This window comes from Notolepis coatsorum (assembly GCF_963971535.1).
Source record: "Notolepis coatsorum genome assembly, chromosome: 1".
In the NCBI taxonomy this organism is placed as follows: domain Eukaryota; kingdom Metazoa; phylum Chordata; class Actinopteri; order Aulopiformes; family Paralepididae; genus Notolepis; species Notolepis coatsorum.
This window is the reverse complement of record NC_140165.1, coordinates 220020479-220155478: the sequence shown is the minus strand read 5'-3', so window position 1 is coordinate 220155478 and position 135000 is coordinate 220020479. Positions and strand designations below refer to the sequence as shown.

At 44.0% G+C, this 135000-nt stretch overlaps 2 protein-coding genes across 2 annotated transcripts in view; both read left to right on the top strand.

The window, feature by feature from the left end:
- The window catches only part of bcl7bb (BAF chromatin remodeling complex subunit BCL7B b), a gene marked incomplete at its 5' end in the record, with an annotated part of 7903 nt that extends 636 nt beyond the window's left edge, over nucleotides 1-7267 (top strand). Inside the window, 5 exons of the mRNA XM_084325290.1 lie at nucleotides 1-23; nucleotides 116-206; nucleotides 2346-2492; nucleotides 5157-5260; nucleotides 7003-7267. The exon at nucleotides 1-23 is cut by the window's left edge and continues 53 nt beyond it. Of these exons, the coding sequence (XP_084181416.1) occupies nucleotides 1-23; nucleotides 116-206; nucleotides 2346-2492; nucleotides 5157-5260; nucleotides 7003-7074 (437 nt within the window). The 3' untranslated portion in view covers nucleotides 7075-7267. The remainder of the gene's footprint in view (nucleotides 24-115; nucleotides 207-2345; nucleotides 2493-5156; nucleotides 5261-7002) is intronic.
- Nucleotides 7268-16256: 8989 nt separating this feature from the next.
- On the top strand, nucleotides 16257-83899 carry baz1b (bromodomain adjacent to zinc finger domain, 1B). The gene is made up of 21 exons (XM_084334839.1): nucleotides 16257-17094; nucleotides 18336-18452; nucleotides 23739-23883; nucleotides 24410-24599; nucleotides 39910-40034; nucleotides 40500-40697; nucleotides 48538-48732; nucleotides 54995-56264; nucleotides 58356-58547; nucleotides 59314-59452; nucleotides 59755-59924; nucleotides 60184-60298; nucleotides 60477-60575; nucleotides 65103-65280; nucleotides 66520-66705; nucleotides 74104-74251; nucleotides 74878-75025; nucleotides 75593-75726; nucleotides 77279-77451; nucleotides 77913-78019; nucleotides 80634-83899. Exons 1-21 carry the CDS (start codon nucleotides 16964-16966, stop codon nucleotides 81481-81483), a joined length of 5010 nt encoding a protein of 1669 aa, XP_084190965.1. The 5' UTR covers nucleotides 16257-16963; the 3' UTR covers nucleotides 81484-83899.
- Nucleotides 83900-135000: the final 51101 nt, after the last annotated feature.

Sequence of the window (135000 nt, the reverse complement as noted above, 5' to 3'; positions counted from 1 at the left end):
TACCAGTCACAGAAACTAAACAGGTATGGATGCTATGACAGCCGGTATTCAAGTCCCTGTTGCTGATGGGCAAAAATATCTAATCTGGTCTAACACTTCCTCTTACTGCCATCAGATATTCCGCACCAAATCCACAGGGGGAGAGGCTAGGGTCCTGAAGGATGTGGTCTTAGAAAACACCAACACCTCCTCATTGGATTTCCAAGGTGAGTCCTATGACCAAACTCCGGTCTCTTACTGATCTCAGGCCAGCTGTCTGAATGCTGAGCCGTCACATGTAGACATGTGGGTACTGGTCTCTGTATGACCTCTCACGGGTGAAGTTTGTCCGGCTGCTGCCGTCTCTCCACGGATCTCCTGCAGCTACTGTATAGGAAAATGAATAGACTATAATAGATAGCTCCTAGCTTCGTCTGTGGTTCATTCAGGCTGTGGTTCCCGTGAACAACATTTCTCTCTCTGATAATGGGTAACTTTGAATGTGGAAGCAGCAGTTAAAATCGCCAGCTAAAAGCAAGCGTAGCTTTGCAGAACATGTCACCCGATGTCACCAGTGTGCATTCTCTGCAACATCCGGTCATTTAGTGTTTAGCAATTTGGATACATTTCTTTTTTATTTTATTTTAATTTTATTTTTAAAGATTTTATTTATAGCATTTTCAGCTTTTTTGGTCAACGCAGGACCTTTTGGCCATGCAGGACCGATAGAGGACAGAGGGTGAAACGGGAGGAGAAGAGGGGAAGACATGCAGCATATGGACACCGGGTCGGGGAATCGAACCCGGGGCGACCGCTTCACGACTCAGCGCGCTATGTGGTGTGCTACTGGAGCGCCCTGGATTGAACAAATTTGAGCATTTACAAAACATAAAATCCTTTGGTGAAACACACTTTCCAATTACTGGTAAATAGGAAAAATAGGACCCGGGGCTTGTCAAAATGGCAACAATGCGTGAGAGGTCTATTATACCTGCATACCCTTGACTACCAGGGTGGGAAATGAGGACTACAGCCACTAGCCAAATGCTGATAAATTATGTGTGTGGCTGCTTAGTTTGTTTTCTCCACTACACATGTTGTTCACATTTACATTTAGTCATTTAGCTGATGTTTTTATCCAAAGCGACTTACAAATTGTGTACAACAAAGTCAGCAGGAAGGGTACACCTCTGGCTAAGGGTAAGTCACATTGTTTGTCAAACAGTGTCGAACTTGAGTGCTACACTCATAGTAATATAGACATATTAGCATAGTAATAAATAGTAATAAAGGCATTGTACATAGCAGATAGTAGTATAGAGAAGTACATAATAGTAAAAGACAGTAAGTTTGCTCCACCATTGTGGAGCGAGGACAGAGAATAGCCCGTTTCGCTTTGATGAGGAGTGGGTCTCAGGCGGCCAGAAGATGCAGAGCGTAGGGGTCTTGAGGGTGTGTAGTTAGAGACCATTGAGCGGAGATAGGAGGAGGGATCCTTGAATTGGATTCGTGTGGCAATGGGAAGCCAGTGCAGCTCTCGGAGAAGTGGTATGACGTGGGATGACTTTGTTAGATTGGAGATCAGGTGGGAACCTGCTTTCTGTATGAGTTGAAGGGCCTTGGTGGCTGCAAGCCGGTAAACCAGCTAGCAGTGCATTACAATAGTCAAGGCGAGACATGAGTCAAGAATGTAACAACATACTCTTTTCCATTCCATTCCAAAGTCTTTGTCTGATGAATATTTATGAATCCACTGGCCATTAGGATGAAAAGTACATTAGTTTAGTCTAGTGTATCACAATTGTTTTTTAACCTTTATTTACCAGGGTAGGTTCTCTGAGCATGAATGCTCTTTTTCAGCAACGCCCTGCTTCAAATTCACACAGTTCCATTCACACCAGGGAGCTGCCCAGTACAACCACAGTCTCAAACTGTTGGCCACTGAGCAACTCCACTGGAGCAGTTGGGGGTTAAGTGCCTTGCTCAAGGGCACTTCAGTGGTTGGTATTGAAGGACGGGAGAGAGCTATTCATTCACTTTCGCGCCCAGATTTTTCCTGCTGGTCCAGGGGATCGAACCGGCGACGTTCCGGTCACAAACCTGCTTCTCTAACCTTTAGGCCACCGCTGCCTATATATCTAACACTTGTGCTAGTGTCTGTTTGTTTTGTGGTGTAGTGGGTGGTCAACATCGTCCAAGGGATCGTCCACAATCGACCATATTCACACGGCGGCCAAATGGCCGGCGCGTGAATACGATCAATGTTTACACATGATTATTTTTTAAAATACCTGCCACTGGATCACACCCTGCCGGCTGTCACTCACTTTCCTCTCTGCATGCCTGTCCTCTGTCCTTCCCTCCAGATGAAAACAGCAACCAGAGCTTCATGTCAGATGTTTACCCGCCGAAGATGGACAACAACAGCAGCAGCACCTCCAGCTCGCAGCAAGTCAGCCCCCCCCACACGTCCTCCAGCCTGCGCACCGAGGACTCCCAGCCGCCCATGCTAGGTCAGGAGAGTGTGGAGGGTATGTGCGTTGCACAGCAGCACCTTTCATTAGGTAGCGGCTAGTTCCCATCGCCCGGGAAGGACGTTTTAATGTACCTTTCATTTGGAGGTAGCAAGAACTGTTAAGGTAAGGGATAGCTTCATAAATAGGTTGCAGCTTGGCCAACAAGTGCCCCTCCCAGATCACAGGTGATGGGATCTAGAGACTACCCTTTCATTAGGCCAGCTTTTCCTTTTGTACTTTTGCTGCCTGTGGACCAAAACGTATTACATTTTATTTAACGGGAGCGTTAAAACACACCCATATAAGATAAGATAAGATAAGATGCAGGGCTCTACGCTAACCTTTTCCCCAAGGAGCACATGTGCTCCTAAATGAAAAAGATTAGGAGCACACAAAGAAATGTAGGAGCACACAAAAATATTTAGGAGCACAGTGAAAATATTTCAAGTAACAGAGTTTATTTTTAATTTTTTTTTTAAATAAATGTATATTTGTACTGTGCGTGCATGTGCAAACGGGAACGGGAACGGGACACACATCTGTGCAATAGCACATACCACCAAAGTCACTGGCCCACTGTGTGCGTGTGTGTGTGTATCTGCGTGTGCAAACGGGAATGGGACACAGACATTTGAACTATTAAGTGATTAGCCAACAACTAGGCCTAATAAAAAAGGCAGTGACATTGAACTACTGCTACAAAAGTAACAGTCACTTAACTTTAGCTTTTGCCCCTTTTATGCATACAATGCCTATGTTTTGGCTAGTGTTGCTCTTCTAGAAAAATAATCCTTTCAGGGTTGCCTATTGAAATACTGTACACCTCCAGTACAGAAACATTGTTTATGAGTTTGCGTGTCAGGTAGACCATTGATTGACAGTCGATTCTGCCAATTACGTCACACCGCTTGCACCCATCTTTGCTGTTGATAACGCTAGCCAAGTTAGCACACACACATACACACACGCACAGTGGGCCAGTGACTTTGGTGTAGGGGTGTAACAATGCATCGATCCTAAGGGGAAGATTCAACTGCATCGATTTGAAAATGTTAGAATCGATTATCGCAATTTTTCTTTTCTTTTTATTGATCTTTTTCCCCCTCCATTTTCCTCCGATTTTCTCCCATCCCAATGTTAGTCGTTATGCCAATTCCCAATCCCCTTCCTGGTCGCTGCGCACTTACCCCCCACAGTCGGTCTGGGAGAGTGGAGGCTATCATGTGCTTCCTCCGACACATGTCCAGCCAATCAACCGCTTCTTTTCACCTGGCAGCGCGGATTCTCATTGAGAGGGCGTAGCGACAAGCGTGTGGAAGGATCACACTATCCCACTCAAGTCCTGTCCTATCCGCGCTTAGCAGGCGCCCCGACCGAACTGTAGGAGTCGCTGTTTACAACGACCCGGACCCACCCCGCCAGCTTCTCCCACCCTCTAATACTGCCAATTGTATTAGTGTGAACGGCCAGCCAAGCTGGTGACAACCCCGGAGCTGTGAGCTGGATTCGAACAGGCGAATCTAGCCGCTCCGGGGTTTGGTGACGAACGCAATCTCTGTTACGCCACCTGACCGCCTGATTATCGCAATTTTAATGTGTACCCAGTGTTATGTTATTCTCATGTCCGTTACAGCCAACACAACGACATACGCTACTGCATCAACGTTATGATTAACAAAGCAAGGCATTCGTTTTGTTGCATTATCGTTATATTACTATTGCTATCGATAAATCTAGGTGTTCTAAAATCTATTGCTATTGGTAAGACTAGAATAAGTTACATAAAACGTAATGTTAGTCTCGGAAAACTCTCGCATATCGCAATGGCGGACTTTCAGGAAGTAAAAAAGCAAATTAAAGCTTCCGATTGGTCATTTCCTTTCTTTCCCTTGAAACCAGTCACGTCACTCTACTGTGATTGGACCGTTGGCTTGAGTGCAATGTGGGACTTGTAGTTTTTGAATGATTAGCAGCGGAGAGAAAAAAGCACGACTGAGGTTGTAATCTTCACTCGCACACTGTGCTAGTAATTGATTTTTCCGGTTCGCACACACATATTCTTAAGGGGCAAATGCGAGTAAAATGGTTGCACTGTAGAGCCCTGAGATGATCCTTTATTAATCCCCTTGGGGAAATTCAGGTGTCAAAGCAGCATGGGGGGGCACACACACACACACGCGCGTGCGCGCACGCACGCACACACACACGCACACACACACACACACACACACACACACACACACACACACACACACACACACACACACACACACACAATGTGTGTATTTGGTTTGACTTATGTCAAATGTGTTTATTCCTTGTAATAATCAAGTTATTTCAAAATCACCCCACATGTAATTACATGGCCACAAAATAGACCAAGTAGAATATGATATCACTCTCTGGAAACCTTTGGAAGGCCAACCATTTTATTTTGAAGGGCTCAATTTAGCCAGCGGGTCCTATTTTTAAATAAAAATAATTGAACAGTTTTATTATTCATGTTAAATGAAATAATTGAAATATATATTTTTTCGTAATCCTTGTAGAATGCACACACAAACACACACACAGTAGTGTGTAGCATTTAATAGTCTCAAAATGTCCTTGAAAGGTCTAATCAAGGATATATATTGTACTTTTGTAATCACTGTGTCACAGAGCCAGTCCATCCAGGACCAGAAGGAGCAGATGAACCTCCTACTCTGATCAAGGAAGATCCTCTTTCATCAGGCACTGCTAGGCGGAAGAACTCAAGCACACAGGTTTGCTTCACGGGAATGTTTTCACACTAGCCCCACAGACTCATGATGTCACGTCTTTTACCTTGTCGAGTGTCTTTTACCTTGTTGAGTCTGTCTTTTACCTTGTTGAGTCGGTCTTTTACCTTATTGAGTGTCTTTTACCTTGTCGAGTGTCTTTTACCTTGTTGAGTCTGTCTTTTACCTTGTTGAGTCTGTCTTTTACCTTGTTGAGTGTCTTTTACCTTGTTGAGTGATACCTTGTTGAGTGTCTTTTACCTTGTTGAGTGTCTTTTACCTTATCGAGTGTCTTTTACCTTGTTGATTGTCTTTTACCTTGTTGAGTGTCTTTTACCTTGTTGAGTCTGTCTTTTACCTTGTTGAGTGTCTTTTACCTTGTTGAGTGTCTTTTACCTTGTTGAGTCTGTCTTTTACCTTGTTGAGTGTCTTTTACCTTGTTGAGTGTCTTTTGTCTTTTACCTTGTTGAGTGTCTTTTTTTCTTTTTAACTTAAATTTTTATTTGCAGTTTTTGATTTTTAAACAACAGACGGTACATTTTGACATATAAAATTATAAAGACATAATATCAAAAATAAAAAAATAAAAACACAAAAGATTAACAAAAAAGGGTGACATGGGTTCTTCGGTCCATTCTATTTTTACATTGTTTATTTACATTCAAATTTCTTTTCTTGTTTTCTTTTCATTCTTCTGTGATGTTGTTTCTTTTCTTCCTATATTCCTCCCACTTTTCCCATTTTGACTAAAATGTCTCCTCTTGTAGCCTCAGCATATGTGTGATTCTCTCCATTTCCTGTATCCCCTCTATTATCTCTGTCTATTGTTCCTTCGTCGGTGCTTCTACTCTGTACCAAAGTTTAGTCAAAGCTTTCTTGGCTGCTACTAATAGTATCTTAATCAAGTATTTGTCTTCCCCCTGAATTCCTTCCTGTGATAGGTTCCCCAGATACAATACTTGGCCTGCCTGGGGTATTTCGTATCCTACTATTTCATTTATTATCGCTCCTATCTTTTCCCAATAGTTTCTTATTTTCTGACATCCCCAGAATATGTGTGTGTGGTTCGCTACTTCTTGTCCACATTTTCTCCAACATGGTTTCTGTGCTGGTGTGTAATTGCCCTGTATTTATGGTGTTATAAAGAATCGAATTATGTTTTTCCACCCAAACTCGTGTCCATCTTTCCCTTTCTCTTTTATCGTTGAATTGTCACTTTTTATATTGTTTTAGACATTTTTACTTCCTTTTTCGATTGACCGGGAGCTCTTTTCAATGGCCGCCTACCCGAACATTGCAAACCGGAAGTCTCATTGAGTGTCTTTTACCTTGTTGAGTGTCTTACCTTGTTGAGTGTCTTTTACCTTGTTGAGTGTCTTTTACCTTGTTGAGTGTATTTTACCTTGTTGAGGGTATTTTACCTTGTTGAGTGTCTTTTACCTTGTTGAGGGTATTTTACCTTGTTGAGTGTCTTTTACCGGGTTGAGTGTCTTTTACCTTGTTGAGTGTCTTTTACCTTGTTGAGGGTCTTTTACCTTGTTGAGGGTATTTGACCTTGGGTATTTTACCTTGTATCATAAGTCCCACCGTGGCTTCTCCTCTTGGCACTCAAACAACGTGAAACTAGCCCGTTCGCTTGAAGCTATTATTTTACAATGACCCAAAGCTGTATTTTTCTTTGGTATGCATAATTACTGTCACATAAACTTGAAATTCCCATTTTGATTTCCACTTTCTTTCTTCAACAGGAGGATGTGGACGGATCAGGAGCACCTCCGTTGAAGAAGATTTGCACGGGAGAAAATGTATCTCTGAGATAGCTATATAAATACATAAATATTCAGTATTTTTTCTTTGTCAAAATTGCATGCAGTATCTGTTCTCAGAAGGCCTGAAAGGCCACAGTTATTCATCAACTAAGCTTTCAAATTAATTCTAAGATATTTCCATACATTTGCATATTTCCATATATTCTCCAGATAAAGTTATAACAAACAAGAACAAAAATCACTGCAAGCACATACTGTAGTATGCTAGTGGTGCCTATTTATTGTCTTTCAACCAAGTTTCTTTCCTTTTCTTGTTTTGTAATGTACAAGATTTACAGACAGGGTGGCGTTAATGGTGATGTCAGTGTTCCCTTTGATCGTATTACAATTTGATGGTTTGTTACATGAACTGGTAAGCAGATTCCCTCTTCTCGCCACCCAACCTTGTCACCCCGTGGTTTCCCCCCCTCTTTTCTTTTGTAAACACTCTTTATTCACAACAGATAGAAGGGAAAAAATATGTTTAAGTTAGGAATTATTTCAATATTCAACTAAATATTCCAACAATTTCAACAATATTGAACTATATTTGTTGACCAAATATAAGACCGTATAGAGTAGACCATTTAGCCTCTCAGCTGAAGTATGTCAGGACGACAGACTGGATGGGTTCTCTGCAGACAGGACACCGTTTATTCCCTGTTCAGCCTCCTGCTGTGAGTGTGTAGCACACAATCAGGTGACCCGTCCTGCCATTCTTGGGTCTGAACTGACAGATTGACACATGGCTCCAGACCGACCTAATAACCTCAGCACCTCGACTGTCGGCTGTTGCTGATTGGTCGGATGGGGGATTGGGGGGGGGGGGGGATTTGGGTTCAAAGGGGGCAGAGTCAGTGCTCTTGACAGACAGTGCTGTTGGTAGCCAATCCTGTCACAGGGCCAGGGCTTGACATTAACACCTGCCACCCACCAAATGCGGGTAGAATTCGGCAGTGGCGTGTCACTCTTACCAGCCACTTTGGCGGGTAGACCTTGCAGCGTCACCGTATTTCAGTGTCTTCATCAAAGGAGTCTTCATCGTCTGCTTCAAAGACAGCTGCTTCACAAACGTCATCCTCTCCAGACAGTGAAGCGTCTTCATCGGCTTAGCTTTCCCAGTCGATGGATTCAACCTCAAACTCAACACTGAAGTTATCAGAGCCTCAGAGCGTTGTCTGATCGAGACGGCCTCGCTCCGTTCCGCCTCCTCTGCTATTATGACCGTGCTTCTCTTGGGTCAGCTGTGTTGTTCCTTACTGTTTATCAACAGCTTGTTGATGCAGTTGCAGGGTGCAGTTCGGGGCTTTGACAGCTGTCAGCTGACATGGCACTTGTTACCGTGGCGACGTGTCGGTTGCTACGTCTTTCATGCCGGGGGGAATTCCCGGGCGCTGTAATCACATTAAAGTGAGGAAAAAGACGGCTTTGTGCCCCTCTCTGCACTAACAAACAGCAGCAAGGCACAGATCATCCATGGTTTTTTAGCCAACGCTTAGCTTCAACACAATATCAATGGATTTATACAACTAAAATGTTTTTTTATTTACCCCTCCCAACACCCTGCCCTTTGTTGGGGGTTCTAGACAAGGTGCTTGATTTGCTTGTAGGATGGGTTGGCTCTACTTGTAAAGTAGTATGTGTGTATATTAACTGCATCATTTCACTCATTGGAATACGTGCCCATGCTAGCGTGATTATAATTGAAAGGGGCCCCAGCATACTGTTTACAGTACAGGGATCCCAGCATACACGCTGCATCGGCAGAATGTTGTTCATTCAATTGATTTACAGTTTGACAAAAACAAAAAACTATTTTAAAGCTAAAGATTGATTCCAAATTTAGATATTCTATTAGCTTACGTGCAAACTCACTATAACGCTAATTTGGTGTAACTGATTACAGTCCTGATTTCTCTCTATACAATTTACCTTTGCATGTTTATTCACTGTGTTATTTTGAGATCCTGAATCCTGTTTGTTCATTGGTACTTTTTTTGTGGAAAATGTTCAGAACGTGCTGTTGATGCTCATGCTGATTTTCGCTGTACAGATTTGTTTATATATGCCCTGATATGAATATAATGCCCATTTCAGTAGACTTACATGTTAGCTTTTGGCTCTAGTGTGTCCTCATAGTATTCTCTGTTAGGATACCCTGCCTTGCCTACTGTACATCCACACCTCTTGGGACGTTCAGTAATCTAATCTCAATGTTAGAGGGATAGGTCTGATTGGACCCCCAGCCCTATTTCTTACTTACCAATGATGTTGTTGATCGGTGGAGTCATTTCTCAGCACAATCCATGCTGTTCCTCATACTAGCTCTGGATATTTAGCCACAAACCAGTTATGAGGGCTGACGTTCCACTCTACTGGTTAAAGTTGCTTACTCGTGAGTAGTACGTTCGTTGATAAAGACAAATAATGTCAACAGCCGCTCCAGTGTAAAACAAAGATATCCAAATGGTTTATTTATTTTCCACAGCGAAGTCTTTTTTTTTTAAATTTTATTTCTTTATTGCAGGAATTTTTTTTTGAACATTTACAATTGTCAATATCGTACATTTTCCATCTTTTTTCTTTTTTCCCCTCTCATTTCCCCTTCCCCTCCCTCATTCCCACCCCATCCCCCCACACAGAGGTTGTTGAAAAACACATCCGCAAGGCTTGGCACCTTGGTTGAGAAATGCAGGCTTCAGTCTTTGTTGTTGAGTCTATCCGTTCAGTCCTGAAATATTCCAGGAACTGCTGAACTGGGTCAAACTGCTCTTCAGCTGCAGTAGCGCTGACCACGGCGTTCTTTACCTCTGAGTCCTCTGTGGTTAGGTCCCCATGGTGTTCTGGGTTCTGAGGCCATTCCTCTTCGGGCTTGGTGAGGAATTCCGGCCCCTGTATCCAAGTCTCATTGCGCAGGAATGATTCCACATTGAGTCCTCTCGATGCGTGGTCAGCAGGATTTGTTGCAGTATCTACATACCGCCACTGTCCTACTTCTGACAGCTTCAAGATGGTCTCCACTCGATTCGCTACGAAGGTGCGAAACCTACTGGTTCTGTTTGAGATGTATTTGAGCACAGTGGTGCTGTCGACTCAAGTGACGACTCCCAGGAGAGTACTTGTTAGATCCGGCCCCTGTAGCAGCTGGTTGTTCAAGGTGGTGCCTTGGAATGATGCCCCACAGTCGAACACCACGCGGATCTTCTTCTTCTGGGCATGGTACACGCCATGGTGTGGCAAGTACCAAACTTTTCCATAGCTGTGGCTGAGCTCCTCACTGGGAACCTTGATTGCGTAGCCCTTTGCCATCCAGTCGTCGACGACCACTAAGTAATCAGCGTGGAACTGGGGATTCTTCGTGAACCTCTTCTTTAAGTTGAGAGCTCGCTGTTCAGCTACTCTTCTGTTGTTCGGCATCTTGAAGACTGCGTTCCTCAATGGTAGGCCGATGCTGTAGTGTCCCTCTGTAAGTTTCACAGGCTGCGAGACCAGTTCCAGAAACTGGATGTCGTCCCTCGACTTCTCAAGCCGGTCGTCTTGACACTCTGGGAAGTCGTTCTTGAACTGTTGACTCCAAAGCTCATCTAGCATGGCCACGGCTGTGCGGTTGGCCGTGACTTGTATGAGTTTACTGGTAGTTTCATGACCATTTTCTCCTCTGAGGGGGCCATTGACGATCCAGCCCAATCGCGTTTTTACCGCATACGGCCCTTCTTCCACGCTGGGTACCACCTGCCCTGGTTCCATTGCCTTGGGTACGTCAGTCCCGATGAGAAGGCCTATCTCCGCCTGGATCTTCGGTATTTGCACTTCACTGAGATGGGGCCACTTATCGACTTCCTCTTGCAGTGGGATGTTGTTTACAAGCAGGTATTGACTTCTGAGAGAAGGTGTTGGGTAGCTCTAGAAAGTTGTCACTATCCAAGCTACAGACTTCTAAACCAGACACTATCTGGCTGCTCAAGACCTGCTCGCCTCCCATGGTCTTTAGCAGGATACTTGTCTTCCTGCCGGTGACGTTAAGCGCTGCCATTAACTTCTCTGTGCAGAAAGTGACGTTGCTGCCTGGGTCGAGGAACGCGTAGGTAGCCACCATCTTGTTGCCTTTCTTGGCTTTGATGTGGACCGGAACGATAGCCAAGATGCTTTCGACGTTGCCGGCCCCAGTAGCTCTGCCGGTCCTCGTTTCTGCATTGATGCATCCACTGACCTTAGAACTGGCTTCGCCTTCTTTTTCCCCGCCCCTGTGCTTATTTTCTTTGGGCGCATCATCCGATGTCTCCTTTTTTTTTGTTTGTTTTTTTTTAATCTTTTTCCCCCTCCATTTTCCTCAGATTTTCTCCCATCCCAATGTTAGTCGTATGCCAATTCCCAATCCCCTTCCTGGTCGCTGCGCACTTACCCCCCACAGTCAGATCATCTGGGAGAGTGGAGGCTATCACGTGCTTCCTCCGACACACGTCCAGCCAATCAACCGCTTCTTTTCACCTGGCAGCGCGGATCCTCCCTGAGAGGGCGTAGCGTGTGGAAGGATCACACTATCCCACTCAGGTCCTATCCGCGCTTAGCAGGCGCCCCGACCGAACTGTAGGAGTCGCTGTTTACAACGACCCGGACCCACCCCGCCAGCTTCTCCCACCCTCTAATACAGCCAATTGTATTAGTGTGAACGGCCAGCCAAGCTGGTGACAACCCCGGAGCTGTGAGCTGGATTCGAACAGGCGAATCCAGCTCACAGCTCCGGGGTTGGTGACGAACGCAATCTCCGCTACGCCACCTAACCGCCCTCCGATGTCTCCTTCTTGTGCCTTGCTTCATCATAGGCAGCCTTGTTATTAATATGTAGAACTGTAGGGTGGGTAAGCTGGCAGACTTGGCAGCTCATCTTTTATTGGCAGGCCTTGCTCATGTGCCCCCGTTTCAGACAGCTGAAACATAGGCCTTTACTCTTGAGAAAATCTATCTTCTCCTTGTGAAGAGACTTCTTCATCTTTTTGCATTGCTCCATGGCATGCTGTTCTCCTTGGCAGAAGAGGCAAGGGTTGGAGAAGGCACAGAGTGTATCCCCCTTGTGGCTTGCTTTAGTCTCTGCCGGGTTCTGGACTGCTGTAGCAGCTGTTGTGAAGCTTCCCCAAGCGCCGCTCTTTCTGGATGTCTTCTCATCTTTGTGAGCCTTAGCTTGGCTCTTGTTTCCATCTGTGATGTTGCCGAAGAGAGGGTGTAGGGCTTCTTGGGCTTGTAGGTTGACAAATTCGGCAAGGTCGCTGAACTTGGCGCTGTGCTGATCTTTCTCTAGAAGAGCATAGGCCTTGCTTCTCCACCGCTCTCTCTGCTTGTACGGAAGCTTGGCTGTGATGGCACGCATATTTGATATGCTGTCAAGCTTCTGCATGTACTCCACGTCAGCCATAGCGTTGAGGCATCCAGTGAGAAAAAGGCCAAAGGAGTGGAGCGCCTCTCCGTCATCGGACTTGATAGTAGGCCAGTTCAGTGCCTTGTCTATATACGCCATTGAGATCTTGTATCCATTTCCAAAATGCCTTTTCAAGAGCCTCCTTGCCTCGTGATAGCCTCGTTCTGGTTCCATGTGAAGACAACTACTGCTCCAAGAAGTACAGCCGGTCTCTGTTACTATCTGTCTTGTCCTCCACTCCGTGTTCAAAAGCCCTGATGAATAGCCTGTACTCCATAGGGTCTCCCCTGAATATAGGAATCTGTTGAGGGGGCAGAGTAGCATGGTTTTGTTGCTTCACTAGGAAATCCACCATGGCTCGTTTGGACTCTTGTTGCAGAGACTCTTGTTCTTTCTGTGTAGTACCGCCAGGTGCTCTGGAGCTGCTACTGTAAGCAGGTTCTCCTTTTATCGCTACGGCCTGGGGAGTAGGCGTAGCCTGCTCGTGAGCTTGTAATACGAAGGAACTCTTTTTCTCTATGTAAGAGTTCATTCCATCCCTACGGGACACTTGCTGGCTTGCTGGCCCTCGTACGCTGCCAGTACTTTGCACCTAGCCTCTGAGGCAGCTAAAGCAGCCTGGATCTGTAACTCATCTCTCTCTGCTCTTAGCTTAGCCTCCTGTTCTTCCCTCTCTGCTCTTAGCTTAGATGAGGTAGCTAAGAGCCGAGCCTCCTGTTCCTTGAGTTGTCGTTTTTGTTTTAGAGCGTGTTCCTCGAGTTGTCGTTTTTGTTTTAGAGCGGAAGCCTTTGCTAGCAACTCAGCCCTCTCTAAGTCAGCTGGCTTGCAGATGATGTTCTGGAAAATGTAGTGGATGGTGCTCTAGACCCTTTCCTTGCACTGTCTTCAGGCCTGACCTCATCTTGGTGCTTCCTAGACTCCGCTATACGCTGATGCACCTCTTTCATCCATGTGTCAGCCTTTTCTGTGAAGTTGTAAAATGTGTCAGCCTTCGGCGTGAACCATCCATCCTGATCTTTCTTCTTCTCCTCTTCTGGGTTTGCTTAGTACCACCTGGACTGAAGTATTAAGCTCACAGAACTCTCCAAATAGCTTGTTGAATTCTACCAATCTTGTCTGTACACCTTCCAAGTTACCGTCGTCGTCCTCATCCATTAATTGATTCATCTGCTTCATGCGATCAGTTAGCTGACCTAGCTTAGCTTTCCTCTTATTGATGGCATGACAGACCTTTTCCTCATAGGCCTCTTGTATCATCTCAACCTTCTTAGACTCCGACATTTTGTTGTTATCCTTCTTTCAGCGCTCCAGTAGTTCGTGTTGATTCCTTTTTCCTCTTGGAACAGAGTTTTCTTACTAATATGAGGGCTGACGTTCCACTCTACTGGTTAAAGTTGCTTACTCGTGAGTAGTACGTTCGTTGATAAAGAAAAATAATGTCAACAGCCGCTCCAGTGTAAAACAAAGATATCCAAATGGTTTATTTCTTTTCCACAGCAAAGTCTTTATTTACAGAAGTGGTCCTAAGTCATTTTCCTAAATATTCACGTCACTACTACAAGTTAAGAAAACTGTATTTTCCCAGTATCCAAAATCACCGCCGACTCGACACATGAAAATTCCTCCACACTGCCGTAAATCCACTTGCCGGCTCTTTCCACAGCAAACCGGAAGGCTTGGCACCTTGGTTGAGAAATGCAGGCTTCAGTCTTTGTTGTTGAGTCTATCCGTTCAGTCCTGTTCAGTCCTGTTTCAAGCTACACACTCTGTTCTGAGAGAATTGTGGACTAGAGACACAAATGTTCTAGAATGTTCGGTTATGACATACGGTGACATCACGAATGTTCTAGAATGTTCGGTTATGACATACGGCGACATCACGAATGTTCTAGAACGTTCGGTCATGACATCATACTGTGACATCACAAATGTTCTAGAATGTTCTATTATGACAAATAAGACGGTTCAATGACTTTATCTAAATCTAATCAATATTCCTAATGCCGTTTCAATGTAAGGTTATAAAATAAATAAACATATAAACATTCATACAATACAATAACCTAAATATATAGCTTTGGCTCCTACACCAGTGCAAAGTCAATCAAGATCCTGTCTCGATCAGCTTTTACAGACAAGACACAACTGAATGGATTGTGCTGAGAAAGGACTATACCAATCAACACGGCAATTAAGGGCGTTTTCTCATTAGGAGCGGTTGGTCCGCTCCGTCCTCACTCCGTCCTTGAGAGCAATAGTCCCATCTGGCCTGCTTTCACACTACAATCTCGTTTCGTTCCCAAGCACAAGAGGAGAGCAACACTCCAATACAGCAGGTGGCGTATGCACCTAGTTGGTTTGCTATAGCTGGCGTTTCAACCCTTCTTGCTCTCGGATAAAGCATTTCAGGATCAAATGAGATAGAATGACGTGCTTTACCGGCAGCGCTATCATCTCTCCAGTGTGTGTGTGTGCTGATATGGGACTAATTCATTTCACCGTGGGGGGCATAATCCCACGGGACAATGCATTGTTTCGGAGAAATAGGGCTGGGGTCAAAAAACCTGAACTATCCCTTTAAGGCTGAAAAACTTTGATACAAATATGTCTTACTCCATGTCTGCATGTACTTTTTGTTGTTGTAAATTACAATAAATGTCACTTTCTGATTAATTTAGTTTATGTTGTACATTACATGTTATTTTTATGCAAACAGTATTGGTCAGTATTGCTGGAAACTTGTCTTATCACATTATTCTGTTTCTCCTATATTCAAGATAAGACATGCATTACTAAACCTATGGTATACTCACTGTATGTGACATACAGTATGATGATGGGTCCCAATCCTGTCCTATTCCCAGTGCCCCTTTGAAGTCCATCAAAGACTGAAAGACGGATGATTTTAAATGACTTATATTTTACATTTAGTCAATTAGCTGAGGCTTTTATCCAAAGCGACTTTGTGCTGTAAGAAAGACAAGTCAGCAGGAAGGGTACAACTCTACAGCTGAGTAACAATGATCATCAAACAGTGCTGAAACGTGGGTGTTGCAGTGTTGAGTGGATAGTAGTAAATACATTAGTATAGTAGGAAGAGTGCATGATAGTATAAGGCAGTAAGAAGGTTAGTGTTTTATTTTTTGCTGACGCTGGAGGCGTCTATTCTTATCCTAAAGCATGTTTGCTTCCGCATTCGCGTTTTGCAAATCTGATTGGCCACTGCCGTTTCTGGTGCGATGTGATTGGCCACTGACGTTCTGGTCATGTGACATGTGTGCCCAATCGCCTCGACCAGTAGCAAACTACAGGCCTAGTTTATCACTGGTTAAGCTTAGGCGACTCTTTCGAAGTTGGTTAAGGTTAGAGTTTGGAATCAGGGCTGGCGTTCTATCGCCCTGCTCTAAGACAAACTCTAACCTTAACCAACTTCGAAAGAGTGCTAAGCTTAACCGGCGAAAGAACTTGCCGTCACAGGATTGGCGCGACCAGAACGTCAGTGGCCAATCAGAGCGCAAAACGCGAACGCGGAAGCATACATGCGTTAGGATAAGAATAGACGCATCAGGGAGAGCAAATGACGCCACCTGACCTCTAACCTGACACTTTATATTCTGTAAGAGGCGTGACTTGTGCAATAGACAGGTCGTGGTGGCCAGTGAGTGATTGCTGCTGAGGGCGCGCTACCTTTAGGACCAATAAAAAAGGAGCGAGGAGGCGGGCTATAGCCATGCAACGCCGCTTGCTGCCGGGGAAACGAGTTCTGAGGTTGTACGGGAATTATATCAGCGGACTAGAAACTCCCGCCATTTCGACAAGGAAATAGGAATTAACCTCTTGATAGGATCATTAAACTCCCCACCCACATCTTTATAATAGCTATTATTCTGACAACGACAACTGTTGACGACTTGAAAACAACGCCACAGAGACCGTTGGTTTAACGAGGAGAGCGCGCGAGAAAAGACCGGGACCGCAGAGAGAGAGCTCGACCCCCCGACTAGAAGAAGGGAAGAAGCAGCGTCTGCTGTTGCCGCGAGTTCGAGATCATCTCGGAGAGAGAGAGAAGCTCGCATCTCCCCATCATCTTCAGCCAGCCAGGACGAGCCGAAAGTTTCCAAATCCCCCAGTAGAAGAAGGGCAACTCCAACTACCCTTCCTGTACAACACAAGTCACCCGACACAAGCATGGCCACGCTGCCGGTGAACAACAGAAGAAGGGCGCGTTGAGGAGGATGGTGGCGAGAAGAAGTGCCGTGTTGTTGTTTTGCAGCGAGGTGAGCTAGTAGTAGCGACCCACTAGCAGCGAGCTAACTAGTTGTAGCTGCTACACGCTGAGAGCGGCGCTCTGTCGGCTGGAACGTGGCGGGACGTGCCGCTAACGTTAGGCGGTGACATCTTTGGGACACTACATGCTGAAACCGTTCTTTTATTATTTCGAGCAACCTTTCGTTTTCAAGTCGCCATCGCTGCCGTCTCGCCGTCGCGATGGCACCGCTGATGGGCCGGAAGCCCTACCCGTTGGCTAAGCCGCTGGTGGCGCCCGCAGGCCCGGGGGGAGAGCAGCCGGAGGAGGTGTACACCATCCAGCACAGCCAGGAGGCCTTCAGGAACAAAGAGTATCCTTTCCGCTGCTGATCACTGAGCCCAGGCTCTCCATCTCTGTGTGAGCCAGCCGCCAAGCTAACTTATTATATAACTGAGTCACATTATAGGCACAGCGGGCTGCATGTTTATTATTGGCTTATAATAAGGCTAATGGAACTTAGCTATAGCTTGGCGGCTTTTGTTTTGCATTGTTTCCCTGCATGGACACAGTGTACACAACACACAGTACACAGGTCCTTGATGGGTCGTTTGTACTGATCGTGTCACTGTGCTTCACAGCTTATAAATGTGAATTCGTGTGATGATCACACGTAACAGTTAAGACGTTGCGTTTAGCTGGTTGGTTGCTAAATGATATAGATTGTGTTTGTCTCTTCTTCAGTCACTAGTGTCAGCTTAGCTAGCTCGAGTTAGCCCCTTTTGCTAACGATCCGTTGTGCGCCCGATCAGTGGCACCACGTCGTCTGCTTTCCAGCTGCGGCCATGGCTTGTTGGACGTTTAACCTGATATTGGTAATAAGATGGATAGTAAGGAACTATAGAAGAGCTAGATATCTGCCCAGAAGAAAGGCTATACGTTGTAGCCAGACGGTAGACAGTCTCCCACTCGTATCCTGTCCAGAAACCAAGTCAAGGTGCCAACTTGTAACGACAACCGGTTAATGACAACGTGACATAACACATTTTTAAACTGACCTTCACTCTTGATTAGGAATAAACAACGTTAACCCACGCCCAACGTCACCTCTAATCGTTATAACGATACGTAATCGCAGTGAAGTTATTTCGACTGCCAAACACTATTTTTATGACACGTTACGTCATTGATTCAAGAACCTGCATCACTGGCCACCTGGGCAGACAGTCAGACACAGTGACAAGAAGCTTTGTCATAACAACGCATGTATTGGTGACATATCACAGTTTTTGTCGTGTTGTAAACGACATACTGCTTTTGTATGTATTGGGAGTAGTGGGGTTGTGTTCATGTTTAGCTGGTTTCTGTAAATGATACACAAAATATGGCTTTGGTAGTGGAATGCTCTTAATTGTTATGGGTTGTGAGACACTCATGCCGCCTCGCCCTTTTTAATTGTTGGGCAGAGCACGTGATCTGTTAATAATGTATGAGAGGGTCTCTGGTGGCAGGCGGGGGAGTCCTCCATTCTCGTTTCTCACCCTCTTCCTTTTTGTACTATTCTGATGATCGCACGCTTGGATGTTGCAATTTCCCTGACCAAGCTGTTTACAGTGAGTATGAGGCTCGCCTGAAGAGGTACGCCGAGCGCATCTGGACATGCAAGAGCACCGGCAGCAACCAGCTCACACACAAGGAGGCCTGGGAGGAGGAGCAAGAAGTCACAGAACTGTTAGTATTCAACCGCCTTTCTTAAGCTTCTTGTGTGTGTGTGAGAGAGATTCTTTAAGCATGAACTTAGTGCACATTCTTCCACTCGTGGCATTTATAGTTTTGGAATAGGTATTCGACTTGGCTGACAATAAGGCAGTACAAGGTGGATGTAGACCGCCCGTGCTCATTTTGGTACTTGGTTGCAATTTGCATCAGATTACTCGCTAAGCTTCTTATCTCCTTCGTCTCCAAAAGCTCAGTGGTTATTGACACGACTTCTCACTTGTGCCATGAAGTGGAACATTTTGTGTATAAACAAACATGTTAAATGTGAGCTCATAGCACGTCGGCTCTTCTCTCCCAGCGAAGGTCACGTGACTCGCTGCTGCGCTGTGATTGGGTGTACCCTGTCCTCCTCCTGCCGTTCTATTTAGAGGATGTGTGATTGAGTCATCCTTGAATCTAGAATGAACCGGGGAGATTGCCTTCATCTGGCTCTGAAAGGAGAGCATAAATGAGTGATTTGAGCATACGCCATTAAATGGCTTTTGGCGCCACAGACTGCCCCCTTAAGCTGTCAGTCAGGCTCCTGTAGGTGGAGAGAAAGGTGTACTGAGCCATGTGTCAATTAGAGCCCCTCTTGTGAAGGCAGCTACACTCTGTTGCCTAGACCTAGAGTGCAGGCTGGCTGGATCATCATTGTATTTTAAAGTGGTCTATTTATACTAACCGGTACGTTGGTGCCCTCTACTGGTTAGTAAACTCTTTGTTCTGTTATGTAACACCGTGGTCCCCACTCTGAGATCAAAGCACTCAACAGCCACATACTGTTTTTTCCATGTTTTTTTTCATTCAATCATACAGAAAAAAACAGATGCGGTCACCATATGTTTGTATGGAGAAAAGAGAAAAGTGCGCAAATAATGAGCAGATAGGTACACGTGCATAATATATGTAATTGCAAATGGGAATCTCATTTTAGAATGGAATGTGTATACACAAACATCTGATTACATATTATATAGCTGTACAGTGAGGCTGTCCCCGAAGTCTGTTTTTGGGATTCGAACTTCGTCAGGGGTTTTAGTTTTTAAAATAACCTTTTTTTAATAAATATCCTCAACTAAATCCTCAATTTGAATAAAGTGATTAATCTGATTAAATTAGTATTTTTTTATGAAATCAACTTTCTTTAACACATTTGGCGCCGTGCATTGTACCCATCATTGGGTCCAGTATGCCACCGCTGTAAGCCTATGGAGATGTTTACCTTCTTTGCAGGGCTATAACTTTTTAAATATTATATATATATATTTTTTAGCGTTTATCGAACCCGGGTCGGCCGTGCCGCGACTCAGCATGTTATGTGGTTCGCCACTGGGGCGCCCCAACTTTTTAAATATTATAGCTATATCAACATTACTATGGCCCATTTAACATCGGGTATCGTTCCGGATGTGGGAACGTTATATTTTTTTCATTCATACATTGTTGTGTTAATACCGTCGAGAATATAAGTATGTTTTAAGGTTTTCTGCTGTAATTCCAAAAAACGCGAGTTATAGGCCCTGAAGCATATGATAGATTATCGATTGGCATTTCTTTCCTATACACGCTATATTAAAAAATTCAAATATATATGATCGGTATACAGCAGGGGTCAGCAACCTTTTTGACATAGAGTGCCTCTTTGAAATATAGTTGTAACTAGTGTGCCTCAACAATATTCCATGCATCGTAAATTTCTTTTCTCATAATCAGGTCTTTTTAATGATAATTTTTACATTATTACTTCATTATTGTTATTGTTATTATTAACAATATTATTATGATGGTTGTATCAACCCTAAATCTGAGTTGGGGGGGGGGGGGGAATGCAATGCAGACAAACAGCTGCATACAGTGCGACCATTTCACTCACATTTGCCCATTCATTTTTGGACACATCACACACCATCAGTGTGTGTACTGTACGTGTGCTGTCATAGCTCCACCTACAGGCCTAATGGAGAACACCAGGAGAACACCAGGATGTGAATGGAGGGTGAATGTGAGGTATATCGTGTAAATAAGTTTTGATCGCAAGACTACACTGTAAAAAAAAAAATAATAATAAGTTACCAGAACTTAAAAATATTGAGTTCAGTTACTGTGCATTAAGGTTTTCAGTTTTGAATTCATAATAAATTAACAGAAAAATAAGTACACAACCACATTATTTCAACCTAATAAAACTATGTTTATTGTCATTGTTTTAAGAACACAAGTTGACTTGGTAATACTCACATTTTGAGTAAAAAAAAATGGCTTTTAACATGTGCAATGTTCAATGAAATAGAAAAATAAATAATAAAATGTGTTGATTAATCCCACTGGTCACAATGGTGACCGTAATAATGTTTTTGTTATAAGGCTCTGCAAATGTTACTGAATGATGTCGCAATGTATTTCCAGCTAAATTGAAATAATAAACAAATAAAGGGTCTCAATTAAATATGTGGTAGTAAAAAGAACCTGTGGGAGGATTTCAACAAGATAAATGCGACAACAGTGGAAAATATTTCACTATATTTCAAAGCAAAAAAATAAACAATTTTTTTTTTTTTTTTAACTGCTGCCACCTGTGCCTATGACAATGCCCCCGCGTGCCTAAGCAGGCACGCGTGCCTAGGGTTGCCTACCCCTGGTATACAGTATGCTTCATCATGTTTGAAGGAAAGGGGGGGTGGGGTCGTTTATAATTCCTTGATCGTCAGTAACGGCTTTATTTAGTATGGGTTGATATGTTGAGCAGATGGGTTTGCAGTGAAATGAATAAACAATCGGGCTGAAAATAACGTTATATTCCTCTTACCGTTGAGACTGGAGGAAAAATATTCCAATTATTTGACGTCTATCTGCTAGATCCATTTCCTGTTTTTTGACAATAAATGCCTAAATCATATAGATTATTGCGTTTCGAAAGCGATCCGATGCACTCAAGTGTTTGTCTGGACCCACGTAACAAGATATTACTGCCGGAGGGATTTCCCCGATGCACCAGCGCCACTTCCGGTTTGGCGTGGAGTGTAACTCGCCCGATCATCCACCAGGCGGCGGTATTGAGGCGTTGCAATATCAGACAGGGTGCAGCTGCAGTCCCGCAGGGAGGCTGGATGAATTATGAATGCCATGGCGAAAAAATTACATATGGATCCCAACAACGAATTATCACGTTGGCGTTCAATGCATGGCGGGCAATAACGAATTCTCACATTGTTGGCGTCCAATGTGTTAATGAATATAACTCTTTGAATACTAGAATACTATAATATTAGTATATATATATAGCCTAATCTTTATCTGTAACTGTGAAGAAAAACCCCATTGGTTTAAACAGAATGAATAGACTCATAAAAAAACATAAAAAATTCGAATGTTGATTTAGAATTTGAATGCCAAAGTAACGAACGAAGGTCCGAACGTTTGGGCTTAGCCCTACTGTGTACATGGATATGTACTATCTACATACGTCTATATATACTAGGGCTGACCTTCGAAGCTTCGGGGCAGAGATTCGAGATAAAAACAAATATATATATATATATATTTTTTTAATCTTATGCTTTGGGACTTGTACAGCACTTTGGTCAACTTTGTTGTTTTTAAAAGGTCTCTATAAATAAAGTGGATTGGATTGATTAATTAAATGAATAATGAGTCAGGAGCTGCGCTGCCTGGGCGGCTGCTCTCCATTAGGCCTAACAAAATTAATAGTTGGTTTCCGGTTGCCGACCGACCCTGCCGATGGTGCGACCCAATATATTTTATGAGTTTAAAAAAAAAATTATAAAAAAAAAATATTTTTTTTTCTTCTTTTTAGAATAAAGTTTCATAGAAATCTTACTCAAACATTTAGTATTATGGATATTAAACATGCTGGCAGAGTACATGCATCCATGTTGTTGTGAACATTTTAATTAAATAAAGAAATTCCCTATCCATAGTCGCCGTGGGAAAGAATAAAATAAAAAAATAAAATAAAATAAATTCCCTACCTACCCATGGTCAAACTGACAACCAACAGGAAACCAACAATATATTTTACTTTTGCCTTACACAGCCAACAACATTACATTACATAATTATGTTGCAACCTTCGTTCGTTGCATTGGGGGCGCAAGATTGTGCAGGTGGGAGGGGGGATAAAAAAAATTTGATTAAAAAAAAAAATTCAAATTTTATTTTCCTTTTGAATCCCGTGCCCATCGAACGAAGCTTCGAAGTATTTAAGACGGCCCTATTATATACAGTAAATAATTAGCTTCTACACATAATCCATGTATATGTATACATTGTACATATAATGCGCTTAAATGCATACGACACACCCATACTCAATTATAGTATGTGTATATGACTTGAGTGTTGAACATGCATGCACACAAACGGTTGCCCAATCATACGCAATGTGTTCACGCATGCCCAGAGCACAAAGAGATTGAGAAAAGAAGGAAAAAGGGGAAATGAATAAATAGAATAATACAGCCAGGCAATATTACAGTTGGGCAATATAAGATAACTAGGCTATTTGTGGATTGTGTAACTAATATGAGGCATACAGAGGTGTGTCTGGGAACAGTTGTGAATTATGTCCAGGGCGTTCCTTGAACATTTTTGTTAAGATTTTGTTGCCTAATCAATGAGTTGATTTAATCAAACAAATCTGTAAAATTGTGTTTCCCCACATTCAATCATGCAGAAAGACCTCTTTGAATTAAATGCTTACCAGAGATGTGCATTGTTATTTTCAGGATATAACTCTCAGCATACTTTAATATTTATTCGCTCATTGTTGTTATTAATAACAGGACTTTGGAGAAGTCTTTATTCGGCATGCAGGCAGACACACATGCGATTTAAGTCTCTGCACTTTACCCATCCCGTCATCCTTCCCCCAAGGAACTGGACCTTCTAGCTGTGAGGTGGCAGTGTTAAACCACTACACTGTGCTGCTAGTGTGATCGTCTGCATCACAAGGGCTACTTTCTACACGGATTATAAAAAAAAAAAAAAAAACGCACCGTGTCATAGATGTGAAGCACCAGGGCAGATTATCTATGCATATGTCAAAGTGCCACGCACGTGAACCGCCACTAGGGGCAGAGTGGAAAATCATGAGTGAGTAGATGTGTGTGAGTGACAGTGAGTAGGTGACATTGCTGGTCCGTGAGGTGTGTCACAGGCTAGTAAAATGTACACGCTGCATTGAGAGTGGTTTATTGATACGTTAAATTAATTCCTACGTATCCTGTGTGTATTCAGGCTCCAGGAGGAATACCCCTTGTGGTTTGAGAAGCCAGTGTTGGAGATGGTCCACCACAACACGGTGTCTTTGGACAAGCTTGTGGAGAAGGCCTGGGTGGAGATCCTCACCAAATACGCTGTCGACGAAGAGTGTGATTTCTTGGTGTGTCTTTTATATATAAATTCTATGATAAAAAAATATCCCCAGATTTCTAAATACCATCATAAAAAGGCATTAGTGAGAGCAAATTCAATCATTTTAACCTTTAACCCCCTTTACTTAAATTGTTGATGAGTTTATCGTGACACCAGCAGGCTGCTCACTGCTTAGTGTTAATTATAGAACAGTATGATGATATATCTGTGAAACGACAACTTCGAGGGCAAAAAACACCCTTTTAACACTGCAGAGAAAATAAATGTATCAAGAATAATTGTCTTATACTCTTATTCATACCCAAGAAAGTGACATTTCCACTATATGTATGTATGCATGTATATATATTATGGCTGTGAGAAAGATTTTTGGATTTGTATCATTCACAGATTAATATAATTGAAATTGGTTGATTCATAGTTGACCGGTATTCTTAGGGACAATAACGGCCATCTTACTTTATTATTTTTTTTTTAAAGTTTTGCTCATCATCACATTTCCCCGCTGGCCTTTCTCGTCTGTCTCTGTTCAGGTGGGGAAAGACAAGAGTCTGCGGGTGAAGGTGGTGAAAATACATCCCCTGGAGAACGCAGAGGGTGAGGCGGCTGAGAAGAAGCTGGAGGGGGCCTGCGACTCCCCGTCCAGCGACAAGGAGAACGCCAGCCAGGAGAACCAGGGGAAAGAGCCTCCGCACGAGGAGGAGAGCAGGAGGGAGAGCCTCAGTAAGTACCACTCGGTAGAGCCCAAGGTAGGAGGAGGTAGAGCCTCAGTAGAGCCCAAGGTAGGAGGAGGTAGAGCCCAAGGTAGGAGGAGGTAGAGCCTCAGTAGAGCCCAAGGTAGGAGGAGGTAGAGCCTCAGTAGCGCCCAAGGTAGGAGGAGGTAGAGCCTCAGTAGCGCCCAAGGTAGGAGGAGGTAGAGCCCAAGGTAGGAGGAGGTAGAGCCCAAGGTAGGAGGAGGTAGAGCCTCAGTAGCGCCCAAGGTAGGAGGAGGTAGAGCCCAAGGTAGGAGGAGGTAGAGCCTCAGTAGCGCCCAAGGTAGGAGGAGGTAGAGCCTCAGTAGAGCCCAAGGTAGGAGGAGGTAGAGCCTCAGTAGAGCCCAAGGTAGGAGGAGGTAGAGCCTCAGTAGAGCCCAAGGTAGGAGGAGGTAGAGCCTCAGTAGCGCCCAAGGTAGGAGTAGGTAGAGCAGGGGTCTGCAATTAGGTTTGGCCACGGGCCAGATTTTCCCCAAGCCGTTGCTTGGCGGGCCAGGATCAAAAACAATGGCTAATTTAATATACTGATATTGAAAAAAGACAAACGTTTTTCTCTGGTCTGCATCCCCTTAACAATTGTGTGTGTTGCGCCGTACTGTATTGTACCCATTCTGCAATCTGTTAAATAAAGTTTTCATTCATTCATGAACAGCAGATCAGCTGTTGCAGATCACCGCGGCGGGTGATGAACAGATCAGAATGCATGAAAACACGACTCACCATACCTTTGTTGTTAAGTCCTCCAAAATCCCTGCTAATGTTTGAAACATGTCATATCCACTCGCCGCCCTCCAATTCCAGATTGGCGTTGAATGCAGCTACTTTATCTGCCAACTTGAACACAGTTGTCATCATTGCCTCGTTGTTGTTGTTGTCGCCACATATTATGCAGAGAGGACGTCGGCTCGGCACGCAAGAAACTCACTCGCATCTCGAACGCGGAAGTGAAAGTGCATTAGGGAAATATACATGCGGCCCGGTGGGACTATTCCATTGGTTCTCCCAGTCCACGTGACCATTTCTAGCATTTCAATTGGCTATAGTGACAGACATGCTTTTGATTACTACCGGTAGATAGATACAGCTTCACAATAAAAGACACCCTGGCGTCCCGAGTGAATATTTCCCGCACGTTAAATAAATATCATATTCTCAAAATAATCTGACGGGCCAGAAATTATTGGAGTGAATATAGGGAGCGAAATTAACTTTTTGACTCACCGGCCAGTGGCTGGTAGATGGGAAGAATCTACCCGCCAAGCATATTTCTTACCTGCCAAATTTTTTTTGATTAAAAAAAAAAATATATATATATTTTATATATTTTTTTTAAATAAAATATATATTTTTTTTGATCCACTTTTTCTCCCATTTTTCTATATTTTCCTCCCATCCCAATTTCGTATCGTCCAATTCAACCCTCCCCTGTCACAAACGCTGTTTCTTGCCTCCCACAAGCCGGCTGCAATGTGGACTAAGTCATACATAGCACAAGTCCCCTCCGGTACTTGAGGTAACAGCAGTCGCATCTTTTCACCTGCGCAGCTCGATCTCTCAGTGGCGAGGAGTAACGCGTGGGAGACTCACGCTGCCCCCGACACTTCCTGATTCTACTGCGCAGGCGCACCAACCGACCTGTAGGAGTCGCTGTCCACAACGCCCGATCCCCACCCATCAGTTTCCCACCCCCTAATACGGCCAATGTGTATTAGTACGGACGACCAGCTAAACTGAAAGCAATGTGGAGTGCTGGGATCGAACAGGCGATCCCAGCGTCTCCGCATTTGTGGCGAGCGCCTTGCCCACTACGCCACGTAGCCGCCCTAATAAAATATATATAATCATACTTGTAGTTGTATTATCTGCGAGACATCGCCACCACGCAATAAGTCAAAATGCTCGCTATCTGCAAACGGCTCCACTGTCTGTGTATACTTGAGTAGCCTCCAGCTCCAGCAAGGATTCTCCGGCGATGCAGCTAGACCCTATACTAATACTCTACATTCAGCATGCAAGGATTCTCCGGCGCTGCAGCTGGACCCTATTGGTATAATGTTACGGTTCTTTGGTCAAATCACATTCATCAAGCCCTCAGCTAGAATACGCATTGAATCAATGTTATAAGACATTGATATCAGGAGCTATCTGTAGCTACTGCTAGCCCGCTAGATAACGTTAAGACAATTTAGTTTACTGGGACATATAGAGCTAACGTGAGCTAGCTAACGTGAGCTAGCTAACGAGGGAACGGAGGTATTATGCACTCGAGTCGACTATTGCTGGAGCATTTGTTGATATCAGCAGCTAGCCAGCTAGATACCGTTAGACAATGCCTCGTCATGTATTAAACTAAAAGTGAATAGTTGACTGGGTCATTGTTTAAACGGTAACGGTAGCTCATGGAGGTCCGATCTAGACTAGAGCAGACTGCCTCTGTGTTGATACGAGCAGAAGCCAATAGTATCCCGCTGCAGGGCTGGCCCGGCTGGGCGGATATGACTCGTTGCCACGTTTTTTTTCAAAATAAGAATATCATACGAACCGAATGTTGCTAACTGCCGGAGCCATCGATATTATGACTCTAGCTGCGCTTGGGGCGGAAATGAGACCTGCACAGATTTTCAAAATAGAGTATCGTTATGAACTACACGTCTACACGCCACACGGCGGGCAGACCTCTCAGTGGCAAGCGCCAAAGGTAAAAACTGAGCGCCCCTGGCGGGCGGCGGCCTTAAATTTCGCCCCCTGCTGGCGGGCCAATGTCGGGCCGCCTATTGCCGATCCCTGAGGTAGAGCCTCAGTAGCGCCCAAGGTAGGAGGAGGTAGAGCCTCAGTAGCGCCCAAGGTAGGAGGGAGGTAGAGCCTCAGTAGAGCCCAAGGTAGGAGGAGGTAGAGCCTCAGTAGAGCCCAAGGTAGGAGGAGGTAGAGCCTCAGTAGCGCCCAAGGTAGGAGGAGGTAGAGCCTAGAGCCATATGAAAATCGTGGACGGAATCGTGGAATTAACCAATACAAATGGAATCAACTGCAAAACGTGGAATATTGCAGAATTTGGCCTAATCTGGACTGAAATTCCGTTTTTGGGTGGAACGTTTGGTGCACACGCGACTGGGGAGGCGGGGACCAGCGTTTCCGTTGGAACATATTCGTGCCGGTCTGGGTGTCCTGCAAGATTTCTATCACCGGACATATTCGAGAAATTCCGGTCAGAGTTTTAAACAGCAGTCTATTATAATCACATTTTTATGAGCTAACGAATTCCGTTATAATTGGACATGTGTATTAATTACATCAAGCGAAGAATGAGAAATTGATTTGCAGAATCAAATTACTGTCTCTCGCCTCTCAAGTTAGTGCGATACGCTACCAGCATCAAGCTCCCGCCCCGCAGGCTTGCGCTGCAGCAGCTGTCGCACGCACCCCCAAATTAATCTCGAGTCGACATCGCTTCACCTCGTTGTATCAGACACGTCACACATATCATAATGTTCAACTTCACACACAGCAAACTGTAGTTGATCATCACATTGCCTCGTTTGCTAGCTCGTCGCCACATGCAGAGAGGACGAGCCACATGCGCGTAACTCATTTGTTAATTTCATTATAGGTTATAGCCTACATTTAGTTATAATCAATAATATGCATTACTATGTGACACGGCAGTCAACCAACAGTTGCATATGATTAAAAAATGTCAACACTCACGACTCACCCCGTCTCTCGTTGTGCCTATCCGTTTTGTACCTGCATGCGAGAACAGTGGGGGCGTCTGGTTGGTTCGACTTTAATAGATCCCCATTGGAACAGGCGAGGCTCGCAACGGTAGCAGCAGACTGGGGATGCTCTTTGTGGTTCAATCAATAAAGTGTACTTTGTGTCAGTTCAATCAATGTTATCTCTCGTTGACTCGTACATCATAGAGGCTATCTACTAGAGCGCTATTTGAAATGGATGCACCGCACGTTGACCCGGGAACCGTGTGCGCGCGGAAGAATACATTTCCCCATGGATATACAAAGACGTCCGGGTCAGAGTTTATTGAGCTTAAAAACAATTGATATGCTATAGGCTATATACAATTAAAGAATGACATCATCAAGGCATGTAGATTTATAATATATATTTTTTTTATAACTTTCTGTATTGCAGGAAAAATGTATTAGACATTACAGTTGCAGTATTGAAATTGAAAACTACGCTTTTGCGTAAAGGCAAACGCACATGGCCGCCTAGTTATAGTTGAAAGTGGGGGCGCATTTTTTTTAGAATTTTTATTTTTTATTTTTATTTTTTTTCTAATTTTAATTTTTAATTTTTTTTTGACGGGCAACGGGTGGTTTGGAGGGGGTCCGGCACGACCCCCTCCACGGCAGATATTTTTTTCATTTAATGAACCTGTACGTGCAATTTCCTGCAATATAGAGCCTTCAATCTTGACTAATAAAGCTGCTCTTTTCACTATAAAACTCAGTTTATATTGCAGTATGATAGCCAATTACTATAATAATAATAATAATATTAAAAAATGGAATTAACATATTGCAGAATGGGTACAATATAGTACGGCTCAATACACACAATTGTTAAGGGGATGCAGACCAGAAAAATACTTTTGTTTTGTTTACATCAGGGTCCCCCATTTACAATTCATAATGAATTGTAAGTAAGGGTGCAATTAACATCGTGCAATCCATTATTTGTGGAGCCCGCCCTTTAAGTCTTTGAGCTATTAGGCTACTAGGGTTCTTACTTTGCGTTTTGGTGTACTGAAAAATGCTTTGATGTCTGTATTCTTTCTTTTTTCTGCCATGTTACCTGGTTGGCTGGACACACACACACACACATTTTCATTTCAGGTATTGTACCTTAAGATAATTGAACATCTTGATTTACCGTAAATCCTCAAATATAGGACGTGTCTTCTATTTACCTCAGCTGCAAAGAGCACCAGGCCTTTATTAGAGAGGCTTATATAAGAGGCAGGCCTTAATTTAAAAAAAATGACACTCATGGACATAATCCCTTCATTTTCAGACTTTTATTGCATTATTATTATAATAAAAAAAAAAAAAAAAAAAATTGGGGGGGGGGGGGGGGGGGGGGGGGGGGGGGCCTCGTCACTAAAGGCCCACGGGCCGCGGCCGTCGTTAATCCGGCCCTGCTCGTCTGCCATAGCGAACGTTAAAATTTGCAAACGAAGTCAACGTTATCCAGCTGACGACACCACATATCTAGATATATGACAACGTTAGCTAGCGGCTAGCACTAAAGCTAACGCCAACCAGAGGGAAACTTTGTTATTATTATTATTGACCAGATGGCATTTCGGACCAGGAAACAATTTTATTGTATTGCGTGGTAGAAGTTATACCACTCAATAGTAAAGATGATGTCTAACATAATAGTTTGTTCGAACAACTGAACTTACTTAGTGGAAGATCCTGCTGTTGTGACAAAGTGTTCACGCTGCCTGCGTATCAGTTTACACCTGGAGGCTGCCTGCAGCGCTGTGAGACTGGAGTGCGCGTCCGCTCTGTCTGCTGGGGGCTGGATCAAACCATATCGGACAGGGGGGTGTCGCAGTCTTTGGAAACTTAAAAACTTGCTATTAAGTGTCATTGCGTATTATTAATTTGATTGAAATTACATAGTTATGGTTAGATAATATTTATATATGGGGGGGGGATATATCATATGATCAAAAAGTGAGGGAGCAAAGAGACGAGTTTGCTCCCCCAAGTTCAATACTGGTAGAGCACCCGCTTCGTCTGCTCAATTACGTAGGCGCCTATGCAAACGCAGACAAAAACGTTGATTGGGGCAACACGAACACTAACACAACAATTGTATTCTAAAATAGAATAAAAACGATTTGCAAACTAACAAAAAATGTAGGCCTATCTGGCTTACAGGCGAATTCCCTTCCCAGAACATTGGGTCTCATTCTCCAAGGATTTACGAGTTACGACAAAAAGGGCTTTCTCTTAGGGCCTTTTCTCAGAAACGAACAAAATTACATGTAGGCCACACTAGGCCTATCTGGCTTATAACATTTTAATTATGGCGTGCTGCTGCTGACTTAAAATCAAATAGGCGAATTCCCTTTTGCTATAAGCCTTTTCTCAGATCAAATAAAATAGAATAAAAAAAACAAATAAAATAACCAGAACCTATTGCTGGCTCATAACGTTTTACTTCCTACGCGTTTTCGCAGCAGTGAAGCATGCAGCTGCCGAATTAAAATCGAATGTGCCAAGTGTCTCTCGACAACTTGCAAGGCGCATAAGTCTTGTGACCTTGTCCTCCCTGAGGCGACTTCGCTGCGCTGTTTTGATCCTGTTCTGCAGAGAGAACCCTCTCTGCTGGCACACTGGAGACGGGGATCAGGCAGGCTACCTTGGCCAGTTTGGCCCACTCTGGATAGATTTAGCTAAAATCCCTAATGAGGATTTCGCATGCCGTTGAAAAAGTCAAGCCTCCATAACCGCGGAGCGCTGTCATCATAGCAATGGCATCTCGTTGCGCGCTTGTGGCATCAATGAGAGGGGCTGTGGCTGGTGCTGACTTATCCTCGCTGGTCATTTCTTGGCCAAAATGACCAATAATGGTTCGGATGGCTGGTTCAGCATATTCCCGAAGCCCTGAGGGGACGGCATGATAAATAATCATTGATTAATTTTTATGAAAAGCCAATAAACAACTTTAAACAACTTATTACATGGCATCGACAGCCTGATTAACTGAAAAGTAGGAAGGTTTAAATGTTATCCTGTTATTTTCATTATTGTTATTATGATTATTTTATTATGATTATTAATAAGAATAGCCATACATTTTCGCGATATAGGCGAGCATTTTAGGTTATTAAAAAATGATATACCTATTTAAAGAATGATGCTACGACTTTTGCAACAAACTAAATCAAATTGACTTCTACTTACCATCCTGTGGGTATCGCGAGGGGTTCAGAAGGACGTCGAAGCAGTTAAGCAGATCCAGGGAATCTTCAGGGAATCGGTCGTGTAAAGCATCTATTAGATGTTGAATGTAGCGTGCTTGGGCACTTTTGAAAGCCTGAACGGGCCGGTCACCTGCATGTGTCAATTTCACATCCTTGTACATCAGGGTTTCCGTTAGAAAAAATTGTTGCCGGTCTCCGTGACCTGCAAGATTTCAATCTACCGGACAAATGAGATTAATTCCGGTCATAGTTTATTGAGCTTTAACAATTGATAGGCAGGCTATATAAAGAATGTCATCCTCAAGGCATGTAGATTTATAATAGTATTACTTAAAACTAGGCTACTTTTGCGTATACAGTCATTAATATATTCCAAATAAAATAAGTCCCTCGATACTCCGTGCTGCTGCTGACTTGAAATAAAATAGACCGCGTATGTGGGCAGTCGGTCCGACACTAAACAGCAGTCTGTTATAATCACATTTTTATGAGCTAACGAATTCCGTTATATTGGACATTTGTATTAATTATATCAAGCGAAGAACTGAGAAAGCAGAGAGACGGCAACATTATCGTGGTTTGCGTGACGACTCTCTCCACCTCGCAACGACTTATTTGCAAAGAGTATGGCGCTGCAGAGCAGCTGATTCAGCTGTTATTGGCTCTTTTCTGGGAACCGCACAGCAGCGCCCCCCACCCAACATTGGCTGAAAATGGCTGAATTGGAGTACTGCTGGAATACTGCATTGTGCTGCTGTTGCTATGGCTCTGCAGCTTCACAAAAGTTCGCACACCCAGCACTAAGCTCTCGCTGACAACGTCGTTGTCATTATTAGAAGCAACGAGGAAACAAATGTAATGATCGTTTCGTTCATCGCATAGGCTATTTAATTTTAGCCTATTTTAATACAATTCAAATAATCAAATTGTGCTTAGACTCAGGGAATTATTTTCACCGGACATTAAGACCGGAGAGATTAAATATGTCGGACTTCAACAGATTTTGCCGGTCAAATACCGGTAATTACCGGCTAACGGAAACGCTGTTGTACATGCCTCCCATGGAATCTGTCTGGAACCTCTCTTCTTCTGGACCTGGGGCATGTAGTAACTGTGTGAGTGCCGCGACTGATGCGTGAACCATTGGTCGGATTGCGGCCAGATTGACGTCCTCTTTCTGGAAAACCAAATTCAGTTTGGTCATCACCGGTAGCACTTCAGCCAGTGCGTGAGTCAAGGCGATGGAGTACGACTGGATTTGACCCAGGATGCCTTGGGCTTGGGCATTTCCTCCCACAGCCTCTTCATTTAGCTCCATCACCAGAGCAGGCCAGTTACTTTTGATACCCTCCACTGCCCTGTGCAAGGATAGCCAGTGGACAGCGCACGGCTGCTTTAGGCTCGTCATGTCTTCATCGCTGAGCGCTGCTGCCATTTGACGGAGGCGATTGGTCCTGCTGGCTGAGTGCTTGTAATAGGAGTACACAGAGGCAATTGTGCGCTTGTAGGCTCCTACCTGGTCCACAGCTTTAGCAGCATCTAGCGCGGCCAGCGCAGCTCGGTGGGCACCACAGTGCACCTGAATGGAAAACGCACTCTCTCTCTTCAGAAGAGCACCAACTCCACCACGCTTCCCCATCATTACACTGGCCCCATCCGAGCCCAGGCCAGTGTCGAATATACACTGTGCGGTCCCGGACTGCACATCATAATTGCCCAGAAAACACGTCTCAACTCTTCCTTTTTTTCTAACTTGACGTATACAATCAGCTTCTTGTTCACCGTGATATTTACAGTCTCATCAATTATAATGCCAATGAAGTCACTCCCCTTTAGCTTTTCATCCAGCTGTTTCATCACAACGTCTTCCAGCGCCCTTTCCATGTCATCAACGGAGTCGCTGTGCCGGTAAATGCCGGCACACGTGACAAAATCTGGAGCCTTAAGTTCTCTCAGTAGGTCAGTCAACCCTACAAACTGATGACATGCGATGTCATTTTTGGCCATGTGAAATACAACTTGTAGCTGAGAGCACAGCTTCTTGTTGGACGTTTCATTCGCTTTATCACAGTGGCCTTGCATTGCGTTTTGCTGTTGCGTTAGGTAGACGGCTGATATGTGGTCACTACACTGACTGTGCTCCGTGAGAGCCGAGATTCTCATATTCGTTGCTCCTCTTGTGAATCCATTTTTCCTCCCAGATTTCTCGCATTTTTCGCAAATTTTTTTTTCTTCTGCATTTATAATGTCGCACCTCAGCCACGAGAATTTAACTTTCCACTCGGGCCTGAACGCTCGACATTTTTGTTTCTTTTCCGCGGGAGGAGCCACCACGGCATCAGCGTCAGCGGTCTCTGTGACTTCAAGTTCAGAAGATTCATCTTCGTTGTCATTATTAGACCTGCTTGTGCTTGGTTTCATGAAATATTTACTAAGCTTAGCTTGTTTCGCCATCTCTCTCTCTTCCTCGTATACCTGTTTGTCGTTATGGTGGCCAGAGCGTGCAGGCTCAAAAAAAAAGAAAATTAAGTTTCACATCTGAGCGGCGCCATCCTATCAGAGTGAAGCAACAATGAAACTGAAAATGGAATTATTGTTTCGTTCATCGCATAGGCTATTTAATTTTAGCCGATTTTAATACAATTCAAATAATAAAATTGTGCTTAGAGGAATTATTTTCACCGGACATTAAGACCGGAGAGATTTAAATATTCGGACTTCAACATATTTTGCCGGTCAAATACCGGTAATTACCGGCTAACGGAAACGCTGGCGGGGACGCTAGAGCGGGTTACACACAACACAGCAGTGTCCAAGCGTCTGGCTGCTTCAGTCTTAACATCGTCAAGAAGCTAAGGAATTAAGCCCTAAATTCAGAGCAGAGCAGTATTTAATGCAAACGATTGTCATTATACACTGTCCTTTATAAACGAAATAAACTAAACTAAAGGTGCCTAAATTATGCATTACTATATTTCATCACAATATAATATATAGCTAGGCTACTGACATTGTCATTGTGATAATGTCAGTAGTAGCTAGCTGTATCTATTGTTTACACTTGAAATGTGTATTTTTATTTTGTCACAATTATTATTTGAAAAATATTGTTAAAATTGAACTGTATTTCTGAGTTGCAGCACTTCAAAACATTAAATGGACTGTTATATCTTATTCAGTTGTGGACATTTATTAATTCCCACTTATTAGACACTATTTCTGATGGTAAAATGAGCATAAAAAGCAAAATACAGAATTCTAAAATATTAAAACGGAAAAAACAGAATTTGGGAAAAGATTTAATGGAATTTGGAAAATAATAAAACTGATTTCATATGGCTCTAGTAGAGCCTCAGTAAGTAAATACGTGTGAATTTTAGCAGCATGAATGAATGGTGAGTTCATCTGCTACACCACAGCTTAGACACAGCTCTTAGTTTCTCAGTGAGCACAAGCCAGAGTGGGAAAGTCTCAGGAAATCTCTTCATTACAACCCAGACTTTTTTAACAGCAACACATGGAAATCTCAAAGTAGTAGAAACCTCCATTAACGCTTTGATTAACAGCAATGCGGTGCACCTTATCCCTGTTAAATGCCACCACCCACTTCAATGATAGCGTTGTGAGCGCATAATCTCTGTCTTAAATTATGGCTATGTGTCTAATCTCCCCGTCGTTTATCAATGACTTGTTTGCAGTCAACATTGTCAAAGGATTGTTTTTTAATCGCTTCATTTCCGTTTTATAGCATTTTGAAAAACCCTCATTTTCAAGGAAAATATAAAGATTCCGTGATAAACGGCATTTACTGGAATATTCTGGCATACACAAACGGTGTCATTTTTCGGCCTATTTATGAATAGTTTTCAAATAAACGCTAGATTATCGATGGTATGTGTATTTATGCACGCTACAAACGCTGATATCTCTGTGAAAATAGCTCTGATTATCCTAAGACTGGTAAAATAAATTCCTTACCTCAGAACAGATGTTATCCAAAAAGATTATTCAAATTCCTGATCGCCATTCCAAATATCGATCGCGTTTATTGATTCAGCGTTGGGTACTGTAAATACATAATCCACATGTTTTCCGGGCCGGCGATCACAATGGATTCTTCAGTTGGCTTGACGGAAAAGTTAAATGAGGAAACTGGCGGTATCTTCCCAATTGAGCTCAGAGAGACTCTGCAACACTAACCTGAGGCTCGATTGATGAAATATGAATTCAAATCGCCAATAAAAAAAAATACGACAAACAAACGCTATATAGCGTTGGCGGCACTCAACGGTCGGCATGAACTAATGACAACGCGTGGCTGGCACTCAAAGTGTTAAAGGGAAAAACCCTAATGAAGGTCTGTGAAATTGGCCCATTTTATATCATCCTACATAGATGGCAGGCCGAGTCTGTCTAAAGTGAACTTGATTGATCCATGTTGGTAGACTACACAATTCTTTGTGTGATATCTAGTTATTATGTTGAGTCAAAATACGTTTGTTGGCCAGCCGTCTGGTGGTCATCGGTTTTCGTAATCTTACATTTAAATTAAATGTTTGCTCATGCATATCTTTGGACACCTCTAGCTGATAAACCAATCAGGATACAGAAACGGGAAATAGGGACCCCAAAATTGTCAACAAGAACAACAGAATGGATCTGACTGGAACGCTAGCTGGATTATACATTGCAACATGAGACTGTAAATACTATTGTAATAAAACGTTCAAAACTATGTTCAATTTGTGTATTGTTTTGTTACTATAAGATTGTATTTCGCACTGTATTAAGCCATACCGACGTCACAGATGAGCTTTAGATGGTTAACGTGATATTAACGTTAGATCTATCCGACCTAAATACTATTGTAATAAAACGTTCAAAACTATGTTCAACTTGTGTTTTGTTTCTTACTATAAGATTGTATTTCGCACTGTATTAAGCCATACCGACATCAGGTGAGCTTGCTAGCCATTAGATGGATAACGTGATATTAACGTTAGATTTAACCGACCACAATTTGATTAGAAATGTATTACCTCACTTTGTTGGTCCCTCACGAAAGTCTTTCTCTGGTCTGCATCCCCTCAACAATTGTGTGTATTGAGCCGTACTGTATTGTACCCATTCTGCAATCTGTTAACCGTTTTCAATCAATGTCAGACGTCCTCTCTATAAAAAAAAACGATTGAATTGCTCAGAATTTAAAATGATGTCCCCAATAGGACATAATAATATTAATATTATTCCCCAGTATGACACAATAAACACAGAATGAATGCTACCAAAGAGAATGCTATATGCAATTTGCTAATATACATAACATAGCCCGCAGGAAGGCAAAGTTGACAAACACCACAAAAGGTTTGTACCAAAATGCAATTTATTTTAAACATAATGATACATGATTAATGTATTTTTTTACTGGACTGGCCCTGTAATTTGCCCTTCAGGTGAAAACTAGCAATATGGGTGTAAGAAAATGTGTATTAATCCTGTAACATGAGTCAAGGTCAGATCTAGCCTGGAATAGAGAACAGAATGTTGATTTTTTTGATCAAGTTTCTTTATTAGTTGTCATACAGAAGTACAGAATACTTTTATATAAAATGCTTCTTTCTGTTTTTCTCCAGAGATTGTGCTAGATAAAAATAGATAAGTATAAAATAGAAGTCAAGTATGTAGACAAGTGTTCAATATATACATACAATGTACAATGCAGAGTAGAAAAGTAACTGAGTTACAATATACTATACAGTACAATGCAGAAATGGGATGAGGTACAATTTAGGTACAATTTACATTAAGGTGTAATGAGGTATGGGTTGTAGTGCAAATTCTTTGCCAATAAATATAAAGTGTGTTTAGGTGTTCTAAAGTGGGTGCTGCAGTGAGTTGTTTGTTTAAAGTGAGTGTGTGCGTGTGGATGTGTGTGCTGTGAGTGCATTTGATGGTTGTTACATAGTGTTATTGTCATTTGTATGTGTGTAACTAGTACAGTGGAGGGGTGTCCAGTCCAGGGCCCAGAGAGTAGAGAGCTGTGTGAGTCGTCCCCGGACAGCTTATGTGAGAGGATGACCATCCTTGTTCAAAAGTTGAGCTCTTGCAGATTAGCCTGGCCCCACTTCTATCCAGAACAATATATATATATATATATATATATATATATATATAAGGGGACTGCACATTGTTTATTCACTGTGCTGTTTACCATGGCCTCTCATTCAATCATGATATTCATTGTTTTGAGAAATACAGGTCCTGCAGTTGCCACTCTGATAATGGTTCTTGATATAGAGCAGGGCCAGTCACCTCAAGAGCTCAATCTTTGAGCTTGCATGATTACTATAGAACCCTCAGGCTAGGGTTAGATTAGGCCTAGAATATATCTGTCGTGTGGTCCAGGGTTGAGCATCTGGGGAAACAGAAAAACAATCAATACATTTTGGAACATTGTTACTACAATAGATAACGTTATTCATCATATTAACAGATTGCAGAATGGGTACAGTACAGCTCAATACACACAATTGTTAATGAGATGCAGACCAGAGAAAGACTTTCATCTTGTTTACATCAGGGTCCCCCATTTTCAATTCATCATAACATATTACATACATGACATACAGATAGACAGTAAACAACAGCACAGGGACCATCCAATATCAAACTATTGTTAAGGGGATGCAGACCAGAGAAAGACGTTTGTCTTGTTTACATCAGGGCCCCCCATTTGTAATTCATAGTGACAACAGCATCTAAAACAATATATTTATATGTATATTTATATATTGGAAGAGTATATTTATGAGACAGTATATTTTGTACATATGTAACGGTTGTGACAACGTCACCTCAAACTTCTAACGTCACAGGCAACAACACAGACCGCTATACCATAGTGTAACACACAGCAAGAATGTGAAACAAGTTACTATTATTAGTATTGGGTTAGAGTTGTTTGATTTACACTAACGTAATGTTAGATTGCTATCTGAGAAAGTTAAAATGCTAACGTAACGTTAGTCTATGTGAGCTGGCTACAACATTTTCCAATGTGTAATCGGAAGTCAAAACGGACTGCATATAAACTGCTGATTACTCATAACTTCCTATCACGTTTGAATAATGCTGTAAAGTTAAGTAAAAATGCATTTCAATAGTAATGTATATGAATTGAGAGCTTACCGATGCAGAGCTAAATTCTTTGTCGTTGCCGCCATCTTTAGTGTTACATCCCCTCACACTCCAGTTCTCAGGCTGCAGCTGGTTTGAAAGCAAAAGTAAACGGGCTTCTCTGCTGGCTGTGGCTCCAGGGGAGTTGAATAGGTCTGGCTCTGCTAGTTTCTTTTCTATCTTTTGGTGGACAAACCACCGCACATGTGCACCGTGACTCGTGACTGGAGACTATAGCTCTGCTAGCACACATAGCCTACTGTGTACAGACGGTTTCAAACTGCATTTTAAATTAGAAAGCAAAAAATAAATGGACAAGAGAAAAATAATCTCAATTTGGTCAGTATTGTCATTTGGACAAGCAAAGCCATTACTTTAAGTTGCAGGCAAGAAAGACAAGTCTGTCCACTGTATCTGGTTTTAAAACTGCCCTGCTGCAGAAAAAAAATAATTGTATTTTTTTTCCCGATATCGATTATTAAAATATATCGCGAGGGGGCGCCCTCGTGGCGCATACCGTAGTGCCTCGCGCACCTACGCGGCCGTCCCGGGTTCGCTCCCGGCGATATTTGTCGCATGTCTTCCCCACATCTCCTCCCGTTCGCCCTCTCCTCTGTCGGCCCTGCGTGACCAGTAAAAGCTGTCAAAATGCTAAAAAAAAAATATATACGTATATATATTGCGATAATTATCGTTTTATCGCCCAGCCCTAAGCCTGGTGTTAAGTCCTAGCTAAGCGGCTTAAAAAGTAATGTTGCGTATGACATTTGGTGAAGCAGGTACATACACCAAGATAGGCTGCCCCAAGGGAGATCAAACTTCTGTTGTTGCCAGTGTGTTTCACATAAAAGCATGCTTCATGGTGGTTTGAAGAGTTTTTTATATTTCAGGCGCCACCAAATATTGCTAGCTGTGACAAGCAGCTAGTATAAATCTGTCTGTCCCCAAAAGAAAAAGACGTTGTTGGCCATGACATGGGACATGAAGGGTTAACGCGGTTGGGGGATCACTCTCTGTATTGGTTCAGTGAGCCGGACGCGGTAACGCCCGCTGTGGTCCTCAGTGCCACAAAGCCGCACCGGGAACCTAGTTTTGATTGTTGTAGATGAGTGTTGATTAAACGGAGGCGTACTTTGTGTGTCAACAGGTGACCGAGCCCGGCGTTCGCCGAGGAAGGTCCCCGCCGCCATGAAGGAGGAGTCGAGGAAGAGATGGGTGATGCCCAAGTTCCTTCCTTACAAGTACGACGTGAAGCTGGTCAACGAGGACAAGGTCGGTGTTCTCTCTGTCCCATCAGTCCTTTCATGCCATCGTTCTCCATGCAGTACATGCATATTCATTAGTCCGTGATGCACATTTAGCTGTTGCTGACGAAACTGTCCTGAGTCACACAGGAAAAACATGTGAATTATTAAAATGTCTGGCATTCCTCCTTTAATTGGTCCTACACCCAGTGCAATTCCAGTGAGCCACCACTAGGCAGAGTGGCTAACAGAGTGACTGAAATGTACTGCCAGTCAAAGAGGTGCTTTGTATCTAAAAAGTAATAATTAAATATCTAATTTTGAGACTGTATCACACTTCCCATTACCATGCAATCCAATATGATTAACGTCAAATGATTGATATTTCATTTCCCATTGAATGATTAGTTAATAAATACTTTGTATCTGAATCGGTTCACATGTTTTTGTGACATAATTTCTAATGGCATCTTTTCCCGCTGACCTTCTTCAGGTAATCAGTGACGTCCCGACAGACAGCCTCTTCAGATCGGAGCGACCTCCAACCAAGGAGATAATGCGTTACTTCATCAGACACTATGCCCTGAGGCTGGGCATGGGAGAGACCGCCCCCTGGGTGGTGGAGGATGAGCTGGTGAAGAAGTTCAGCCTGCCCAGCAAATTCAGCGACTTCCTGTTGGATCCACACAAGGTACCTTTGAGTATTATTTTTTTTATTCATACAAACATTTTGTTCTTCACCAAAACAATGCTGATTTCTTTTGCACACAATGTTTGCTGTGATGCCATCATTAGGGTAAAGCACTTTGCGAGTGTCTAGCGCAGTGGTCACCAACCCTTTTAAGCCCAAGATCACGTTTTTTCTTTTTCTTTTTGGTGAAGGCAAGATCTACCTATTGAAGCATTGAGAGAAAAAGACAGCCAAGATTGTACTTTAAACTAAATTACTTTTATTTGTCTGTATTCTAATTACATGCAATGCTTTGGTCCAACATTAAAACGTCAAAGTAGAACTGTAATATGTACTTTCTCAATCAGTGCTAAGTGCAGTCCTCTTATGCAGCATCACTTTTCACATCAAAACAAAAGTAGAACTGTAATGTGGACCTTCTCCTATTAATTAACATTGCCAAACATATTTACAATTAGCATTTTATAAAGTAGAACTGTAATGTGTACTTTCTCAGTCAGTGCTAAGTGCAGTCCTCTTATGCAGCATCACTTCTCACATCAAAACAAAAGTAGAACTGTAATGTGGACTCTCATATTATTAACATTAGAAAATGCTAATTGTAATATGTTTGTCAAAGTAGAACTGTAATATGTACTTTCTCAGTCAGTGCTAAGTGCAGTAATCTTATGCAGCATCACTTTTCACATCAAAACAAAAGTAGAACTGTAATGTGGACTCTCAGGGAAAGATTTTTTTTTCTTTTTTTCTTTTTTTAATATAAACACATACATTTTTTTCAGGGAAAGATCTACAGAGAAGGTCTCAAAGATCGACCAGTCGATCAAGATCACTGGTCTAGCGGCTCGGGCTGCATTTTTCGTCAAACATATAAATTACCGTTTGAAAGATCCATTTGTTGCCGTTTGCGCTCCACCTCACTCGACCAAATCCGTGCCTCGCTTCTCGAGTTACATGACGATATGTCAGGCGAGTGACTTTTTACGCAGGCGTGTCAGATGACCACCCCAGACTCCTGATGCTCCAGAACTGCCAATCATCCGCTGATGGCGAAAATTATTAGTCAGCGTTGTAGCCAATGAAAGTACCTTTCCAATGAAATAAGGGATCTAGAAGTTGACGAGCGAAAACCAGAAGTTAATCACACTTGAGAATGAACGGTCGTGGACGAGGGAATGGATTTGGAAGAGCTTTTTTCTTTTTTTACCCGGATCTCTATTTCATTAGCACTAAGTGATTTTCCTTTTTTGCATTAGTAACTTCAGAATGTTATCTTTCAAAAGAGACCAGGCTCATGCATGCATATGTATAAGTATAAAGCTAAGCTTTGCAAAAAAAGTATGCAGTCAAGTTCAAGTAAAAAAGAAAAAATTTAATTGACACTTTTCTGGGTGACGTGTTTTGTGCAGCATGCGCATATTCGTGCAGGTTGCTCGAGCAGGTACTCCACTCTTGCTCCAAGTGTCTTGGATCAGAACAGGATCAATAAATATAACGTTAGGTGGCCCGCCAGCAGCGCCAGGCTAACGTTAAATCCAGATAACAGCCAGCCAGGTAACATTACATCCAAACAGCCCGTCTGAAAATACTAGAATCCAACATAGTCTGGTGAAAACGCACCTTATCATCCATAAGTGCGATAGTTTTGTCTTCTTCATAATAATCTCCAATAGTTCCAATAGCGGTCGCCATTACCGTTGCATACTATAACATGGAACAGAATAGTCCACAGAACTCCTTGGCCGGTTTGACTAGTATTTCTATGATTTACCAGAAGTGCTGAGTCCAATGTAGTCTGGTGAAAATACACATTATCATCCATAATAAGTGTGATAGTTTTGTCCTCTTCTAATAGTCTCCACAAGTCGCGATCGCCATAGCTCACTGCTGCTCGCTCTCTAGTGCTTTGAGTGCTAGACACTCCCCACACTAAAGTGGCCCCACACTAAACTAGCCCAGTTCAAAAGGTACTGCCACCTGCCGGGATTCAATCGTCATTTCCATTTTATTTTTATTTTTTATATATCTTTTATTTTGTGAAACATAGGTGGTACAGAGAAGCAAAGGTTGATTATAAATATTTAACATATCACCATGATTATTTTTTAGCTTTTATGGGACATGACGAGACACGGACAGGACTGAAATTGACCAGGAACGACAAAAAACAACGGACTAAATCGAAAAAGGAAAAAAAATAAATATATATATAATAATAATAAATAACCAGGATAATATATACAGCATCACTTTTCACATCAGAGTATCTGAGGTGCTCACCAGGGCTGTCTTAAATACTTCGAAGCTTCGTTCGATGACACAAGCTTCGAACATAAAAAATAAAAATCGAAGTTTAAAAAAAAAATATATATATATATATATTTCTTTTTTGCCTCCAAAATCTTGCGCCTCCATTCCAATGAAACGAAAGTAAGCGGCGCCTCGACTCCACCTCTCTACAACAAGCGCGTGGAGATTATCTGTGTTGAAAACAACAAGGAGATGTGCAGCAGACATGTCGACGAAGAAGTCATCAGACGTGTGGTTACACTTTAAAATATGCAAAGACAATGCCCAAAAAGCCGAGTGCCAGATATGCCAGCAGAAAATGGCATATCACAACTCTACAACAACTTTGTCAAATCACCTAAAAAACGTAAGTATCGTTGTACACGATGGCGACGCCACACAAAACATTAATAAGGCTATGCCTATGCTGCTATGACTAATGTGTTACCAAGTTGGCTAATTTAATTGTAATCATCTGCTTTTGTAGGTGCATTGTCTGATATAATTATAAATTAAATATAATATAATTGTTTGCTTGATAGACGAAGGTTGCAACATAATTATGTCATGTCGTTGGCTGTGAGAGCAGCCCCACTGCACCCAGGCAGCGCAGCCGAGTGAAACCTTGTTGGCTGCGTCAGTCACGAAAGGGGCTACTTAATTAATTAATCCAATCCACTTTATTTATAGAGAACATTTAAAAACAACGAAGTTTACCAAAGTGCTGTACAAGTCCCACAACATAAGATAAAAATATATATATATATATATTATATATATATTTTTTTAATTTTCTCTCTCGAAGCTTCGAATTAAAATCGAAGCTTGGCCCCGAAGCTTCGATTGCCAAAAAAAGCTTTGAAGGTCAGCCCTAGTGCTCACCTCAGAGAAGGAGTATTTCTTTAGGATCAGTATTTCTTTAGGATCAGTCGGGGTCGAGGGATGTGAGTGTTTATGAATGTGATTAGAGGTTGCCATCTATCATAAAAATGGGCAATTGAGCTTTTTGGAGAGTACTTGACCTTTTCCGATGAAAGATATGACATCAAGTCCTTGAGCCAGGAGGTGGTGGACGGTGGGCTTGGGCTTTTCCAGTGCAGGAGGATACGTCTACGGGCTATGAGTGAGGCGAAGGCTACAACGTCTAGTTTACATTTTACATTTAGTAATTTAGCTGACGCTTTTATCCAAAGCGACTTACATGTTCTGTACGACAAGCCATCAGGAAGGGCACAGCTATCAGCTGAGCAACAATGTTCATCAAAGTGTTGAGTGCTACAGTGTAGGTTAGTTTATTAGGACAAGTGCATGACAGTACGGTTAGTTAGGTTTTTTTATTTTTTATTTTTTTAATAAATTCAGATAATGGTTGAAGTGCGTCTTTAGTCGACGTCGAAAGATTGGACGTGTTTCGGCTGTCCTAACTGGGGTGGCTAGTTCATTCCACCATTGTGGGGCAAGGACTGAGAATAGGCGACTTCTCTTTGATGACCCTCCCGGAGCTTGGATAGGAGTAGGTCTGAGGCGGCCAGAAGATGCAGAGCGTAGGGGTCTTGAGGGTGTGTAGTTAGAGACCAGGGTTAGAAATAAAATAAAAAATTCAAGGGCTTTTTTTGCCCCCTTAATTGATTTTCGGGGGCACAACATTTTTATAATGAAAATTAACAAAGATTATAAAACATTGACACTTTTTATTTTACAGTCTTCGTCCCTATGTTTGATAACGTAATGTTAATGTCTCCATATATAGAGCTCTACGCTAACCTTTTTCCCAAGGAGCACATGTGCTCCTAAATAAAATGTTAATAAATAAAATCTAAATACAAATTTAGGAGCACACAAAGAAATTTAGGAGCACAGTGACAATTGTTCAAGTAACACACACACACACACGATGTGTGACATGGCTTGGTTTTTGAGGTACCTTCAATTATCTGTAAATAATACATACATACTCTATCTAAATAGATTAAATATGATTGTCCCTGACGGATATATCTACAAATAGACGAATAGCCGGTTGCCTCTGGATCAATGAATGTCTAATATTGAATAATATTATTAGCTATTTTATTTTTAACATCCCTAATTCCAACAGTCAAGAGGCTTGTTTCAAATTTATACATGAAAAACCCCACACACGCAACAACATCCACCTCAAACACAACAAAAGAACACAGCATCTCATGAACTTATGTCATGGACTCTATGGACTGTCAGCTGAACTCTCAGTCGCATCAATGTATAGGGAAATAGTCAGACATCCCAGAATTATTTCATAATACAAGTTTTGAATGGACGTTTGGATTAAAATCATCCCGAAGACAGCACTGGAACGTTTGAGTATAGGCTCTGGCCAGATCTATCAATGAAATACGTTGCGCGCTCAGCGCTGTGGAATGAAGGAAATGCGCATCGGGATCGGATTTGGATGTTATTCTTTGAAGTTGTGTTACAAATGGAACGGTCTTTCCCCGCCGAACACAAGTTACTTAACGTTACACAGGTCGCGCTATGCAGATGCTTAGCTTGCTAACGTTAAGATAGCAGTGTAACTTAATGTTACACTATGCATGCTTGATGAAAGCAGAGCTCTCTGTCTGTCTGCGTTCGCACCTCTCAAGTACCCTGTAACACGCAGCGGGCCCCGCCTCCCTCCCTCCTTGCAACAAACCTTGCATTCCACCCAAAAACTGAATTTCAGTCCAGTTTCTGAACTATTATTAACAGCGGAGCTGTTTTGTAATCTTCACTCGTCTCACACACTGCAAGTAAATGATTTTTCCGGTTCGCACACACATATTATTAGGGGCAAATACGAGGGAAATGCTTGCACTGTCTGTAGAGCATATATATAATTATATATATAATTAGTAAACTGTCGGGGGCTTTTCTTGCCCCCCTTAACTGATTTTCGAGGGCATTTGGTAAATTTTCGAGGGCATTTTTGCCCCAAGCCCCTGTCAATTTCGAACCCTGTTAGAGACCATTGACCGGAGGTAGGCGGGAGCGGTTTTCTTTGCCGCACGGTATGCTAGGTCAAGGGCCTTGAAGCGGATTCCTGCAGCAATGGGGAGCCAGTGCAGGTCCCTAAGAAGTGGGGTGACATGGGCCGACTTCGGTAGGTTTGAGATCAGGCGGGCCGCTGCGTTCTGAATGAGTTGGAAGAGGCTTAGTGGCAGTGGCCGGGAGGCCAGCGAGCAGTGCGTTGCAGTAGTCGAGGCGGGAGATGACTGTTGATTGGACAAGGAGTTGGGTGGCTTCTTTTGTCAGGAAGGGGCGGATCCTTCTGACGTTGCTCAGGAGGAATCGGCAGGTTCTGGTTGTCGCTGCGATGTGAGCAGAGAAGTTCAACTGGTCGTCGAGGACAACACCAAGGTTCTTGGCGGTCGGGGACGCGGTCACAGCTGCATTCTCGACTGATGGAAAGGTTGGTCAGGCGGGAGGATTTGGCCGGCAGGTGGAGCAATTCTGTTTTGCTTAGGTTCAGTTTGAGGTGGTTGGTCGTCATCCAGGCGGAGATGTCGGACAGACAGGCCGAGATCCGCTCAGAGACGTGGATATCTGAGGGAGGGAAGGAGAGGAAGAGTTGAGTATCGTCGGCATAACAATGGTAGGAGAAGCCATGAGACGTGATAATGTTACCCAGTGATTTAGTGTAGAGGGAGAAGAGAAGGGGTCCTAAAACCGAGCCCTGGGGGACACCCGTCCGCAGGTGGCGGGTGGCCGACAGGGTCCCTCTCCATGACACTTGGTAGGAGCGGTCATTGAGGTATGATGACAGCCATGTCAGCGCAGAGCCAGCCACTCCCATTCCTGCGAGGGCCGCGAGGTTGACTGTGTCGAAGGCTGCAGATAGATCTAGGAGAATCAGGACAGAGGAGAGGCCTTTCGCTTTTGCTAAGTGAAGTGCCTCTGTGACTGCAATGAGGGCTGTCTCTGTGGAGTGACCAGTCCTGAAGCCTGACTGATTAGGGTCTAGGAGGTCATTCTGTAAGAGATAAGCAGTAAGTTGGTTGTTCCTTCCTGGAGAAACCAGCAGGTGTGAGGGGCACCCCAAAGATGGCTACCAAGGGGCATGGCTCTAGGTTGATGTTTAGGGCTTTGCCTAGCGTGTTGAAAAAACAAGACCAGAACTCGGCCAGCTTGGGGCAGGAGAAGAACATATGGGTGTGATTGGCAGGTGACAGGCCACAATTTCAATTCTAACTTAATCAGAGGGGAGGTTCCAGGAAGGTCTGCGCCGGGACTGTTTAGAATAATAATAATCAAAAAAACGAAAGGAAAAAAAACGTGATCTCGTTTTTGGTGCTCAAGCGTTGGCTTTCAGAAACGAGATATCTCGTTTTTGGCGCTCAATGAGTTAAGGGGTTAATTAGATCATGATGGATTCAGTCGGAGCCTGTCTATTTGCTTTGTCTAATTGCAGCATTTGTTTTGTTTAGGTGTGTTATTTCTTAAAGGAAAACTCCAACATTTTGGGAAATTAGCTTATTTAACATCTTCCCTGGAGTTAGACAAGAAGATACATACCTTTTTTGTCTCTGTGCATGCATTTAGCTTTGGGAACAGTTGCTCTGTTAGCGTAGCTTAGCTTCATCACTGGAAGTGGGGGAGATCCGGAGCTTCATCACTGGAAGTGGGGGAGATCCGGAGCCTGATGTTCTCTTACAGTTGGCCACTCCCACATGGATCTCCCAGTATAATCGACTGACCTGCAGTTACACAGGGATAGACGATAGGGGGCGGTTTTTTCCCATCGGGCTTTAGAGGGTCTGCTGTACCAACGGGAGACTCGGTTGATGAAATATGAATTCAGATCGCTAATAAAAAAATCAAACGACAACACATGTCGTCGGCACTCAACGGGTGTTCTGATAAGACGAGAATACACGTTGTTGGCATTCAAAGTGTTAATGTGTTTTGTCAATATATTGTGATGAGTGTCGATCCAGGAAGAATAGCTGCTTCTATGCAAAAGCGAATGGTGATCTAAATAAAAACAAACATCTCTCACACATAAAATAAACAGTCTATAAAACAGTTTTGCACACATTCATTTAGTTTGACAGTTATTAGTGAATGAGTTTGAATATGGCCACCAGTGATGTTGTGAGGGGACATTTAATCCTTGTGTTGTGTTACATAATTACAGCTGTATGAATGATACCTTGTCTTATAGGGACTGCTACCTCATTATTTCATTGAGTTGTAATTAATGGAATAAGGATTCAATGGACCCTGATGACATCACTGGTATTCCAACTAATTTATTCTCAATAACTGTCGAACTCTAAATAGCAAAACTGAGTTTTTAGATGTGTGAGATTATGAGCAAGATAAATCATAGGTTTTTTTGGTGAAGTGCCCCTTTAAAATAACCTAATACGCATGCATGTATTTTTGGTATTTCACACATTTTGGACACACTACTACTATTAGTTTCAAATAGTTTTCTGCCCGTAATTATGTTCTGTTTGTGTCGTCCTCTTGATACCCGTACGCTGTCCTTTTTAACCCGATTATCTTTTATTTCTGTGTTTCTTTTTAGTTCTTGGCTGAAAATCCCTCAGCCAAGCGCAAGAGTTTGACGTCGCCCGACGGTAAGCCCAGCAAGAAGCTGAAGCCCTCCGACACTCCCGGAGAGGAGTCGGGAGCGGAGAAGGGAGAGAAGAAAAAGAGGAGGAGGAAGAAGAAGGACGGCATGGCCATGCCCCTCAGCCCCACCATCTGGGGACACATGCAGGTTAGTAGGATGTCCTTATGCTACATTACCACCAAAAATTATGGCACCATATTTTCCTTATTTTTGACGGTATGCGTCTTTTTCACATCTTTATCTTGTACTGTAATATAATTGTCATGATCCTATTTTTTTTTCAAAGTAGTCTATTTTCTTTTATAAAAAAATTCTGCTGCAAGGAATCTTTTCATTTAACTGAAAAATATACAGTTTGTATATGTGTGTGTGTATACATATATATATATATATATATATATATATACCGTGCACAACAGTAAAAACCCATACATTTGCATGGTTCCATGACGGTACACCTTCATAATCAGTATACCTCCGAGCCCTATTACCCTCTTAACACATTCTCTGCCACCACTTTGATCATCTTAAACCATTCTCTGCCAGTACTGTAAGTCTATGGAGATGTTCACCTTCTTTGCAGGGCTATAACTTTTTAAATTGTATTGCTAAATTGACATTACTATGGCCCATTCAACATCGATTAGCTATCGTTCAGGATGTAGGAACGTTTTACTTTTTCATTCACACATTCATATACGAAAATACCGTCTAGAGTATAAATATGTTTTTATCGTTTTCTGCAGTATTTCCTAGAACGTGAGATATAGACATAAATGCATATATTGGATTATCAAATGCCGTTTGATACCGATCAACGTTATATTAAAAATTTCAACTGTACATGGTCCTAAACGTTATGACTGATCATCCGCGGGTGAAACGGGGGGGGGGGGGGGGGGGGGGGGGACCGACGTTAAATGATTTATGTAGTATGGGTGATATATAGATCAGAGCAGTTTGTATCGAAAATGATAAAGAAAAACGCTGAAACTCACGTCAGTCTCCTTGTACCGTTGGGCGATGAGAGTGGAGCAAACGGATCCCAGTTATGTGGTGGGGATCGAGGCGATCCAGTTCCGGTTTGTATAATACTAATATACGCCCAAATCATGTGGATTATTGAGTTATGGCAACCGATCCATATCCACGGTGTGTGTATTGAGTCCCGCGACGATAAACGAATGGCCGGACGGAATAGGCAGACGCACCGGGATCACAAGAGATCCACTTCCGGTTGCAACTCGCCGATCAGCCACCATGTGGCAGTATTGCAGAGTTGTGATGGCTCCCGCAGCATATGACAAGGCTCCGTGAGTGAAATATGAATACCATGACGAAAATATGAAATATGAACTTGAAACACGTCGTACGCCGTTATTGGCAGAATTCGCATGAACTTGAAACCCGTCGTACGACGTGATTGGCGGGAAAAGTGTTAACAGGCACCCAGAAAAGTGGAATTTTTTTACTTTTTTTGCAAAGCTTATCTTTATACTTATAGCACATGCATAAGTGTAGGAGCCAAAGCTATATATTTAGGTTATTGTATTATATGAATGTTTAATATTGATTGGATTTAGATAAAGTCATTGAACCGTCGTATTTGTCATAATAGAACATTCTAGAACATTTGTGATGTCACAGTATGATGTCGTGGAACATTGTAGAACATTTGTGATGAACTGGGCTAGTTTAGTGTGGGGAGTGTCTAGCACTCAAAGCACTAGAGAGCGAGCAGCAGTGAGCTATGGCGATCGCGACTTGTGGAGACTATTAGAAGAGGACAAAACTAAACTATCACACTTATTATGGATGATAATGTGCATTTTCACCAGACTACATTGGACTCAGCACTTCTGGTAAATCATAGAAATACTAGTCAAACCGGCCAAGGAGTTCTGTGGACTATTCTGTTCCATGTTATAGTATGCACGGCCCGAGCACCCTGGGGCCTTTACCGGTAATGGCGACCGCTAGGCCTGTCACGATAACACATTTTGCTGGGCGATTAATTGTCTCATAAAATTATTGCGTTAAGTGATATTATTGCGGTTTTGAGATTTTTTGTTGAAATGTATTTCCCAAAAGTTTTCAATTAACCTTTTTATTTTTTTTACTAATATAATAATAGCATAATAATGCAAGGAAACCGTTTCAAAGTGCAATAAACCTTTATTTAACATTGGAAGACATTTTAAATATCCTAAAGAAAAAAATGCTCAGTTTGATTGTTTATTATAAAACAAACTGAAACTGTAAACAAGCCCTCTGTCTGGCTTTTTGTGTCATCCTTTTAACATGTACATGTGTTATTAATGTACCTTGCGGTACCATGTACAAAATGTTAATAAAGTATGAGGGAAAAAACTGTGGAATCATAATAAATAAAAAGGCAGTGAAACAATAATCAAAAACACCAACATATATACTATCTTTATTGGAATGGAGACTTCAGCACAGGATAAACTAGGGATGGGCAAAAATAATCCAGATCGATTGATCACATGATGTACTCATGGAGGAAAACGCTGTACAAAATAAACGTCTTTTCCGGTGTTTTAGACTTTTATTTTGAAACCCACCGACCGGTCCGGAGTGGAAGTATTGTTGTTATTATCCTAGCAGAACGTATTGAGCGGACAATTTGTCTCGTCCGGTTCTGTGTTTTTGAGCTAATGATGAAACAAATGTTGAGATTGTTGGTGAACAACTAACTTTAGGTTAGTTTTAACGTTAGCTACTAACGTTAGATGCAGCTACTACAGGCAATCGACGATGAGGCGGAAGCGTCAAAGCCGTATAGAATAGCCCCGTGGCGCGTAGGCACGACTCGAAACTACCTGTTATAATAAATTAATTCATGTTTAACTTGTCCCCGTGTCCAGTCCTTTGACTAGCCCCACCCGTTCATTGTAAACAATGATGCATGTAATTGTATTAACATTATTGTGTGTTGTAGCTATGCTATACATTGTATTTAGTTTGTTAGCTATTTAGCTAATGTTGATAGCATTGGATAGCGTCAACGCTAGATCTTTAATCTTTATTTAGCAGTCCAGTTTCTCCGGGCAGTAGCGAGTAACTACTTGGGTCTAAAAATAGCTACACTACAAAGAACACTACTTGGTTAAAAGGAGCAACGCTATTGAGAAATGTAGTTAAGCTATGTGGCGTTGCCCCACGGAGCTCCCGTGCTGTGCTCTAGTAACGCCAGCGGCCCGCCTCCCCACGCAGAGAGTGACTGACATGAGGTACTGGTTCCGCCTCATTAAAACAAACGCGCAAATAGCAATTAATCACGCCCGTCAAAATCATTGCATTCATTTGAATTATCGCGCCGATTAATCGATTTATTGCTTATCGCGGCAGGCCTAGCGACCGCTATTGGAGATTATTATGAAGAAGACAAAACTATCGCACTTATGGATGATAAGGTGCGTTTTCACCAGACTATGTTGGATTCTAGTATTTTCAGACGGGCTGTTTGGATGTAATGTTACCTGGCTGGCTGTTATCTGGATTTAACGTTAGCCTGGCGCTGCTGATGGGCCACCTAACGTTATATTTATTGATCCTGTTCTGATCCAAGACACTTGGAGCAAGAGTGGAGTACAGGTGCTCGAGCAACCTGCACGAATATGCGCATGCTGCACAAAACACGTCATATTTCCGTTCTAGGAAACAAGACTGGATTATTTTGAAACGGGATGATTTTTAGCATGGGATAGCGCACGAACGAAGGCATGTAGAAATAAATGTTTTTTCCCTGTTGGAGTATAAATAGTGCCTGTCAAATGAGCCATACTATTGTCTCCATAGCTATAATATAGAATATACGATGGGTCTGCAAAGATCGTGAAAATTGTCAAAAAAGCTGGCTCCAGGGAGTAAAGATGGAAAAAGTGTGGCAGTCAAAACAGGCACCCAGAAAAGTGGCAATTATAAAAAAAAAATTACTTGAACTTTAGGACTGCATACTTTTTTTGCAAAGCTTAGCTTTATACTTATGCATACATGAGCCTGGTCTCTTTTGAAAGATAACATTCTGAAGTTACTAATGCAAAAAAGTAAAATCACCTTTTAGTGCTAATGAAATAGAGTTCTGAACTTGAGTTGAACTTGTGTACTAAAATCTTTCTAAAGCAGTTGCAATAAAAAAAATAGGTATAAGCTGGAAAACACTGCGGATCCATAGTCTGAAGTCTTATGTAGTACAGGTCCAAAAAAAAGCTCTCCAGAATTCCATTTCCTCGTCTATGGCCATTCATTCTCAAGTGTGATTGACTTCTGGTTTTCGCTCGTCCACCTTCACCTAGATCCCTTATTTGCACCCACCCACGTGGGGTATCATTTGAAAGCTACACTCATTGGCTACAACGCTAACCAATCATTTTCGCCATCAGCGGACGATTGGCAGTTCTGGAGCATCGCAAGTCCGGGGTGGTCATTTGACATGCGCATGTAAAAAGATGCTCGCCTGACATCGTCATGTAACTTGAGAACCGAGGCACAGATTTGGTAGAGTGAGGCGTCATTCGAATGGCAACAAATGGATCTTTAATTCGGTAATTTATATGTTTGGCGAAAAATGCAGCACCGATCCGCTAGACGTTCACAAAAATCCGTGACTTTGTGCATTCCTCCCACAGGCACGTCGGCCCGAATACATGTTAAGAGGTTAACACATTGGTCGCCATAAACGAGTTATGCCGTTTTTGGCCGCCATGCGTTGAACACCAACAACTGCGTAAGCCATTTTTAAAATAAATATTTCATTTTTTCGCCATGGCATTCATAATTCATCCAGCCAACCTCCGGTGCTGCAGCCAGTAACGTTATTTTCAGCCCGATTGTGATTGTGTGTTTCTTTGTTTGCAAACAAAGAAAACAAATATCAATATATCAACCCATACTACATAAAGCCGTTACTGACTATAAAGGAATTATAGACGACCCCCGCCCCCCCCCTTTCCTTCACGCATGATGAAGCATAATGTATTCCGATCATATACATTTGAATTTTTTTATATAGCGTGTATAGGAAAGAAACGGCAATCGATAATCTATCATATGCGGTTGGGCTAGGGCTGCATGATTTTGGGAAATAATCTAATTGCGATTTTTCGGACAGATATTGCGATTGCGATCAAATTTGCGATTATAATAAAAATAAGCAGCCCCACAGAGGTTTATTGTAAAATGCGGCTTGCATCTGGCCTACGCGGTGTGTCTTTTCGGGACACAGAGCCTGAAAATGTTACTGAAAATGCTACCTGGGAATCGATACCGGTACCCAACGGTACCTTTTTTTTCTGTACTTTACTCTCCCTCTCTGAAGTCTAAACTTCACAACACACAATCTAAAACCCCTTACCTCCCTCTCCCAAACCGATCTTGTATCTCAATGGGACTTCCTGGTTAAACAAAAATAAAGAAATAAATCAAATAAAAATAATGCGATTTAAATTTTTTATTTTTTTTGATAATTGCATCATTCCAAATCGCGATTTAATCGTGCAGCCCTAGTTTGGGCCTATAACTAGCGTTTTTGGAATTACAGCAGAAAAGCTTATAAACATACTTATATTCAAGACGGTATTAACACAACAATGTATGAAAGAAAAAATATAACGTTCCCACATCCGGAACGATAGATAATCGATGTTGAATGGGCCATAGTAATGTCAATCAAATTAAAAAAGTTATAGCCCTGCAAAGAAGGTAAACATCTCCATAGGCTTTCAACTAGGGATGTCCGATATTATCGGCCGACCGATATTATCGGCCGATATCGGCAGTAAAATGTGATATCGGAAAATATCGGTATCGGTTAAAAAAAAAAAAAAACAATAACAATATTTGTTATATATATATATCCAGTGAAATTATTAGTTACCTGAAATTATTCAGTTTTTTGGACGGGGAAACCCTGCATATATCGGTTGATATCGGTATCGGAAATTAAGAGTTGGACAATATCGGAATATCGGTATCGGTAAAAAAGCCAATATCGAGCATCCCTACTTTCAACGGTGGCAGACTGGCTATATTGATGGATATAACCCATGGCGGACAATGTTAATGAAGGCATATCGGACATTTTGCTCAACTCGGTGTAGTAAATACATCATATTGTATTTTGTATATGTCACCGTGATGATTGTATTTTGTATATGTCCCAGTGATGATTGGATACAAGGCCCTCGCTCTTATCTCTTGCTTTAATGGGGGCCCTCGCTCTTATCTCTTGCTTTAATGGGGGCCCTCGCTCTTATCTCTTGCTTTAATGGGGGCCCTCGCTCTTATCTCTTGCTTTTACCGACCAGATCAGTGATGTTACTTGATAACGACGGCTTTTAAAAGTTGTCCGATAGAAATCTTAACTGTGTTTTTTCCCGCTTATCAGAAAATTAAAATGAACGGCTCGCCACTGAAGGTGAAGAATTCAGGAACCCCTAAGAAGGACGGACAGGGCTCGTCTCCCTCCACCCCGAAACCAGGCAAGAAGGACGGAAGGAGGAAAGGCGGCGACAAGAAACTGAACGGCTCGAAGACTCCCAAGATGAAGCAGATGACTCTGCTGCACCTGGCCAAGAGCACCCCTGCAGGCAGCCCCAAGAAGCGCGCCCGCAGCACTGGCCCCGGCACGCCCAAGCTGGGCAAGCCCCTCCACCCCATGGCCCTCCACCTCCTCCGCTACTACAAGGAGAACAAGGGCAAGGAGGACAAGAAGAACGCCATGTCCACCCTTGTTACCAAGGCGGCCAAGACCCTGTCCCCGGAGGAGCGGGGCCGGCTGCCCGACGAGCTGAAGGAGCTGGTGCTGAAGCGCTGGGAGCTCCTGGAGCAGAAGAGGCGCTGGGCGGCCATGAGCGAGGAGGAGAAGCAGGCGGAGATGAAGAAGAAGCGGGAGGAGATCAAGGAGAAGCTGCGGGAGAAGGCGAAGGAGCGGCGCGAGAAGGAGATGCTGGTCCGCCGGGCGCAGTCGCGGCGCTACGAGGACGAGGAGATCGAGGGCGGCCGGACCCTGCCGGCCTTTAAGCTGGTGGACATGCCGGAGGGGGTCCCCAACGCCCTGTTCGGCGACGTGGCCATGGTCTCCGACTTCCTCAACTGCTACACGGGGCTCCTGATGCCGGACGACCAGTACCCCATCACGGCCGTGGCGCTGACGGAGGCGCTGGGCGGGGACAAGGCCGGCTTCCTCTACCTGAACCGCGTGCTGGTGGTGCTGCTGCAGACGCTGCTGCAGGATGAGCTGGCGGAGGGCTACAGCGAGCTGGACATGGCGCTGTCCGAGATCCCACTCACCATGCACTCGGTGTCTGAGCTGGTGAGGCTCTGCCTGCGGCCCTGCGACGCCCACGGCGACGAGAGCGGCCAGGGGTCCTCGGAGGACTGGGGTGCCCTTGGGGGCTTCGACGACATGGTGACCAGCGAGTTCCTGGAGCGCCTGGAGACGGCCGAGGTGTTCGAGCTGAACCCCGAGGAGAAGGTCAGCCTGCTGGTGGCGCTGTGCCACCGCATCCTCATGACCTACTCGGTGGAGGACCACGTAGAGGCCATACAGCAGCGCTCGGCCGAGCTATGGAAGGAGCGCCTGGCCACGCTGAAGGAGGTCAACGACCGTAAGAGGGCCGAGAAGCAGAAGCGGAAGGAGGAGGCGGAGGAAAAAGGTCAGGACTCATCACTGTTCTCCTATTGGCCTCGATACACTAATATTAAAGGTCCCCTATTTTTCACTATTTGGGCAATTTTACACAATTCATGTGAGTCTATGGAACACATCTGTACGTTTTTTTCAATAGAATTCAATGTTTTGTATTTTTTAATCAACTACTTTGGTGCACCACTTTCTGCCCTTCCAAAGTCCAAGCTGTTTTTGGCTGGGCTCCGCCCATACTCGCGATGCGCTTTGATTGACTGTCAGTCACCCACCTGCACTAGCAGATGAGAGAGAGAGAGACCCCCTCCCCAGAGTCCCAATCCCTCCCACCCCCTTTAACTAGTGAAGCTGCTGTCGCTAGCTAGCGGCTTACGTTACGAGGATGCATTGCAAAGCTTATTAGAAGCATTGAAGTTTTCACTGCACATAGAAACAGTGCAGGGGGAAAAGCTGGGATTTACAGCTGAAGGTGGCAACTCTGCTGTCGAAACCACGTCTGCATTATTTCCACTCGCTCCGTTTTGCTCATAATTTCAACGTATCACAATCACAGTTGATTGTGGGTGGGCGGTGGCAGATCAGTGCCTATTCACGGCAGCGAGTCAATTCAGAATGGCTCGTTTCAGTGGGGGGGGGGGGACGACCATTAACTTATTGATGTTTTGTGATTCACCAAGAATGAAAGAAAGGAATGTGATTTGCAATTTTACAAATTCCTGTTCTATCATTGCCTGTTGTAAAAGAAAAGAAAAGCAGAATGTATATCCCAAAAATGTGTTATTTAATGGCCTTGATAGGAGAATAAAATATTGACTTGTCATCCATATAGTGGTGGGACTCGATTAAAAATGGGGGCTGTTTTTCTCTCACAATCTAATATAATTATTATTATAAAAAAATAAATAATAATAATCAAGTCGATTATTACATTTTTTTTTTATCCACTTTTTCCTCCCATTTTCTATATTTTCCTCCCATCCCAATTTCGTATCATCCAATTCAACCCTCCCCTGTCACGAACGCTGTTTATTGCCTCCCACAAGCCGGCTGCAATGTGGACTAAGTCATACATAGCACAAGTCCCCTCCGGTACTTGAGGTAACAGCAGTCGCATCTTTTCACCTGCGCAGCTCGATCTCTCAGTGGCGAGGAGTAACGCGTGGGAGGCTCACGCTGCCCCCGACACTTCCTGATTCTACTGCGCAGGCGCACCAACCGACCTGTAGGAGTCGCTGTCCACAACGCCCGATCCCCACCCATCAGTTTCCCACCCCCTAATACGGCCAATGTGTATTAGTATGAACGACCAGCTAAACTGAAAGCAATGTGGAGCGCTGGGCTCGAACAGGCGAGCCCAGCGTCTCCGCATTCGTGGCGAGCGCCTTGCCCACTACGCCACGTAGCCGCCCGTCGATTATTAATTTTAATATAGAATATTTGTTGACAGCCCTACAAGTACAATTAGTTACTGCACACTACATCACCCCTGAGTGGAACATGGAAAGCCAAACTTTCCCCCACTGTACCGAAATCCCGTACCGAACCTTGACTTCAAAACCGAGGTACGTACCGTACCGTGGTTTTTGTGTACCGTTGCACCCCTAATGAATATACATACGTTTAAGCAGCAAAATCCTGTATTAGCTACTACACAGACCAACAGATCAATGCAATTTTTTAACAAAGTGCACTCTTGAGGTAAAAGTTAAACGCAGTACTTTCAAGTACATTCCAGAACAGTTGACCATTGAAAAAAAGAACTCTTGATTGATCTCAATTTCTCTTATTTTATTTATTTTATATGAAAAAACTCTTGCTTGATCTCAATCTCTCTTATTTTATTTATTTTTATGAACAAACCAGACTAAGAAAAAAAGTTATTTGCGATTTATTATACTTTATACTTATAGCACATGCATGAGTCTGGTTTGAAAGGTAACATTCTTACACAAATCGAATCATCGTGCGATTAAATGCATACATTTTTTTTAACTTTAAATTCTTTCTGTAGTTAATTAATCAAAATTAATGCGTTAAAGTCCCAGCCTGTGTATGTGTGTTGCAGTATTACATTGTGTTTACCCTCCCCTCCCGCCCCTAGTCAAAGAGGAGAAGGAAACGCCTAAGGCTGAGAAGCCGGAGAAGAAGAAGGAGGGCAGCGCCAAGAAGGAGGTGAAGGAGGAGGTGGAGGTGAAGCTAGAGACGGACGACATGATCAGCTCGGTGAAGAGCAGGAGGCTGTCGGCCATGCAGGCCAAGAAGGACAAGGAGGAGCATGACCGGCAGAATAAAGGCGAGTGCTGCTGGAGACCGGAAAGTGGACATGACCAGTTAGCCTAGGCATTGTCCAACTAACGTCATGTCCGCTTCCATTCATTGTGCTGTGCTAGGCTAACGTGCAGCCAGATAGCTTTCTACTGAACGCACAGAGAGGAAACTGGTATCTATCTTCTTGTCTCCCTCTGGAGAAGACTGTAAGCTAAATGTTTGCGTGTTCCTTTAAACATTATCTTATAGTGGGGCTGCGATGAAATGTATATAGTTTCATTTGAATCAAATCCATTCTTAAAAGCCCCACATCAATCTTTGAATCTATTTTTAGTAGAAGATTTTCACTCAACATTATGTCCAGTGTGCCTCCCGTCCTGCAGGTGTCTCTAGTTTGCCTGCTGAACTACTACAGAAACGCACATCACCAAATTACATAATTTGACAACAATGGCAGGTGCCCCCCCCCCCCGAAACCAGCACCATCGAGCCTAATTTAATCGATATTGAATTCAAATAGAATCCTGGCCTTGTGAATCTGAATCTAAAATGTCGGTGCAGATACCAAGCCCCAATGTCAAACTTGTGGAAAACTTCAGAAATTAATCTCTGTTTTAGGTTAGGGTTAGCTTTATAAACAACATTTTAGGTGAAGATTCTGACTAGGTTCGACATTGTCAATTGGCCAACTAGGGTGTGGAGGAAATTAGACACACAGCAGACTGGGTTCTTATGTGTCCTGGGAAAGCCCTCTCTCCTTACAGCTGTGTGTTTCTGTGTCTTCTCCTCAGAGCGCATGGGGAAGGAGCAGGAGGAGGAGCGTGTCCGCAAGCAGAGGGTCTCTGCAGAGAGAGCCTTCCAGGACGGCATCACCAAAGCCAAGCTGGTCCTGCGCAGGGCCCCTCTGGGGACGGACCGGAACCACAACCGGTCAGAACCGCACACAGATAAAATTACTGTATTGTCATCAGTGTTGTTGTCGGTACTCTGTAGTAGTGGTGGTAGTATTAAGTTTTTTTTTTATTTCAGTAATGAAACCATGCATCACAATAGCACAAGTGTAGGAAAGGGAATATATACATGCATTGTGTACGTCTACAAAAATATTTTTACTAATATTTACAAAATAATAATACTTAACACCAAGGCTACAGCGCTTCTTCTGATATGCAAGACCGATATGTGTTGAAAGTCTGTAATGCCGCTGACCTCCAGTGTTCTCCTCACCTCAGGTACTGGCTGTTCTCCGACGTGGTTCCTGGCCTGTACGTGGAGAAGGGCTGGGTCAACGACAGCGTCGACTACTTCTTCACCCCCCCGCCTCCTGAAGACAAACCACCGGCAGAAACGGAGAAGGAGGAGGAGAAAGATGAGAAGGAGGAGGATGAGGAGGATGAGGAGGGTGAGTTTAATGCTACTCCGTATTTTTTTTTCACAAGTGTGTTTTCTTCTGGTATTTTGTGTTCCTCCTTTCTTTGTGAATGGGTTGATGTACCTAATAAATAGGACCCTTTTTATTTTTTCTAAAGCTCACTACTGTAATCCAAATGTAAACCGATGGATGAGCCCACTACCAAAAATGTGAAAGAATTAGAAGTGAAGTATTAAAACGGGGGGTATAATTACTTGTCGAAACTAATTTCTTGCGACTCGTATTCCAGGAATGGAGAAGGAGGACGGCAGCGTAGACGGTGCTATGAGTGAAGGAGCCCACCAGGGGGCGGTGGCAGAAGTCTGTATAGAGACCACGATTCCCAAACAGGGACAAAACCTCTGGTAAGAGCTTAGCTATTTCTCTAATGACGACGACAAAATGCATAAAAACACAAATGTCAGTGTCTCGTCTCTGTACAGTGTTTCCTTGAGTTATTTTGTAGCTGGGATGAGTTTTGGTGTATGTACTTAGTACTGTTAATCTTTGGATCTTTGGATTATAATCTCTCTCTGGTTGTAGGTGTATATGCGACACGCCCGCTGATCTGGAGATGCTGGTAGAGAGCCTTCATCCTCAGGGAGTTAGAGAGAGTCAGCTGAAGACGAAGATACAGAGCAGGTGAACACACACACACATACATCACAGTATATATACACAAAAGACATGCATACTAGGTTTCCTGCCATTGCCCTTGACTATGGTACTGGCATTACACCTGGTGTACAACGTGCGCCGGACTGTGTGGCTGCCTACTGCTCTCAAATAGTTAGGATGGGTCAAATGCAGAGGACCCTAACCCTAACCCTAATTTGTTTTTTAGCATTAATTTAAGATGGCAAAATTGTCTGACATAATTCACAATCTTTTTTTGATCCACTTTTTCTCCCATTTTTCCATATTTTCTCCCATCCCAATTTCGTATCATCCAATTCAACCCTCCCCTGTCACGAACGCTGTTTCTTGCCTCCCACAAGCCGGCTGCAATGTGGACTAAGTCATACATAGCACAAGTCCCCTCCGGTACTTGAGGTAACAGCAGTCGCATCTTTTCACCTGCGCAGCTCGATCTCTCAGTGTCGAGGAGTAACGCGTGGGAGGCTCACGCTGCCCCCGACACTTCCTGATTCTACTGCGCAGGCGCACCAACCGACTTGTAGGAGTCGCTTGTTCACAACGTTCGATCCCCACCCTTCAGTTTTCCCTCCCCGTAATACGGCCAATGTGTATTACTGCGGACGACCAGCCAAACTGAAAAACAATGTGGAGAGCTGGATTCGAACACGCGAATCCTAGCGTCTCCACACTGGTGGCGAGTGCCTTGCCCACTACACCACCTAGCCGCCCTACATAATTCACAATCTATAACATGATGTAGCACAGATGGATGTAAATGATACCATTAGGGCTGCACGATAATTATCGGGCCGATATCAGCAATTATGACGTCATCCCGATAAACCCGATAACGTTATTGATAGCTCCGATAATATATAATTTTTTTTGGTTAAAAGAAATCCGTTGTGGGTGGATTGGGTTGAAGGGCGCTTGTTTTTATTATAGCCTCCCGTTTTGCCAGTACTGTATTACGACTGATGGCGTGTGGTTTAGGAAGAGGGAGTTTTTCACAAATCCAGCGCTCCCTTTCTTGGCTGTGACGTAGTCTGGTGACATTCAGACTGACTGAGGCAAGATGGTAAAAAAAGATGGCGGCGTCGTCGGACTTTTTCAAAGTTTCAGAGGAAAACAGCTTGCTTGCTATTTGTAACAAATGCAGAAGTTCCACGAGGAGGAAAAGGGGCAACAAGCGATAACGCATCCAACATAATAAGTCACCTGAAACATCACCACCGCTACGATGGTGTATTAAAATCCGACGACACCGAGCAGCAACGCGGCATAAGCTAATCCAAAACCAGCTGCTGGCGGGCGGCGGGACATTTACCGAGGACCAGCACAAAGTGTGGATATTATGATTTAAAAAGTCTATCTGTCCAGGACGATGACAACATTATTGCAGGTAAGCAGGCAGCCTAGCCGTTTCTAACTACTAACGTTATCACGCTAGCTTGGATGCTAACTAATTAAGCTTGTCATGGTTCATGGTGAGCTGTTTGTGTTATAACGAGACAGCAAATGAATGAAAAACTTTATTTAACAGATTGCAGAATGGGTACAATACAGTACAGCTCAATACATACAATTGTTAAGGGGATGCAGACCAGAGAAAGACTTTTGTCTTGTTTACATCAGGGTCCCCCATTTACAATTCATCATAACATAATGACATACATGACATACAGATACAGTACTGCCTACATCTATACATGACATACCAGATTTGCAAATACAGTACTGTTTGTGATACGAAAAGAGTCCAGAAAAGAGAGTATATACATTTGACGTATTATTATTGTATTGTGATATGTTTTGTTTCATGTTGAAAAAAGAAAAAGAAAAAAGATTTGATCAAAATATTTTTTTAATAATACAATAAATATCGGTTATTGTTATCGGCTTGAGGAGCATAAAGTTATCGGTGTCAAAAATCAATATCGTGCATCCCTAGATAGTATATTTTACCAGCTCTACCGTATATAACCTCACTGTATATTTCACCAGCCCTACCGTATATAATAGAGTTGTTCCGATACCAGTATCGGAAATGCCGCCGATACTGCCTAAAATGCTGGTATCGGCGAGTACGGCGAAAGTCTAGCCTCCGATACCATATGACGTCATTTATCAACAACACTGCGGTCTGCTGAGTGAGCATTATAAAACAAACGTGTTTTTAATCGACCGTTAATTAAAGTGTCAATGCTGTTTGTCATTTTAACAGCAGATACTTTCTTAAATGCCATCGTCCCGAGAGAGGGATGTTGACGGGGAGCTCTGTGTTCGCTTGCTGGTGTTATTTAGCATTAGCTGAAGCGCTAACCGAAAGCTAGTTTTAGCTTTAACATTACCTTGGCTAAAGTTGGGGCTATTCATAATCCAGCAATAATAGCTGCAGACCTGCAAGCAGGTCTGTACAGCAAGTTGGCACAGGAGTATTCCAAGGTAAATCACTTTTTCACCAGTAACGTTACATTGTTTGTATTTCCATCTAACGTTAGCTAACGCTAACCTAGCTCACGCTAATGTGGCTAACTGATCGACCTCTCGCACACAATTAATGACATGTTGCGGACAGCCATATCGGTGACAATGTTTAGCTTTTAGTGCCAAATGATAAGAGTCTGAGGCGGAGTCTCAAAAGAGAATGTTGAATATTTATTGTGCATTAAAAATCACAACAGAGCCTCTGCTACTAGCTGAAGTTACCGGAGCCTTCTGGAGTGCAACAACGTATAACGTCCGTGCGGAATCAATGTCCCAACAACCATTCCGTGGGTGATCTCATTGAGATAGTTGTCAATTAATGATACTACCGGTAATACTAATCTATACAATCACCTGTTGTTGAATAAATACCATTACTTTATACCGTAATTCCTCTAATAGTAACCCCGGCTTGTATTTGTTTCAACTGTAGCGGGTACCAGGCTTGTATTAGGAGGAGGCCTGTATAAGAGGGAGGCCTATATTTCAAATTTTCGAACGGATCATAATGAATAAATCAACATTTTGTGTCAGTTTGAACCCAGTAAAATGTACTGGGTTCATTTATTGAAACCAAGTACTGTATGAAATAGTAAACAGTGCAATTACAGGTAGTCACTGGTCATTTCAACGTTTTCAAAGTGAAATCAAGTAACTAGCTCAGTATGCAGCTCAGTATATTAGTAACCCGGCTTGTATTAGGAGGCCGGCTTATAATTGCTTAGCTCAAGAGCGCACCCGGCCATTAATAGAGACCCGGCTTGTATTTGAGACCCGGTTACTATTAGAGGAATTACGGTAGTTATTACTAAAAAAACAGTATATATAAAACAGTAGCTGTAAAAAAAAAGTTTAATGATTTTATATATATATATATTTTTTTTATGTATGCACTGGTATCGGATCAGTATCGGTATCGGATCGGGAAGGAAAAAATGGTATCGGAACATCCCTAGTATATAACCTCACTGTATATTTCACCAGCCCTACCATTTATATATAACCTCACTGTATATTTCACCAGCCCTACCATATATAACCTCACTGTATATTTCACCAGCCCTACCGTATATAACCTCACTGTATATTTCACCAGCCCTACCGTATATAACCTCACTGTATATTTCACCAGCCCTACCATTTATATATAACCTCACTGTATATTTCACCAGCCCTACCATTTATATATAACCTCACTGTATATTTCACCAGCCCTACCATTTATATATAACCTCACTGTATATTTCACCAGCCCTACCATTTATATATAACCTCACTGTATATTTCACTAGCCCTACTTTTTATATATAACCTCACTGTATATTTCACCAGCCCTACCGTATATAACCTCACACTATATATTTCACCAGAAAAATAAGTACACAACCACATTATTTCAACCTAATAAAACTATGTTTATTGTCATTGTTTTAAGAACACAAGTTGACTTGGTAATACTCACATTTTGAGTAAAAAAAAATGGCTTTTAACATGTGCAATGTTCAATGAAATAGAAAAATAAATAATAAAATGTGTTGATTAATCCCACTGGTCACAATGGTGACCGTAATAATGTTTTTGTTATAAGGCTCTGCAAATGTTACTGAATGATGTCGCAATGTATTTCCAGCTAAATTGAAATAATAAACAAATAAAGGGTCTCAATTAAATATGTGGTAGTAAAAAGAACCTGTGGGAGGATTTCAACAAGATAAATGCGACAACAGTGGAAAATATTTCACTATATTTCAAAGCAAAAAAAAAAAAAAAATTATAATACTTTTTTTTTTTTTTTTTTTTACTGCTGCCACCTGTGCCTATGACAATGCCCCCGCGTGCCTAAGCAGGCACGCGTGCCTAGGGTTGCCTACCCCTGCTGTACAGTATATTTCACCAGCTTTACTGTATATTACCTTATACTGTACAGTATATTTCACCAGCTTTACTGTATATAACCTCACACTGTATATTTCGCTTAGTTTTTGACTTTAAGATGAAATCCAGATGAATAAAACAAATTCTGCTCCTCCATCCTTGATCCAGGTACCAGGACATCCTCCACTCCATCTATCTGACCCGTAAAGGGAAGATGGGCCTGAGGACGTGCGACGGACACCAGGAGCTCCTCAAGTACCTCCGCAGCGACATCCTGGAGGTGTCCTCCCGGCTGGAGAAAGGAGGCCTCGGGGTCCTGGACGACAACACGGACATGGAGGAGAAGGTGATTTAAATCATTGAGCAACAGAAGCATTTCACAAATAGTTTTTGTCCTCCCATGTTGGAAGAAACAACTGTTGCTATGAGCAAAGCAACGGCTGCTGTGTTATGTGAGAAATATTGTTCCTATTCTACCACTGCACAAAAGGGAGAGTGGTTACCAATGGTTATTGGAAGAAAGAGAACTAGCACACATTCTGTGCAAGAAAGAAAGAACCTGCACTCTCCTCTCCTGATCACTGTATATATCGCACATAGATGTACAGGTGGCTTATATACAGTAGAGACGTAAACGTCTTATACTACAGTAGGGTTGGGTACTGTTCACATTTGAACCGCTACCGGTACCTGTGAATCGATACCGGTACCTGGGAATCGATACCAGTACCCAACGGTACCTTTTTTTTAGGTACTTAAGTCTCTAAAAATGCAATCTACCTACCTCAGTTGTAAACAATGTGTCCAAACTTCTAATGAATTATTATCATTATTATTTATTTAGAACAATTTGTTAATATATATATATAAATATTGCAGCAAGCATTGTCTGCATCTAGCTTTGTAAAGTGTAACCACACTTGCGACCGTTTTCGGCTTGCCATTGTCCCGATTGCAGACCTTTTTCTTTTCTCACATTTTACCAAAATCGCTAATTTCTGAACGGATTTTTATGAAATTCAGACATGTACTACACAAGACTTCAGGCTATTTTTCAGCTGTACCAAATTTTTTGGATATATATTTTTGGATATTGCAACTACTACAGAGTACACAAGTTCAAGTTCACTCTATTTCATTAGCACTAAAAGTGAATTTTCTTTATTGTATCAGAAACTTCAGAATGTTATCTTTCAAAAGAGACCAAGCTCATGCATGTGCTATAAGTATTAAGTATAGTATTTTGGTTTGCAAACAGTATGCAGTCCTCGAAAACTAAAATGGCCACTTTTGGGGGCGCCTGTTAAGATGTTAACATGCTGTGGTGAAGCTATAGAGTGTATTAACAGGCTGAGGTGAAGCTATATTTCAGTACCATTTCAGAAACTGGTGACTTCTCTTGATTTGTAAACTTGATGAGAAACATTATTCTGTCCGTTAGTGGTTTGATGTAGAGTACAGAATACAGAACTTAAAATATGTAAATGCACATCTGTTTGAAGGGAGTACAGATGATCATTTAGCCTTTGTCTGGTGGAGTGCTCTGTGGCTCACAACCCCTGACTCCCCGTATGTCTCCATCCAGCTGTGTGACATGGAGAGCCTCAAGGACTTTGGGGAGTGCATCATCACCCTCCAGGACTGTGTGATCCATAAGTTCCTGCAGGGCTTCATGGCTCCCAAGCAGAAGAGGAGGAGGAAGCAGGTGGCGGAGGAGAGCACCAAGGCAGAGGTGGTGGACGAGGGGAGGAAACTGGCAGAGGAGGCCCGGGTGAGTGTGAAAGGAATACTTAATCACAATATTAAAATATGTAAAATACCAGGAGGTGTTTAATCGCAATATCAAAATATGTAAAATACCAGGAGGTGTTTAACTCATTGACCGCTGTGGATTAGCCTCATCCTGTAGTAGCTACCGCCACCGCTGTAAACGATGGGAGTCACTCACCTTGTTTGCAGGGCTATAACTATTTAAATATTATAGCTATGGATGCAATACTATGGCCCATTTGACATCGAGTATCTATCGTTCAAGATGTGAAAAAGGAATATTTTTTCCATCCATACATTCCCGTTTTATACCGTGGTGAATATAAGTGGTTTTAGAGCGGTTTAGGGTAATTCCTGGGAGGCTAGTACCGTAATAGCCTGTGACGTATATTATACTTAATCCATTGGCATTTCGTCCCTATACACGCTACAATAAAAAATTCAAATGCATATGATCGATATTAGGGATGCTCGATATTGGCTTTTTTACCTATACCGATATTGTCCAACTCTTAATTTCCGATACCGATATCAACTGATACCGATATATGCAGGGTTTCCCCCCCCAAAAAACGGAATAATTTCAGGTAATTAACATTACATATCTCTTGTTGTGGAATTAACACAACATTATGCATACTTTTGACAATAAATAAAATCAGAATTTGTTCTTACTTGCTTGCCTGGGTAAATAAAGGTTATAGAAATGTAAAAAAAAAAAAAAAATTGAAAACCGATACCGATATTTTCCGATATCACATAATGCCGATATCGGCCGATAATATCGGACATCCCTAATCGATATATTATGTTCCATCATGCATGCATGAAAGGGGGGGGGGGGTCGTTTTTGATTACTTGATTGTCAATAGCGGCATTCGTTAGTACAACAGCATACGCTGAGGCAGATGAGATTCCAAAAAGAATATTCCAATTATTTGATTGCCATGGTAAATGGCTGCTTTTTTATATAGCGCTTTTATCCAAAGCGCTTTACAATTTGTCCCTCACATTTTACCCATTCACTCACACATTCACACACCGACGGCGGAGGCAACCATGCAAGGTGCCAACCTGCTCATCGGGAGCAATTAGGGGTTAAGTGTCTTGCTCAAGGACACATCGACACGCTGCCTGGGAGGAGCGGGAATCGAACCGGGAACCTCCGGATTTCCAGACGACCTCTCTACCTCCCAAGCCACTGTCGCCATCAGGGGTTCCCAAACTTTTCAGGCCGCGACCCAAAAATAACCGGGTCAGAGAGCCGCGACCCCCACTATTATAGGAGGTAAATTATATATATATATATATATTTTTTTTAACAATTAATTATTATTATTTTTTATAAATGGAAATGTATGGTTGAAACATGCACACGTTCAAACGCACACACACTAATAAGCATTGGAGGCTTTTAACCAGGGCCGGACTGGGGAAATCATTCAGGCCAGGAAATATAGTGCAAAATATAGCCCCAGTCAGGCCACTTTTTAAGCAGGGGGTCTGTGGTCCCCCACCAGGACATTTCTTGTTACAAAGACTTCATTTCCTGCATTCTGGTGCAGGCATTTTTTTATTTGTACCCTTTAAATGCCAGTGTTTGTGATGGCATCACAAATGATTGTTAAAAAACAGGCTATCATGATTAGCAACAACACTGATTTTGATGGATTTTCAGTTTTTTTGTAATGTCAGATGTACAATATTTTATTCAACTTCAGCCCTGATCATAACGCCACAAATTAATTTTATAATTCTAACCCTTTAAATGCCAGTGTGTGTGATGGCATATATTTGCAATACATCAAATGCAAAGTAGATTTTTCTGGGGGGGATTATTACAGGCTAGCATGTGTCAATGATTAGCAACAACAGTTTTTTGTAAGGGTCCCGTCTCCACCAATCACATACAGCTCCTTTTGTGTGTGTGAGAGCAAGAGAGAGAGAGATTTTTGATTTTTTTTTTGGAATTTTTATGATTTTTTTTTAAATCATCTGGCGACACCCCCGCGGCGGCTCGCGACCCTCCTGTGGGTCGCGACCCCGACTTTGGGAACCCCTGTGCTAAATCGTATGTCCATTTGGGCCACGACATAACCCCCCACAGCATAATGAATCGGGCGTCCCGAGTACTATTCAATCGGGTGATGCTCTTGATCCACGTTACTAGAAATGTCCGCCCGGAGGAATTTCAATGACTCACAGAGAGATACAGAGTCTCAAAGGAAGTGCACCATCGGCCGCATACCGCCAGGCGGCGGTATTGAACCTTTGCGATCTCAGACACATTACCTATGGTACCACAGCCTTCCTGGATGATTTATGAATGGAAATAGCGAATAAAAGAAATAACTATCAAATGACGAGTATACTCGTTGGCGTTATTCGATTGGCGGCCAATAACGAGTATACTCGTCGTTGGCGGGGAATGAGTTAATCACAATATCAAAATATGTAAAATACCAGGAGGTGTTTAATCACAATATCAAAATATGTAAAATACCAGGAGGTGTTTAATCACAATATCAAAATATGTAAAATACCAGGAGGTGTTTAATCAAAATATGTAAAATACCAGGAGGTGTTTAACACTGAGTGCCACGCCCCTTCCGGGAAGTGGATCTGGCATTGCCGTCCATTAACCCCATGTAAACGCGCACCTTGTTTGTAGAGCTAAACCTATATTTTATATTATAGCTATGGATCTAATAACGCTGTCGGTTGTCAGTGAGTTGCTTCCAGTCAACGTGCAAAAAACAAGATAATTTTTTCATCTGTACATTTCCGTTTTATACCGTTTTTAATATGAATATAGTTTGGGTGCTTCTGAGTAATTCCAGGAAAAAGACGTGAAAACAGTGTTTGTGTAATTCAATAAACACGTTGTCATTTTTCCCCCGATTATCGAATCTTCCTGAAATCAACGCTAGATTATCATTATTATCCTTCCTCGTGCATACATGAAATGGGCCCTGGAGCCCGCGCTTCCCCCTCCCCTCCTGCATGGTAAACAGCCACACACATAAAACACAGACCGCTTCAATCGCGGTAGAAATAAATATCAGATCAAGATCAACGCAAGATTGGATATAGAGTCCTTACCTGGTCTCTGATGTAATGCAAAAAAAATAATCCAATTATCTGATCGCCATTCCAGTTATCCACAGCGATCCTGTCTCTGACGTTATTGGGCATTGCACATGAACGGGCGGGCGGGGTCAGTTGTCCAACCCATCCCTACAAGCACGTGTTTTGCCGGAGTGTTTAGGACCCGCCCCCACGCTGCAGCTCGGTAGAGAAAAGAAACGACACCGTTTCTAATGGAGTGCAATGAAGGCGTTGGAGGGCGGTATAAGACCGTCTGCCAGATCAGACACATTCAGAACAGTATGCACAAGGTGCCCTGCTGAATTATGAATGGCAATAGCGAATAAAAGAAATACCGTGAGAAAAACGTAGTTCTATGTTTCCGGCACTCAACCGTCGGGCGACAGAAATGTAGTTCTACGTGAATGCCACCCAAAGGGTTAATCACAATATCAAAATATGTAAAATACCAGGAGGTGTTTAATCACATCAAAATGTGTAAAATACCACGAGGCAGGCGCGGCCGGGTAGCGCAGCGGACTAAGCGTCTGTCTACCACTGCAGAAACGGTGGGATCGAATCCAGCTGCGGTACCTCCGGCTTGGTCGGCCGTCCATACTGACACAATTGGCAGTGTCGGCGGGAGGGAAAGCCGGTGGGGTGGGTCCTGGTCGTAAACAGCGACTCCTACAGTTCGGTCGGGGCGCCTGCACAGCGAGGGAAGGATCTGGGGAAGGTAGTGTGATCCTTCCACACGTTACACTTCCCCAGTGAGAGTCCGCGCTGCCAGGTGAAAAGAAGCGGTGGGCTGGCTACACATGTGTCTGAGGAAGCATGTGATAGTCTCCGCCCTCCCAGACCGACGGTAGGGGGTAGAGTGTGCAACGACCAGGAAGGGGATTGGGAATTGGCATAACGACTAACATTGGGATGGGAGAAAAAGAGTTTTTTTTTTTTTTTTTTTTATATATCTTTTCCACCCTCCTTTTTCCTCCGATTTTCTCCCATCCCAATGTTAGTCGTTATGCTAATTCCCAATCCTCTTCCTGGTTGCTGCGCACTTAGCCTCCACTCTCCCAGACCGACTGTGGGGGGTATCACGTGTTTCCTCCGACACACGTCTAGCCAATCAACCGCTTCTTTTCACCTGGCAGCGCGGACTCTCACTGAGAGGGTGTAACGTGTGGAAGGATCACACTACCCCCCTTAGATCCTATCCGCGCTGAGCAGGCGCCCAAACCGAACTGTAGGAGTCGCTGTTTACAACGACCCCGGACCCACCCCGCCAGCTTTCCCACCCTCTAATACAGCCAATTGTATTAGTGTGAACGGCCAGCCAAGCTGGTGACAATGCCGGAGCTGTGAGCTGGATTCGAACAGGCGAATCCAGCGTCTCCGGTGTTGGTGACGAACGCAATCTCCGCTACGCCACCTGACCGCCTAGAAAAAGAGGCTTTTAATCAAAATGTGTAAAACCAGGAGGTGTTTAATCACAATATCAAAATGTGTAAAAACAACACAGTTTATTAGTAGGTAGGCTTATGACAAATACAATATATCAGAATCAGAAATGTCTTTATTGCCAAGAAAGCTCGCACATTGAAAGATTACAGCGTTGACAGCTTCCTCGTTGATTGTTATCACCGTCCGTGAAACCCCTGCATCTCTTTAGTTGTTGATGATGGTTATCTTACTGGCTGTCACACTGTATCACCCATTGATGCATCCGGGCAAAATAATCTACTTGAAACGCAATCTCTTTCTAATTGGGATGTTTATTTTCATAAACAAAAGGTCTCGTACAGAATGAAACAAATTAAAAGTCTTTAAAAGGTGAAGAAACTAGATTAATTAATTCTATCTCTCTCTTGGTTGTTGCGGCCTAGCTCGCTAGCCGAAGCCTGATCGTGGTCATGGCCCTCCCTTCCAACCCTCGTCGGAGAGCCGGGAGGTCGGCTCCTGTCTCGCTTGCTATCCAACACACTTCTGTCTCTGTTACCGGGAGAATAGCAGCTTAATGTCTATTTCCATAGCAACGGCCGTTAGCCATAGCAACGCCACCCTATCTCTCCTACTCCCGTCACTAAGCGACGGCGGCCGCCTGTCACCTCTGACCCAATCAGACGCTGCTATGGCTTAAAATGAACACTCCATCTCTTGGAGTGACACTCTCTCCCGTTTCTTATCTCAAACGCTTGCTTCTACACAGACACACTTTCAGTGTGTCCCTCAGTCTAATACTGATGTAGGAGAGAGGCTAAACCCCACTTTGCCTTAATTAAAAGGTTTTTACCTACGTACCTCATGTTATATCACCTTTAGACCTACAACGCCTGCTAATAATGCATTATATACACACAATGGGTTAACACACACACCCACACCCAGGGCCTGTTAAACTAATATCTATATGTTACAGTACAAGGAATTTGTCTTGGTCATTTGGTGCATCAACATAACCAGACAATTAAAGTAAAATGGAATATATAAACTAAATTAGAATAAAAATACAGTAGAATATAATATAGGACAGGGCTGTACAGTTGTGTGACAGGAAAGCGTAGAAGAGAGAATTTAAGAGAAGTGAGATAATGTTCTTAGGGACAAGACAGAGTATCAGTTTCATCTCCACATGTGGTACAACTTAGGATGCTCTTCTCCCAAGACCTTCCATCTCTTGATTTACACGAGCTACAACCTACACCGATACAACAATAACATAGACTGGTATGTGACCTCAAAGACCTTTAATCTCTCTAGTCTTAACATTAATATCCACAGGAAGGGGTAGAGGAGGACAGGAGACGGAGATGACCATACCAGATGTGTTGGATGTTTGTTTACCCTATTACAGTGAGGGATCAGAGTATTAACTTTATTGTTATTCAAAGGTCAAATGTATTTATGTAGCACATTTAACAGCTTCAGTGCCAGCCTCCGTGTCCTATTTACCCCCTTGAGTGCCACCAACCACTTCAATGATAGCGCTCTCATATTTGCGAACGCATAAACAACATCTTAAATTATGGCTATGTGTCTAATCTGGCCGTCGCTTATCAATGACTTGTTTGCAGTCAACATTGTCGAAACGGATAGATTTTTTTAATCGGTTCATTTCCGTTTTATACCATTTTGAAAAACGCTTGTTTCTTGAAACTTCCAGAAGATTTCAGAAGATTCTGTGATAAACGCCCTATACTGTAATACACAAAACACGTCATTTTTCGGCCTATTTATTAATCGTTTTCAAATAAACGCTAGATTATCGATAATATATGTGTACTTATGCACGCTATAGAAGCGGGCTGAAAAATCTATTCTCTTATTTCCTGATCAGCACACACATACACACATAGGGCCCACGTTGATATCTCTGTGAAAAAAGTTCTGATTATCCTAAGACTGGTAAAATAGATTCCTTACCTCAGATCAGATGTTCTCCAAAAAGATTATTCCAATTCCTGATCGCCATTCCAAATATCGATCGCGTTTATTGATCCAACGCTGGGTGGTCGAAACACCGATTCCACGCTGTTCTGATGGTCCAGAATGAATCCGATCGTCTCGGGTGACTTGCCTGAGAAGTAAAATGAGGAAGCAGGATTCCCCCCCCCCATGCTTTTCATTCAGTCTAATCCAATGGGGTGCAGTACCACAGGGAGAGACGATAGGGGGCGGTATTTTCCCAATGGAGCTCTGAGAGAGTTCCAGTGGTAACGGGAGGCTAGATTGATGAAATATGAATGAAAATCGCTAATAAAAAAAAAACGATTAAAAACTAGATCTCTCGTCTCTCTGGCACTCAACGGTTGGCATGAACTAACGAGATATCTCGTCGTTGGCACTGAAAGTGTTAAAAACCAAGGTTGACCAAAGTTCCTTGCACTTGGGAGGTTTATTTGATAAAAAGTGTGTTATGTATAAAATACCTTGTGTAAACGCCACGGTGTACTTTTACTCTTACTCACAGTATACATTCAGATTCAAATTCTTTATTGTAATATATAACTGTAATTATACTGGGCTGCATCTTGTTTTTCTCCTATATTCAGAGTTAATGGTATATTGTTTACACCGTTTAGTTTTTCTTTTATATTCAGATCAAATTCTATTGCCTATATTTATGTCTTTCTACTATTACCCTGCACATACCTTTTATTATTATTTTATACCTGTACCTCTCCCCCATGCTGCTATGATGCCCAAATTTCCCCAAGGGGATTGATAAAGGAATATCATATCTTAATTTATGATGCTGATCATAATTATTACTGTTGTTCTAATCGTGATCATTATCGTCTGTTCCGTCCAGGTGGCCACGGCAGTAGAGAAGTGGAAGACGGCCATCAGGGAGGCCCAGACCTTCTCCCGGATGCACGTGCTGCTGGGGATGCTGGACGCCTGCATCAAGTGGGACAGGTCTGCTGAGAACGCTCGCTGCAACATCTGCCGCAGGAAAGGTGGGCGTTTATCACATTTATTCTAGATTGCTCTTGACCTTTGTTGTTACAGCAATCTATATTGTGTGGGTTCTTGGCTCATCTTGTTAATCTGTAGGATTTAATGAGTCAACATAGTTCTATGGTCATGAGAAAGTTGAAACCAGACTGAAAACTGGATAAGTACATTCATGGAATTTGTGAATAGATTTTTAATCTTAGAAGATAGAGTCTTGATTGACCCCTGGTGTTAATGTGCTTGAACATAAAACATAAACATATAAGGTGTAGCATACTTTCTGCTGTTGTATCAATATGTTTTGTAGTATATTTTTATATTCAACCAGCATTCTCCCTTGTTATGCACAAAAGTGATTAAAAATAATCAAAATATTGTGTGTAGCTAAGGAAACATACACTAGATTAGCGGAGCCAGTGCTCAAGCTTATCATATCACACAATTTCCTGTATTTGGTTTATCTGCTGTATTCATTCGTGGGTCCAATTGCAATGCTAAACTGAAGGCACCCAGTAGGTGGCAATAGAACATCACATGATTGGAGGGTGAAGTGTTGAAATGAGATGATAAAACTTCACTGAGTCATGTGACTTCTCTTGACCTTTGCTCACATGATCTCGACCCCCAGGTGACGATGAGAAGCTGATCCTGTGTGACGAGTGCAACAAGGCCTTCCACCTGTTCTGCCTGCGCCCGGCTCTGTCCCGCGTCCGTACCGGGGACTGGAGGTGCCCCACCTGCCAGCCCGCCACAGCCAGGCGGTCCTCTCGTGTGAGGTAGCTGTTCTTCTCCATATCCCATCGTCATTCATCTCTTATGATTGTCAGGGTATCTGCAGGGTATTAAACACTTGAAAAAAGTACGATATTTATAATTCTCAATTTAAAGTATTAAAAAGTTTTTAATTTAATTTGCACAGGTATTAAATTTGTTGGTGGGCAGCCCGGCTGTCGGCAGATGAAATAATATTAAATAAATTAAATGTTTTTGTATTCAAGTCGTTGTTTTTTGTGGGGCTACCGAGAGCGTGGTATGTCAGGCGAGAGCTTGTATGGAACGTGAGAATTTGTGCAGCCACCAGTTTAGTGTCTCTATGTGGTTTTCTTTTTTTGCTTGGTCGTGAAATTGGTATTCAATTTGGCTCTAAGTGGTATTAAAAAGTCTTAAATGTAACTCGTTGAAAGCTGCAGATGCCCTATATAAAGAAACCGTCTGTACGAATGGCTGAAGCTCATTGGACTGATAAGAAACTGAGGAAATCGTGAGGATTCCTTCGCTGTCTTTAAGCTAAGGGGACCCTGTAGCGTTCAATCCCCTAAACTGACGACCTCTCTTTGTCCCAGGACCTACGAGGACTACGAGGACACTGAAGAAGAAGAGGAGGAGGAGGAGGAGGAAGAGGAGTCTGATGAGGAGTATTCAGAGGAGGAGGACGATGACGACGAGGATAATGACTACAAGGCCACGGGCCACAGCTGTGAGTATCTGCTGGAAATAGTTTTCTTCTGTGCCTCCAGCCCCAAGCTTTGTAAATAGGTTTTAGCAAAGGAAACTGCTACCTACTTTCATTGCGTATCCCCCATACATTTTTGGTCCTCATCATCGTCTATAAATGAGGATAAAACATATAGGGGGGGGGGGGTGTCTTTCTATTCAGTCAACCTTGCTTTTTAGACACTGTTCATGTCTTTTTTGTTTTAGTTTTTGTTGTCTATTCTGTTTTAGCTCATTTTTTTTTTTTTAAATGCTGTGAAGCACTCTGCACTCGTGCTGAGAAGGGTGCTATAAAAATAAAGTTTTACTTACTTACTATGGTATATTGAGGAAGATGGCTGCAGCCTGTTTCACAATAAAAGCCATGGCTTAAGTAGATTAAACAGACAGGTGAAAAGTTAGACGAAACCATTAGAAAGGAGCTGTGGATTAAAGCATCTTCAAGGCTACGATCATCTTCTAATTCCATTAGAAGCTAACACTGCTTAGACCGGTGCTTTTGGGGAAACGGACCCCAGATAGAGGAGCGAGGGCTGGGAATGACAGGAATGTGTCCCCGGTCCTCTCCCTGTCTCCATTGTGTCCGTGTTGTTGCACAGCGCTGCTCGGGGCCTGGGAGCTGCTTTGATGCGAGGGCCCTCTCACTCTGGCTTGACTGACAGAATGTGGCAGCGTGATCCTCTGTGAGTTCAGGCCTGCTACATCGTCCTGGTAGTGTTTGCTAGAGAGCTGGACACAGAGCTCAGTGACCACTCATCCCTCTCTTCCTTCCTCCCTCCCTTCCTCTCGTCCTCCCGCTCTCTGCCAAGAGAGCACTGTGTGAAGGGCTGTTTATATCTTGTTTTTGAGTATTGGTTTCAACCTGTTGCCTTTTTTTAGGTCACTAGAGGCGTCCCCCGTGGATGTGATGGATGTAGGGAACACAGATTAGATTAAATGAGATTCGATTTCACATTTATTGTCATTACACAGCACAAGTACAGTACAACGAAAATAGGTTTGGCAAATTAGATTAGATTAAAATGTATTGTCATTACACAGCACAAGTACAACGAAAATAGGTTTGGTATCCAACCAGAGTACAAATATCACAGTAAAGTGCAATAGTAGTGTACAGGAGATTAAACTGGGTATAAAATATATAAATTAGTACTACTGAGTAATAGTGCTAATCGGATGCATGTACAGTCATACAGGTATAAAGACACTATGGTAGTAAATCATACTGGCCAGCAGCATAACTAAGTAGGTAAGGAATATGTATAGATATAGACCTACAGATATGTAAAAAGGAGTAATGAATGGCCTGCTTTCTAGCTGTTCACATGCTCCCTAACAGTCTGGATACTAACACCCTGGTTAAGTTCTTAAATGAGAAGGTGTATCCCAATTCTCCATATGCCTGTACACGAGTATGCTCAATATTGTGACTATTAAGCATGGAAACGGTACTCGTACAGACCGCAAATCCAATAGGTGTTGACAGGATATCCCATGGTTCTGATCTGATCATATCACTGGGTTCTGATTCGCAGTGAGATCAAGGAAGAAGAAGAAGAAGAATAAGAAGAACAACGACGACAACAAACAGTCCTCAAAAGGCTCCAAAGGCTCCAGTAAGAGCAAATCCAAGAAGCAGTCGCCCCCTAGTGGACGGAGTAGCAAGCAGAGGACTGACCCCAGCAACCATGCAGACATCGATGAGCTGGTAAGAAAACGTATAGAGTAGAAGAAGACATGAAGACTTATAGAGAGAAGAAGACATAGAGTAGAAGAAGACATGAAGACTTATAGAGAGAAGAAGACATAGAGTAGAAGTCGTATAGAGTAGAAGAAGACATAGAGTAGCAGACTTAGAATAGAAGATGTGTAGAGTAGAAGAAGAAGTATAGAGTAGAAGAAGATGTATAGAGTAGAAGAAGACGATGTATAGAGTAAAAGAAGAAGACTGCCTTTGAAGAATAGAATTTGAGTGTGTTGCTATCTCTGTACAAGTCGAGACTGCATCCGGAAGAAAGAATATTTAATGTATTTTGAGTTGTGCTCGCCTCACCCATCCGTAGTTTCAAGAATACTCACTCACACACACACACAGTTCCCTGAGACAAGGGGCAGGTGTTGGTGTTCATTGTTAACAATGGTGTACTAACGGTTTGTGTGTGGATGTAGGTGCGTCAGAGCTCCAGGACAGGTGTGCGCAGGCAGGAGCTGGAGCTGGAGAGATGTGAGGAGGTCCTGCACAAACTCATCAAGTTCCGGCACAGCTGGCCGTTCAGGTGAAGACGCAACTATTTCTACCGTCTACTTATGACATGAGTAGTACAATCTGGACCTGCTCCATAGACGGTGAACAAGTCTGAGCCCCATTCATTGTCTATGGAGCAGCCCCAGGTTTTACATCACTGATTCTCTCTCTCTGATTTCTAGCTTCAGGAGAGAGTGGTGCCTGTTCACAAATGCTGACTAAACTGTCCCGGGGGACAGGAAGAACATATGTGAACTCTTAACTCATTCTCTGCCACGCTGTTTTTCGGGATATGGCTATGTGCTGCCACGCATTAAACCAATGGAGTCAGTCACCTTGTTTGCAGGGCTATAACTATATTCTATATTATAGCTATGGATGCAATACTATGGCCCATTTGACATCGAGTATCTATGGTTCAAGATGTGAAAAAGAAAAGAAAAAATCCATCCATACATTCCCGTTTTATACCGTGATGATTATAAGTGGTTTTAGAGCGGTTTAGGGTAATTCCTGGGAGGCTAGTAATAGCCCGCAACGTGTATTATATATTATCTTTTGGCATATCGTCCCTACACATGCTACAATTAAATTAAAACTCATGTGATCGGTATTATGTTTCATCATGAATGCATGAAAGGGTCTGTTCTGATTAATTGATTGTCAATAACGGCAGTCGTTAGTACAACAGCGCTACGAGGGCCATTTCATGTATGCACGAGGAGATATAATAATGATAATCTAGCGTTGATTTCAGGATGATTATATAATCGGCCGAAAAATTACAACGTGATGACTGGATTACACTCAGAATCACCCAAACCATACTCCTATTCAAAACGGAAATGTACGGATGAAAAAAACAATCTGTTTTTTGCATGTTGACCAGAAGCAACTCACTGACAGTCGACGGCGTTATTAGATCCATAGCTATAATATAAAATATAGTTTTAGGACTCGCAAGTTTGCCATTCTAAAACTATATCCATTGAATAAAGACCTGGCGCTGAAGGGATCAGCGCCCCCTGCTGCTGGCGATCAATGTGTTAACAGTCGCTCGTTGTTATTAAATGTATGTCTAGTACAATCAGAGGGTCTAGGTCTATGTCCGGCAGCGTGGTACATGAATAGAGCTCCGGACTCATGATGGGATGATCACCGGTTCGAGCCCTGGTCAAGGCTGTTGTTGGAAAGTGGTGTTGTCCAGCAGGGGGCACTCTGTCCTCTGGACTTGTCAGTAACAATGCCCCTGTTACGGTGATGAGACGCTAAACTGAGGTCCTGACTGAATTCGGTCGTTAAAGAACCCAGGACGCCTATCGTAAAGAGTAGGGGGTTCCCCGACATTCCTGGCCAAATTCTAGAGCTGTGAATCTTCACTGGCCTCACGATTAGATTACGATTCAGCTGTCCACGATTCGATTAGATTCTTCGATGCATCTCAATAATATATTACATCCTCAATTTTATAATCTATATTACTGCACATGGCTACTTTTTCATCAATTAATACAAGCAGTCAGATAAATTAACTTTTATTTAGAAAGTTCTTAAATCAGAATGTCAAAATAAATGTCTTTACGAGTGTTGCATGATACAGATACTAGAAATACTTTTTTTATTTCGGCTAGGTGGTGCAGTGGGCAAGGCGCTCACCACCAATGCAGGAGACGCTGGGTTCGAGCCCAGCTCTCCGCATTGCATTCAGCTTTGCTGGTCGTTCATACTAATACATTTGGCAGTATTAGGGGGTGGGAAGCTGATGGGTGGGGATCGGACGTTGTGGACAGCGATTCCTACAGGTCGGTTGGTGCGCCTGCGCAGTAGAATCAGGAAGCGACGGGGGCGGCGTCCCTCCAAAGCGCAGACCCCCCGACACTGAAAGATTGCGCTGTGCAGGTGAAAAGATGCGACGGCTGCTACCTCGAGTACCGGAGGGTACTCGTGCAATGTATGGCTTCGTCCACATTACAGCCGGCTTGTGGGAGGCATGGCCAAACAGCGTTCGAGACGGGAGGGTAGAATTGGACAATACGAAATTGGGATGGGAGAATATCAGTATTAGTATCAATACTTTTAGAATAGCCTGATGCTATATTTTCTATGAGTTGAGTGGATGCATGACCAGAGCACTAGCTTTAATAATACAATAATAATATTTTATTTGTAGGGTGCTTTATAGTTTTTATTAAAAAAAAATGTATACGGTAATCGATTTATATTCTGTCACTGCATCGATGCAGAATCGTCCACATCGCGATGCATCTTAGAATCGAGAAATGTCCACACCCCTACCAAATTCCCATCAGCCTGCGTAGCCCAAGGTTGGGTGCTACCAGTGGTGGTGAAGGAGACAATTTCCACCCTACATTGTGTGGGGAGCGCTTTGAGTGTCTAGAAAAGCACTATAAATGTAATGATCATTCATTCTATGACCATAGAAGTACACAGTGTTAAAAGCATCCTGACATGGCTCAGTCTATGTTGGACCATGCTATGTTCACCACATTAGGGCATCTAGTCCTAAGGCTTACACCACACTCCAAAGGCCTAGACTGTCCTACGCCCATAATAGGGCTATAACGACGTGTAGACCGTCCTCGATGCCATTATCTGACTTGTCCTCTCCCTCCTCCCCTCCCCAGAGAGCCTGTGTCCCCAGAGGAAGCGGAGGACTACCTGGACATCATCTCCAACCCCATAGACTTCCAGACCATGCAGGAGAAGCTCAGCAAGGCCCAGTACCGCCACGCCCAGGACTTCCTGGAGGACATGAAGCTGGTGTTCTCCAACGCCGAGGAGTACAACCAGGAGAGCAGCGCGGTGCTCGTCTGCATGACCAGGACGGAGCAGAGCTTCACCGAGCTGCTTCACAAACTGCTGCCCGGCGTCAGCTACCTGCGCCGACGCCCCCGCAAACGCATCAGCCAGGTCCCCTCTTCTTCTGAAGAGGTGGAGGAGGAGGAAGAGGAGGAGGAGGAGCAGAAGAAGCAGAAGAAGAAGGGGAAGAAGATGCAGAACGGCAAGTCAAACAAGTCCAGGAGAGCAACACCGGAGCAAGGGCGGAGAAGCAGACGGCGAGGGGAAGAGGAAGAGGAGGAGAAAGAAGAGGAAGAGGAGGAGGAGCAGCAGAAGAAGAAGAAGAAGAAGGGCAAGAAGTTGCAGAACGGCAAGTCAAACAAGTCCAGGAGAGCAACACCGGAGCAAGGGCGGAGAAGCAGACAGCGAGGGGATGAGGAAGAGGAGGAGGAGGAGGAGGCCGATAGTGATAGTGAGGAGGAGGAAGAAGCCAGTAGCAGGAAGAAGAGCAAGAGGGGAACCACCACCGCCTCCCGCAGGAAGGATTACCGGGAGCAGGACAGTGATGGCGAGCGAGACGCGCGGAGAACTCGGCAGCGGGGGGGCCGAGTGGGGCGGGGGGACGCAGGGGGGGCGAGCAGCGACGAGGACGGGTCACGCCAGCGACATTCCAAGAGGCAGAAGCGCTCATCGTGAAGCCCAGCTTCATAAAGAACGCACCCACCTCCTCTTCCCACCGCCAGCCAGATGGGACTCAACTCTCAGATGGGAGTCTTTTTTTGTGTTTTGGAGTTTGTTTGTATTTTGAGGGGGTGGGGGGGGAACGACAACAACAACAAAAAACATAGAAAACTGATTTATATTTGTAATGCATTTAATATTGGTGAATTTTTTTCAACCAAGAAAAATTGACATTTGAGATGTTGAGGATTTCCGTGGGGCTCTTAAGAGACTTTTAATTTGAAATTACCCCCCACTACAACCCCCTCCCCCACCCTACCCCGAACTTCCCACAAACAACCTCACAGCCTGTTAATCCTCACAAACAAAAGTGTAATTTGGCTCTGTGGTGCCAGTTGAGTTAGTCCAGCAGTGAACACTAAACTGTTGTCTGTGTGAACTGCTTGTTTTCTATTTGTCCCGCCTGACCCTGGAGCACACGTTTCTGACATGACCCTGGAGCACACGTCTCTGGAGGCATCCGCGGGCCACCCTCAGGCTACAAGACACACATGAAATCCAGCCAATTTTCTATCCATGTATTACAAAATAGAGAACTATAGCTGTAATACTTGCAGTCATGCCCATATTTCTGTGTTACAATTTCTATCTAGTGTAATTATCAACAATTAAAAAGTACTTTTCTTTATTTTTTGTTAAGGTGTTAATGTTCCATGTTGCCCTTCCTGCGGATAGAATTCTATCCTGGTTATAGAAACTGAAATGGCCGATGTTTAAAATAGTCCGTCATTTCCTGTCTGCAGACCCGTTTGTGTCGATATTCCCATAAGCATCTTAGCATAAATACCACCTCTCTTCCAAGGAAAAAACAAGTCTACTGACTTAAGGTGATCTTGGCCAAGGATTAAAATATGTACTTTACTATTTTTAAAGTTCATTTGAATGCAAATTCCATATAGACTCTTGGTCAGATTCTGACAGAGGCTGAGGGGGAGAAGGCGGTCGATTGGTTGGTGCTGAAGTTCCTCATCCTGGTGCTAAGATGTTTGTGAGATCTTGTGTCCCGTTTCAGGGGGCTCTTTGCTGGCCTGGAGTTGCCCCTCCCCCCAATAACGGCTACCCCAGGTAAATAAAACAAACAAACACGTTGCCCTTATGAATTCTATCCCTTTTAGTACACTTAACCGTTACTGGGCTGTACAATGTTCTATTGACATGATTCATATTTACTATTGTAACCAGTAACAAATTTAAATAAAAAAGGCAAACGTGATGTTTGTTAGAAGAATGGGCATTTAAAGTTATTTTGAACTTTTTTTTATTTTAATTTTCTTTTGCACATTTTGAATTTGGCAGTGTATATGATGATGATACTTGTAAATTTATAACCACTTCCTCTAGATTTGTAAGTGCTCTGCCACTCAGTCAACAAGCCGTGTGGGTCAGGTTTGTGGATCAGACCCCTCGTTGAAAAAAAGCATGTGGATTTCTACTTCCAGTGAGTCCCGTCACGGACAGCAGGTGGCGCTGTATCCCTGTATTATAGCACATTGTGCAAATAGGCCCCATAATGTAACCCAGTACCCCCTGCTCTCCCAGACATTGTATAAATAGGAGAGCTGGAAGCATAGCGCCTGGCTCCCTGCTGCTTTGTGGCTGTACTGGCACGCCCACAGTAGACGGCCTTGGGCCACTGGGGGGGCACGGGATCAACACCAGCAACATGCTGGTCTAGTCTACTAGCTACTTTTTAACTCATCGACCAACTTTAATCTGGTGGTATGGAATCCATAAAAATGGAAGAAAATAAAATTGTCCCCCATCATGCCCCCCCCCCCCCCCCCCATGTTGGATGTCCAGATCGGCACGTTTTGAGCCTGTATACAGGTTAGGCAGTGGTATGCAAATACTGTATATTGGTTTGCCCTGTTCTGTATCTACCGTTTTCTAGTGTTTGTGCTAGCGCTGGTGTTCTCGCCCCCTTCTTGAAATTTCAGTTATTTTTTGTTTTTATTTTATTTGGGCAGTTTTTTTCTTTGACTTAAACATGCAAAATTGACTGGCCTCCTCAAGAGGACATCTGACTGTTGTAAATGCTTTCTTTCTGGAGGAACTACAAAGTCTTTTACACTTTTCGTTTTTTAATATATATTTATAGTCTCTAAAATTGGGCAGTGGGGGTTATTCAGGCAGGCTGGGGAGGGTGGGAGGAATCGCTTGCATGTAAAGAATTTCCAATAAAGGCTATCGATAACTTTAGTTTTCCCCTGTTATTTTTTTGTCTTGAGGTGATAAATGTATCCCAGCACAGTGATCACTGCCAATCATCAACCTTGCAATAGACAATAACTCCAGTGGGGAGGAGGGGGGTTGTGGGCGTCACGGGAACGCAGATTGATGTGTTTTCTTTACTTTTTAATAAAAGCGTCATACAATTGTCTTGCACTAGTTTTGTGGCGTCTTCATTGTGATTCAATCGGGGGTTCCTACAGGTCTTGGAAAACTTGGGGAAAGTCGGTGATTTTGTTTTCCAGAGCTGGAAAAGTCGTGGGAAATGACACATCCAGAAAGTTAATGGAAAATGTCATGACAATTTTCTTAGATTTACTTTTTTTTTTACCAGTCAAGTAGCATCAAGTCTGGCTACTAGTACATACAGGAGCCTCTCTGTAAGAACATGGAGCTGAAATTACCTGTCCTGGCGATAGCTGTAGCCAAAACAAGATGGTGTAAACTATTCCCAACAAAAATATTTAACTATTGAACCTAGATGTTGTCAAATCAATCGTGGAGATGCTATGGGATGTTACAATAGTTTAGAAAAATGTGAATTTGACAGGCCCACCCTAGCAACCCTAGATGTTTTTTTTTGTAAGGCTGAGACGATATGCCATTTGAAGAATCGATAAATCGGGACCAAATTATCGATAAATAATGATATTCTTATTAGTATAAAAAATATATACTTTTAAATTTTTTAAAATTTTTTACAACACATTTATGTTTATTTTGCAGCAAGTCTTTATTGTTGCTGCCATCTTTAGTGTTACAGATTTCCCCTTTCAAAACTACTACTGTGATCCTTCTCATTTTATAGTCGGGTCTCAGTCCACTGCATATTGAATGCACAGTGCATTGCAATTTAACTGAATGTACATGAAATGGGGATATTTTAACTAAAACATGCCACAAGACCTAGTATTTTAGTATAGTATGAAGTATTTATATATATACAAAAAAAATACATTATGCAAATATATCTATCACGCAGTTATTGATAAGTGGTCTCAGCCTTAGTTCTTTGTAATGAATTTGATTTTGTAATTCTAGAACTCGGTTACATTGGCCACCAGTTCCAATAGACGTCTTGCACAGAATGTTTGTGTACTCTTTCTTCCAACATGGCTGCCTGTAACGAAAATGCCTAATTTCTGTGCAGTGGTAGAGTGGTAGGTAAAACATCGGAACATCATTACTGTTCCACTGTGATTTGTTTACAAGAGCCAGTCAAAAGACATACATTTATTACATATTTGTTGATAATATTTCTCATTATCAACACATAGCAGCCGTTGCTTCTTCCAACATGGAGAACAAGTGTGAAAGGCCTCTATTAGAATGTTGGGTGAGACTGCACGACCAAGACGGTCATGACCTCCGCCGACGCCCGCGCAAACCAATCGGCGGTCCCCTCTTCTGAAGAGGAAGAAGAGCAGGGGAGCTGGAGGTGAGCTTGTCCACCTGAAAGGGTTAACAGCTGTGTTTACTTCAGGAGAGGGGTTAGCAGACACTGCAGTCTACTCACATCTAGAGCACTTAAACCTCATTACAGAAATCAATTGCCTTCATTCTTCATTGAGAGAGAGACTTTCCCCAAAACTCGATGAAAGCCACTATTGAACACAATAGGCCCTCTGTTATTAGACTTAATTACATGACATTAAAGGGATCATTCAAAAATTATAATTACATGTCACTAGATTTGAAGCTATGTCTTATGGGGGCTGCCATGTTGTTGTCATGGATATGCAGAGAACAAAAACATGGCGGCCCCCATTAGACGTAAAGCTTAAAATGAGGCTACATTTAAATCAATGTACTTGTTTGTTTTACTGTTCCATCAAAGGTGACATGATTATTTGAGGTGCAAATATAAATTGATTTGAAAGCTTTATTTATTCTCAAAATTAACATGAGGTTTACCCTCATTTGCTATGTTGTTGAGATTACAAGTTCAAACAATTCAAGTACATATAAAAGGCAAAGAATACATTTGCTTAAACAGGACAAAACACTGGTGGAAAGAAAAAACAAAGATCAAATTAAATTAAAAACAGTTACATACTGAGGTTTGTGATCATGTTTATTAGAGTATTGATTTGTATTGTGAGTTGAAGGTCATTCCAGGAAACTGGTGCATCAAAACAAAAGGCAGACTTACCAAGTTCAGACTGAACGCGTAGGACCTTACCTGTAAATCAATCGTCTGAGCCAGATAAGGTCCATAATTACAATCAAGCATCCTTTGTTAATATATTTAGAATTCTAGTTTTTCCAATTCCCATTCCAAGATTCCATTGCTATTAGGGACCAGTGAAGGGTCCTATCGATGGCCGAAGAGCAAAACCTAAATTTTTTTAGAAAGTGTTTTCGTGTTGTTTTCTTGCAGAATGCAATTTTTTTAAGAATACCCAATACAATACTGTTTTTGTACTATATTATGTATAGGTATCCACTTTCTTTATGCCGATATAGGAGGTTTTGTTCTTCGGCCATTGCTATGCAGAGATGATTCACCAAGGGAGTAGATGGATAGACTACAGGCAAATTAACCTCAAACATCAAATTATTGAATGTAAAAAGAGCCAGGTTCTCCAGGAACAAGCTCACCCAACACAAGATACATGGGAGTGCTGCTTGGGCCCTGTTTGGACTAGCTACTGCTGCTGCTTTCAAAATGCATGTTTGACGTCAAAAAAGAATGGTTTGGCACTGGTGAAATATATCAGCTAATAGCCTACCCGGTAGAGTTGCTTAAAAAAAAACTGCGCGCCCCTCCGCTGTTGGCAAAAGAGTTAAAAAGCCTTTACCTTAACATGGCAGCTTCATCAAGGTCACTGGGCCCCAACGTATTGGTCTGTTTTTAATCCAATGTTGAAATGAAGACCTCTACCTCCTTTTTTTCAAATGGCAGAGTGCCTTTGGAAGTGGGGGAGCGCATCTACTGTCTCACTGTGATTATGAAGTGTAGACAGAGTGCCTACATTTGGTTCATCATTTCAAATTACAAAGAAGTGGGGAGGCCCCTGGTGGCCTGAAGATTAAAGAAGGTATGTGTGTGTGTCTGTGTCTCTGTGTGTGTGTGTGTGTGTCTGTCTGTGTGTGTGTGTGTCTGTCTGTCTGTCTGTGTCTCTGTGTGTGTGTGTCTGTCTGTGTGTCTGTCTCTGTGTGTGTGTGTGTGTGTGTCTGTCTGTCTGTGTCTCTGTGTGTGTGTCTGTCTGTCTGTCTGTGTGTCTGTCTCTGTGTGTGTCTGTCTGTGTGTGTGTGTGTGTGTGTGTACGTATAACCCTCCCTCCCCCAGGCCGTCACCGTAAATATGAATGTGCTCTCTGTCAATTTGCCTGGTTACATAAGTGGTTTAAATAATAATAATAATAATAATAATAATAATAATAATAATGATAATAGCGGTTACACAGCATTGCTCATCGACGGACTTGTCATATCTTATTCCTTCTTGTTCCATCCACTCATGCATGAGTATTTACCTGCTGCCTCCTGTCAATTATAGATAATTCACAACAAGTCAGCACCTCCCCACTTCATAAATCCCACTAGACGTCCCGCCACAGACGTTCCCCCTCTCTCTCTCTTGGGTGACGTTCCTCCGTGTCCCGCCCCCGGCTCCTGCTTCCATCCAGGGTAGCGGCGTTTCAACCTCAGGCTGTTTCCCAGTCGGGTGAGATCACCCCTCTGTAACTGAGACGTCATCGCCGTCGCCTCGCTCATCTCCCGCCGCACCGGGACGTTAACCATTTCACTACCATACTACAGACAGTTAACCGTCTGTAGTGTGGTAGTGAAAGGGTTAACAGTATGTAGTGTGGTAGTGAAAGGGTTAACCCTTTGTCATGTGGCAGTGAAAGGGTTATCCTTCTATAGTGTGGTAGTGAAAGGGTTAACCTTCTGTAGTGTGGTAGTGAAAGGGTTACCTTCTGTAGTGTGGTAGTGAAAGGGTTAACCCTTTGTCGTGTGGCAGTGAAAGGGTTATCCTTCTGTAGTGTGGTAGTGAAAGGGTTAACCTTCTGTAGTGTGGTAGTGAAAGGGTTACCCTTTGGCATGTGGCAGTGAAGGGGTTAACCTTCTGTAGTGTGGTAGTGAAAGGGTTAACCCTTTGTCGTGTGGCAGTGAAAGGGTTATCCTTCTGTAGTGTCGCAGTGAAAGGGTTAACCCTTTGGTAGAGTGGTAGTGAAAGGGTTAAGGCAGCGACAAAGGGAAAATGGGGGACCCTGATGGAAACAAGACAAACGTCTTTCTCAGGTCTGCATCCCCTTAACAATTGTATGTATTGAGCCGTACTGTATTGTACCCATTCTGCAATCTGTTAAATAAAGTTTTCATTCATTCATTCATTCACTCTGTCTGTCTTTGTCGATCTTGTCCCACCGTTTCCAGGCTCTGTCCCACGCTGCCGCTGTCTCTCAACTCGGCCTTCCCGCCGTCCTCCTCCGCCTCTGGCTGTCTGGGGGCCTCCTCGCTCTCACCTCCGCCCACGCCAGTACAGTGTTGGAAAGGTAAGGCCTTTTTCCGGATCGCTAGAAATCCAACCTCTGCGACTAAAACATGCACGTTTATATTTCGCTGGAAATTTCTCACAGCTCTCGGAGCACCTCTTGGCGCGGAACGGGGGAACAAAATGGAATCAGGGTTTTGATCAGGAATATCTAGTGACAGAGTTCAATATCAATAATCATAACCTCACAATAACATTAACATTTCTTTGGCAGATTAACCTTGCCCTTTGACCTCTGCTTTGTGAAGCGTGCTGGATCTGATCTCCCCGAGGTGGTAAAGCCGTGCGTACACATACATATTACTCCCTGCCGGTCCGTCTCCCAGTGCACCATATGCTACAGACATGAGACACACAGCCAAGACTCACTCTCCGCCGAGGCCAAAGCAATCAGTGTCTAATGTATCCCGCGCTCGGTGGCTCACGGACAAGTCTGCCGTTGGTGTTCAGCGGGAGCCCCTCTCTACACCCCGTCCCCTGGGATCCGTTGCAGGAGCGCCGTCTGTGGCTTCTCTTTTAAAGGCGAAAGGTGAACAGAGATGATGGAACGTCTGCTCCTGAATGTGCTTTCATTGAGGAGGACGTCGCGCTAAACACAGTTATGCCCCCCCCCCCCTCCCCAAATCATCAAATAAGTTGTTTTGTTGTTGGGGCGTCCCGGTGGCTCACCAGGCTGTGGGTTCGAGTTTGTTGCACGTCATCCCCATTCTCTCTCCCCTGTGTCTCCTGTCACTCTTACCTGTGCCAATGAAGCAGAAATAAAGATAATGGAATTTGATAAGATGTCCTTAGGACTAAGATCCTCTGGGAGTGCAAACCCAGCAATGGCTTGATGTATGTCTAGGTGACCTAGATTTCAGGTTTGCGGTTCACATATTGTGACAAAGCTATTGTTATGCTTGTGTTAACAGTTACAAACCAAACTGATTGAAAAGGATTTTCTGCACACTTAAGATCCATGCTGTATCTCACTTCCTTCGTATGCCTTTCGGTTGAAACAACCTTTATACTAGTGTGTACGGGAAGGGAGGAGCACACACTTGTGTAGACAAAAGCCTTGCCAACAGAACATTCTAACTTTTTTAAAGATTTAAGTGTGCGGAAATCTTTTTCATAGTTTAGACTCCGTCTTCCAGCACCTTAGTACAGATTTGGCAAGGTGAGTGGTGGTTATCCTTTAACAGTTATGAACCAGAAATAAAAGCACCCTGATTCAAAGAGAACCGTTGCCCTTCATTCCTTATGGACCTGTAACACAGATTTAGAGACAGGACACTCTGCTCTCTGTAACCAGGCTTTAGGTGACAGTAGTGAATGTTCATTAACCCTTTCACTACCACACTACCAAATGGTTAACCCTTTCACTGCGACAATACAGAAGGTTAACCCGTTCACTACCACACTACAGACGGTTAACCCTTTAGCTACCACACTACAGAAGGTTAACCCTTTAACTACCACACTACAGAAGGTTAACCTTTCACTACCACACTACAGACAAATGTGCATATCTCCTGACATGTTAGTCATACAGTCACAAAGTTCCCCATATTCATGAACCCTAGTGGAAGGAACCCATTGGTGACCCTGTGACCTTTCCTCTCGCACCACCATTATGGATTTACAGCCTAGGTCAGTTGAGACTGGCAATATCGGCAACTCTCATTTTACATCATCTACCCGGTAAAATGTGAAAGTAACGGCAAAGTGGGCATTGGCAGAGGCCTGCACTCTACTGAGCCCATTGACCGTAATCACACAGCGGCCATGTTGATCTTATGTCTGTCATGCACTTGTCCTAATTTAAACAATGACATGCAATTTTCTTGATTCTGATTGGCTGAAACAGTCAAGTTAGACGTGGTTATTTCTCATAACACACGCTTGTGATCCCAGAACCCGCCCACAACCGAATTACAATCACTCCGCCAGTTCGAGTTTTTAGAAATTAAACCAAGATGGCGGACAATAGTCTTTACGAATGGATGTGTTGATAGCGTCATAACGACTCATTCAAAAACGATTGTCACGTGGAATGTGTTAGTTGCTTACACAATGTTGGATTATGTAATTGGTTGGTCATGACTCATCGTGGAACAAAATATAAATCGCGGGAAGTTTGTTGTTAGATGCCATTTGTCAAAAGGACACTCATTTCACTGTTAATAAAATTTTCAAGCAATCAATCAATCAATCCAATAACACACGCTCACTTCACTGTTAGACGGCATGCTGTGAAGCAGCTCGGAGGTGCATGCCATCTAAGAATGAAGTGAGCATGTGTTATTGGAATGATTGATTGATTGATTGAAAATTGTATTAATGTCCGCCTTGTTTCGAACTGGTTATGCTTAGGCCCTCTTTCGAAGTCGGTTATGCTTAGAGTTTGGAATCAGGGCTGGTGGTCTATCGCCCTGCTCTAAAGATAAACTCTAAGCATATCCGACTTCGAAAGAGGGCCTAAGCATAACATAAGGTTATCCTATAACCCTAGTTATATGAATACTGGCTGAGCGTCTCGCTCTGCCTTCTGAGATATCATAATCTCCAGCACCTACTGTGCCCGTGGAAACTAAACACATGCACCCACCTGCACGTGACCACGCCACTCCCATGCGTGCCTCTACAATAGGCAGGAAGTGGTCACGCTTACACCCTTCCAAGTTCGAATTCCATACGCGGAAAACATCCAAGGGACCTCAGGGTGCTGAATAGCGAGACGCTCAGCCAGTATTCATATAACTAGGGTTATAGGATAACCGTACGTTATATCTCATACTGGCAATCGCGTCTCGCTCTGCCTTCTGAGATAAAGGGCAGAGCGGATGCATGGCCACGTCAAATGCACCCCCTGAGGGCCCGTAAGCCCCTGCCAGGGAGGAGGGGAGTCCCGTCCACCCGCCCGTCCTAACGAAGGGGGGAAGGCAGTCAACTATAACCAATGTGCGAAAAAAGGGGAACCAGGCACCCCAGAACGCACAGCGCAAGCGGGACCACGTGTGACACAGCACTCCGCGGTCCACACCCACACACTCCTGCTAGCCCACCTGATGGCGGGATGCAGGAGAGGTCCCGGACCTCAGGACTGCCTGGGAGACAGAACCCCCAGTCATGTCCATGAGGTAAAACCTAACGAAAGGACTCGGGGAGGACCAGGAGGCCGCAGTGCAGATGTCCTCCACTGAGGCCCCTCCCCAACAGGGTTGGGTGCGGGGATTCCTCGTCTTTGACGCGCAATTAGAAAATACACAATGTCGAGTCTGTGTCACCTGCCGTTGGGTGAAGTTCCCATTTAATTCAAGTATTTAGCATAATACACGTGATGAGCCAAACAATAATTACTTCATAATGCTGTTAATAATACTTAAACCGAGCGTGTGTTCATGCGGTAAAAACCGTGAGATCTCTCCGTCACCCATACCTAGATACATAATTGACATAGCCTACACCTGTGCCTTTATTCAAAACCTATGCGCTCCGTGCTGCCACCCAGTGCTCCGTGCTGCCACCCAGTGATGAACTTAACAAACTACAAACTAAGCACAAAAACCATCAAATAGCTCCTACAGACAGGACATGACAGGTGAAGGCTCGCTTCCAACCCACTAGCGTGAGGAGGAGGGTGAAATGCCTGAATCACAATATCCCTGGAGCGAAAAGAGCTCCGGATATTCTTTGGCACGAAGACCGGATTAGGCCTCAGACTCGCACCGCTATCGGCCCAAATAGACAGGCACTCAGGCCGCACCGAGAGAGCACACAGCTCACCCACGCGCTTAGCGGAGGTGATGGCCAAAAGGAACGCAGTCTTAAAAGACAGCCGATCCAATGGTGCCTGCTCAAGAGGCTCAAACGGGGCCTCCGACAACCGTCCCAGGACCAGTTGGAGGTCCCAACTCGGAGACAGAGAATGTTCCACAGGCTTGAGACACCGAGCGCCAAGCAGGAAACATTTCACGAGAGGGTGGCTGAACAACGTACCGCCCTCAAAGCCCACATGACAAGAAGATATAGCCGCGGCGTATATCCTCACTGTCGAGGCCGACTGCCTATCCAGGATAGACTGGAGGAAGGAAAGAACCGAGTCCAGGGGGCATGACACCAGGTCCAGGCCCCCAACCTCACACCACTCCTGAAACATATGCCACTTCCCAGCGTAAACCGTGGTAGTGGACGGAGCTTGCACGTTCCGGATGGTGTTAATTACAGTAGGGTTAAGACATATCCCCTCCAGATTCACCCTTTCAGCAGCCAAACCATCAACGGCTGCCCCAGAACAGGACGCAGAAACAGCGTTCAGCGTGCCTGAGAGAGGGCCCGCGGTGACCACTGAACAGGCCACGGCGGAGCCACCAAGAGCTGAATCAGGGCCGGGAACCACACAGCCGTGCCCCGGTCCGGCGCGATCAGGATCAAAGTCCTGCGCTCCCGACGTACCCGCTACAACAGCTGAGCTATCAGGTGTATGGGGGGGAACGCATACATAATCCCGGGCGGCCACGGATACATCGAGAAGGCATCCACCCCCAGAGAGGGGTTGTCCTTCCGACTGACCGAGAACCACAAGGGGCACTGGTGGGACTGTCTGCTCGCAAACAGGTCCACCGTGGCCTCCCCGAATCGGTCCCAGACCTGTCTGACTATGTCTGGATGTAGTCCCCACTCGTCGGGGTGAGGACCGCCCCGTGACATCACATCTGCACCCACATTCTCCCTGCCGGGGATGTGGAGAGCCCTCCGGCTGCGCAGATTGAGAGACGCCCATAGCCAGAGCTCGACCGCCTCCCGGTGCAGACAGGGGGAGTGTACTCCTCCCTGTCTGTTGATATACGACACTGACGTCGTGTTGTCCGTCCTGATCAAAACATGCTCGTCCACCACAAGGTGGCCGAGCCGCTTGAGGACTAGAAGCACCGCCTTCAATTCCAACACGTGCAGAGCGGGCAGCATGGTCATCAAAGAGAAGTCGCCTATTCTCAGTCCTTGCCCCACAATGGTGGAATGAACTACCCACCCCAGTTAGGACAGCCGAATCACGTCCAATCTTTCGCCGTCGACTAAAGACGCACTTCTTCAACCATTATCTGAATTAAAAAAAAAAAAAAAAAAAAAAAAAAAAATCTAACCCTAACTAACCGTACTGTCATGCACTTGTCCTAATAAACTAACCTACACTGTAGCACTCAACACTTTGATGAACATTGTTGCTCAGCTGATAGAGTTGTGCCCTTCCTGATGGCTTGTCGTACAGAACTTGTAAGTCGCTTTGGATAAAAGCGTCAGCTAAATGACTAAATGTAAATGTAAATGTAAATGTAATGTATGGTCCTGCCAGCTGCTCCCTACTGCGTCGGCCCGACACGTCCCCCCCCATCCCGTGAGGGAGGGGTCGGCGAATACCGTGACTTGTGATAGCCTGCTGCCCATGGGGACCCCGCTGGAGAGGGCCCCAGGCCCCCCCCAGTGGTTGAGATCCCCCAGTACAGACACGGGAACCTTCAGCCGCTTCCACTTGTCTCTCACAGGGTCTATTTTCATACTGAAAAACCACCTCTGTAACCTCCTCATGAAGAGGAGGCCAAGAGGGACCACAGGTTGAGCAGATGCCATCATACCGAGCAGGCGCATCACGGACAGCGCCGTAACCGTCCTGCCAGGACAGAACCCCCTGAGCGCGCCGAGAATATTGCCCTCATAGACCTTGAGCTTAGAACCAAGCCCAAGTACTCCACCTGTTGACTGGGAAGAGGGGTACTCTTCTTCCAGTTCACAGCAAAACCCAGACTGGTGAGGGATTCCACCACCTGCCTGGTATGAGACCTGGCGATCTCCTCTGACCGGCTGAGGACCAGAATGTCGTCAAGGTAGAATAAAATTTGTATCCCCCGATGACGCAGAGGTCCCAGCACGGTCTCCACGCACTTGGTGAATGTGCGAGGAGCCAGAGAGTAGCCGGACGGCAGCCTCTGGTACTCGTACGCTACGCCCTGAAACAGGAACCGTAGGAACTTCCTGTAAGGAGGGAAGATCGGGATGTGAAAATACGCATCCTTCAGGTCTATGGAGGTGAACCAGTCTCCCACTCTGACAGCGCTTAACAGGTGTTTGACGGTCAACATTCTGAACCTTTTCGCCACAATCAGCCGATTGAACGCAGACAGGTCCAGTATAGGTCTGACACCTCCCGATTTCTTGGGCACCAGAAAATACCGGGAGTAAATGCCACACATTGCGTCCTCCCTTGGTACCACGACGATGGCCTGCTTCGCCACCAAAGAACAAATCTCCTCGGCCAGGGCTGTCACTGCCGCGGACCCTGACAATAGGGTCTGTACCAAACCCAAAAACGGAGGGTGGGGTTGTGCAAACTGTAACACAAGCCCCATCCTCAGTGTTCTCTCCATCCACTTCGACATATGGCACTCCTGTAACCATACGTGATATAATTCCAAAGTGCCCCCGCAGCCAACTGGCGCTGGTCTGCCAGGAACCGTAGATAGGTGGCCCGGTCCCTCCCGCTGTGCGTTGCCAACCCTGGACTCGCCAACCGCGCAAGCAGGGTGTCTCGCAGAGCCGGGATATCGCACCCTGACTCTACCAATGAGGCAATCGCACCCAAGGGGGGACCCCGACAGAAAGGGCCGGTCTGATACGGGGAGAGCGGCCATCACCCCTGGTGACATAGGCTCCCCCGCTGAGCATCTTCCCGGCATAAACTGCTGAGGACAGCCTGCTCTGCAGTTGGACATGCATGGTGTGTGGTCCCCACGCTGCCCGATAGGGTGAGTCCCTACACACCGTAGCCCTGTAGTGATATTACTACCACCCAAATTACACGTGCCTGACTGACCACTGCCGGACTTCCGGTCGGGGGAGGCACTAACGTAATACCCGGCTTGGCGAGGGCGGGGCTGGGGGAACCCACGCTGCGACCTCCTGGGCCTAGGATTCCCCCTCTGACAAATTTTTTTAGATACAGGGAAACCTGCTCCATCGACAAACACAACACCAGGCTCACCAAACACAGACGCAGGACGTGTAGTGTGGGAGCCGCCTGACAGCACAGCATTCTCATAGACAGACCCAGTCCTAGCTAGCAACTGGGTGTCAGCCCCTGTCCTCATGAGAAGCGATATGTGGGGCTGCTTGTGCTTCACTGGAAGAACGCGGCCCGCAGCCAAAGGGGACAAATCAGAGCCCTGAGTCCCGTAGTGTAGCAGGGGGGAGTAACCGGAGAGCGTGCTAGACACAGCTAGATGGCAACAGTTTTTCAGGGCGTGCCCATCTAATATAGCCGATCCCTCGGCCGCCGAGGCTGTCGGCCTTGTGACCACCTTTTCTTTGTGTCCAGGTCATCTCAGGCGGGGGAAACATGGCCGCTGGCCGGGGGCCTCGCCATGCTCTCACCTCTGGCTGCGCGGTGTGGGGCGGCGTGGAGCCCAGGTCAAATACCGCCAGCACCCTGCGGACAGACCAAAAAGTCCATCTGCGGGGAGGGGAGCCCTGAAAAGGGGCAGTCTCCTCTCCTCCTCAAGGGGAGATTGCTCCAACCAAAGATGCCTGTGAACAAGCGTTGACAGCATCCTAGCCCTCCCTGCGGTTATAGCTTGCGGCTGGGTCAAAAGCTGAATAACCTCAAAAACCTGTGCAATGTTTTTGACATCGGCTGGCCCTAAGGCCATTTTGGACATAAAAGCAGCCAATTGAGCAATGTTATTAGTTGCTGCTAAATTCTGTCCCGCGGCTTCATCAGCCCACTCAGCCACCTGCCGGGCCGACTCGCTCTCCGGCGTTGGCTTCCGGGTGGGATACCCTTCAACCATGCCAGGGCAAAGAACCGATGCTACCTGCTCCTCTAAGCACGGCACACCTGTCCTGGGCCCTGTCGTCAGCCCATCCACCCGTGTAAAGGGTAAATAAGCCTCAGCTAAACCCCCAACATTAGACACCAATTGACCTTCAGCAATGAAATGGTTAAGAGGAGGGAAGAGTGGAGACAGCCCCGGCGGGGCACATGGGAACGGCGCCCCAAACACTTTAGCATTAGCATCAGCTGCGCGCTAGGATACTTGGGAAAAACATTCAACAGTGAGTCATGATGACCACGTTTATCCAAATACCCAGCCCCCCGCGCCAATACATCGCCCGGTCGTCTCACGAGACAACGAGCAGTATCAAACATGCCAGTACCAACGCCTGTCGGCGTAGGTCCTACCTGAGCACGGCGTGGCTCGTAGCCCATCGGTCCGCTGTCAAGCGACGAGGAAAACACAGGATAGGACCGCCGTTCTGTCTGGACGTGCCGAGAAGGTTCCGGGGGCCGGGGTACTTCTGGCGAAAGCCCAACATTGCGTAATTTCTCCCTACGCTTCATAACAAAGTTCCACCTGGTTTAAGTGCATACGAGCTGCTTCCGCGGATGGAAAATAATGAAGAAGGGTGTAAGCTCCCCTCCTCCCTGGCAGGGGCTTACGGGCCCTCAGGGGGTGCATTTGACGTGGCCACGCATCCGCTCTGCCCTTTATCTCAGAAGGCAGAGCGAGACGCGATTGCCAGTATGAGATATAACGTAAGGTTATCCTATAACCCTAGTTATATGAATACTGGCTGAGCGTCTCGCTATTCAGCACCCTGAGGTCCCTTGGATGTTTTCCGCGTATGGAATTCGAACTTGGAAGGGTGTAAGCGTGACCACTTCCTGCCTATTGTAGAGGCACGCATGGGAGTGGCATGGTCAAGTGCAGGTGGGTGCATGTGTTTAGTTTCCACGGGCACAGTAGGTGCTGGAGATTATGATATCTCAGAAGGCAGAGCGAGACGCGATTGCCAGTATGAGATATAACCAGTTCGAAACAAGGTGGACATTAATAAAATGTTCAATCAATCAATCAATCATTCCAATAACACACGCTCACTTCACTGTTAGACGGCATGCTTTGAAGCCTTGTTGTTTCGAACTGGTTATGCTTTGGCCCTCTTTCGAAGTCGGTTATGCTTAGAGTTTATCTTTAGAGCAGGGCGATAGACCATTAGCCCTGATTCCAAACTCTAAGCATAACCAGTTCGAAAGGCGGACATTAATACAATTTTCAATCAATCAATCAATCAATCATTCCAATAACACATGCTCACTTCATTGTTTGATGCTTCTATAGAAATTAGGTAAAAAAGAAAGAAAGTGAGAAGTTGCCTCCCTATAGGGAGGCAAATTCAAAAAAAAATTTACCTACTTTTTCTGCGGATGGTTTTGTGAATAAATCTCCATTATGCTTCAATTAATGTGTGTTTATTGTATAGCAATAAGGTTGGATGAATTCGGCAATTGTATAAAGATGTAAGCACTGTCTATCTGTAATAACATTTTCAATCAATCTATCAATCAATCCAATAACACACGCTCACTTCATTCTTGCCTTGAAACAGCGCACCTCCGAGCTGCTTCCACACGGAGCCAACTTCTATTTTTTTTTTAACTACTTTTTCTGCAGATGGTTTTGGCAATAAATCTTCAATTAATGTGTGTTTATTGTATAGCAATAAGGTTGGATGAATGCACCAATTATATAAAAGCCATTACACCACGCGCAGTCGTGCGTTATGAGAATTAGAGCATGCCTAGGGGGGTCTAACGACCACCCCTAGCGACCACCCCTAGGCATGCTCTAATTCTCATAACGCACTCCTGCGCATGATGTAATGCTTAAATACTAACCTACGCTAGCACTCAACACTTTGATGAACATTGTTACTCAGCTGATAGAGTTGTGCCCTTCCTGATGACTTGTCATACAGAACTTGTAAGTCGCTTTGGATAAAAGGGTCAGCTAAATTACTAAATGTAAATGTAAATGTTATGTCATGCTCAGGTTGGGTAGCTTTCCACCCAAGGAACCCAACCTGAGCATGACATAGGAGCAAAGTGGCCGATGTGTGAACATGATAAGTTCCTCTGGTTCTGGCTGAAGTGCAGTGGGTTGAGGTCTCTAGCTTCAGACATTTTGCCGCAGAGGTTTAAACTAGTATCAGCAGGTTGCCCTGTCGCTCGTGCAGAAGCAAACACGAGCCACGCGCAGAGTGACCTTTGAACCTTGTGCAAACTGCCAACAGGAATGTACGAGAGAGGGCCATCCGCTTGCCCGTGCAGGCGTGCACACACAGGGACCATGGTGGAGCGACCCAGCCAGCAAATATTTACCTACAACTTACACCTCCAAGGCTGAACTCCCGAAGCAGAGGGCGTTTGGCATATGGAGCAAACAGGTGTTGTTTCTGGTTACATTGCTTGAGATATTATGCGCTGTAGGGTTAACAGACAGAATGACAGAGACGTACGTGGCCTGCGTTAACTTTAATAATAACTTAGTTTTATATAGCGCCTTTCAAAAGACCCAAGGTCGCTTTACATAGGAGGGGAAAACAAACAAAAGTAACAAACATAGTGGAGAGACACAACATACAAATTGGTAAATTAGGGGTTAAAGGCCAAGTTGAAGAGGTGGGTTTCGAATGAGTCCAGAGTTGGGGCATTGCGGAGTTCTGCAGGGAGGGAGTTCCAGAGGGTGGGAGCTGCCACACTCAAAGCTCTGTCCCCAAAGGTCCGCAGTCTGGTTCGGGGAATGGAGAGCTGACCAGTGTCTGAGGATCGCAGGGACCATGACTGAGTGTGGGGGTGGAGGAGGTCAGTGAGGTACTGAGGTGCCAGAGAGTGGAGCGATTTGTAAGTGAGCAGGAGGGTTTTGTAGGTGATGCGGGATTTGATGGTGAGCCAGTGGAGGTGGATGAGGGTGGGGGTGATGTGCTGCCAGGGTTTGGTGCGGGTGAGAACCCTGGAAGCTGAGTTTTGAACATACTGGAGCCTGTAGTGTCCAGGGTTTTGCTTGGAACCCCAGACAGGACCCTGTTGCAGTAGTTCAGGCGGGAGGTGACGAAGGCATGGATGAGGGTCTCAGCTGTGTAGTCGGAAAGTGATGGTTGGAGTCTGGAGATGTTTCTGAGGTGGAAGAAGGCGGATTTGGTGACGGAACTGACATGGCTTGATAGGAAAGGGTGGAGTTGGGGCGGCTAGGTGGTGTAGTGGTCTAAGGCACTCGCCACCAGTGTGGAGACGCTAGGATTCGCGTGTTCGAATCCAGCTCTCCACATTGTTTTTCAGTTTGGCTGGTCGTCCGCAGTAATACACATTGGCCGTATTACGGGGAGGGAAAAACTGAAGGGTGGGGATCGAACGTTGTGAACAAGCGACTCCTACAAGTCGGTTGGTGCGCCTGCGCAGTAGAATCAGGAAGTGTCGGGGGCAGCGTGAGCCTCCCACGCGTTACTCCTCGAACACTGAGAGATCGAGCTGCGCAGGTGAAAAGATGCGACTGCTGTTACCTCAAGTACCGGAGGGGACTTGTGCTATGTATGACTTAGTCCTCACTGCAGCCGGCTTGTGGGAGGCAAGAAACAGCGTTCGTGACAGGGGAGGGTTGAATTGGATGATACGAAATTGGGATGGGAGAAAATATAGAAAATGGGAGAAAAAGTGGATCAAAAAAAAGGAAAGGGTGGAGTTTAGGATAACGCCCAGGTTGCGGACCTTTTGGGAAGGGCAGATGGAGCAGCCGTCTATAACCAGGGTAAGATCTCCTTACTTTGCGTCAACGTTGGCTGTGACTATACAGTTAGTAAAGAGTCATATTGGTGTGCTAGTGCTCATAGAGGAACAGCGCTTCTTGCTGTGCATTTGCATTTACGTTTAGTCCTTTAGCTTATGCTTTTTATCCAAAGCGACTTACAAATTGTGGGGCTACAGGCAAGTGGTGTTGTTTGCCTAGCAGTGCCGAACTTGAGTGCGTCACTCTGAGTGCATAGCAGTGTAGACATATTAGCATAGTATGTATTGTAGTAGTATATGCATAGTAGCACAGTACATAGTAGATAGTAGTATAGACAAGTAGCATAGTACATAGTAGATAGTAGTATAAACAAGTAGCATAGTACATAGTAGATAGTAGTATAAACAAGTAGCATAGTACATAGTAGATAGTAGTATAAACAAGTAGCATAGTACATAATAGTAAGACAGTAAGAAAGTTTGTCTTTTGGGAGGGTTTCAGGCAGCTGTCCTGACTGTGGTGGGAAGTACAATAAGCCAAGAAGCTAAGAAGAGCAGATGCCTCTAAATAAGGCTGAACTATTCATCAAAATTGTATCAAAATTGCAATATGGGCTTTAGAGCAATGTTCAAATCAATATGGACTAGACTAGAGCAATATTAAAATATTCAAGGAGGCTGCATTTGTTAAAGGTGAAACGTGTGTCAAAATACCATTCTGAATGAAGTAGTGCAGTGCTGCAGTGATGTCCCAGTCTAGACGCATATTTTACTCAAACATCTATGTTTGGTACAGATCCCTATAAAGATCATAAATCATAAATGTTGTTCAATGAAAAATGAGAATAATGATGCAAAAATATTCATTCCCTCCAATATCATGAATCATATCACAAATGCAAGTCCAAATAACCACAATTAGATCATTTTTTCCAAATAGTTTTAGCCCTACTCCTAAACGAGAGACGTTTCCTCCCCATCCATCCCATAATATTTGAGCAGTGGTCCTCAACATGGGGTCCAGGGACCCCCAGGGTTCCTTGAGGTGGTTTCAAGGGGTTCCCAGACAGTTGGAGAATAGTTTCATTTGACTATTTAACTACTATATATATTACTATATAAGAGAGAAAATACATACCGTAAGAATGACTACTGGGATCACAGGTAGTGACTGTGACCAATCACCTCTCTCCGTTACCTCGTTCGCTACAGTGTAGTCGGGCAGTGATGGCATTCTGGACTTAAAGGGATAATGCAGATTTTTGGAACCCTTGCCCTTTTTTTTTTTTTTACTTAACTTACTTACCTTTCACTACCACACTATAGAGTATAGAAGGTTAACCCTTTCACTACCACACTAAAAAGGATTAACGCCTTCACTACCACACTACCAGGGGTGCAGTCGTAATATCAGAAGTGCCTGTACTCTGTTTAAATGACGCCACATGCACGCTAGCTCCCGCGCATGCGTATACATGTTCCCTCGCGTGCGCACAGAACAGATGATTATTATGCATAAATAGTAGGAAACATGTTTGTATAGTAAATTACTAGTTTTAGTTTAGTTTTTGTAAATATTGCCTTGAAATAGAGAAGCTGAAAAAGGTGAATGAATGAATGAATGAAAACTTTATTTAACAGATTGCAGAATGGGTACAATACAGTACGGCTCAATACACACAATTGTTAAGGGGATGCAGACCTGAGAAAGACGTTTGTCTTGTTTCCATCAGGGTCCCCCATTTTCAATTCATATAGACATTTATGACATACACAACATACATGACATTTATGGCATAGGGACATATAGGTATTTAGTACTGATACATTTGTGACATAAACGGTATTCAAATATACAGTACTGTTACCCCTAGATCCTGACAGAGTATATACATATGATGGGGAGGGGACTGTACATTAGGAGGGGGTGGGTGGGTGGGAGAGAAATATACATACGGTGGGGAGGGAATATATACATGCGGTGGGGAGGAGACTGTCTATTGGGAGGTGGTGGGGGTTTTGGGTATTTACGGTGGCCAGTTTCGAATTGCAGCCTCCCGTAGGTGCTCTTTAAGAGCGGTTTTGAATGTGGGTTGGGATTCACATTCCTTTACAGCTTTGGGTAGGGCGTTCCACATTGATGTGGCATAATTGCGGAACGTGTTTAGTCCCTTGTTTGAGCCGAATCTGGGTTTAACATGATTTGTTGAGCTTCCTCTGGTGTAGTGGTTGTGGTATTCACTGATCTTTGGGAAGTATTTTGACATGTACATGGGAACCTTAGTCGTATTGTGTATCTTGTAGACCAGGCCCATTGCAAGTTGCTGTACTCTGTCGTAGCATGAACCCTTCAATATATAAAGAAATTATATTGTCAACAGATATGGTTGAAAAACAAACAATGTTTTAAATGTAATTGTAGATACAATATTGTAGTTACAATTTCTTTAATTGAATTAACTTAAACTAGAAAAGTAAATACAAACTAAATTAACAATGTAACTTACAGTTTACAAGGACAGTTTCCTTCTGAAGCACAACTTAAGAAATGTCTCATCCTTCCAGTCGGGACCATTTGTCACATAGTGAGAGCTCCACAGCTCAAGCAAACCCCCACAGGGCTTGTATTTTGGTTTTGCACTTCTCGTTCTTTGTTATGCTATTGTTATGCTATTGTTATGCAAAGACTAGGTGATAGATAAGTGCCGGTACTCAGGGGTGTAGCTGTATAATCTGGGCCCCATGAAATAATGTATTTGTAGGCCCCCAGTGAATGTGAGCACGCGTAAGCGCGTGAGAGAAATTTGTTTTGGCCATTTATTTATTGATGAAAACACATAATATGGTTTTTACCTATACATTCGGATCAGCAGTTCAGCACCTGCACTGTTGGTGGGTGAGCCTAGTAAAGGATGTCGCATTGCGTTCATCTTCAATGAATGGACCAATGCAATAGTCTACCAAAGCCCCCCCTCTCTCTATATATCTCACACACACACACACACACACACACACACTCACTCACTCACACACACACACACACACACACACACACACACACACACACACACACACACACACACACACACACACACACACACACACACACACACACACACACACACACACACACACACACACACACACACACACACACACACACACACACACACTTCAGAAACAAACATAGTATCAATGAGAGCATCAATAATACACCTGAGTGATGTCTAGTAAAAATAATAATAATAATAATTCTGGGCCCCCCCCCCAGTACTGGGCCCTTGGAATCATCCTAAGCCCCCCCCCCCCCCCCACGGCCTACGCCGTGTACCACTTCCGCAACGGATTTGATTTCCGGGGTTGGCCTGATTGGCCGCGACGGCCACGTGACACGCCGCAGCCCCGCCCCGCGGCAGCGGCCGAGGCGGCAACGCCAGAGGCTGCTGTGTTTCACTGCCGCTTTCCCACTTCAACGCCGCAGCAGCATTGTCGCGCCACATCTTCTGAGTGCAGAGCTGTTTAATCACTTTTCCCACTGCGTTACGCGTGGCGCGACGCTGGAGTTCACTTCGCCTTTCACATCGCGCCACGCTTATGCCGTCTAGCACAGTCTCTAACAGTAACAGTAAGAAGCATTAATGTTGCTGAATTAAAGAATGAATAAGTTAAACGTGTCAATTCAGCAGTCAAAGTGTACTGTATAAATCTAACTTCATTAGACGGCCGACGTACGGCTCTCTTGTCCATTAATGGATATATAATGGATATTTTATTTATCTGCCACCGTGGTGTAATGGTTAGTCCTCATACCTCTCACGTGGATGACCTGCGTTCGAATCCCCCCTTTTTCACACACACACACACACACACACACACACACACACACACACACACACACACACACACACACACACACACACACACACACACACACACACACACACACACACACACACACACTTCAGAAACAAACATAGTATCAATGAGAGCATCAATAATACACCTGAGTGATGTCTAGTAAAAAAAATTATAATAATAATTCTGGGCCCCCCCCCAGTGCTGGGCCCCTGGAATCATCCTAAGCTCCCCCCCGCCCCCCCCCCCCCCCCCCCCCCCTATCACCTAGTGCAGAGACTGTGCTAGACGGCATAAACGCGGCGCGAAGTGAACTCCAGCGTCGCACCACTGGTAACGCAGTGTGGCCAGTGGCGGCCGCTGGGTACTTCGCCACTAGGGGCGCTATACCAAACATTTTGCAAAATGCAAACATGTACAGTACAGTACCACGCAACACTCATGGCAAGACGTGAGCGATTCGACTCACGCTCACGGCAATGAATCGGCTCTTATGAACGAGTCGCTCAGCTGTTACTACAACAACACACAACCAGTCAAATAAAGTATAGTCTAGACTCTAATTCACAACTTGAAACACAATATATAAATAGAAAAGTTAGAAACAAAACTCGCCCGTCTACAAACACAGGCAGATCTCTCCCTCTCTCCTTCTCTCTCTCACACACAGCGCGACGTGGAATCGATTCGTTACACAATCAGACCTATTATATACCAAGAATAACTTCAGTATGAGTACAGGGCTGTACACATATTTTGCATATTGTTAAACGAGCCAAGGCTAGCTATTAAACTATCGATATGAATCGAAAATCTGGGACCCTGATGTAAACAAGACAAACGTCTTTCTCTGGTCTGCATCCCCTTAACAATTGTGTGTATTGAGCCGTACTGTATTGTACCCATTCTGCAATCTGTTAATAAAGTTCTCATTCATTCATTCATTCAAACATAGACGATATTGAACAAGCCATAATCCACGTATTTTCAATCCGAGAGAGCTGCAGTAGTTAAATCAATGAGCCATCGACATAGTCAGTGTGGTAAGTAACGTTATTATTGCATCCAAGATTGATACACGGCTGGCTAGGCAGTTGGTAGTCATAGTCTTGTGTTATAAAATAAATAAACAATCAGCAATGTCTTGCTTCATGAATGGCCAGCAGTAGTACTGCTCCTAAAAAAAACTATTTACAAACGTTAACGTTAAGCACAGAGAGAGAGAGAGAGAGAGAGAGAGAGAGAGAGACTCACTGTTTAGTTGAAACGTCCAGGGCAGGAGAGCTTGATAAACGTGTATAATCCGCCATATAGCTTGTTAGCCAAGTGTTAGCTGAGCTCGTTAGCACAACACTCAACAAGTACATTCCTTTGTCCATTTCCGCTCGAACAGACTGCAAACTACCTGGCGTTCTATCGCCATGTTCTAAGACAAACTCTAACCTTAACCAACTTTGAAAGAGTGCCTAAGCTTAACAGTCTAAAGAACTTGCAGTCACGGCACGCTCGTCTAAGACAAACAGCTGCATGCATCTCACAACAACACAACTATCTCCACCGACCAACCTAGGACCAACCTAGGAACCAAGCTAGAAGCTAGAATTGGAACATTAGAAATTGGATTCGGCCAATCAGAGATTGTCTCTGTGAAATTCTGCCATGGAAAAAATACTGGCGTCGGCCAATCAGAGAGCGTCTCCGCGAAATGCGGCTATGGAAATTCTTCACGGAAGTTCACGCTGCAGCCTAGACCGCTTCAAATCGCGCTCGGATTCCAACATAATAGTCATATTTCAACGCACAACGCCGTATGCACTGATTGGCTGTGACGGAGACAGCGATCAAACTGTGACGCGCACTCAGAGCGCTATCGCTTCTAGCCCGGGCGAGAAATACGAAAAAATAAAAAAAAACGTCACTTCCTGTTCAAGAAAACGAGTATTTCTTTTTTAATATAATAACGTTATATTGTGCATTGGAAACACAAACATACTTAAAATGAGTAAATATTATTAATTTTAAACATGTTTATATTATTTATAGGGCTTTAAAACAAAAAACTAAAAACGTATTTTTCTTGTTCTCTCATATAACCAGGGTAGGAGTTGAGGGGGGGCGGCGCCCGAGCGCCCCTAGTGGTAGAGCCGCCACTGAGTGGGGCAAGTGATTAAACAGCTCTACACTCAGAAGATGTGGCGCGACAATGCTGCTGCGGCGTTGAAGTGGGAAAGCGGCAGTGAAACACAGCAGCCTCTGGCGTTGCCACCGCGGCGTGTCACGTGGCCGTCGCGGCCAATCAGGCCAACCCCGGAAATCAAATCCGCTGTGGAAGTGATACACGCTGTCGGTACTTGGCGCACGGACGACGAGTCGAGTGAAAGTTGCGAACGCATTTTTGTGTGTGCGCGCGCGTGCACATCCGTGCGCGTACTTCTGCTCAGAAAAGTGCTGGGACGGCGTGGTACCGTGTGGCATGACCACTGCACCCCTGCACACTACATAAGATGAACCCTTTCTGTAACTGAGGGGTACAATTCCCTGACTGTATTGTTAGATATGATACTTACTACCACTACCTCTTGTACTTTAGACTCTGGCCACCCAGTACTAGGCATAAATAATTATGGTAAACACTCCCACGTAGATGAAACGATCCAACACAAATGTACCAAGTCGAAAGTCTGCGTTTAATAATAATTAATACATAGCAAAAGGTATGTAGAGCAATCACTTAATTACATTTATGATTTGAAATAGGATGCACTTTTATGGCAAATGAGTATTCGTTGGTATATCAATAGAGAACGTCCAATCTCTGGTGGCGCAGGCGGTAAATATACAACCTGGAATATTTAAGGAATAATAGCAATGATACTTTAATGATTATAGAACTGGATACACTAGGGGGGAATTCCGGTCGCTTGTAAGACAACTGGAGAAGGGGGGGGGGGGTAGAGTCTGGCTGTATCCGTCTGGCCGAGGGTATCCTGGGAGAACCCACGGTTGTGCGGCTCGGTGCCTCAGCGATCCTCGATCCACAGATGAAAGCAGTTGGACTCTCTGTGGGCCGGCTTCCTCCGGTCCACGATGGAGAGACGTGAAGCGACCTCGTCGTGTAGAGCGTCTCCTCACCTGTCGTCCTCTCCGGGGGGGGGGTTTCCAACACACGGCAGTGTTGGTCTTTATCCATAGAATAATCACTGTATACAAAGCATAATCCGTGCCTGGGAAGGCGGGCTGTCGTCGGTAGAATAATCCGGTATGCAGGTCCACTCGCCCGTCGGCTCTGGGGCTCCTCGGGTGCAGCCTCACATGGGGTCGGCCACCCTGGATAAGCAGCCAGTTCTACCCGAAACGATGGGGGTACTGACTACGATAGTATTCTCACCGCACGAAGCACTACATATGAATAGACTATTATTAGCTTAATAGACTACGTCCAACTCGACGATATAGTGCCAAATATGACTATTCAAATATTAATATACACGATGTCTCAATACCGATGGTAGGCCGAACTTGGCCTTACTCCCACACGTGGCGTCGCGGGGAGGCTTTACGTCTGTCACTCTATTGGAGGGTAAGAAACTGGACTAAAAAGAAAGTCCTACTTTAGTAGCGCAGTATATATACGCACTATGAACAAATAGTACCATTAGTGGTGCGGTAGCCAGATTCCTACGCGGAACTAGGACTTGTTCGTACATGTTGAGCGGTACGTTTGAACTGGGTCTGGGGGGTATGGCAGCCTGGCACCAAGGTCTCGACCAATAGTAGAATGGAGACTATTATGGGATGTTCAGTAGGCTAGAATGGATATTCAATGCATATTGTACAAGGAATATACAAGGGATATCAGGGAATATTAGAGAATATACAAATACAATTAAATATAAATATATATATTCGGTTTAATCTGGCCCTTCACAACACTTTCACTACCACATTACAGATGGTTAACCCTTTCACTGCTACACTACAAATGGTTAACCATCTATAGTGTGGTAGTGAAAGGGTTAATGCTGTTGTTGATCAGTAGAGTCCTTTCTCACTCAGCACAATCTACGCTTTTAGGTTTTGCATGTTTACATTTTTTTTGCATTTTGTACTTTAGTTTTGTACATTGTATATTTTTGTATAGTGTTTGGTCTTTTTTCTTTTAACTTTTTTTTTTCTGTATGAAGCACAGTCTCAAGAGGCTCATACAGAAGCAAGCATTTCACTTTAATGTACATGCACCTTATATGTGACAAATAAAACAAAACTTGAACATGAACTTGAACTTCCTCGCACTGGCTCTGGATAGTCAGCCACGAACCCAACGCAAAGTCAAGGTGGTCGAACAGCGCGGATCGTGCCGAGAAATAACCCTACCAATCAACATCGTCGTCAGCAAGTAAGAAATACGACTGGTGTTCCAAAAATCTGAACTATCCCTTTAATCATATTGAACAGAAATCTCCTCATACAGCGAGAAAGAATCTTAGGTGCTTAGAATCTTTGAATCTCTGCGGCCTAATGTGTATCAACTCGGGGGTCCTTGATGAGAAAAAAGGAGAACCACTGGATTAGAATAATAATATGCATAATTGGGCGGCTACGTGGCGTAGTGGGCAAGGCGCTCGCCACGAAATCTGGAGACGCTGGGCTTGCCTGTTCGAGCCCAGCGCTCCACATTTGCTTTCAGTTTAGCTGGTCGTCCGTACTAATACACATTGGCCGTATTAGGGGGTGGGAAACTGATGGGTGGGGATCAGGCGTTGTGGACAGCGACTCCTACAGGTCGGTTGGTGCGCCTGCGCAGTAGAATCAGGAAGTGTCGGGGGCAGCGCAGGGGCGTATCTAGACCCAGCACTTCAGTAGGGCACAGAAGGGCACCAAAAACTATGAAGCGGGAGCGCATAGCGCGACCGTCAAAAAAATTTGGCCGGTTTTGGCCGGTTTGTGGGCGAAAATGGGTGGATTTTGTAACTATTTTTTTTTAACTTTATTTCGGTTTTAGGGTTAGGTTAGGGTTATGTTATTTAATTATTTTGGGGAGCCAGCCCCCCAAACTCCTGAAATGCATAGAAATCTATGAAATAAATAAAACAATCTGACATTTATATTAAAAAGAGCTAGCCACCCAAACCCCTAAAATACATAGAAATCTATGCATTTTGGAACAGTTACTATATATATAGTCAAGAAAGCATTTAGTCATACTTAAAGTTTAAAGTGCTTTACTTGCATTGAACATTGCATTGAACATTGAACATTGAGGATACATCATTAGAAAGCACAATGTATGTTTCCATAGTTACGCAGATGACACACAATTGTACATCTCCGCTGAACCAAATTATCACACAGCTATAAACTCCATTTCCGCCTGTCTCTTAGCAATAAACAAATGGATGACGAACAACTTCCAAAAATTAAATGAGGGCAAAACTGAAATCCTACTAGTCGGTCCTATAACAAAAAGAGAAATGTTACAGAGCAATATGGGGCAACTTACTCCTTGGACTTGGGGAGAAAATGGGGGGTAGGCTGCGTTTGCTCACAAACTACAGCTTTAGGACAAATAAAGCAAACAGACAGAAATCATGCAGAAGACTATCACGTCCCAGGAATAGTCATTATCTCTTCGTTTTTGGTCACCCAGAGATCCAAAATTATATGGGGGTTATAATCTAAGAGGGAAATTGAATTTAAAACAAGCTATTGTCCGTACAACTCTCAAAAGCAAGTCCATCTCCGTTTGTGGGGTATCCATTTGGAATAATAATAATAATAATAATAATAATAATAATAATAATAATAATAATAATAATAATAATAATAATAATAATAATAATAATAATAATAATAATAGTTCTGTTTCGTACTGGCTCTCGCTCAGCGTCACTACTGCACTGTACTTCACTCGTGCACGCGCACTGAATAAAAAATTCCACAATGTACCTTTACATCCCAACATTCGTCTGGCCACACCCCTATCAGCTTACCTTCATAAGCAGGTGTGTGGTCACCTACTCGCCTCCTTCTTCGCTTTCACCACAAGGAAGTGCCTTCGGTAGATCCCCACTTGACGAGGTTGTTAGTAGAAGAAAGTTGGAAAACAAGAGATACGTTGACATCATATCTTTATTTTCTCTCTCACTATTTTTTTGAGAAAATACGGCGATATTGTCTTCGTCACTGGAGTGTCTGGAAGATGATGATCATTCTAAAACCTCCACCGGTTTTTCGTATTAGGGGCTCGCGTCGCTAATATACTCCCCAAACTGCAGTCCTCCTTTGTTGCGCCTGGATGGGTTCGACCCTCCTGCTATGCAGCTGGACTGTGGAAGTCTGTTGTGAGGGACTTTTGGTTTTTCAAGCCTGGGTGAGTAATGTTTGCTTGCGAGCACCACTTGTCTGTTAGTGCTATGGGGGCTAGCTGACAATGTTTACGAAAACCGGCCCCAGATTAGGGTCCTCTGTTCAGCCTCTTAGGCAACGGCGGAGGATCTTGGTTTGAAGCCCATTATAGTCAACTAGTGGGCCACGACCAGGAACTGGTGTTCCCAGGATTCTCTGGACGAGTGGATGCTTCTCTGTCACCGTGTAGGCCCCATCTTTCATATACAAATGAGAGTATACCCTAATGAGGAAATGTGGGCATGGATGTTCGTTATCGGAAGATCCATGTTCAAGTCGGCTGCAACCCAGATGGGACTTGTGCTGGCTCCGCCGGATGTCTGGTAAAATCACTGTTGTAAACTGTGTTGACATCTCTTTTTCTCTTCTCTCTTAAAGGTGAGGAGGGTTTCAGACGGCGGCCTGTCGGAAGTGTGGCTTGTTATATCGTTTGTGTACAAGTTCAGGTGATAGCTGCTTAGCTTGCGTGCTAGTTGTGGCCTACCTGTTAGCCGTGCAGCTGTTAGCTGCGGCGTTAGCTCGCTGTGTTTACCAGGCTGGTATACGTTAGCTTGTGGCTATCAGCCGATCGGCTGTTAGCTTAATGCTACACTGTTGAACGTTCTGAGACTATAACATGCTTTAAACACTCTGACTACGACGTCATCTTTGACAGAGGATGTTAGTCGAACCTACCCGGAGCCCGGCCGGCGAGGACTGCGTCAACAAGGAGAACCGTAGCGGCGGGGGGAGCAGCGACGCTGCCCGTGTCGTCAACACAGGAATGCTGTGTTTACTATCGGTGCCCTGTTAGCAGACTGCAGTTCGCTTGGCCTGCGCTCACGGTAGGGAAGGTCCTGACCAGACCTTAAAACGCGTCTTCTTCCTTCCCTTCTAATGTTTTGTAATAACGATGTTTTCCAAAACGGGTGTTGCTGCAATACATTTAGGATACAACGCGAGTTGTGTGTGAATTGTCTTGTCACTGGTATTAGCTTCTCCATGCAAATCGGGTTTTTTGTTACATATGTAAAAATGATTTGGTTTGTTGTGTTGAGAAACATCATGTGTGTTCATGTACCGTGTACTCACAACTAAGGGGGTTATTTAACCTATAAAGCTATGCTTAGTGACATATGAGTGAAGAATGAATTATTTTCTCAGCCTGTAATGACAATGAACAGTGTGTTCACATTTTAACAGGTTTACCTGTTCAACTGGCCGTATTAAGGGTAAGGTAGGAGAGGTGTTCCCCCCGGTTCCCTGGGGACTTCCCCACCCTCCTATCAGACATGTTGTTTACAATATATTGTGTCACTGTGTTGTGGGATACGATGTAACCCTTAGCTTGGTTGCTGGGGTTGTGCTAAAACCGCTTGAGAAACTATATTTTCCTAAAGAAAAGATTGTTTGGTCACTTTTCGTGTGTGCTTAGCAAGGCCTGTGGCCAATACTAATAGAGAATTGTGTATTCTCTCATTATGAAAAACGGCGTTCCTCTGTAGAGTGTATTTGCCATTTTTTGTGGTGATAAAGGGTTGTGTGTGTCTTGTGATCTACAACTGGGTTAGGTTGGCCACAGAAGCACATGTGTAAGTCTGGTACCGGGGCTCTTAAGGGGGCCCTCTCTATTCTGTGTTTTTTCCTTAGTAAAAATCAGATAGCAGGTTAGCACATGAGCTGTGTGAAGCTGTTAGACACTTCATGTAGCTGACTGTGACTGTGTCATGCTCTTTTTTGTCATTACATCGTATCATGGGTGTGGGGTCGTAAAGGGGTGAACTGGTAATCCTTTCCTCCCCTTTTGATGGGCAGGGGTTACAACCTCCTGTCCTTCAAGGTTCCTGTCACGTTGCTGTTCGGCACATTACAGGGTAAGAGGGGGGGGGGGGGGGGAGTTTCCTGGTCCCACGCCCTGGAATATTGGGCGTGTGCACAGCAGAAATTCCCCCGCCATAGAGTACGTCACTGTTGGTAAGACTTCCGTGAGCTGTTCAGGTCCATATGATGGATCTGTTTCAGGGAGTGGTCAGGGCTCCTCCTCACGAAGCTCCTACTCGGGCCTTCTGTTAGTTAGGACTCTCCTTCCATGTGAGGGAGCCTCCTCAGAGTGCAGAGCCTCCTCCTCAGATTGTCAAGGTGAGTAGAACTTCAAAAAGGAGTCCTGCTCTATTGTGTGTGTATTCGATTCAATTCGATTATTGAGTGTGTATTGGTTCAGAACTTCAGTGCCTCCTCCTCGGAGAGCCCTAACCCAAAATTGTACATGGCTCAATGTTGCAATATATTCTTTTCAATCTATACAGCTCGCGTGGGAAGTCTCTCTGGGGATTTCCGTCTCCTCCCTATGGGAGGGTGGTGGGATGTAAAAATGTAAAAAAAAATTACCCTCAGCGGCGTCACGAGGGATTCATGTCGGTCTGTGTTCTTTCTTTTTTGAATAAAAAGAGGAAGGTACATGAAGCACGACAGCTCCGTGTCGTTCTCCCAGGTGACTTGGAGGAACAATGTTTGGTGTCTTGCTAGACTATCCATTGATGTGTTTGGGTCTCGACGCATACATAGTGCTGGCTCAGGTGTGTTCTGTGACAGCATCACACAGGGGCTAAGTGCGCCTTGGTTGCTTGTTAAAACAGCGTTTTTATAGGGGGACTGGGATGGAGTTTTGTCTCTTCCGAGCGCCAGTTTACTAGGTTGTCTCGATTAATTCTCGTTCATATCTGGGGGATGTTAACGGAATAGATCTGAACATAGGTAGAGGGGTCTCACGCCCTTGGGGTGGGCCACTGAGCACGGTCTAAATGGGGACCGTCTGGGTGGCGCCCTCTTTTCATGTTTTAGATCGACACGCATACCTACCCCCTCTCCTGGAGTGGGCATGTCGGCGTGGTTAGGACACGGGACTGGTCTGGTCACGCTGGTCCAGGTCAGTTAATCCGTTGTCCGCCGGGGATGCAGATCTGCTGTTCTGGTACCCTGAGGGACTTGTGCTTTTTTCGGGGGGAAAAATGCCAGGTCGGTCCGGGTGTCACAGGGTTAGGCGCTATGGAGACCCTGTACTCTGCACTATCGTAATGGCTTACGGCCATGCCAACCTGTACACGCCCGATCTCGTTCGATCTCGGACGCTACGCAGGTTCGGTCCTGGTTAGTACTTGGTTGGGAGACCGCCTGGGAATACCAAGTGCGGTGTGCTTAGGGCTGGTTCTCCTTTTTTCGCTCCTCTCTCACGCATGGCGAAGAGGGGGCTGTTGGGGTGGTCTTGGACCTCCTCTGGTAACCCTGTGCTTCCCGTGCCGCCGGGCCCGGTCCGAAGTAAAGTTTCGTTGATACCGTAGGCCTGGGATAACCCTTTTTTAAAAACTGAAACACTTGTACTGCGGTATAGCCGGTGTATGCCCGCAGGTGTGTTTTGGAGTTTTTTCTTGAGGGGTTATAGGAACAACCACCGCATAGGGTAACGACAGGGTGGTTGGTTCCCTGGTGTGTTGGAGCAGAGTCAACTCCCGGGTTACCCGGTTGAGTGTGCCCCTGCACGTTCATGACGTCTGCCACTCATGTCAGCCTTCTCTGCCTCAACCCCTCTGGGTGTTTTTTTTTTAATGGAGGCTTTGTCATGCAACAACGCCAGCATACGCCCCTGGGGGGCTGTTTTCAGCTGACTCCTTTGGCGCCTGTCTTGTCCGCAGTGCTCCAGGCTCAGGTTACAGCCTGTTGCCTGGTTTCCCCGGTGCGCTGCCTGCTTCCGTTGGTTAACCTTTTTTGTGTGCTTACGGCTATGCTGACTGCCTGTTCTGCAGGGTCAGTGTGCCAGGCGGTGTGCTATTGGGGGGAAAGGGCCCGCTCTTGGAGGGGCCTTATCCGAATACGCTGGCGATGTGGGGGGCGGTGTCATTAAGTGACCACCTGGTCCTGGTGGGGTCTTGATGCCTGGTGTCATTGACCTCTCCGGGCCCCCGTTTTCCAGGGGATCCAGTCCCTTCAGTGGGTCTGGGTCTTCCTTCGCGCTCCGCTGCTACGGCCTTGCCACGGGTTGGGTTTGCTCTTGACCCCGTGATTTCTGGGGGCAGTAACGAGGTTGTTCCTTCCGTTTGTTCCCGGGTGGCATGCGGGTTGTGCGTGTGTGTAGTTGTGGGGTCAAGCCACGGTCTGCTCACCCTGTGCGTTGAGTTGCTTGAGTGCCTCTTCGTACGGTCGGATCCGTCGCCCTCCCGTGAACCTCCAATAGGGGGGGTATCCTCCATTAGGGAGGGTCGGGGGGGCTCGGTCCTCCCCGATCTGATGGTTGTGGGGGGCCTCAGTGGGGTACATTTGTCGGGCTATGGCTCTCGCTCAGCCTCCCTTGTGCAGTAGTGACGCTGAGCGAGAGCCAGTACGAAACAGAACGTTAGGTTATAATTATAACCAAGTTCTGTGAGTAATGGTGACGCTCAGTGTCAGACGCCGCTGCGGCCCTTGATCTCACCTTGTGGTGAAAGCTTGGGAAGGAGGCGAGTAGGTGACCACACACCTGCTTATGAAGGTAAGCGGATAGGGGTGTGGCCAGACGAATGTTGGGATGTAAAGGTACATTGTGGAATTTTTTATTCAGTCCGCGTGCACGAGTGAAGTACAGTGCAGTAGTGACGCTGAGCGTCACCATTACTCACAGAACTTGGTTATAGTTATAACCTAACGATTCCATTTGTAATGCGCTTTACAGTTGCGGGGCAAATCTCAAAGCGCTACAGTTAAAGAACTTAAAAATTAGCGAGAATAAAGGAAAGAAAGAATATAAAAATAGGCAAGACTAAAACATAGAATAACATAGAATAAATAAAAATTTGATAAAAAGTCAACAGAAGGCTCTACTAAAAAGGTGAGTTTTGAGGCCTTTCTTAAAAGCATCCACAGTCTGTGGTGCTCTCAGGTAGTCAGGGAGAGCATTCCACAGACTGGGAGCGGAAGAGCAAAAAGCCTGATCTCCCATAGTGCAGAGATTTGTCCTTGGGCGCTGGAGGAGGTTTGCCTGGCCAGAGCGGAGATATCGAGAGGAGGAGTGAGGGGTGATGAGTTCTTTGAGGTATAGGGGGGCGTTTCCGTAGAGGCATTTGTGGGTGAGCAGGGAGACTTTGAACTCAAGCCTGAGTGAGACAGGGAGCCAGTGAAAGGACTTGAGGATGGGAGTGATGTGGTGGTATTTCCGCACTCTCATCAGGATCCTAGCAGCGCTGTTTTGGATACATTGTAGCCTTTGGATGTTCTTGCTAGGGATCCCGATAACTGAGTGCGTTGCAGTAATGGAATGGCCTTGATGTAGCAATAAAAACAAGTAATACTATTGAAATGTATAAATGCAGATATAAACAGGAATTCTTTGACAAGTATAAGTTAGAGGAGCTTGAAAAATAACGTGAACTAGTATTTTTGTAATAATTTATTATCTTTTGCTGTAGTGGATAGGTATATTATTTTTTTATATCGATAGATAACTTATTACATATTAATATGATATTGTAAGGAAGGGGCAGGACCAGATAAGCTTTGCTTCATTCTGTCCCTTCTCGAACAAAACCATTGTCTTGAGCTATGCTGATTATTGTATTTTATTGTATTTAGTTTCTTTTTAATATTTTTTTTGTTATTTTTTGTTATTACAAATTTGTGTGTTTGTTTTATGGTTGAAATGTTCGAGATAAATAAAGATCAAATCAAATCAAATAAAAAAAGCGTGATATTAAATGTCCAGGTGGGGAAATGGGGAAATATCCTGCAGCTGAATAGAGAAATACTATCAGGAAAGACTGAAGAGACATGCCTGAAAATGGATCACATGTAACTTTTCAAAACAGAGCGAACGCTCAATGGTGGCCAGTGTTGGAAAGCAACTGCTTGACTTAACTTCAGTGGTGGAAAGTAACTAAATATGTTTACTCAAGTACTGTACTTAAGTACAATTTCCAGCTACTTGTATTTTACATGAGCATTTTCATTTTAGCGAGCTTTATACTTTTACTCCACTACATTAAGGAAATATTGTACTTTCTACTCCAGTACATTTATCTGAACCCATCAGTTACTAGTGACTTTGAAGAATAGAAAATAGAAAACATGGCAAAAATGTATGAAGATGATATATTTTCACATTTGAAGCCTGTCAACTTCAAGAGGAGTTAGAGGACGTAATCAGAGCAGCATAACTGGACCACATACCACTTTAACATAACCTTTAGAGGTCAGTGGATTGAGTATTGAATGCTCCCAAGCACTGGAATACACCAACATACTACTCTACTCTTAGTCTCTTTTACTTAAATAAAGGAACTGTGTACGTCTTCCACCATTGCTTAACTTGATGTACTAACGGAACAAACGTTTCCAACAATGTACATGCATTCTGCCGAGTTTTTATACGGGCCAAGTACAATAGAGATCAATGGAAAAGTCGTCTGTGGCTGCGAAGAAAAAGCCAAAGAACCTGGATTTTTTTGGCTCTGATGTATCGAAGAAGGTGCTTAAAACCCCTTCCCCAGCTAGAAAGACTATCCCTGATTCCAGTTCAACGGTGCACTTTTGAAAGAGCTCAGCCAATCGCCCGACTGTTCATCATGCTATCAGGCACAGTTAAGCCACACCGGCGGAGGGGAAGAAAAATGAGGATAAAGACAAAAATAACCACAGGACAGAGACAGACAGTAACATAATCATTCACAGAGCATAAAGGTGAACCCAAAATCAAGTGCCAAAACCAACTCATATGGCTACAGCAGCGACATGCCCTGAATTCCTCCCTCCACATCGCTCTCATCATGCAAGTGGGGGTGATTAATAATGCATTATTACAAAACAGAGCTCGCTACCCCACCCTTCTCCCCCAATCTTCTCCACTGAAGTGTGTCCTCTCCCTTTGATGATAAAACCAAAGTCAGGGGTGGGGGAGGGGAAAGCAAGGGAGTGCAGAAATAGAGAAGTTCAGAGGGTGGGTTTTCTCCTGAGGCAGAGTGCTCTCTTCTGAAACTCCAGTCAGAATCTTCCTGCGGACCAGACTCAGAACCCGGGTGATTTACATATCACTCATACGTCCCCCTCCTCTCTGCTGCCAGAGATGGTGCCAGCCGAGCAGAGGCCTGTTTTTTTTCTCTCACAAAGCTTTGATTGATTGATTGAAAACTTTATTAACAGATTGCAGAATGGGTACAATACAGTACAGCTCAATACACACAATTGTTAAGGGGATGCAGACCAGAGAAAGACTTTCGTCTTGTTTACATCAGGGTCCCCCATTTTCAATTCATCAGGACATATATGACATACATGACATACAGATAGTCAGTACTGCTACATCTATACATTTATGACATACCAGATTTGCAAATACAGTACTGTTTGTGATACAGAAGGAGTCAGGAAAAGGGAGTATATACATTTGACGTAGAAACTGTACATTGGAGGAGGTTGGGTGGGGGGGGTTGGGTACACTGGGATATTGACAACCATACTGGGTAATCTACATTGGAGGTGGTTGGGGGGGGGGGGGCACACTGTATAAACAAGCAAAACTGTACATTGAGGGGGGGGGGGGGAGACACTGTACAAACAAACAAAATTGTACATTGGACTATTGACAAAACCATACTAGGTAAATGACTGTACATTGGAGGGGGTTGGGTTAGGATATTTACAGGGGCCAGTGTTGAATTGCAGTCTCCCGTAGGTGTCCCTTGAGAGAGGTTTTGAAAGTGGGTAGTGATCCACATTCCTTTACAGCTTTGGGTAGGGCGTTCCACATTGATGTGGCATAATTGCGAAACGTGTTTAGTCCCTTATTTGAGCCGAATCTGGGTTTAACATGATTTGTGGAGCTCCCTCTGGTGTTGTGATCGTGGTATTCACTGACCTTTGGGAAGTATTTTGACATGTACATGGGTACCTTGGTCGTGTAGTGTATCTTGTAGACCAGGCCCATTGCAAGTTGCTGTACTCTGTCGTCTACTCTAAGCCATCCTAGGTTGTCAAAGTGGGCAGGGGTGAGGTGGGTTCTAGGAGTAAGGTCAAGCAGTAGTCTGACCAGTTTGTTTTGAGGTGTTTGTAATTTTGTTTTTAGCGCCTTTGAGGTGCTTTGGTACCATGAGGTGCAAGCATAGTCGTAGTACCCCTGAATGAGTGCTCCTGCCAGAGTCTTCAGGGTATTCTTGTTTACCAGAGAGGAGATCCGGTACAAGAATCGAGTTCGTTGGTTGACTTTTTTTATTACATTGGATGCCATTTTGTCACAGGAGAGATTAGCCTCTAGGATGGAACCCAGGTAGGTAATTTCATCTTTCCTTGTGACAATATTGTCACCCACTGTAACTGAGAAGCCGTCGGTCTTGCTGAGCTTGTTATTTGAACCGAAGAGAATGGACTCTGTTTTGCCCATGTGTAATGATAGTTTGTTATCAGCGAGCCATATGCAGATTCTGCCTAGTTCCGAGCTCAGGGTTTTTTCAACCTGTAACTTGTTCTTGTCAGAGACCAGCAGGGCTGAGTCGTCCGCAAACAGGAACAAGTTGCAGTCACAAGCTGACGACATGTCATTTGCATAAATTAGGAACAGTAGCGGTCCTAGTATGCTTCCTTGTGGAACACCACAGCTCACTGTGAGGGGGGGGGGGGGGGGTAGGGTACCGTTTACCTCCACCATCTGTTCCCTCCCCTCAAGGTAGGATTGCATCCAGCTCACTGATAGACTATCAAAACCAATTGCTTTTAGCTTGTCAATCAGAATGGAGTGATTGACCGTGTCAAAGGCCTTTTGTAGGTCCAGCATGACCATGCCGCAGTATTTGCCTGCGTCCACCTCTTGTTTGATGTGGTCATTCAAATAGAGAAGGCATGTGTCAGTGGAGTGGGATGTTCTGAAGCCAGATTGGAATTCGTAGATTAGATTTTTTCCCGCTAGGTACTTTTCGACCTGTTCGTAGACTCTTTTTTCCATGACTTTCGAGATGGAGGTGAGAATAGAAACAGGGCGGTAGTTGCCTGGGTCTAATTTGCTGCCCTTTTTGTGCAGAGGGGTCACCCTCGCAATTTTGAAGTCCTTGGGGACGTGTCCCTGTTTTATGGAGAGGTTTATTATGTGTGTGATGATTGGGGTGATGGCGGCTGCTGAGTCTCTGAGGAATTTGGAGGGGATGTTGTCATGGCCAGTGGCCTTGTTAGGTTGGAGGGCGCTCAGTTTATTGAGTACCTCATCTGTTGTTACCATTTCCAGCTTGAAGTCGTCCTTGCGGACCCCTAGGTTTTTGTAGTAAGCTACTATGTGTTCTACCCTTCTTTGCTTTGGCTTTTTCATCAAAACAGGTGAGTGTAAGCGACCTGGCAACCATTCCTGCAACACATCGATACCCTGATTATCAATGAAGAAACTGAGAAAGAATAGAGCTTTACACCTCTAACTACATTTTCATATCTTTTATCATTATTTTATTCCTATTGATTATTATTCCCCCCCCCCCCCCCCCACACCCTTCCTTGTCCTGGTATGTATATATGTGTGTGAATGAAATCCCGGGGAGGGCGGAGGAGGGTGGGTAATTGTGGGGGGGAGGGAGGAACGGGGCATAACTGCAGATGATTGAAATGTCCAATTATTAATAGGAAGGATACTATAGGAGGGGGCAGGGATAAAATGTACAATGATCTCATTATTGTTTTTCTATCCCAGAAACATTTATGCCAAAGAATCTTTCTATCTACCTATGTATGCATATCGCAGAAGTGCTTGTTGGTAACCTCCGGGGGCGGGAAGGGGTGGGAACGTGGGAGAGGGGAGGGGGGAATGAAGGGGGAAAAAGGGGGGAGGAAAAAAAGGAAAATGTATAACATGTACAACTGAAATGTTCAACTCAATGCTCTTCCTGCAATAAAGAAAGTTTACAAAAAACAGGTGAGTGATGGGATGGACTCTGCTGCCTGTTCCATCACACGTTGCATTCCAAGAATCTTTTGTTCCAGTTTTTTTTACACACATGAATAAATGGCATGAAGAAGACAGTCATGGCGATGATTATAGACAATGATATAGTCAGAACGAGAGGAAGGAATAACAATGCAGAGGGCGTTCTTTGAAGCTCTGGATTGTGATGTTGCAGCAGCATGTTATGCAGAAGATGAAAGGAAATCAAACTTGGAGACCCAATCAGAAGTTGGGGGAGATTTACACATGCATATGCTGAGGCTTGATCTCAGTGGATGAGCAGAGCTAATAATCCTAAATATCGCTCTCGTATTCCCTTTAAAGCTCGACCGTTGATGATAGAAAAGCCAATTAACCCCAACGTCAAGCAGCAGCATGGAAAGTAATCGCCCCAAAACAGAGATCGCCAGCTTAGAGGAACACGCTGACGTTATGGGGAGTGCGTTTACCGTCTTCTCCAGAGTCAGACGAGAAGATAGATACCAATTTCCTCTCTGTGCATTCAGTAGAAAGATATCTGGCTGCAAGCTAGCCTAGCACAAATTAATGGAAGCTGTTTTAAGATAGGCTAGTCCTACGTATAGTTCTCTACTGAACGCACAGAAAGGATATTGGTATCTATCTTCTTGTCTGACTCTGGAGAAGACAGTAAGCACATTTCCCATAATGTTAACTCACTGCCTGCCTTCGAGCAGCTCACCAGGCATTCTCTGAAAGTTTCCATTTGCGAAGCCACAAGGTAGAAATCAAGCTGTTTGACAGACTATCATACTATTTTTGTCAGTTTTTTCCACACTAGAATGACAGTTTTACTACTATCCACTCATGAAGAGTTGAATTCTGATATTCTACCTCATTGTTAGTTCCTCTTACAAGCATGTCTAAAACAGGTGATGATCTAACAACTTGTGCAACAATAGTAATGAATAAGCACCACTTAGTGCCTTGAAATATTTTCCATCAACAACCTGCTAGAAAATGGATTAATCATCAGATCGACCACTATTTAAACTGTAATTCAATAACATCATCTTTAAATACATATTATATGTAGATGATTATCCAACGTCTTCAACTTGGCTATGATTTGTAGTATCTGTTTGCTGTTTAGATAACAGTAGACTGTTATGCCCATAAAAAAGTAAAGATAATGGTAAGCTATAATAACCATTTGGTGGACACCTTTATCTAAAGCACCTTACAGTACATATATATATATTTTTTTTTCTTCTTTTTTTTCTCTTTAGCATTGGTGAGAATGAGAGGCCCAATGAGAATCAAACCCACAACTCTGGCATTACTGCCATGCTCTACCCATTGAGCTATAGGACCACACAACAATGTACTTGTAGCTGCAACCAGTTCTGTCTGTCAGTCATTTTGGTCCACAAAATTGCCTCTAGTGGCCACGGTTGTCGCTCTAGGAGGCTGAAATTTTGCATGGAGGTCAAGTGTGTGTGTGTGTGTGTGTGTGTGTGTGTGTGTGTGTTTAAGGTGTGTGTGTGTTCATGCCAATTGGCACAAAAGGGGAGTGGCCTAGAACAAAAAGGCGCATAACTTCTAAACAGATTCACATAACATGGCTAAACTTTGTGGAAAGCTCGATCATGGGGCAAAGGCACACACACACACACACACACACACGCACACACACACACACACACACACACACACACACACACACACACACACACACACACACACACACACACACACACACACACACACACACACACACACACACACACACACACACACACACACACACACACACACACACACACACACACACACACACACACACACACACATTTAGAATCTTTATTTATGTCCACATAAAGACAATGTTTAAAGGACACAAATATTATCAGTGCACTTGTACATTGTGGGTTATTCTGATACAGTCGTGCCCAAATTGACAATGGCAACCAAAGTTACACACACACATGGATGATGAACCTGACAATCAACACACAGCTCATGGATACAGGTAGCAGCGTCTTCTCCAAATTGCCCGGCTGCCAATAATTGCTGACACTGAGCAATATCTTGCTAATTGTTTGGCTCTTCTCTTCGGAAGACCGGCCATCTGAAGGCCTCTAACACCCAACTTATGGACATGACCCAGGCTTCCAAATATGAAGATTAAAAGTTTACAGTTGTAGCCGAGTTGTGATATGGTATGGTCTAACAGTTGATATTTTAACATTTTGGTTGTAAAGACTTCCTCTAGTCTAGACTGTAGTCAAACGTGCAGCCAACTTCTAGGATGAGAACCTCTCTGTTATTCTCATTAACAATAACAACATTGGGGGTGTTTGCTGAAATATCAGAGAACAATGAATTGTCCCTACACAGATTGAGCATATAATGGCTTCACACTGGTGTGCTTATACAAGCTTATATGTTGCAGGTGACCCGAGTGTGGAACTGACACTGTCTGCAATCAGATCCACGATCCTATCATGCCTACAAATGGGGGGGGGGGGGGACACACACACACACACGTTGTTTCTGATTATTGATTACCAATAACAGCATTCGTTATTTTAGCATCCTACACTGATGTGTCATGATGTCATGATGTCATGTATGTTGTGTATGTCATAAATGTCACTATAAATTGAAAATGGGGGCCCCTGATGTAAACAAGACAAACGTCTTTCTCTGGTCTGCATCCCCTTAACAATTGTGTGTATTGAGCCGTACTGTATTGTACCCATTCTGCAATCTGTTAAATAAAGTTTTCATTCATTCATCGGCTGGTTGGCTATGCTAACAAGGCCTGATCAGCATGAAATCGTTCTTACCTGTGGCCGGTTGGATCCCAAAAAGGATTTCCCAGTTATTGGTCGCCATCTGGTAGATCGATATGTCCATTGGCTGATGCTATATTCCTTTACTGCATACTGAATTCGGCGTCGCAAAAGGTATTCCATGCGATCTGATGAAGGCATAGCTTCACGCTAACAGAAAAAGTAGGCCTGAATGAAAGAAATTTACATCTGGTCTGAAAACAAGGAGTACTCCATTCTCGAGACAGCACCACTACCAGGATCTGGCCCTTGCACTTTTCCGAATTGTTGTGGGAGTTGTAGTATTATGTAGTATCACTTGGATTGACTTAATTATTGCCGATGCCTTTTGTAGACTACAATGTTTTTTTTTCATAGAAAAAAAGTCACCGGCCACTGTGGCCGGTAGAATGACAGTTACCGGCCACAGCCGAATTCTACCAGCATTTGGCCGGTGGTCAGGTGTTAATGTCAAGCCCTGCACACAACGATTGTTTATTGTTTATTCAGATCCCCATTAGATGTCCCTAGACAACAGCTATTCTTCCTGATGTAAGCGGCCCCAAAACAAAAAGGTTGGAGACCCCTGACCTTAAAGATTTACCCAAACGGAGTGAGCATTCTTCTTTTGAAAGTCATGGTTTCTGTGACAGACTTCTCACAACAACGCCAGAGTGGGGCTGGTCATGCAGGTCCAACTCCAAACATGAGTTTGAAAGTCCAAGTTGTTTACTGGAAATTCTGTTCAAACTATCTCTGGCCAAAAGCACAAGGTCAAATAATCCCATTTTGTTTAGGAGGAAACCATGTTTCATAAATAATGAATGAGGACCTGGCTTTAGACGCCTGTTTGTCCCTGCAGTGAAAACCAGACAAGTGAATAGTAGACAGTATGACTGTAACACATTCTGACAACTGGTCTAGGGGCCAGTTTCCAAAAGTGTCTTAGAAGGTCGTTGACAGGGAAATTTACTGTACCAACACACTTCCGTGAATGATTTTGTCAAATTATTCCACATCATCGCTCATTTCTTAGAAAGGAACAAAGAAATACTTAAAGGGATAGTTCAGATTTTTCCCACGATGTGGCGGACTACCGCCCTGGGCTGTATGTGGCAAACTGTGGTCACTCACTCACTCACTCACTCACTCACTCACTCACTCACTCACTCACTCACTCACTCACTCACTCACTCACTCACTCACTCGCTCACTCACTCATACATGGACATTTGGTGAGGGACGTTTTGTGGGACGTCTTGTAGGACACATGCGCAGGTCATGTAGGTGCAACACAAAAGCCTACATGTAGTTGCGCTGTGGGTTTGGCCGTTTCTCAGCACAATCCATGCTGTTCCTCATGCTAGCTCTGGCTAGTTAGTCACAAACTAATGCAAAGTTAATGGGGTCCAGCTCCTGTCTGTACAAGCTGATTGAAGCACAACTAAAATGTACTCCGCAGTGCACACAAAGTAGATTTCAGTTAGCTTCGGTCACCTTGTACAGGCAGGAGCTGGACCTTGTTGACATTGCGTTGCGACGAACTAGCCAGAGCTAATGTGAGGAACAGCATGGATTGTGCTGAGAAAGGACCGATCAATAACATCGCCATTGGTAAGTATAGGCTACGGTTTCAAAAAATCTGAACTATACCTTTAACACTAAGATGTATTTTTAGAAACATGGGCCCTGAAAAAACACTGCATTTCTTTTCTGACAAGGTATACATGTCGTCCCCTTTGTTAGATGTTAGTCTAACAGGCCGTCTAGGATGATGGTCCTGCTGTCTTGGCTCAGGTTTCCCTGGACTCTGCAAACGCTGTCAGTAATAAATAGATTAAAGTGTGTGATGGTGCAATAACCATCCTAGGACTCCTACACAGCCCCACCAAACACTGATGCACTGAAGACTGCAGCTGTCGTTGTCTGAACACAAGGTCAGACCCCTGCTTCAGTAAGACATGAGAGGTTGTCTGTGAGTGTCTGTGTGTGAGAGAGAGAGAGAGAGAGAGAGAGAGAGAGAGAGAATACAGAATAGAGGATAGATACTAGAGAATAGAGGTTAGATACTAGAGAATAGAGGATAGATACTAGAGAATAGAGGATAGATACTAGAGAATAGAGGATAGATACTAGAGAATAGAGGATAGATACTAGAGAATAGAGGATAGATACTAGAGAATAGATGATAGATAATAGAGAATATATGACAGAGGATAGAGAATAGTGGATAGATGATAGATAATAGAGAATATATGACAGATGCTAGAATAGAGGATAGAGATTAGAGGATAGATAATAGAGGATAGAGAACAGATGGCAGAGGATAGAGAATACAGAATAGATGATAGATAATAGAGAATAGAGGACAGAGGATAGAGAATAGTGGATAGATGATAGATAATAGAGAATATATGACAGATGCTAGAATAGAGGATAGAGAATAGAGATTAGAGGATAGTTAATAGAGGATAGAGAACAGATGGCAGAGGATAGAGAATACAGAATAGATGATAGATAATAGAGAATAGATGACAGATGCTATATAATAGAGGATAGAGAAAAGAGAATTCAAAATAGATGATAGATAATAGAGGATAGAGGATAGATAATAGAGAATATAGGATAGATGACATGATAGAGAATAGAGGATAGAAAATAGAGGATAGAGAACAGAGGATAGAGAATATAATATAGAGGATAGATGACATATGATAGAGAATAGAGAATTAAGGATAGAGGATAGAAGATAGAGAATAGAGGATAGAGAAAAGAGGATAGAGAATAGACTGCATGTACCGGAGACCAGCGGTGAAGGCCGTCTCTCTGAGACCATGCCCGAACTGCTGCAGAAGATACTAGGGACGGACGTCCTCCCCTCGCCTCCTATCTGTGAGTCGGCCTACAGAGCGGGCAGGTTTTCTCCCGGCGTGAACAAAGAACCGAGGCCCATTATAGTCAAGCTGAACAGACTCCAACAGAGAGAAATCATCATGCGGTCGGCTCGTACCAGAAGGGGTACTCTGAGGCTTGGCGATCACAAAGTGGCCATTTTCGAGGACTTTACACCGGAGGTTCAAGCTCAGAGAGCCGAGTACAAGGTGGTCCTGACTAAGCTATGGAAGCTAGGCCTGAGGCCCACGTTATTCGCTCCCGCGAAACTATCTGTGTTGGAGAAGGTCGGTGGTCAGCGTTTGTTTTGGTCGTTGGCTAAAGCGAAGGAATATCTCGCGGAGACACCAGAGTCTGTTGCTTGATATCTATGGAGGGTGAGTGACTTGGCGGTTTGGGCCTATATACATTGATTAGGTCGACTATTCACAAACACTTGCTGTCATGCCCAGACATGCTAACTGTCCTCTGCCCATCCAACTAGCGGGGCTTCCCAATGACTTCTGTTACTTGCTAAAGCTGACCTCATGGTCGTACTTGTGTATCGCCTCTTTGGAAGCTAACGAGCTAGCTGAACAATGTACATAGTAGGCTAACGTGCTATCCGGATTCGTCACTAGCTTACGCGCTAGCCTCGGGCTAACCAACGGGCTTCGACTATGGTCTGCGCTGAGACATTCGTTAATGGTTACGTATTTTGGTTGCTGTTGTTGTTCAAAGGGACATTGGTTTGCACAGTTCAAGAGTGACCGAGTCCCTAACTAACTTCTGGTATGCTTTTTATTTTTATATCCAGGTTGTTTTGAGCTTTGGTGATCCAAAGTAGATGCCAAGGTCGGTTGAATATGCATATACAATATTTGATAACAGGTTGGGTCGGGTATGGCTTGCACTTCAGGGCTATATGGTTATATGGCTTGCACTCTAGCCATTACCCTCTCTTCCTTTCTTTTTTCTTTCCTATTGTCGCTGTTTTTATGTCATCTATATGCGCGATTTAAAATGTGATCCGGTTCTACCTTGGACTAACAGCTGACTCGCCTTAATTTTGTTTTGAATTTTCCGTGAGGCACTTATGCTATAACGTTGATACATTAATATGCAGACTCCAAGGTGGATGGTTACAGGTTGATACTGAGTAATTATATAATAATTATTGTCGCTGTTTTAATGGCATTTGAATGAGCAATTTAACTGTGATCCGATCCTACCTTGGACTAACTGCTAATCGGCCTTAAATGTGTTTTGAATTTTCCGTGATCCACTTATACTATAACGTTGCGACATTAATATGCAGACTCCAAGGTAGTTGGTTACAGGGTTGATGCTGAGTAATTATATAATAATTAGTGTCGCTGTTTTAAGGGCATTTGAATGAGCAATTTAACTGTGATTCGATCCTACCTTGGACTAACTGCTCCGACCGATATCTTTATTGAAACAATGTATGATGACAGGTGGTGTCAGGTGTTGCCTATTACCATCCCCGGATTGATTAATGAATGATTGTGTTTAATTCTATTCTTACATAGGTTAGGTCATTTCAGCCGTTGTGCCTGATCAGAGGGACGGCTAAAGGGGTGCACTCTGACCATAAACTTTTTTTTTCCCTTCCTCCTTTTTTTTGTCATTGTTTAATTGACACTGTTCACACAATTTTGCACAATTAACCTGTGACCCAAACCTGCCTTAGACTATCGGCTGGGATGCTTTAATTTAATTTTGTTTTGAATTTTCCTATACCTTTTTGGGCTATAACAATGTGATGTTGAAGCGCAGATTCGGAAATAGAGGGCTGCAGGTTGATGCGGAGTTATTATTTAATAATGGCTATTTTTACCATTATGGTTGTCTCATGTTGGGGCCAGGGCTCAGGTGGTTTTCGACCGATATCTTTATTGAATTTTATTTTATTATTATTTGTGTTTATTGGACTAGTGGGGGTTTACTCAGGGGTTTATCTAGAGGGGGGTGGGAGTGGGAAGCGTCTTATTGATCCATGTCTCTAGTGGGAAGTGATAGGAAGATGACCATCCTCAGTGGATGGGGCATAGGGTGGGGATTGGAGAGTGGGTATAGAGGAACTTATAGTAGGACGGGTGGGTTAGGGTTTAGAGTAGAAGGAGGGGGGGCTGTAGCTGGGGTGGTATTTTTATGTGTTCTATGTACTGTTGTCTTATATATGTGTAAGTGTTCCTCCTCTGAACTCCTGGGATTGACTGTCCGGGCCCGCCGGGATCGGCACCTCTGTACTCAGCCTGGCTGCACGGGTATGTTCTCTACGCACTTATACAAGCTCGACCATGGCTAAATTGAATATTTTAATTTGGAACGCAGGAGGGCTTAACGCCCCACACAAGCGTGCCAGTGTCCTTTGGCTATTGAAGAGGAGAAATATTGACCTTGCTCTCCTTAGTGAGACGCATTTAATGGTAGGTGACGTGTCAAGACTGGCAAATCGGCAATATCACGTTATCTCCTCATCCTCAGCCGATGATAAGACGAAAGGAGTAGTCATAGTTACAAGACGTAACCTTGATATCAAAATCTTGGATGTATGGTCGGACACGGAGGGAAGGATTACTATAGCAAAAGTTGAATTCTTGCATAGGAAGATGGCTATAATAGCATTGTATGCTCCTAACACATTTGATTCAGCGTTCTATAATACAATCACGAAGAATATGTTGGAACTTAATGGATACGCTCTCATTGTGGGTGGCGATTTTAATGCGTGCTGGGATGCGGAGATGGATAGGTCCGGGCCCTCTGAAACGAGCGACCAGAAACGGGCCTCTAAGGCCCTCAGGATGTGGGCCAAAGACACGGGGCTCACAGACCTCTGGCGCATATGCAACCCCACCCTCAGAGATTACTCTCACCTGTCAGCCAGACACAAAAGCTTCTCTCGAATTGACTATGCATTCGCGTCCCCTAATATGTTTGATAGTTTCGATGTCTCATTGGTTCCCTTGGCTCTCTCAGACCACAAGGGGATTTTCCTTACGGCAACCTTTGGCAGGCTCTCCGCAAGAGCTCCCAGATGGCGTTTTAATTCGACCTTGCTAAAGAACGATGACTTCTGTTCTGAGTTCAGGAGTAAACTAGCTGAATTTTTGCAGATCAACGTTGGCACAGTAGAAGACCCTAGGGTCCTGTGGAACGCATTGAAAGGATTCATCAGGGGTCATGTCACACTATTTGCCTCCAATTTGCGAAAATCCCGGTCAAAAAAGCTAGAAGGACTGGAATCATTATATGCGGACCTACACGCATCCTTGCAAACTGACTATAATGAACGACTAAACACACAACGTAAGATAGTCAAAAAAGAAATAAACTCCATACTTAAACAACAGTCTGAGTTTTTGATACATAGGACAAGACAAAATTACTATTTTCACGGCTCCAGACCTAGCCATCTATTGGCAATGAAAATACGCTCAAATGATCATTTCTCAGATATCCCCTCGATTAGGACGAGCCAGGGTGCAGTCACTACTGATTCGAAAAAGATCAATGACACTTTTAAAGAGTTCTACTCACAGTTATATAGCTCAGAGGGTAATCTGGATGACTCTAGATTTGAATCGTTCATTGGCGGGCTTGAGATACCCCACATTTCTGAGGAAGAGGCCAAGGAACTGGGGAGACCGATTACTCTCGTAGAATTGAGGGAGACTATTGTTGAAATGCAGAGGGGTAAGGCGCCAGGCTGGGATGGTATTCCACCCGAAGTGTATTTAGCTTTCTGGGACCAACTGGGTCCATTGATGCTCGATATGATCAATTACGCTATCGAACAAGGGGAGTTCTCAAGAGATGTCAATATGGCGTTGATTTCTTTACTTCTCAAAAAGGACAAAGATCCCAATGATTGTGGTAGCTATAGACCCTTGAGTCTTCTCGGGGCCGATTTAAAGGTGTTTGCCAAGGTGCTGGCCCGTCGCCTGCAGAGATTTATGTCTGTATTGGTACACTGCGATCAAACTGGTTTTATCCCGGGGCGTCTGGCTGCAGATAATCTTAGGAGGCTGTTGCATGTAATCGATAACAGTAAAGACAATACAACTCCATCCACAGTTCTGTCTTTGGATGCCATGAAGGCGTTTGACAGACTTGAGTGGTCATACCTGTGGAAGGTACTTGAGGTCATGGGTCTTGGAAAGAGTTTTATTCATATGATTAAAGTCCTGTATGCCTCGCCGTCTGCGATGATACTGACAGGCAAAAACTGTTCCACACTCTTTCCAGTCTCCAGATCTTCTAGACAGGGTTGCCCTCTGAGCCCGGGACTGTTCGCGCTTTCCCTCGAACCTTTGGCCCAATTTATTAGGCAATCGGAGGACATCGTCCCCATAATGGTCAACAATACTCCACACAAAATTGCTCTCTATGCGGATGACCTGCTGATTTTCATGGACGACCCCTCCCGGTCGGCCACAAAATTATAGAGGATAATCGACGACTTTGGTAAATTGTCAGGTTTTAAGATTAACTGGAACAAATCAGCCTGCCTACCTCTTAATGAACTGGCCAAGGCGGTACGACTACCAGCTGATATCCCCATAGTAGAACATTTTAAATACCTGGGCATAGAGATATTCCCCACGCTGAACCAAACTACTAAGTACAACTTCACGGGTACTTATGATAAAATACGCCAGGATCTAGACAGGTGGTCGTCCCTTCCTAACTCCTTACAAGCCCGGGCTTCCATAATCAAAATGAACATCCTGCCTAGGATAAATTTTATTAGCTCAATGCTCCCCCTGCCCCCTCCAATAGACCACTGGCGCAAGGTACAATCGATGGTATCTAAGTTTGTCTGGAATAACAAACGCCCGAGAATCAAAAGGGCTACTACTCAACGTAGGAAACAAGATGGGGGCCTCGCAATCCCTGATTTTAAACTTTATTTCTGGTCCTTTTCACTGAGACCTCTGATGTGCTGGCTAGACCCTGTAGAGGCTGTATCGTGGCGCTCCTTAGAAGCGGCGGCGGTGTCTCCGCTAAGATTGCAGGATGTAGTGTACTCCACTGTCTCTATTGCGAAATGCCGGCTGAGGTATGGACCGATCATAACTCACGTGATCCAAACGTGGCGTAATGTACAGAGGTCGTGTGGGGTTAAATGCCCTTGGCACCTGGACTCTCCAATTTTTAATAACCAGCAATTACTTGTTGGACACAAGCCGGTTAATATTCCTCAATGGCAAAGGAGGGGAGTGCATACTCTGGAGGATATTTATGATAAGAACGGCCTCCGTGCGTTTCAGGACTTAAGAGAATTTTATGATCTTCCCGGCGAGTCCTTCTTTCTTTACCTTCAACTAAGGTCAGCACTGAGGGCGCATGGCGTACCGTGGGCTCAAGCCTTGCACCCACACCCCTTCCTCAGGCTCATAGTGGACAGGACGACATCCAGAGGGTTTGTCTCCGACTTTTATACGCTCTTAATTCAATCCACGTATAAAAATTTATCATTGGATACAATCTGGCGTGTGGATATCCCGGAGTTGGACCCCGAGTTTGACTGGGATGATGTTTGGGCAAATGTGGCATTATCTTCCCGCAACCCCAATCACCAGCAAATTAATTTTAATTATATTCATAGGACCTATCTTACACCTAGGAAGCTATTTGCTATGGGACTGATAACCGACTCTCGGTGCACTTTGTGCTCTCAAAAGGCCACTGGCACTTATATGCATATGTATTGGGATTGCCCACCAGTGGCCCGCTTCTGGAGGTCAATAACGGACAAACTTTCAGATCTGTGTGGCTTAACTATCCCATTCACAGCTGTTACGCTACTCCTGAACGATATAACGACACTACCCGCGTCCGTACAACTGAAAAGGGTTGTCCTAGCCGGCGTCACAGCAGCGAAGAAGCTAATAGCAATGAGATGGAAGGAGCCTGAGAAGCTTACAATGATTAACTGGTCCCTAACTCTATTGGATGTGATTTATCTTGAGATATCCACAGCCCGGGTGATTGGGGTGGGGCAGGCTGGAATTGACCTGTGGTTCGCAGCAGCTGAGAAGGTAAAGACCGCAGTGTGCGGCTGAGCGGGGTTGGGGTGCGTGTTCGGGTGAGTCCGGCGGTCTCTTGGGAGGGGGAGGAGGGAAAATGTTTTTGTCTGTCTTGTCCCTTGTCTTGTCAACTTGAGTTTAGCTGGGGATATTATGGGGGGGCAGCTATTTAACTAGTTCTTCACTGTTTGGCCACTTTTACACGGTCTCTGTGAGTCTATGGAACACCTACAGGTTTTTGTTTTTTCATGAAGGTTCATTGCTCTGTTTTCAGGTCGTGTTCCCCCAAAAAATGGTCCTGGTGGTGGGTTGGAGATGTACGTTTTATTAATATGGGGTCACACGGCCGGGAATCGGGACTGAACACTGGGAAAGACCATTTATTAGATAGTACCCCTTGGAATTAATTTAGTAGGTTGAACTCTGGTTTCTTTTCTCTTGTCTGTATAATTGTTAGTCATTATTATCATTGTTTTTGTTATTTTCTTGTGAAGTTCTATGTATTGTGATTGTGGTTAATGTGTTGTCTTGTTTCGTGAGAATGTCAATAAAAAAATTTGATCAAAAAAGAGAATAGACTGCATGTAGGGAAATGCAAGTGAATGTGTATGTGCATGTAAGCTTTTGTGAGTGTGTTTGTGCATGTGTGTGTGTGCATGCGTGTGTGTGTGCAGATTTGCATGTGCATTCGTGTGTTCATTCATGTGCGAGCGTATGTAAATATATCTGCGTCTGAGACTATGAGTGCGTGCACATGTTTTGTCTGTGCCCACGTCTGTGTCTGTGTGTGCATGTGTGTGTGTGTGTGTGTGTGTGTGTGTGTGTGTGTGTGTGTGTACACTAAGCTAAGTGTGCAAGTGTTTTAATGGGAAGCAGTCACAAGGCTGCTGACGGCTCCATAAAGGAGTCTTTGAATGGCCGGGCTCTGGTAAATTCATAGCAGATGTGGAGGAAAGAATATCCGCCCAGGTTGAGTGGCCCTTCACAGCCAGGCGACAGGCGTCCAATCCAGAGGAGGCAGACGGACGGCAGGCAGGAGCCAAGGGAGAGAGAGACACACTCTGGGTGGATTCCAATCACCAAGGAGGGACCTGCGTGTAGGGCACTAAGCAGGGAGGATGAGAGGTCTTCCACCAAGCCACTATGTCTATGGCTTTTACAGATGCGCTAAAGCAATATTTTCAATCATTTAAAATGAGGATCGTGTAGATTCAACCACGTGTAATTATGTGGAATAAGCATGTAATTTAGTGGTTGAGCTTACATGGGTCCACATTCCATTAGGTCAGCAATGCGGACCTTGTAGAGTCAATCACTAAATTGCCTGAATTTTCCACCCAAAGTGTGCGGTTGATTCGCGGTCCTCATTCCAAATGACCGAAAATCTTATTTAGTATATCCTTAAAAATAGATAATAATAGCCCTTTTTGAAATATAAATAGAATAGAATATTTTCAAATAAATACAATAAATATAAAACAAAACAAACAAACAAAAAAAATAAACACTTTGAGTACTCTGTGCCAAGGGCTGTTCCCTGTACTACTGGGCAGGTTTTCCATAAAAGAATTATCCTTGCAGGGAGCATTGCTTAGGAATGGCCCCTACAGTTTGGAAAACAGCCTCTGGTTCTCTCTGGACCCAGGGAGTCTGGGGCTCGCTGAGGCCAGGCTTTATGCCACCTTTCCTGGCTCGGGCCGACGCCGAGGGAGGGGGGTGGGGGGGACTGGCGCCTCACAGCCAATTAACATCCTCTCACACAGCGAGCGCGGCCAGGTAGCACATGATAGGCTTCAGGCTCTCTACCATAGAAGCCAGCCAGGCGCTGAGTGAGAGCCAAGGCCCGCGGCCATCAAAGACAGGTGAGGTAAGTCTCATTACCGGACGCCATACACTGTGTATCTGTCAGCGTGGTGACCCCGGGCCAGTGTTTGTCAAGGACCGAGATGTTATCACCGCCTACGCCCCCAAAGGGACTCCGTTTGCAGGAAGGGAGAGAGAGAAAAAGGCTGCTAAAGAGAAAATGGTATCTAAGAGAGCTGCTGGTTTTCTTGTATTGTCAACGATTTTCCACATCCCCAGGCAGAGTACAATTGGGCATAATGGTTGGTCGCTGTTAGTTGCTAGATTAAGACTCCAAACTCTTGCCTGTAAAATATTTATAAAAAAGAAGAAGCAATTTTGGGTCACAAGACAATATATTTAAGAATTGTGGGTCCTTGGAGAGAGTGTTTGCTCACCAAGGCCCCGGGCTAACTATTAGAGGGTTGAGTCAACCGTTGAGGACGTGAAGAGGGTTGGTGAGACATGGGGAGAACAGCTCTCCAGAATGTTCCTGTGTTTCCACTCTGTGCACTTCCTGGTGTTACACTGACTGATGCCGCCGCAATTCTGGGTCCCGACATTTTCTCCACAATCAGTCTTAATTAATGTGCCTTGACCTTAGTATGACCTGATGCCCATCACGCAGGTAAACTAGTAATTCAGATACCAATATCTACAAACAATGGGTCTCATTTATCAGTCTTCTCTGAGGATTCAGAGATTTTTTTTTAGAAAAAAGGCCCATAACCAAATATGATCATAGAAATGTGCTCAGTATAAATCCCAAAGAAAGCAGTCCAAGACAAGTGGTTATAGATTTATGATAAAAAGAAATCCTTCAGTAAGCCTAGTTAGCAACACACACCACTGCAAGAGAGAAAGCCACAAATGATGACTGGGAAATTTTTAGAGTGGAGCACTAAAGCTTATTCATACATATTCTGTTCCCTGACGCACTTGCAAGTGCCTGCGCTGCTTTATTCACTCAGACGTTTCTGTAAATAAAGCGTCCCGTACGTAAACTGCATTTGCAAACTCTCCTCGAGTTGAAAGTGAAGTAAATCCGAGCACATTTCTCTGAACATGGCCCCGGCTCTCCTGTCCCGAGGCAGTGATAAATAGGGTTCAATGAGAGCAGTCCAACTCCCATGTCGGAGGGGAGCTCTGGTTGTGACCACTATGTCAAATCTGGTTTCCTTAAAACATCCTCACTTTTAACTTCAATCCAGGTTTGTAATGGGGACCAATCTCTGTAAAGAAAAGAGAACTAGTAAAAAAAAAAAAAAAAAAAAAAAAAAAAAAAAAAAATCCAAACTAAAACAGAAAGACCTTTGACAAAGTATGTACAAGTTCCAAAACAGTAAGTGGCAGGGAGTGAGATGGATGTAATGTGGCCAGACATTTCCCAAAAGAGCCAT

Excerpts from the sequence above, each read along its gene's own strand:
- baz1b (XM_084334839.1), top strand. The coding sequence starts at position 16,964 with ATGGCACCGCTGATGGGCCGGAAGCCCTACCCGTTGGCTAAGCCGCTG. Across the intron at positions 18,453-23,738 it reads GAGCAAGAAGTCACAGAACT|GCTCCAGGAGGAATACCCCT; the intron begins GTTAGTATTCAA and ends GTGTGTATTCAG. Across the intron at positions 59,453-59,754 it reads ACGGACCGGAACCACAACCG|GTACTGGCTGTTCTCCGACG; the intron begins GTCAGAACCGCA and ends TCCTCACCTCAG.